The sequence below is a fragment of the Mytilus edulis genome, chromosome 13, assembly GCF_963676685.1.
Source record: "Mytilus edulis chromosome 13, xbMytEdul2.2, whole genome shotgun sequence".
Lineage (NCBI taxonomy): Eukaryota > Metazoa > Mollusca > Bivalvia > Mytilida > Mytilidae > Mytilus > Mytilus edulis.
Window position 1 is genome coordinate 23,510,045 of NC_092356.1, and position 140,552 is coordinate 23,650,596.

General features: G+C 32.2%; 2 protein-coding genes and 3 long non-coding RNA genes across 9 annotated transcripts; 2 read left to right on the plus strand and 3 right to left on the minus strand.

Moving 5' to 3' along the window:
• Nucleotides 1-21,314: 21,314 nt before the first annotated feature.
• On the plus strand, nucleotides 21,315-98,783 carry LOC139501427 (fibrinogen-like protein 1). 4 transcript variants are annotated; one of them, XM_071290506.1, is made up of 5 exons: nucleotides 21,315-22,252; nucleotides 50,881-50,984; nucleotides 52,749-52,845; nucleotides 53,603-53,767; nucleotides 98,393-98,783. In XM_071290506.1, the coding sequence occupies exons 1-5, from the start codon at nucleotides 21,337-21,339 to the stop codon at nucleotides 98,644-98,646; spliced, it is 1,536 nt and encodes a 511-aa protein (XP_071146607.1). In that variant the 5' UTR covers nucleotides 21,315-21,336; the 3' UTR covers nucleotides 98,647-98,783. The 4 variants fall into 4 exon arrangements, with proteins under 4 accessions (XP_071146607.1, XP_071146606.1, XP_071146608.1 ...); XM_071290505.1 differs by lacking the exons at nucleotides 52,749-52,845; nucleotides 53,603-53,767 and adding exons at nucleotides 87,512-87,608; nucleotides 88,334-88,498; XM_071290507.1 differs by lacking the exons at nucleotides 52,749-52,845; nucleotides 53,603-53,767; nucleotides 98,393-98,783 and adding exons at nucleotides 87,512-87,608; nucleotides 88,334-88,498; nucleotides 98,084-98,113.
• LOC139502129 (uncharacterized) lies at nucleotides 24,855-29,555 on the minus strand. Its single transcript, XR_011658732.1, has 8 exons — nucleotides 29,464-29,555; nucleotides 28,811-28,901; nucleotides 28,156-28,234; nucleotides 27,502-27,592; nucleotides 26,847-26,925; nucleotides 26,191-26,281; nucleotides 25,536-25,614; nucleotides 24,855-24,973 (listed from the first exon to the last, which is right to left on the minus strand). It is a non-coding gene; the product is annotated as an uncharacterized lncRNA (long non-coding RNA).
• On the minus strand, nucleotides 31,374-37,030 carry LOC139502128 (uncharacterized). Of its 2 annotated transcripts, XR_011658731.1 has the most exons (9): nucleotides 36,950-37,030; nucleotides 36,296-36,386; nucleotides 35,641-35,719; nucleotides 34,986-35,076; nucleotides 34,331-34,409; nucleotides 33,676-33,766; nucleotides 33,021-33,099; nucleotides 32,061-32,455; nucleotides 31,376-31,591 (listed from the first exon to the last, which is right to left on the minus strand). It is a non-coding gene; the product is annotated as an uncharacterized lncRNA (long non-coding RNA). The 2 variants fall into 2 exon arrangements; XR_011658730.1 differs by having other exon boundaries at nucleotides 31,374-32,455.
• LOC139502130 (uncharacterized) lies at nucleotides 39,830-41,895 on the minus strand. Its single transcript, XR_011658733.1, has 4 exons — nucleotides 41,815-41,895; nucleotides 41,161-41,251; nucleotides 40,506-40,584; nucleotides 39,830-39,942 (listed from the first exon to the last, which is right to left on the minus strand). It is a non-coding gene; the product is annotated as an uncharacterized lncRNA (long non-coding RNA).
• A 23,522-nt stretch (nucleotides 98,784-122,305) lies between the features above and the next one.
• On the plus strand, nucleotides 122,306-131,579 carry LOC139501159 (neuronal acetylcholine receptor subunit alpha-6-like). The gene is made up of 6 exons (XM_071290150.1): nucleotides 122,306-122,434; nucleotides 123,707-123,858; nucleotides 127,940-127,984; nucleotides 129,215-129,324; nucleotides 129,729-130,258; nucleotides 131,147-131,579. The coding sequence occupies exons 1-6, from the start codon at nucleotides 122,377-122,379 to the stop codon at nucleotides 131,518-131,520; spliced, it is 1,269 nt and encodes a 422-aa protein (XP_071146251.1). The 5' UTR covers nucleotides 122,306-122,376; the 3' UTR covers nucleotides 131,521-131,579.
• Nucleotides 131,580-140,552: the final 8,973 nt, after the last annotated feature.

Consider the following 140,552-nt stretch of genomic DNA (forward strand, 5'->3'; position numbering starts at 1 on the left):
TAATATCAGTCCCATTGTTGTCTTAAGAAAGTAGCAACAACGGTCGTTTCTAAGGGCTTGTTTTCCGACTGATTTAGACGTTAAAATATATTACATATCGTGTTGGTAGCTAGAATCGGAATTTCGAGAGAAAAAGTGGCTGCTATCATTATTGGTATTTAAAAAACGGATTGAAATCCTTTGAGAATCACTACAAGCCGTGAAATTGTCGAATTCCGCTCTTAAATTACACTAAACTTAGACTTTGAGATTTTTGGAACTTTCGAGTCTGTTATAGTTTTTTGGTTTCTAGACATATCATCAAAATTGGCTACTGGAAAAAAAGTTGCTGCTATCTTGATTGGCTGCTAAAAGTGGCTGCCAGCTTGAGTCTAGTCACAGAGTTATGGAGAACACTTCGTAAATATGAAATGAATTGACATTAGCGACGGCACAGTTCTGTCTGCAAATTTGTATAGTCAGACATTGTTATAAGTGACCAGTCCCGTTAGTATAGAAGTCCATGTACGGAGGAGAGAATTTTATCAGAAACGTTCTAATATTTCTGTTTGTCTGTCACGCACGTGTTTCAAAACATAATATTGGTCAGGACAAGGACAACCTTCAAAAATCTGTGTGCATCAGAATGTGTACAGATTTTTCGTTACTAGTCCAATGTACTGAGAAGTATTGCATTCGATAATCTACGAACAGTTTTACGTATTTTTTAACCATGTTAATGGCTTTAAGTTCAAGGTCCATAGTAAGAGATACTTTATTTAGGGAGCTACCGTTTTAGAGGGGGGGGGGGGGGGGGGGGCTAGGATGACAAATGTTACCCTTTTGAACATTTTCCTTCTTTAAAAATATAGGAGAATCAATAAAAAGCTTGTTAAAAAAAGAAACAAAACAGAAATCGGAAAATTTTAATTGAGGAAAGTGAAAAGATGTTTTTTTATTCATAATCACTTCACTTCACTTGATTTTAGTAAATTTTGGCATTAAGTTTGTCGATCTTAAGTTATATTCTACTATGCTGCTTTTGCTATGTGATTCATGATTACTTTCGAATAATGATATAATTCTTTCAACTGCCCTGAAGGGGCGGTTCATTTCTTTCGCATATAATTTGCGGTGCATGTTCTTCTCGGTGTTTTTACCAAAGAGTGGTACAGTGCTATTACGAAAATGCGTAACCAACGGTACAGTAAACAATTTCATAACCGGATGAATATTTATTATAATTATTATAATAAATACAATATACATGTTCTAGGTATGCGGTATATTTTCCACAGGAATGCAATTGTGATAAAACAAATATTCAAATCCATAATGTATTTTCAAAACTTAAACACACATGCTTTTTTCTATCATCTATGGCATGGTATTGGTTGCAAAAATTCGATATTTTTCATTTAAATGCAATATTTTTTATTTAATTGGTATATTTCTTCATTTAAATGCAATATTTTTTTATTTGAATGGTATAATTTTTCATTTAAATGCAATATTTTTTATTCAAATAGTATAATTTGTTATTCAAATGGTATAATGTGTTGTTCAAATGATATAATTTGTTATTCAAATGCAATATTTTTTATTTAATTGGTATATTTCTTCATTTATATGCAATATTTTTTTATTTGAATGGTATAATTTTTCATTTAAATGCAATATTTTTTATTCAAATAGTATAATTTGTTATTCAAATGGTATAATGTGTTATTCAAATGGTATAATTTGTTATTCAAATGCAATATTTTTTTATTTAATTGGTATATTTCTTCATTTAAATGCAATATTTTTTAATTTGAATGGTATATTTTTTTCATTCAAATGCAATATTTTTCATTTAAATGCAATACTTTTCATTCAAATGGTATGATTTGTCATTCAAATGCAATATTTTTTATTTAATTGGTATATCTCTTCATTTGATTGCAATATTTTTATTCAATGGTATATAGTAGTTTTTTTTGTTTTTTGTATCTATATGCAATAATTGCATTATGGGAAATTCTTTAACGTTTTAAGGTCAAATTTGCAATAACGTTTGTGATTGGTCGGTATTTGTTTGGATTTCTCTCCTTTCTTTCTAAACATGAGTGACCAAGAATTAAAAAGCATAAAATATTGCCGCTCTAACTTTATTTGCGTTCGTGCGAGTTCGTGCACAGGCAGTAAACAATCTTCCGTTTCTAACTATCATTTCTATTTAGAATTTTCGATAGTCAAAACGTTTGGACCACCACTTTTCAAAAACTATTTTTTTATATAGATTAGACACCGTTGGTTTTCCTGTTTGAATGGTTTTACACTAGCTATTTTTTGTGGGCCCTTCATAGCTTACTGTTCGACGTGAGCCAAGGCTCTGTGTTGAAGACCGTACTTTGACCTATAAGGGTTTACATTTACAAATTGTGACTTGGGTGGAGAGTTGTCTCATTGGCATTCATACCACATCTTCTTATATCTATATACAACGAAAACCAGACGTTTCTCAGACTGTTTATTTTTTTAATAAATCATTTGCCGCGCGTTGTGTACTGTAACAGATTGATACTTCAGTCTGGGAGAGCAAGATTTATTTCAGGACTAGTTGTTATTAGCTTTGAGCAAACTTCTTGTAATTGCAAATACTCTAATGTTGATGTTTTGTGCCTATTGTCTGAATGTTAGTTTTTTTGTGTGTCTCGTACCGATCTCTTGGGTTAATCTAATTGCAACTGATTAATGCAGGTTGTTCTTTTATTGTACTGTTACACCGCTGTCCCAGCTTAGGGATCGGTTGAGTGCTCACAAACATGTTGTTGTACTGTTACACCACTGTTCCAGGTTAGGGGGAGGATTGGGATCCCGCTAACATATTTAACCCCGCCACATTCTGTATGTATGTGCTTGTCCCCAGCCCGGAGTTTGTAATTCAATGCATGAATGCCGTTTGTTGCTGTGTTATACATATTTGTGTTTCGTTCATTTTTCTGTACATTTATTAGGCCGTTAGTTTTCTCGTTTGAATTGTTTTACATTTGTGATTCGGGGCCTTTTATAGCTGACTATGCGGTGTAGCCTTTGCTAATTGTCGAAGGCCGTACGGTGATTTATAGCTGTTGATTTATGTGTAATTTGATCTCTTGTGGAGAGTTGTCTCATTTGCAATCATACCACATCTTCGTTTTTATATCAACCCTGCCATATCTTATATTTGCCTGTCCCCGGTCTGGAGCCTGTAGTGTAATTGTTGTCGTTGGTTCATGTCTCGACTTATATTTGATATTTTGTATAATTGTTTTGTTATGTATAATTAGACTGTTATTTTTTTCGTTTGAATTGTTCACACTTTTCATGTCGGGCCTTTTATAGATGACTGTATACAGTATCAGGTTTTTGTCATTGTTAAAGGCCTTACGATTGTCTATAATTGCTTAGATCCCCTTCATGTTTGAACTCCGGTTGATAGATATCTTATAAGCAATCATATCCCATCTTTCCGTTTTCATATCATATACCTGACTTCTAAACTGTCTAGTGTTTTCCCGAACAAACATGAACTATTCAAGGCGTTGAAATTAGCAACAATGAATCAATTTAAACCTATTCTAAGTAAGAGGAAAACCATTTTATATTAATGTATTTCTTGGCGTGGGGACAGAAGGATTTCATATATGAATACGTAATAGCCCAGTAGTGCCGAAAGTAGCGTAAAACACCAATAAATCAAACCTCTTTCCTAGAGTACCAATAATCGTCCCTTAACTGCTATTTTCCGTGTAGGTCTTATATTTATCAAGCTTATCATCCTATACATTGTAGGTATGTCCTACTAGGACTGTCGTACCATAAAAACGTTTATAACACAGCTCACATTCTAATATATCTGCATTCATAAATGTATTAATATCATTCAGTTTTAAATTAGTTTGTAACCCGGATTTGTTTTTTTCTCAATCGATTTGAATTTCGAACAGCGGTATACAACTGCTGTCTTTATTTTGACTAAACGACACCATGTTCGTTATGTGCCTCTGCCGTCTAAACAACCTATCAAAAAAGAAGAGGCAGAAGAGAGCCAGAAGATCTTCCCTATGCAAAAATAAACAAAACAGGAAAGGACTTCGTCTGGCTCACTACAGAAGAACAAACAAAAGCGCCTCATTAATATGTTTTAAAAATGCCTCTACCTTTTTTTCCCAACAAATTGGCATATCTAAATATATATAATCATCATTAAAATGCTATTGTATTTTATGAGACCTACTTATTACATGATCTGGGACTAATGATATCTATCTATAAGTCCAAGCATACAGTAAACTATTATAATATGAATATATTTATTGTTTTAATAACCGCATATATTGCTATGCATGAGTAACCATTTATCAGGACAGTAATTTGTTAATATAGAGAGAATAATGTACAAAAATAGATAAGGGGCGGGACCAAACCTTTACATAACATAATAAAAAAAATGATGAAATATAAAGAATATGTTGATTGTTTTTTGGTTGCATTATGTCCAGTGGCAAAAATTTCACGCATCTCCCCTGTTATATGTAACTTATTATATACATTTTGTACGGGTCTAGATAATAGCTAAACGTACAATCCTATAATTTGTTGGAAACAAATCATTAGAAATTTGTATTTAACTATATTATATACTGTGTCACAAAATAAACTTGTAAACCCTCCATTTCCCCGCCCCTTTTCTCAATGTAGTATTGACAAGTAAATCATTTAAAAGTCCTGAAGAAAAAATAAGATATGAAATATGCCCTGCATACCTGTTTATGCACAGACATATAGTAATTATTGACTTACTGTGGGGCTTGACCAATTTTTTTATTTAAGGTTTTCGGAGATTACAACAGTGAAAAAAGCTCAGCAACGAATCATAGATGATATGGGGCATATGACATGAGATCACATATTATAATATAAAAATATGAAGTTCACGTCCTATACAGTGCATGTCCTATGTCATAGGACATACTTTATAACATGGGTTAGTAACTGGTTCAAATTTATCCCGAATTGTCTTTATTAAAGAAATAATTCCGGACTATCATAGCTCATGTCTCTTCGTGTGGGTCTCTGGTTCTGCTGTTCTAATTAGGTGATTTTTTCTACATGTGGCAAAAAAGAGGGGGCTTAGTCCAAATAATCATAACGTCCTGGAAGTCTTTTTATTCTTTTTTATGTTTGCCTTCCTGAAACGTCTCTGAGGAACAAGAAAGTAAAAAATGATATAGCATCAGAGACCGTCATGATTCCATGTATCTAGACTAAGAGGGGGAAAGGGGAAAAAAGGGGGGATAACTATGCATTTGTTTCTTTCTTATTTCAATATTTAGACTGTAGGGGAGTTTCTTCAGAAAGGGTTTTCATTGGAGGCGTTTTGCCATGCACGCAGGCATCTGTTTCTATCCATGAACGGGTCACAGTGTGTGTCAAATTAATTATTATTACTTGTCACTCGCAGTTTTTGGTCGACCTAGCCACTATTGGCAATTTAAGCCAGTGCACGAACTCGCACGAACTAAATATTTAGTTAGAGGGGCGATATTCACTCATTCATGTTTAGAAAGAAAGGGGAGAAATATAATTACAAAATTGATACCAAATATTGAATACAAAATATTGTATTTGAATGAAAAAATATACCATTCAAATGAAAAACATTGCATTTGAATGACAAATTTTACCATTTGAATTAAAATATTGCATTTAAACGAAAAATATACAATTCAAATAAAAAAAAAATATTGCATTTAAAGGAAGAAATATACAAATTAAATTTAAAATATTGCATTTAAAGGAAGAAATATACAAATTAATAAAATTTAAAATATTGCATTTAAAGGAAGAAATATATAAATGTAATTTAAAATATTGCATTTAAAGGAAGAAATATACAGATTTAATTTAAAATATTGCATTTAAAGAAGCTTGCTTGTCATGTTTCAGATTTTTTGTCAGATTTTCGAAATCCTCTGGCTTTATCCATTTGAATGCATTTAACAAATATGCCCGGTGACCCCCATTTTTTCTTTTTGTAAATATTTTACATGTTTATTGATTAGCCGTCTGTAAAAGTCTTATAGAATTTTAATTAATTTTTAACAGTTTTTGAGAACTTCAACTTGTCAATGATAAAGCTTTAAAAAGTCAAGAGAGAACATTTTCCCGCCAAAATTTCAATGGCTAATATCTTGAAAACAAGCGCACTGTGACCTATATATTTTTGTTTTGCTCTTTGGATTCCTTTATTGATCCCCTATCTATATAAACTAGTGTTTTGAAAAGTTAATTACTATATAGTATGTTTGACGATTAAGTTTTACAAATATTGTGTCTGATCACCGTAATAATAAGAAGTACTAATGTACCTCCCCAGGAGCACACCCCGGCAAATGATATGTCCTTAGTGATGCGCAAGGGTAATTATCTGAACTGTTTGAAAATATATAAACTTAGTACACAAAATGAAGAGTTTATAATTTATTATTATAAAAATTTCTTTTACATGATATTGATGGCGATTAGAAATTTTGACAGCTGAAATAATAATGCTCTTAATCATCCATAATATAAAAAGAAAAAGGAATATATATATGCAGTATTTTGCTGTATGTAAATGATAGTATGTAAAATGTATGTATTGATATAATAGTACAAATGGTTATTGGTGATGCACATTATACAAACATGTTGGCTGAACTAATTGATTGTATGTACTGTACATGCATTGCCTGAAAAATAAAATGAGAAACTAAAAGTAAAATATAATGACGACCCATTATTTCTTAGGTGCCTGTAACTATATTTGATGACTGCTACTGTCCGTAATAGTAGTCCATTTCTTTTTTATACCATACGGCTGCTGTTATTGGTATTCCTTCAAGAACCAAAATGTATAAAACTTTAAAAACAATAAACAGCATATAATCAAAGAATTCTGATAGCTCCTTATTGCTGTATGGTTTTAATAGCGTACTTTTCTTCTCATTGTCTACTTTTTCTGTCGGTTCGCCATCTTCTATAGTCTGATGCTTATCAAGATGATGTATTCGTCTTGCTCTGCACTTTAACTTTAACTTTAACTTCCTGAATATCTTTACAAAAAAATGCATCCAGTTTGGAGCAATGCTGCCTTTCGGTTTATTGTATAGTCTCGTGACGAATATCATTATGATAATTAAAAAAAAAGGCCATTCCTAAAGTAATCGTAAATGATACCACTGGAAAAGAAAAAAAAGACAATTAATATTAGAATTAAAGATTACGATTTGGGTAATGTTCTGACAAATTTTTTCACTATGTTTTAATTTCAAAATACCGTGAATTGCATAGTTTGGCAGGCAATAGAGATACTATATATATTGTATCTTCAAAGAGCCACAATCAAAATTCAATCTTTGTATGTGTAGATTAGTTAAAAAAAACTGACATTGATTACAAAGGAACTTGAATACAAATGGAAGGGTTTGTTTGGGGTCCTTACACATACATGAATTTTAAATCTACAGGAAATTGATTATGAGAACAAGTTATATACTAGTAATAAGTTAGTACGAGACTGTAAAAACAAATTAGAAGACAACAACACATGCAAAATGAAGTTATACATATGTCGAATACCAAATACATACAACACCATTGACTAACGTAAAGAAATCTACAACAATCCACAAAACCCTAAAAATATTTGAACGTACTAAACAGGTTAACATGAGGTTGAAAAAATAAACATGGCAAACGACCGATAGCAGTGTGCCTATAAGAAATCGCCAATACATCAATAATTGTTAAAAATTGTATGGATAATATCGTCCCAAATAATTGACTAAAATATAGGATCCATTGACTTGTTAGCACTATTCATTTCATTAAGTTAAATTTGATGGTATAAAATTGTATTTGACTACTATAGTGTAGACAACTAATACATCTACGACATATAATCATTATGCAAAAAGCTTGCAGTTACCAATCAATCAACCAAATTAAATTGTTTTTCCTGCGTTCCTTGAAAACATAAAAAAAACATAAGACAACGAGAATCGGATCTGGTTAAATTATGAAAACGACAGAAACGAGTGCACAAATATACATGTATTTTTAAAATGTAATTTTACCAAGAACTGAAGGATATCTTGTAGATGATCCGAAGGCATTGTGTCTGCAAATAACGTCAATAACACTACATAAGCAAGTACCACTGTCACATATATCCAATCCTGCCTCCAGATTTAAGTGGTAGAAAAAATGCAGCAAATGTTAATATTGCAGTAAGAATAGTCGGAAATATTGCAATCATTATGTAATGACCAGGAAGCCTGTTTACCTCCAGGATGAATTTAAGCGTCGTTGTCGTCCCATAAGTGTAATTATTTACAACCTCCCAACCCGCCTGTACATGTGGATTTCTGTCTCTAATTATTGGCGGTTCTAAGAATGACAAAGTTGCGGATAAAGGGTATTCTAAGCTAGTTAATTCTAAATTGCAATTATAACGGTCAAATGGGAAGAATAAGAAAAAAGTGACACAAAACGTGGACAACACTGCAATTGGCTTCCAAACTAGGGTTCCATCATATTTTATTTGGACCGGTCTTTCCGCATCAAGATTTCTCTGTAATTCTTGTACTTTAAATTGAAATTATAAAATTCTAAAGTAAATTACGAGAAAATAATATCTAATTTTCTGTATAAATTGTTGGTGCTAACAACAAATTAATAATACGTTTAGTTTAGTTTATTAGAGAAAACTCAGCCGCAGAAGACTGCGTAACAGGAGCATATTTATATACACAATATTAATTACAACATAGTTCATAATACAAACAGAATACATTTTTAAATTATACATCTTTTGAAATAAGTTTGTGTTTATTACAGTTTTAAATTAGACAAGCATCTTTTCTACCTTTTGAATAAAAATTGACAGCTTAGACAGCACATTACTATTACTATATTTAAGCATGCCAAGTACTTTTTTTTTTCATTTGGATATTTTAAATAATATGGAGGTATGAACTTCCCCCTTAAATCCTTAACTTCACAGTTGGTACATTTACATATATAGTGGTATACATCTCCAAGACCAGCTTTACAGAGTGGACAAATCCTATCATTTCGTGGTACATTTCTCCATCTTCCTGTTTCGATGGGAAACTTTGTATTACATACCCTTAATTTACATATGTTTACTCTATGCCCCCGTCTTAATTTTAACAGATATGTTTCCAAGCAAAACTCTTCTTTAAAGTGTAGATAAAACTCCCCCTTTGATGAATTGTTTATATCTGAGAACCATTTTTGAATAAACTGGTCCTGGAGACGCTGCCTTACATTAATTTTAATATAATTATAATCAACTTGCTCCGGAAAATTATATAGTTCACAAAAGCCTCAATCATTGAACACAGATTTTACATAGTTAAACCACTTAAAGTTACTACGTTCATGCTCATGCATGTACCAAAGTAACTTATAAAGTTTACCCGATAGTTTTTTTATCATTTGTTGCTAGCTTGTGCCAAAAACATACCATTTTTAACTTGATCTGCAGTTCAAGTGGAAATCTTCCAAGTTCCCCATATACCATAAAATTTGGCGTAGATGATCGCACACCCAAACTGCGCTTACAAAACTGTAGATGTAACTTTTCAGTATTATTTTTATTTTCAAACCCCCATATTTCCGAGGAATACAGTGGAGATCAGTTCTAACCTCTCATAAATTCTGTCAGAATCTGTCAGGAGAACTGTTCTAAAACAGTATGTAGAACTGTCAGCCTGACACCTTTTAGTCAGTTCTAGGTTAGAACTGTTCTAGCTAGAACTGATTTGGTCAGTTCTACCTAGAACTGATTAAGACAGTTCTAGCTAGAACTGATCCTGACAGTTCTACCCTAGAACAGTTTTAGACAGTTCTAGCTAGAACTGACCAAATCTTTGGTCAGTTCTACTTCTAGAACAGTTCTACGGTTAGAATTGATTTCAAATTCTACGGCTAGAATTGATTTATAAATTCTACGGCCAAAATTGATTTATAAATTCTACGGCTAAATATAAAGGCTTCGGCAAAATAGCGATTAATATTATAAAGAGTTTTGCTATTTTGCCGGTTTTAACCCCGCCATATTCTGCATGTATGTGACTGTTCCAAGTCAGGAGCCTGTTATTCAGTGATTTTCTTTTGTTGATGTGTTACATAAATTATTTGTTTTTCTTTCATTTTTTGAACATAAATTAAGCCGTTAATATTGGGGGGGGGGGGGCATTATTATTTCATTTATTTTACATTTGTCATTCGGGGAGTCAGGATGACTCGTTTTACATAACAAAATTATCTGACCTTAATGTAATACGTTATTCCGGCCCAAACCAATAGGGACGGATCCAGCAGTTTAAAAAAAAGGGGGGGGGGGGTCTAACTAAAATTTATTGTCCTCATTCAAATGCATTGATCGTCCATAAAAAGTGTGCTGTACAGTAATTCAGTTATAATTTTAGGTCAAGAGGGACTGTAATATATACAAGTTATAGCAATATTGGAAAACAATGACCTCAAAATTTTGTACGCATGAATTTATAGTGCAAGCATGTCCTCTTTTTATTCAAAGTATTGAATCGTAAACAAATATCAGTAGTTTTCATACTTCAGACTGAGTCGTGTAATAAAATCTTTTGACCGCATCAATCTTAACTGACCTTATTTGCTCTTTCTTTCTGCAAATCTATATAGCTGTACAGTAATTCAGTTATAATTTTAGGTCAAGAGGGACTGCAATATATACAAGTTATAGCAATATTGGATAACAATGACCTCAAAATTTTGTTCGCATGAATTTATAGTGCCAGCATGTCCTCTTTTTATTCAAAGTATTGAATCGTAAACAAATATCAGTAGTTTTCATACTTCAGACTGAGTCGTGTAATAAAATCTTTTGACCGCATCAATCTAAACTGACCTTATTTGCTCTTTCTTTCTGCAAATCTATATAGCTGTACAGTAATTCAGTTATAATTTAAGGTCAAGAGGGACTGTAATATACAAATTACAGCAACATTGGAAAACAATGACCTAAAAATTTGTCCGCATGAATTTATAGTGCCAGCATGTTCTCTTTTTATTCAAAGTATTGAATCGTAAACAAATATCAGTAGTTTGCATACTTCAGACTGAGTCGTGTAATAAAATCTTTTGACAGCATCTATCTAAACTGACCTTATTTGCTCTTTCTTTCTGCAAATCTATAAAGCTGCACAGTAATTCAGTTATAATTTTAGGTCAAGAGGGACTGTAATATACAAGTTACAGCAATATTAGAATACAATGACCTCAAAATTTTGTTCGCATGAATTTATAGTGCCAGTATATCCTCCTTTTATCCAAAGTATTGAATCGTAAACAAATATCAGTAGTTTTCATACGTCAGACTGAGTCGTGTAATAAAATCTTTTGACAGCATCTATCTAAACTGACCTTATTTGCTCTTTCTTTCTGCAAATCTATAACGCTGCACAGTAATTCAGTTATAATTTTAGGTCAAGAGGGACTGTAATATACAAATTTCAGCAATATTTGAAAACAATGACCTCAAAATTTTGTTCGCATGAATTTATAGTGCCAGTATATCCTCTTTTTATTCAAAGTATTGAATCGTAAACAAATATCAGTAGTTTTCATACTTCAGACTGAGTTGTATAATAAAATCTTTTGACCGCATCAACCAAAACTGACCATATTTGCTTTTTTTTATGTGAGTCTATATAGTTGCACAGTACTTCAGTTATATTTTTTTTTACTGTAGTATATATAAATAACTGCATTTTGGAAATTGAACAAACATCAGTAGTTTTCATACCTCAGACTGACTCATGTAACAAAAATATGTGTCTGCATCAATCAAACTGACCTTATTTGACAGCATCAACCAAATCTGACCATATATGACTGCATCAGCCAAAACTGATCATTTTACTTTTTTTAGCGGGTTTTTTAATAGTGTGCACCACATTGTTTATGTTATTTCGAATAGACAGAAAAAAATGATAAGTCATTTCTTATAATTTAATTCTAAATTCAATTTTAAACCTTGCCAAACCATGAAAAAACGTTGATGACATTACGGTCACATGACTAACTTATGTCTATGGGCGCTGATAACACAATAACGACAGAAGACCCGTTACATCCAAACTTAAATTATTAAATAATGAACCGTCACAAAAAGTGACTTTTTAAGTCAGTAGTTCATGATGGGTTTTTTTTAAACAAAACTATTTAACGGCATCATCCAACACTCACATCACTGATTCATATACTTTATTTTAAAATGAAAAGTACATGTATGAGAAGTTCTCTTCTTGGAAAGGTATATACTTACTATACTGTTAATATACTTTGAAGAAGGAAAATGATTGGTTTTGTTTGTAGCCTTACGTCCAGTGGCAAATAGTTCATTCATGTTCAGATCGAGTATATTTTTCTGACGTTCCGGACTCCCAGATATTATTCATTATCGTTATGGATAAGTTTGGCAACGATCGAGATAATGCAAATCTAAGACCTCAGTGCAAATGTACATAGTTTTCTTGCGTTTAACAACACTGTGTTCATTACTATGATATCCCATAATTCATCCACTGTACAATTTTCATTTGAACATTTGTCAAAACAGAATCTTAAATCATGAATGTAAATCCAAGGCAAACAAGGTAAATTAAGATTAAATTTACTTGAATTAAATGCAGAGTTATATTTACGAAGAGACTGTTAAAAACGGGGAACGAAGAAACGTAAACAATGATGTTTCATTTGCAATCTCATAAAAACATTTCTCCGATGAGTTGGATAACCTCCTATCCACTTCGATATTTGTACATGTAACTTTTGATCAGTAAAAAATATAGAAACATCTGCTATTATATATAGTAAAGTAATTGGAACTGATTTTTTGTTCTAAATTCTAAATTGCCCTTTCTGCAGTGACGACATTTAGAACTGTTCTACAGTCCTGACTGATTTAGTCAGTTCTGCTGACAGTTCTACGGTTAGAACTGATTTGGTCAGTTCTACCTAGAACAGTTTTAGACAGTTCTACCCTAGAACTGATCCTGACAGTTCTACCTAGAACTGATTTAGTCAGTTCTACCTAGAACTGATCCTGACAGTTCTACCTAGAACAGTTCTAGGGTAGAACTGTTCTAGCTAGAACTGTTCTAGGACAGGTTAGAACAGTTCTATGACAGAATATTCTGACAGTTCTAATGAGAGGTTAGAAGTGATCTCCACTGTAGGTCAAAATAGGAACCACCAACGCATCAAATAATTTTAGCTGTAGATCAATCGGAAGTGAGATATTTTGTATCTTCTTGTAAAGAGCATAAAGTGCTTTTTGAGCTTGGTCTACCAATTTTTTACGAGCTTGAAAGAAATTTCCGTTGTAATTAAACAGCAGACCAAGATAAACATATGAATCTTTAATTTCAATAATTTCATTACATAGTTTAAAAGTAACATTCTTATTATACTTACTCTTTGAAAAAATTACAATCTTTGTTTTTGTAACATTAACAGTGAGTTTCCACTCAAAACAATATTGCTCAAAAACATCAAGAGCTTTTTGTAACCCTTCTGCCGACTCCGCAAACATAATTGTGTCATCAGCGTACAGAACAATAAATAACTTGATGTATAAATCAAGATTCTCTGTAAATTTTCCATTAATAAATTTTAGACCATCCACAGCGTTTTCATCCAGATATTCCTCCAAGTCATTAAGGTATAAGGCAAAGAGAACAGGTGACATTTTTTCTCCCTGTCTTACACCTACCTCACACGGGAAAAAATCTGTTTTCAGTTCTCCATTTTTAACACAAGACTTAATATCTGTATACATGCTCAATATAACTTTAAACATTTTCCCATCAATATTATATTTTAATAGTTTTTGCCATAGTCCCACCCTCCACACTGTGTCAAACGCTTTTCTAAAATCTACAAAAGCGCAAAATAATTTCTTTCCCGAACTTAAATATAGTGAAATTAGAGCATGCATGATAAACATACTATCTTGGACAGAATACCCCTTACGAAAACCACCCTGGGCATCAGTTATAATCCCGATCTCGTCTGACAGAGCATTAAGTCTTGAATTAAGTATAGAGGTGAACACCTTTCCTAAATTCGATGTAAGACAAATAGCTCGGTAATTATCCAAATTATTTGGATCCCCCTTGTTTTTAAATAACGGCTTAATGATACCAATAAGCCATGAATTTGGAACGAATCCAGAATCAAACACTAAATTGAATAACTTAGTGTAAATAGGCAAAAATTGATTCACCGTGCTTTTTATATATTCGTTGACAATCTCATCTTCCCCTGGGGCTTTCCCATTACATAACTTTTTAACAGCTGACAGTATTTCGTCCTCTGTAATTTCCTGATCTATAATTTCAATAAAACCCTGATTTTTTATACTATTAGCTAAATCCTCAAAATCAATATCATCATCTGGAACATCGCTTTTATTTAATGACTTAAAATACTCATATAGTTGATCAATAGTAATTTGAGTATCTTTATCAGACCCACCTCTATCAAATCTTTTCAAGATTTTCCAAAATTTACCAGAATCTTTTTTCGAAAGTTTACGCATGTCAGATTCTAGTGCATGTTGAAAACTCTCGAAACTTTTATTCATTTCGGTTCTATAAACTTTCCCGGACTTTTTCATCTCATCTCGGTTCTCTTTATTCTTATTTAAACTGTAACGGTTTTTCGCTTTATGGAAACCCTTTCGCTTATCTCTGCATTGTTTATTAAGGTTTATGTACCCTTCTGTAGCCATTTTTGTACGAATTTTTCAAACCTCAATTGTATCAAAACTAAAGATATAATAAATAATAGAGATAGGCCATTTAGTACATGTTCCAAGGGGAAACTTGATGCAAAGCATTATTTTTTAATGTTTCATTGCATTTGATAGAAAAAGAGGATTTTGTGGCAAATAAATCAAGATTTTTGTTATAAAATTTGAAACATAAATTACTCACTTGATTTTCTATGATGTGCTAGTGTTTATTTTTTACAAAAAGTTCTAAGTAACCTGTAAATTCCAAAACACCTCGTGCTGAGTCGCAAAAGTCGAGCGCACCCTAAAAGGTGTACTTGATTTTGGCCATATTTATACTTGTCTTAACCAATAACTACATTTATAAACTTGTTTTAAGGAAATCAATGCTACATGTAGCACTGCATGCAATAATCCTATATCTATCAGTCATCAAATTGTCAAATATGAGAGTACAAGGATAAAGGCTGTGGATTTTCTATAAAAATCTTGATTTATTTGCCACAGAGTCCTCTTTTTCTATTAAATGCAATGAAACAGTAAAAAATAATGCTTTGCATCAAGTTTCCCCTTGGAATATGTACAAAATGGCCTATCTCTATTAATCATTATATCTGTAGTTTTGATACAATTGAAGTTTGAAAAGTTCGTACAAAAATGGCTACAGAAGGGTACATAAACCTTAAACCAAAGTTGGTTAGAAGTACCAGATGGATAGAATCTTCCCTTTGGTTTAAACACACGATTAGCGGTACTTTAAAAAAGATCACATATTTTGTCAACAGCTGTGTTGATTCGTTCTTTTGGATCAGTACTACTGTCCTCTGACAAAAGCAGTGATATCTCGTCAAATTTAGTAACGTCACTAACGAGTGTCTCAATAAACCGGTTTTCCTTGTCTGGGACCCATCGTGCATGACCACGCTGACTACTACAATTATCATCGGAATGTGTAGTAAAAATGTTCACTGAAGCATGAAAACAAAAACAAAGACCACAATGAACGTCAGAAAAAAGTGGGTTGAATTCGAGAACATTGAATTCTTTTATCAATGGAAATACACTGGAGGACAGTACTAAATAATCAATAAGAGATACACTATTACATGTAGTTAAACCTATCATATGATCATTACCTCAGTGAGAGAGTACCAAAGCTACAAAATATTCAAAATAGATAGATCTACACGTATGTGGTTACAGATGATTTTTGATCGTTGTCTAAGCTTGTCAATATTTATAATAAAGTTACATGTCTAGTTTATTTATCCATGAAGATATAAAAATATAAATAAACCATTTCTGTAAACTTAAGGTGGTACTAAATACCTTGATTTAAATTAATTCTGTTATTTTAATTTTCATAACATTTTAACAAAATGTGTATTTTCACGCTTTGACCAACATGGCTTTCATAAAACTTGAACCAGACAGGTGCACATTATCGGGAAAAATGGTTGAACATATGGCAGTTTGACAAACACTTATTTTGATTCTTGATAAGACTTATATTTTCTTAATAATAGAACGTGATTAAAACGTTGAACTGATTTTACAGAGTTATTTCCCTGTAGTGTTATGTACAACCTTAACACCACTTATTTTTTTTAACTAAAACTTGTGTTAACTCTTAAAAAAACATACGAATTCAGCACAACCAAGTCGGGATGCCAAACTTTGTCCTCTAGTACAACTATATATTGAATGTATCAATAACTTGTGTAGTCCCATTTCAATCGGTCGTCCTTCCATTCCTGAAATGAACATCGAAATAAGCACAAATATTATACGAATGACAAAGTGTTTTCAAGCGAGGAATAGCATTTAAAAAAAAAATGTTTTTTTTTACTTTTTTTACTTGATTCTTCCGTAGGGACTCATCAATATACTGGCAACATTGTTGGTGCAATCATACCACATATTAGTTTTTCATACTAAAGTTTGAAATCTAGAAGGCTATGAAGAAAACAAATCTGAATATTTAAAATTAAATCAAAAATATAGTACAGCAGAATGTGGTATGATTGTTCACATCTATCAGAGACAAGCAGCTGGCAGGTGAATGCACCTGAAAATTCACCAGGCACCTATTTTCTATGATTGCATTAGTTTTGTTACCCGTTTCGCTCTCAAAATTACTAGGGCAGTCTATATAGGCAAACTTTATGCAGGTCAACATTTTCTGTTTAATTCAAATATTCATATCTTCAATGACCAATATCTAAGATTATGTTGACATTTTGAAGACTGTCCTGTCATAAACAGATGTTGTTCCTTTACTTTTTTAATAGGGAACCCATGAGTAGGGAGTTGCATTTGTTAAAAGTCCGATGTTCATGTCTGTACCTCTTCTCGTTCCCCTATAATGTATGTATTGATTTTAATTACTTGTGTTGGTATAAACGTTCAGATGATCTATTGAAATATAAAACGTATCTTTTTCAAATGAATCTATAGACTGCTATAATTGTACATGGAAAATTATATCATTCAGTGTTTATTTCGTTGGATAACATATTTTAAAATATATTTTATATATATATATATAAATACAATGCATTTGACATGCAATCATACTACATTTGTAGTTGTTTGCCTTAATTCAATTATATTGCGTAGGCAGGCAATTGAGATCTTACAATATGTTATAGCTTGTGTTTATTATCATAGTCAAATTTTCTTGCTGCATTGAAGACTTCTATCTCACGTTTAGTGTATGCACGGACAACTACATCTTGATGTTTATCAGTGATTCAACCCCCGCATTGGCATGTCAAAACCGACTGTCAAAATTAAACAGATTGCAATTGGTATCTGTAATTGGCGAATATAAATCCTTTTACCAATCAAACACTTCTACCCTTGACGAGAATTCTCAATGTCACTTGTTTTTGTTGCATTCTTTTGTCTTTTTATAGCTCATATACTAAGTCGCTATCGGTACTGACATCATGTAAAAATAATTTTGTAAGTGGTTACACAATTCATTCATTTCTGAATGTAAATACCTAAATAAAAGATGATGTTAATTGACAGTTCCACCAACCTTCGGATACCAAAATCTCAATTAGTAGATATAGAAAGAATCTGCAAAGACTGGGTATTTGCATTACACACCAAGAGAGCAGAATTATTGTGAAATATACATAACAATTACACTCTGCATATTAACTGTAAGAGTTCAAGAATTCAGTGAAGGATGATGAACAATTGTACTTGACTCCCTACTGATGTACATCCCATCGTCTAAAATTAGCTAGTGTCGGTCATGAGAACGGGTATAAATTTTAACTTATCATCATGGTTTATTAAAGACATATATATTTGTTCCATTCCAACCATATAAATTCAATAAATAGAGAATTAAACCTGTTGCTAGATGATAATATTAAATCTAAAATGAGCCTCAATGTTATAAGTGTAACAAAATATAATACATGTTAAAATAAATTTACAACATGAATTAATAGTTTTTTTTAGATCTAATGAGGAACCTCGATTGATCTTAACTCTTTATCATCACTGCCATAGATGAACCTTAAACATATTTTTATCTTTTAACAAGTGGACTCTTATAAAATTATTAACTTTAGGTTTTATCCATTTTTTAAATTTTAAATCTAAACAGTGTTTTAATCTTGTGACAGAATGCTCTGTACAGTGTAAATACAATTTTTTTTACTTTTTTTACCTTTTATCCTTATTATTTTGTTTTACTAAAACTAAGTTCCATATTTAAACCTAACAATTTTAATACTTTATAAATAACTACGCATTTTTTTAAAAAAATTACCTAAAACTAGGATATTTTTAATGCGGTGACCCTGCAAATAGGGTGGACTTCCGAAGAAGAAGAAGAAGAAGAAGATGCTGATTAAACATAACGTTTATAATTAACGTCATTTATTTTTATAAAAAGCTTATTTGAAGGTCAAATATATCATAGTTTACTGCTACTATGAAACAGTTTCAGGGACTACACAATAACAACTTTACGACATTCGTGACGATTTTCACAAATCTGGTCAGGCATACGACGTCAAATATTTATTCTTGCATAATATAACGGTAAACACATTATTTTCTGCAATGGCAACAAAAACCTTAAAGTAATGAATGCAAATATATGTTAAGTTTGCGACATTGTTATGATAGACTGAATACATACAATAGATTAAAAATTTATTTGCAAATCTTATGAACTATATAACAAAATGACGATAAAAGACTGCATGTGATATCCCGTGTTGGTTACAGGTATAGGCAAAATTAAAATAAATCTTTGTGTCTTTGCACTGATTAAGTAAAGCTATTTATCTAATTTATGAAATCAAAACACATGACTTGATAAATAACCAGTGGTACATTAAAGATTACTTCATTAAAATCTACAGAAACACTACAGACACAGTAACAACAAACGAGTTGGAATATATATGTTAACATGGGACATCGTTGTTTTAAGTATGTATTCTTCTGACTTTTCAGTCTCGTTGAAGTCTCGTTTCAAATTATTTCCAAAACATGTGATAAAATATCAACAAATTTGAAAAAAGGTTATAATCAAACTTAACTCTGTGAAAAAAATGTGTATTTACAATAAGCAGTTTTTGAGTAATTTATATTTCAATATCTTTCCAATAAAGTCTTTATAGCTAAAATGTTGAGAAAATTGGTGAGGGATACAACACATGATTTTACCAGAAACATGTTCATCTCATATCATTTAACACAAAAAAGCATCAAAATATGATCAAACTTTCATATATCAACACTTACCTGTAGGGTTTGTAGGTTAAATCTATTCAGATTGGCGCACTTCATCTTTATTGAACTATTTACTATAGATAAAAATTGATGAAAAATGGGTATTGGGTACTTTCAAAGGGTTGTAGCAAAAAAAGAGGTTCATCACCATATGATTATTTTATTCACCAACTATCTTATTACAGTCATTTAAACCCCAAAATCAGGTTAAGAAAGAAAGTTTAATTCTAGAAATGTTTGGATCCTCAGAGGTGTACATCCTTAAAGAGAAACTTCGACAATAGGGAAAGCACCAACGTTCCTTTAGTCGTAACTTTTGAAGAAGAAAAAACATGTGCAGCTAAAATATCTACTGAATTTAAAAAAAACCAACATATAATAATGTTTACGTTTTTTTAAGGTAATATAATTTTTTTTGTGTTGACTTATGTTATTCAATTTTTATCATTTATCAGTATCATATTACCGAGATAAGGCGGAGTGATGTTGATTTTCTTCAGAAAAGGACTATTGTCGTTTCTTTAATGTGTTTCGTAGGAATAGCCATTCATAATAATACAGGAACATACCTGCTATACGAACAGCACACTGGGTAGACAATAAATGCTTTAATCTATTATCGTCTAGCGAATATCAAATATTATGTTTTTAAAATAACATCAATTTTCATATTCCTGTACCATCCATTCGTTTGATGTGTTTGAGCTTTTTGTATAGCCGTTTGCATTGGGACTTTCCGCTTATAATTTGTCCTCAGATTTCTTTATTTTGTGTTATTTTGAATTTAACAATATACGTGTACATGGGGGGAGTTTACTAACACAAATGCTGTACTAATAGAAATAGAAGTTAATTGTAGTACTGTGAAGGTTATTGAATGTTCACCAATTTAAAAAAAAAAAAAACAAGCTTCCTTTTTCTGTTTTCTAAGAAAAAGACAATATTTGACTAACAAAATATTTTAACAAGGCGATGATTCTATGAATATGCTGATTTATACATAACATGGAATAGCAAATAAGGGATAAAAAATTAGCAGGATGTTGTATGATTGTCATAGAAAAAACTACATACTAGGGACTTATTGACGTAGACATAAAACACGAAACTATTTCATATTTTTAAAATGTTGGTTTGACAGAATCGACGACCAATCCCTATGAGCCAAAAACTTACCACATGCATCTATCCCACAGATGCTGTCTATATTTTTTAAAGAAAATAAACACAAAATATGAACGGATAATTAATACTGCAATCGAAATATTATTAGAAAAAGAGATAGACAACTTATATCGTATATATCTATGGTGTTGTTAACAAAATATAATTAGGGACAGTAGGACTTGAACATTCTGGGTCATGGATATACTTTCGGATATATTCTTCCAATTTCAACTGATTTTGTCTATAGTGCTTCGAAAGTTTTCATATATGTAACTACTCGTTTCCGATATGGTTTATCAAATAAAATGGACGTATCCATATACATTAATTCACTAACTTACTTCATTTGATAAAGAGTCGACATACTAACATACTTGTTATCGATGAAAATGTTAAATTGATAAAAACAGTTCAAAAACTTGTACAATATAAATTTACCTTTGATCAACAACAGGACTGTACACGTGAATAAAAGTTCAAAGGTAAAGATAACTAATTTATATAAACAATTTAAATTATCATTTTCGTAATATCCTTACTTGATATCAATGTATCATTGTAAAATGTTCCGTTTAATGATAATTTTGCAATTAAGTTTTGCCTCTTTCGGATTTCTTTTAAATACAAAAGCGCCTTCGTCGTCCAATGGAAATAACCAGTATATCACAGTTGCAGAATATTACGCTGATAAAGCAAGTCTTCGTCACGAAATGGATAGAACATTAAATCTCCTTACTTCACAAATAGAACAGAGGTTATTTCAAATGCAATCGCCTACAGATGCAATCGAACGTAAGTATAATGAAACCTTCGAAAATCTGATGACAGTGTCTGCAAAATTAGAAACAACTGAGGCAAAATACAAATTTCTTGAACAAAAATATGCGACATTAGAAAAAGTCGTGCAACATCTTGAGAACGAGCTTACATTAGGGAAAAATAATCTAAGGGATGTAAAAGTAAGATTAACGAATATCGAACAATCGAAAAGTATAAATCAGATACTAGAACTAAACCAGATGAGAGAAAAAATTAAACTCATGGAAAATTCGGTAAACCAGTTACAAGGCAACGAACAATCCCGGAGCCAGGATTTTCTTGCGTTATACAATATCACTCTTATAGAAAAAAATAATATTGCTAAATTGCAACACAAAACTGAACTACAAGAGAACTATCTAGCTGAACAAAATGCCACTTATTCTAAGGAGATAAGTATACTACATGGCAGAGCAGGCAATCATGATAATCAACTCCTGATTTTAAAGAACGAAACCGAAGCACAGGGACACCAGTTATATCTGCAAAATCAGAATTGTACAGACCAAATAAACTACCTTCAAAATAAGACAAATCAACAGGATCAACAATTCACAAGTATTCTGACAGAAATTGGCAGGATGAACGAAACAACGCACACGGAAATGTTGAGATTTAAGAAAGTCCAAGCAAAGCAGGTTTCAGGTAATTGTAATCTAGTTTTATATGATACTTTGGCGGTAATAATGTTAAATGCCTTTTTAGATTGATGCACAAAAAAAAAGTCATGTGAGCAGTATTAGATAGCAATGAAGACCAAAACCGTTGATTAAGGTAGATGATAAGTATAGACTTATTGAGACAGAATTTTCTTATAATTAGCCAAAATGAAGATTTTTCTATGCTTTTTTTCAAAAATATGATAAAAAGTATGGGTCACTGTGCTATTTTTAATGCTAGGAGTCGTTGAAAATTGCATAAATTTGGTACGTTTGTTCATAAAAAAACGCATTTGTTTGCATAATTTTTTTTTTCAATGAGATAGAATTTTAAAATAAATTGTGAGAAGATAGGTTTTATTATATGTTTAAAGAAAATAAGAAGACAAAAATGGTGTCACCGAATTTGTTTTCTTGCTACAGGTAAAAATAAAAAACTTTCCTATTAGTCCAGTATAAATTTTTCACTAAATGATTTATCTCCCCTAAATTGGATTATTTGAAAAATTGATTCTAAAAACAAAAATAAATGATATTTGTTTAAATATTTTGAATAATACAATAAATTAACAAGTTTTCTTTATATAAATAAACAGTTTAACAATGAAATTGCAAATTTGTCACCAAAATTTGCATATTTGGGCATATAACTAGACCGATTTTGTACTGTGATTGTGCAATCAAAGATGCCGGTATACCATCAATCTACCTTAAATGCATGTTATATGGAATGACAAAATTTCATCATTTTCATGTTATTATATTTACAAACTCATTTAAAGCATACTACTGTTCATTCCCTGTCGTTAAATATCCATTTTTATATAGTGACGTTCCATTTTCACATCTTATGGTGTTTATATATCTCAACTTGTAAGATTCGCTCGAGTATAAAACAACGTATTAGATTTTAGCGAGATAAATTTGTATATTACTCAAAAATTATTAAACCAGGGTTTTTGATATCATAAACTAGTCAAAACATTTACTAAATATTATCATCGGTACAAGGACATCATTCGTAAATATAATTCAACACGCTGACATCTTATACGTTACATATTTCACATCCAATTGTTTATGCTAATATTTTTGACAAAGAACAAAAATGTCAACATTCACCTCAAAAGCTAACGAAACCTTTACACAGACTTATTTAGGAGGGATATAATTACGATACTGTTGTCAGATCATTGAGCATTGCATATTTTGACTTTAACATTGATTCACTGAATATGAGCTATGCATTGTAAATTGACACATTTATTATTACAAAAGATGTATGTTTTATTATAATTCGTCGTTATTCTGATTGGCTAACTGCATATCTCATGTTATTCCTTACGCAATTGCATTACACAATGAAATTCATCATTCATGATGACACGAGGTCCCACAATAAAGTGCAAAGGTGAATTTAATAAAAACTTGATAAAAATCGTGTTTTCATGATCCTAGCTAAAAAATGTAATTATAAATATTGAATGCTTCTTTTTGGTATTTCATAGGCAGGGTTGTAAAAGCGTTGACCGTATGCACATTTTCAGAATGAAGCGCTTCCGCGTTTCATACAAAATGTATTTCGGTCAACGCTTTACACCTCAATGAAGTAACAAAAAAAAGAATTCAATTCTTAAATGAACCAGAAATGAAATTTTAAAATTCAGTGAATACTGTCTTTGACTGCTAAATTATATATTAAAAACTGATAATATAGTGGTTATATATTAATAAAAAACATTTGCAGTACGTTTGAATCCTATGCAATATTTGTGTTTATATATTTGAAAACTGGCTGCTACCGACTGGCTGCTTGAGCCTGGTCTCACAAACTCCGCATTTTCATTACAGGTGTAATACCACCATTGATTTTTCCCTATTAGTCTTTGTTAAATTGGCACTTTTAAAAAAATCGTACAGTATTTACCTTTATTTCAACCAAAGAAATACTTTGCATGTGTAAAGTTCAATCCTTTCCAGTGATACAGTGAAAATTTCACACTACATTTCATTGCATATAAGAAAGTAACCACCGCCGAGGGTAGACAACCCAATTTTTACACTGTTATTTACTGGTTACCTACTTTGGTAACTATGTAACCTTAACGTTCCAAAATATTTTATAAGACCATCAAATAAAAAAAGAATGATGCTTTCAGACACCCAACATACATATTTACGACTCAGAAAAATTTAAGTGCATTGAAATGCAGGGTTAATTTTCTACAACTGTCAAATTCAAGGGAATATTTTTTTAGGCCTACTTTCGTATGCAACCGGATGTGACGTACCATGATTTGGTGGTATTACACCTAAAGAACACCTAAATGTCAAATAAACTTAATGCAATTTTTTCCCCTCCAATTGCAAGTTATTTCAAGCATAACTGTCAAGTTTTGTCTCAGTCAGAACTATAGTTTCAGAGAAAATCACTATAATGTAAGGCCATATCCTACGGCAATTTCAGTCCAATTTCTTCGAAAAATCCTAATTTCAGTGTATCATTATAAAATGCAGTGTTGACTAATATCTGATCATAAACTCATGATATATGCATTCAAACAATTAAATAAAATACAAAAGACAACTTTAAGATGATAAACAATTTTATTGCACCTTTTAGAGTTCATTTGAAGGTCTGTTTTGGTCTGTTTTGGTCCATTTTTCCTCCTTCCTTCCTTTTTCATCAAAACTTGATATCTTTTGTCTAAAAAATAAAACAAATGTGATTATTTTCCCACTAAAATGAAATAAATGTAATGTTAAATCAATAATTAAAGTGTTTTAGCTGAAAGAACTGTCTCTATAAATGTTAACAGTCTACACGGAAGTTTCTATAAGCCCTTATGTGTAACTTGAGTTTTTGGTCTGTTCCCCTAGTGTGAGAAATAACGGTTCCCTTTCAGTCAATCATTTATTGCTACTGGTATCAAAGTCTTTTTATTTACTCATAACAGTATATTTCTAATAGATTTACACAAAAAGTCCACTTTCTTGTATTTTACATTAGAAAATGGGGAGAAAGAGTAATAAAAAAATACCTCAAAATGTTTTTAAAAAGGGTTATGTCCCTTGGAATGCTGGTACAAAAAATGATTGGTAAGAATTATAAAGTTTAAGTATGTGAGACTGGATTCTGATGTGTATAAATCCAGGACAAATAAGTGTTTAGATGAGTTATTGTCTGTGCAAAATGTAGACGGCACAATGGCAAATTGTAAACTTTTGCGGCCAAAACAAAAAAAAACATGATGATAGTTGATACATACTTTAATGCTGAAGTGTCATCTGCAGACCAATTCACATATAAGATTTTTCAACAGAATGCTCTTCAGAACATGGTTAACACTGAAATAAAAAATTCACATGTTGTATAAACAAAACAAAAACTGTAAGGGTAATTTAAAATTTAACACAGTAATCTAAATATAGCTTCGTCTGTCCACCCATTTAACTAAGAAAACACCCGTAAACCCCCATTTCAATGCAATTTTACCTCAAACGTACTTTCTGTGTCTAAATCCATTCCGAATAGTCCATGTTTACAATGTATGAACTGGTTTATTAATAACTTTTAAAAATGAAAGTACAATAGGGTCACGAGTGCACATTTAGTTTCCCTAAAGAACACCTAAATGTCAAATAAACTTAATGCAATTTTTTCCCCTCCAATTGCAAGTTATTTCAAGCATAACTGTCAAGTTTTGTCTCAGTCAGAACTATAGTTTCAGAGAAAATCACTATAATGTAAGGCCATATCCTACGGCAATTTCAGTCCAATTTCTTCGAAAAATCCTAATTTCAGTGTATCATTATAAAATGCAGTGTTGACTAATATCTGATCATAAACTCATGATATATGCATTCAAACAATTAAATAGAATACAAAAGACAACTTTAAGATGATAAACAATTTTATTGCACCTTTTAGAGTTCATTTGAAGGTCTGTTTTGGTCTGTTTTGGTCCATTTTTCCTCCTTCCTTCCTTTTTCATCAAAACTTGATATCTTTTGTCTAAAAAATAAAACAAATGTGATTATTTTCCCACTAAAATGAAATAAATGTAATGTTAAATCAATAATTAAAGTGTTTTAGCTGAAAGAACTGTCTCTATAAATGTTAACAGTCTACACGGAAGTTTCTATAAGCCCTTATGTGTAACTTGAGTTTTTGGTCTGTTCCCCTAGTGTGAGAAATAACGGTTCCCTTTCAGTCAATCATTTATTGCTACTGGTATCAAATTCTTTTTATTTACTCATAACAGTATATTTCTAATAGATTTACACAAAAAGTCCACTTTCTTGTATTTTACATTAGAAAATGGGGAGAAAGAGTAATAAAAAAATACCTCAAAATGTTTTTAAAAAGGGTTATGTCCCTTGGAATGCTGGTACAAAAAATGATTGGTAAGAATTATAAAGTTTAAGTATGTGAGACTGGATTCTGATGTGTATAAATCCAGGACAAATAAGTGTTTAGATGAGTTATTGTCTGTGCAAAATGTAGACGGCACAATGGCAAATTGTAAACTTTTGCGGCCAAAAAAAAAAAAAAAAACATGATGATAGTTGATACATACTTTAATGCTGAAGTGTCATCTGCAGACCAATTCACATATAAGATTTTTCAACAGAATGCTCTTCAGAACATGGTTAACACTGAAATAAAAAATTCACATGTTGTATAAACAAAACAAAAACTGTAAGGGTAATTTAAAATTTAACACAGTAATCTAAATATAGCTTCGTCTGTCCACCCATTTAACTAAGAAAACACCCGTAAACCCCCATTTCAATGCAATTTTACCTCAAACGTACTTTCTGTGTCTAAATCCATTCCGAATAGTCCATGTTTACAATGTATGAACTGGTTTATTAATAACTTTTAAAAATGAAAGTACAATAGGGTCACGAGTGCACATTTAGTTTCCCTAAAGAACACCTAAATGTCAAATAAACTTAATGCAATTTTTTCCCCTCCAATTGCAAGTTATTTCAAGCATAACTGTCAAGTTTTGTCTCAGTCAGAACTATAGTTTCAGAGAAAATCACTATAATGTAAGGCCATATCCTACGGCAATTTCAGTCCAATTTCTTCGAAAAATCCTAATTTCAGTGTATCATTATAAAATGCAGTGTTGACTAATATCTGATCATAAACTCATGATATATGCATTCAAACAATTAAATAGAATACAAAAGACAACTTTAAGATGATAAACAATTTTATTGCACCTTTTAGAGTTCATTTGAAGGTCTGTTTTGGTCTGTTTTGGTCCATTTTTCCTCCTTCCTTCCTTTTTCATCAAAACTTGATATCTTTTGTCTAAAAAATAAAACAAATGTGATTATTTTCCCACTAAAATGAAATAAATGTAATGTTAAATCAATAATTAAAGTGTTTTAGCTGAAAGAACTGTCTCTATAAATGTTAACAGTCTACACGGAAGTTTCTATAAGCCCTTATGTGTAACTTGAGTTTTTGGTCTGTTCCCCTAGTGTGAGAAATAACGGTTCCCTTTCAGTCAATCATTTATTGCTACTGGTATCAAATTCTTTTTATTTACTCATAACAGTATATTTCTAATAGATTTACACAAAAAGTCCACTTTCTTGTATTTTACATTAGAAAATGGGGAGAAAGAGTAATAAAAAAATACCTCAAAATGTTTTTAAAAAGGGTTATGTCCCTTGGAATGCTGGTACAAAAAATGATTGGTAAGAATTATAAAGTTTAAGTATGTGAGACTGGATTCTGATGTGTATAAATCCAGGACAAATAAGTGTTTAGATGAGTTATTGTCTGTGCAAAATGTAGACGGCACAATGGCAAATTGTAAACTTTTGCGGCCAAAACAAAAAAAAAACATGATGATAGTTGATACATACTTTAATGCTGAAGTGTCATCTGCAGACCAATTCACATATAAGATTTTTCAACAGAATGCTCTTCAGAACATGGTTAACACTGAAATAAAAAATTCACATGTTGTATAAACAAAACAAAAACTGTAAGGGTAATTTAAAATTTAACACAGTAATCTAAATATAGCTTCGTCTGTCCACCCATTTAACTAAGAAAACACCCGTAAACCCCCATTTCAATGCAATTTTACCTCAAACGTACTTTCTGTGTCTAAATCCATTCCGAATAGTCCATGTTTACAATGTATGAACTGGTTTATTAATAACTTTTAAAAATGAAAGTACAATAGGGTCACGAGTGCACATTTAGTTTCCCTAAAGAACACCTAAATGTCAAATAAACTTAATGCAATTTTTTCCCCTCCAATTGCAAGTTATTTCAAGCATAACTGTCAAGTTTTGTCTCAGTCAGAACTATAGTTTCAGAGAAAATCACTATAATGTAAGGCCATATCCTACGGCAATTTCAGTCCAATTTCTTCGAAAAATCCTAATTTCAGTGTATCATTATAAAATGCAGTGTTGACTAATATCTGATCATAAACTCATGATATATGCATTCAAACAATTAAATAAAATACAAAAGACAACTTTAAGATGATAAACAATTTTATTGCACCTTTTAGAGTTCATTTGAAGGTCTGTTTTGGTCTGTTTTGGTCCATTTTTCCTCCTTCCTTCCTTTTTCATCAAAACTTGATATCTTTTGTCTAAAAAATAAAACAAATGTGATTATTTTCCCACTAAAATGAAATAAATGTAATGTTAAATCAATAATTAAAGTGTTTTAGCTGAAAGAACTGTCTCTATAAATGTTAACAGTCTACACGGAAGTTTCTATAAGCCCTTATGTGTAACTTGAGTTTTTGGTCTGTTCCCCTAGTGTGAGAAATAACGGTTCCCTTTCAGTCAATCATTTATTGCTACTGGTATCAAAGTCTTTTTATTTACTCATAACAGTATATTTCTAATAGATTTACACAAAAAGTCCACTTTCTTGTATTTTACATTAGAAAATGGGGAGAAAGAGTAATAAAAAAATACCTCAAAATGTTTTTAAAAAGGGTTATGTCCCTTGGAATGCTGGTACAAAAAATGATTGGTAAGAATTATAAAGTTTAAGTATGTGAGACTGGATTCTGATGTGTATAAATCCAGGACAAATAAGTGTTTAGATGAGTTATTGTCTGTGCAAAATGTAGACGGCACAATGGCAAATTGTAAACTTTTGCGGCCAAAACAAAAAAAAACATGATGATAGTTGATACATACTTTAATGCTGAAGTGTCATCTGCAGACCAATTCACATATAAGATTTTTCAACAGAATGCTCTTCAGAACATGGTTAACACTGAAATAAAAAATTCACATGTTGTATAAACAAAACAAAAACTGTAAGGGTAATTTAAAATTTAACACAGTAATCTAAATATAGCTTCGTCTGTCCACCCATTTAACTAAGAAAACACCCGTAAACCCCCATTTCAATGCAATTTTACCTCAAACGTACTTTCTGTGTCTAAATCCATTCCGAATAGTCCATGTTTACAATGTATGAACTGGTTTATTAATAACTTTTAAAAATGAAAGTACAATAGGGTCACGAGTGCACATTTAGTTTCCCTAAATAGGTGTAATACCACCATTGATTTTTCCCTATTAGTCTTTGTTAAATTGGCACTTTTAAAAAAATCGTACAGTATTTACCTTTATTTCAACCAAAGAAATACTTTGCATGTGTAAAGTTCAATCCTTTCCAGTGATACAGTGAAAATTTCACACTACATTTCATTGCATATAAGAAAGTAACCACCGCCGAGGGTAGACAACCCAATTTTTACACTGTTATTTACTGGTTACCTACTTTGGTAACTATGTAACCTTAACGTTCCAAAATATTTTATAAGACCATCAAATAAAAAAAGAATGATGCTTTCAGACACCCAACATACATATTTACGACTCAGAAAAATTTAAGTGCATTGAAATGCAGGGTTAATTTTCTACAACTGTCAAATTCAAGGGAATATTTTTTTAGGCCTACTTTCGTATGCAACCGGATGTGACGTACCATGATTTGGTGGTATTACACCTAAAGAACACCTAAATGTCAAATAAACTTAATGCAATTTTTTCCCCTCCAATTGCAAGTTATTTCAAGCATAACTGTCAAGTTTTGTCTCAGTCAGAACTATAGTTTCAGAGAAAATCACTATAATGTAAGGCCATATCCTACGGCAATTTCAGTCCAATTTCTTCGAAAAATCCTAATTTCAGTGTATCATTATAAAATGCAGTGTTGACTAATATCTGATCATAAACTCATGATATATGCATTCAAACAATTAAATAAAATACAAAAGACAACTTTAAGATGATAAACAATTTTATTGCACCTTTTAGAGTTCATTTGAAGGTCTGTTTTGGTCTGTTTTGGTCCATTTTTCCTCCTTCCTTCCTTTTTCATCAAAACTTGATATCTTTTGTCTAAAAAATAAAACAAATGTGATTATTTTCCCACTAAAATGAAATAAATGTAATGTTAAATCAATAATTAAAGTGTTTTAGCTGAAAGAACTGTCTCTATAAATGTTAACAGTCTACACGGAAGTTTCTATAAGCCCTTATGTGTAACTTGAGTTTTTGGTCTGTTCCCCTAGTGTGAGAAATAACGGTTCCCTTTCAGTCAATCATTTATTGCTACTGGTATCAAAGTCTTTTTATTTACTCATAACAGTATATTTCTAATAGATTTACACAAAAAGTCCACTTTCTTGTATTTTACATTAGAAAATGGGGAGAAAGAGTAATAAAAAAATACCTCAAAATGTTTTTAAAAAGGGTTATGTCCCTTGGAATGCTGGTACAAAAAATGATTGGTAAGAATTATAAAGTTTAAGTATGTGAGACTGGATTCTGATGTGTATAAATCCAGGACAAATAAGTGTTTAGATGAGTTATTGTCTGTGCAAAATGTAGACGGCACAATGGCAAATTGTAAACTTTTGCGGCCAAAACAAAAAAAAACATGATGATAGTTGATACATACTTTAATGCTGAAGTGTCATCTGCAGACCAATTCACATATAAGATTTTTCAACAGAATGCTCTTCAGAACATGGTTAACACTGAAATAAAAAATTCACATGTTGTATAAACAAAACAAAAACTGTAAGGGTAATTTAAAATTTAACACAGTAATCTAAATATAGCTTCGTCTGTCCACCCATTTAACTAAGAAAACACCCGTAAACCCCCATTTCAATGCAATTTTACCTCAAACGTACTTTCTGTGTCTAAATCCATTCCGAATAGTCCATGTTTACAATGTATGAACTGGTTTATTAATAACTTTTAAAAATGAAAGTACAATAGGGTCACGAGTGCACATTTAGTTTCCCTAAATAGGTGTAATACCACCATTGATTTTTCCCTATTAGTCTTTGTTAAATTGGCACTTTTAAAAAAATCGTACAGTATTTACCTTTATTTCAACCAAAGAAATACTTTGCATGTGTAAAGTTCAATCCTTTCCAGTGATACAGTGAAAATTTCACACTACATTTCATTGCATATAAGAAAGTAACCACCGCCGAGGGTAGACAACCCAATTTTTACACTGTTATTTACTGGTTACCTACTTTGGTAACTATGTAACCTTAACGTTCCAAAATATTTTATAAGACCATCAAATAAAAAAAGAATGATGCTTTCAGACACCCAACATACATATTTACGACTCAGAAAAATTTAAGTGCATTGAAATGCAGGGTTAATTTTCTACAACTGTCAAATTCAAGGGAATATTTTTTTAGGCCTACTTTCGTATGCAACCGGATGTGACGTACCATGATTTGGTGGTATTACACCTAAAGAACACCTAAATGTCAAATAAACTTAATGCAATTTTTTCCCCTCCAATTGCAAGTTATTTCAAGCATAACTGTCAAGTTTTGTCTCAGTCAGAACTATAGTTTCAGAGAAAATCACTATAATGTAAGGCCATATCCTACGGCAATTTCAGTCCAATTTCTTCGAAAAATCCTAATTTCAGTGTATCATTATAAAATGCAGTGTTGACTAATATCTGATCATAAACTCATGATATATGCATTCAAACAATTAAATAGAATACAAAAGACAACTTTAAGATGATAAACAATTTTATTGCACCTTTTAGAGTTCATTTGAAGGTCTGTTTTGGTCTGTTTTGGTCCATTTTTCCTCCTTCCTTCCTTTTTCATCAAAACTTGATATCTTTTGTCTAAAAAATAAAACAAATGTGATTATTTTCCCACTAAAATGAAATAAATGTAATGTTAAATCAATAATTAAAGTGTTTTAGCTGAAAGAACTGTCTCTATAAATGTTAACAGTCTACACGGAAGTTTCTATAAGCCCTTATGTGTAACTTGAGTTTTTGGTCTGTTCCCCTAGTGTGAGAAATAACGGTTCCCTTTCAGTCAATCATTTATTGCTACTGGTATCAAATTCTTTTTATTTACTCATAACAGTATATTTCTAATAGATTTACACAAAAAGTCCACTTTCTTGTATTTTACATTAGAAAATGGGGAGAAAGAGTAATAAAAAAATACCTCAAAATGTTTTTAAAAAGGGTTATGTCCCTTGGAATGCTGGTACAAAAAATGATTGGTAAGAATTATAAAGTTTAAGTATGTGAGACTGGATTCTGATGTGTATAAATCCAGGACAAATAAGTGTTTAGATGAGTTATTGTCTGTGCAAAATGTAGACGGCACAATGGCAAATTGTAAACTTTTGCGGCCAAAACAAAAAAAAAAAACATGATGATAGTTGATACATACTTTAATGCTGAAGTGTCATCTGCAGACCAATTCACATATAAGATTTTTCAACAGAATGCTCTTCAGAACATGGTTAACACTGAAATAAAAAATTCACATGTTGTATAAACAAAACAAAAACTGTAAGGGTAATTTAAAATTTAACACAGTAATCTAAATATAGCTTCGTCTGTCCACCCATTTAACTAAGAAAACACCCGTAAACCCCCATTTCAATGCAATTTTACCTCAAACGTACTTTCTGTGTCTAAATCCATTCCGAATAGTCCATGTTTACAATGTATGAACTGGTTTATTAATAACTTTTAAAAATGAAAGTACAATAGGGTCACGAGTGCACATTTAGTTTCCCTAAAGAACACCTAAATGTCAAATAAACTTAATGCAATTTTTTCCCCTCCAATTGCAAGTTATTTCAAGCATAACTGTCAAGTTTTGTCTCAGTCAGAACTATAGTTTCAGAGAAAATCACTATAATGTAAGGCCATATCCTACGGCAATTTCAGTCCAATTTCTTCGAAAAATCCTAATTTCAGTGTATCATTATAAAATGCAGTGTTGACTAATATCTGATCATAAACTCATGATATATGCATTCAAACAATTAAATAGAATACAAAAGACAACTTTAAGATGATAAACAATTTTATTGCACCTTTTAGAGTTCATTTGAAGGTCTGTTTTGGTCTGTTTTGGTCCATTTTTCCTCCTTCCTTCCTTTTTCATCAAAACTTGATATCTTTTGTCTAAAAAATAAAACAAATGTGATTATTTTCCCACTAAAATGAAATAAATGTAATGTTAAATCAATAATTAAAGTGTTTTAGCTGAAAGAACTGTCTCTATAAATGTTAACAGTCTACACGGAAGTTTCTATAAGCCCTTATGTGTAACTTGAGTTTTTGGTCTGTTCCCCTAGTGTGAGAAATAACGGTTCCCTTTCAGTCAATCATTTATTGCTACTGGTATCAAATTCTTTTTATTTACTCATAACAGTATATTTCTAATAGATTTACACAAAAAGTCCACTTTCTTGTATTTTACATTAGAAAATGGGGAGAAAGAGTAATAAAAAAATACCTCAAAATGTTTTTAAAAAGGGTTATGTCCCTTGGAATGCTGGTACAAAAAATGATTGGTAAGAATTATAAAGTTTAAGTATGTGAGACTGGATTCTGATGTGTATAAATCCAGGACAAATAAGTGTTTAGATGAGTTATTGTCTGTGCAAAATGTAGACGGCACAATGGCAAATTGTAAACTTTTGCGGCCAAAACAAAAAAAAAAACATGATGATAGTTGATACATACTTTAATGCTGAAGTGTCATCTGCAGACCAATTCACATATAAGATTTTTCAACAGAATGCTCTTCAGAACATGGTTAACACTGAAATAAAAAATTCACATGTTGTATAAACAAAACAAAAACTGTAAGGGTAATTTAAAATTTAACACAGTAATCTAAATATAGCTTCGTCTGTCCACCCATTTAACTAAGAAAACACCCGTAAACCCCCATTTCAATGCAATTTTACCTCAAACGTACTTTCTGTGTCTAAATCCATTCCGAATAGTCCATGTTTACAATGTATGAACTGGTTTATTAATAACTTTTAAAAATGAAAGTACAATAGGGTCACGAGTGCACATTTAGTTTCCCTAAAGAACACCTAAATGTCAAATAAACTTAATGCAATTTTTTCCCCTCCAATTGCAAGTTATTTCAAGCATAACTGTCAAGTTTTGTCTCAGTCAGAACTATAGTTTCAGAGAAAATCACTATAATGTAAGGCCATATCCTACGGCAATTTCAGTCCAATTTCTTCGAAAAATCCTAATTTCAGTGTATCATTATAAAATGCAGTGTTGACTAATATCTGATCATAAACTCATGATATATGCATTCAAACAATTAAATAGAATACAAAAGACAACTTTAAGATGATAAACAATTTTATTGCACCTTTTAGAGTTCATTTGAAGGTCTGTTTTGGTCTGTTTTGGTCCATTTTTCCTCCTTCCTTCCTTTTTCATCAAAACTTGATATCTTTTGTCTAAAAAATAAAACAAATGTGATTATTTTCCCACTAAAATGAAATAAATGTAATGTTAAATCAATAATTAAAGTGTTTTAGCTGAAAGAACTGTCTCTATAAATGTTAACAGTCTACACGGAAGTTTCTATAAGCCCTTATGTGTAACTTGAGTTTTTGGTCTGTTCCCCTAGTGTGAGAAATAACGGTTCCCTTTCAGTCAATCATTTATTGCTACTGGTATCAAATTCTTTTTATTTACTCATAACAGTATATTTCTAATAGATTTACACAAAAAGTCCACTTTCTTGTATTTTACATTAGAAAATGGGGAGAAAGAGTAATAAAAAAATACCTCAAAATGTTTTTAAAAAGGGTTATGTCCCTTGGAATGCTGGTACAAAAAATGATTGGTAAGAATTATAAAGTTTAAGTATGTGAGACTGGATTCTGATGTGTATAAATCCAGGACAAATAAGTGTTTAGATGAGTTATTGTCTGTGCAAAATGTAGACGGCACAATGGCAAATTGTAAACTTTTGCGGCCAAAACAAAAAAAAAAACATGATGATAGTTGATACATACTTTAATGCTGAAGTGTCATCTGCAGACCAATTCACATATAAGATTTTTCAACAGAATGCTCTTCAGAACATGGTTAACACTGAAATAAAAAATTCACATGTTGTATAAACAAAACAAAAACTGTAAGGGTAATTTAAAATTTAACACAGTAATCTAAATATAGCTTCGTCTGTCCACCCATTTAACTAAGAAAACACCCGTAAACCCCCATTTCAATGCAATTTTACCTCAAACGTACTTTCTGTGTCTAAATCCATTCCGAATAGTCCATGTTTACAATGTATGAACTGGTTTATTAATAACTTTTAAAAATGAAAGTACAATAGGGTCACGAGTGCACATTTAGTTTCCCTAAAGAACACCTAAATGTCAAATAAACTTAATGCAATTTTTTCCCCTCCAATTGCAAGTTATTTCAAGCATAACTGTCAAGTTTTGTCTCAGTCAGAACTATAGTTTCAGAGAAAATCACTATAATGTAAGGCCATATCCTACGGCAATTTCAGTCCAATTTCTTCGAAAAATCCTAATTTCAGTGTATCATTATAAAATGCAGTGTTGACTAATATCTGATCATAAACTCATGATATATGCATTCAAACAATTAAATAGAATACAAAAGACAACTTTAAGATGATAAACAATTTTATTGCACCTTTTAGAGTTCATTTGAAGGTCTGTTTTGGTCTGTTTTGGTCCATTTTTCCTCCTTCCTTCCTTTTTCATCAAAACTTGATATCTTTTGTCTAAAAAATAAAACAAATGTGATTATTTTCCCACTAAAATGAAATAAATGTAATGTTAAATCAATAATTAAAGTGTTTTAGCTGAAAGAACTGTCTCTATAAATGTTAACAGTCTACACGGAAGTTTCTATAAGCCCTTATGTGTAACTTGAGTTTTTGGTCTGTTCCCCTAGTGTGAGAAATAACGGTTCCCTTTCAGTCAATCATTTATTGCTACTGGTATCAAATTCTTTTTATTTACTCATAACAGTATATTTCTAATAGATTTACACAAAAAGTCCACTTTCTTGTATTTTACATTAGAAAATGGGGAGAAAGAGTAATAAAAAAATACCTCAAAATGTTTTTAAAAAGGGTTATGTCCCTTGGAATGCTGGTACAAAAAATGATTGGTAAGAATTATAAAGTTTAAGTATGTGAGACTGGATTCTGATGTGTATAAATCCAGGACAAATAAGTGTTTAGATGAGTTATTGTCTGTGCAAAATGTAGACGGCACAATGGCAAATTGTAAACTTTTGCGGCCAAAACAAAAAAAAAACATGATGATAGTTGATACATACTTTAATGCTGAAGTGTCATCTGCAGACCAATTCACATATAAGATTTTTCAACAGAATGCTCTTCAGAACATGGTTAACACTGAAATAAAAAATTCACATGTTGTATAAACAAAACAAAAACTGTAAGGGTAATTTAAAATTTAACACAGTAATCTAAATATAGCTTCGTCTGTCCACCCATTTAACTAAGAAAACACCCGTAAACCCCCATTTCAATGCAATTTTACCTCAAACGTACTTTCTGTGTCTAAATCCATTCCGAATAGTCCATGTTTACAATGTATGAACTGGTTTATTAATAACTTTTAAAAATGAAAGTACAATAGGGTCACGAGTGCACATTTAGTTTCCCTAAATAGGTGTAATACCACCATTGATTTTTCCCTATTAGTCTTTGTTAAATTGGCACTTTTAAAAAAATCGTACAGTATTTACCTTTATTTCAACCAAAGAAATACTTTGCATGTGTAAAGTTCAATCCTTTCCAGTGATACAGTGAAAATTTCACACTACATTTCATTGCATATAAGAAAGTAACCACCGCCGAGGGTAGACAACCCAATTTTTACACTGTTATTTACTGGTTACCTACTTTGGTAACTATGTAACCTTAACGTTCCAAAATATTTTATAAGACCATCAAATAAAAAAAGAATGATGCTTTCAGACACCCAACATACATATTTACGACTCAGAAAAATTTAAGTGCATTGAAATGCAGGGTTAATTTTCTACAACTGTCAAATTCAAGGGAATATTTTTTTAGGCCTACTTTCGTATGCAACCGGATGTGACGTACCATGATTTGGTGGTATTACACCTAAAGAACACCTAAATGTCAAATAAACTTAATGCAATTTTTTCCCCTCCAATTGCAAGTTATTTCAAGCATAACTGTCAAGTTTTGTCTCAGTCAGAACTATAGTTTCAGAGAAAATCACTATAATGTAAGGCCATATCCTACGGCAATTTCAGTCCAATTTCTTCGAAAAATCCTAATTTCAGTGTATCATTATAAAATGCAGTGTTGACTAATATCTGATCATAAACTCATGATATATGCATTCAAACAATTAAATAAAATACAAAAGACAACTTTAAGATGATAAACAATTTTATTGCACCTTTTAGAGTTCATTTGAAGGTCTGTTTTGGTCTGTTTTGGTCCATTTTTCCTCCTTCCTTCCTTTTTCATCAAAACTTGATATCTTTTGTATAAAAAATAAAACAAATGTGATTATTTTCCCACTAAAATGAAATAAATGTAATGTTAAATCAATAATTAAAGTGTTTTAGCTGAAAGAACTGTCTCTATAAATGTTAACAGTCTACACGGAAGTTTCTATAAGCCCTTATGTGTAACTTGAGTTTTTGGTCTGTTCCCCTAGTGTGAGAAATAACGGTTCCCTTTCAGTCAATCATTTATTGCTACTGGTATCAAATTCTTTTTATTTACTCATAACAGTATATTTCTAATAGATTTACACAAAAAGTCCACTTTCTTGTATTTTACATTAGAAAATGGGGAGAAAGAGTAATAAAAAAATACCTCAAAATGTTTTTAAAAAGGGTTATGTCCCTTGGAATGCTGGTACAAAAAATGATTGGTAAGAATTATAAAGTTTAAGTATGTGAGACTGGATTCTGATGTGTATAAATCCAGGACAAATAAGTGTTTAGATGAGTTATTGTCTGTGCAAAATGTAGACGGCACAATGGCAAATTGTAAACTTTTGCGGCCAAAACAAAAAAAAAACATGATGATAGTTGATACATACTTTAATGCTGAAGTGTCATCTGCAGACCAATTCACATATAAGATTTTTCAACAGAATGCTCTTCAGAACATGGTTAACACTGAAATAAAAAATTCACATGTCGTATAAACAAAACAAAAACTGTAAGGGTAATTTAAAATTTAACACAGTAATCTAAATATAGCTTCGTCTGTCCACCCATTTAACTAAGAAAACACCCGTAAACCCCCATTTCAATGCAATTTTACCTCAAACGTACTTTCTGTGTCTAAATCCATTCCGAATAGTCCATGTTTACAATGTATGAACTGGTTTATTAATAACTTTTAAAAATGAAAGTACAATAGGGTCACGAGTGCACATTTAGTTTCCCTAAATAGGTGTAATACCACCATTGATTTTTCCCTATTAGTCTTTGTTAAATTGGCACTTTTAAAAAAATCGTACAGTATTTACCTTTATTTCAACCAAAGAAATACTTTGCATGTGTAAAGTTCAATCCTTTCCAGTGATACAGTGAAAATTTCACACTACATTTCATTGCATATAAGAAAGTAACCACCGCCGAGGGTAGACAACCCAATTTTTACACTGTTATTTACTGGTTACCTACTTTGGTAACTATGTAACCTTAACGTTCCAAAATATTTTATAAGACCATCAAATAAAAAAAGAATGATGCTTTCAGACACCCAACATACATATTTACGACTCAGAAAAATTTAAGTGCATTGAAATGCAGGGTTAATTTTCTACAACTGTCAAATTCAAGGGAATATTTTTTTAGGCCTACTTTCGTATGCAACCGGATGTGACGTACCATGATTTGGTGGTATTACACCTAAAGAACACCTAAATGTCAAATAAACTTAATGCAATTTTTTCCCCTCCAATTGCAAGTTATTTCAAGCATAACTGTCAAGTTTTGTCTCAGTCAGAACTATAGTTTCAGAGAAAATCACTATAATGTAAGGCCATATCCTACGGCAATTTCAGTCCAATTTCTTCGAAAAATCCTAATTTCAGTGTATCATTATAAAATGCAGTGTTGACTAATATCTGATCATAAACTCATGATATATGCATTCAAACAATTAAATAAAATACAAAAGACAACTTTAAGATGATAAACAATTTTATTGCACCTTTTAGAGTTCATTTGAAGGTCTGTTTTGGTCTGTTTTGGTCCATTTTTCCTCCTTCCTTCCTTTTTCATCAAAACTTGATATCTTTTGTCTAAAAAATAAAACAAATGTGATTATTTTCCCACTAAAATGAAATAAATGTAATGTTAAATCAATAATTAAAGTGTTTTAGCTGAAAGAACTGTCTCTATAAATGTTAACAGTCTACACGGAAGTTTCTATAAGCCCTTATGTGTAACTTGAGTTTTTGGTCTGTTCCCCTAGTGTGAGAAATAACGGTTCCCTTTCAGTCAATCATTTATTGCTACTGGTATCAAATTCTTTTTATTTACTCATAACAGTATATTTCTAATAGATTTACACAAAAAGTCCACTTTCTTGTATTTTACATTAGAAAATGGGGAGAAAGAGTAATAAAAAAATACCTCAAAATGTTTTTAAAAAGGGTTATGTCCCTTGGAATGCTGGTACAAAAAATGATTGGTAAGAATTATAAAGTTTAAGTATGTGAGACTGGATTCTGATGTGTATAAATCCAGGACAAATAAGTGTTTAGATGAGTTATTGTCTGTGCAAAATGTAGACGGCACAATGGCAAATTGTAAACTTTTGCGGCCAAAACAAAAAAAAAACATGATGATAGTTGATACATACTTTAATGCTGAAGTGTCATCTGCAGACCAATTCACATATAAGATTTTTCAACAGAATGCTCTTCAGAACATGGTTAACACTGAAATAAAAAATTCACATGTTGTATAAACAAAACAAAAACTGTAAGGGTAATTTAAAATTTAACACAGTAATCTAAATATAGCTTCGTCTGTCCACCCATTTAACTAAGAAAACACCCGTAAACCCCCATTTCAATGCAATTTTACCTCAAACGTACTTTCTGTGTCTAAATCCATTCCGAATAGTCCATGTTTACAATGTATGAACTGGTTTATTAATAACTTTTAAAAATGAAAGTACAATAGGGTCACGAGTGCACATTTAGTTTCCCTAAAGAACACCTAAATGTCAAATAAACTTAATGCAATTTTTTCCCCTCCAATTGCAAGTTATTTCAAGCATAACTGTCAAGTTTTGTCTCAGTCAGAACTATAGTTTCAGAGAAAATCACTATAATGTAAGGCCATATCCTACGGCAATTTCAGTCCAATTTCTTCGAAAAATCCTAATTTCAGTGTATCATTATAAAATGCAGTGTTGACTAATATCTGATCATAAACTCATGATATATGCATTCAAACAATTAAATAAAATACAAAAGACAACTTTAAGATGATAAACAATTTTATTGCACCTTTTAGAGTTCATTTGAAGGTCTGTTTTGGTCTGTTTTGGTCCATTTTTCCTCCTTCCTTCCTTTTTCATCAAAACTTGATATCTTTTGTCTAAAAAATAAAACAAATGTGATTATTTTCCCACTAAAATGAAATAAATGTAATGTTAAATCAATAATTAAAGTGTTTTAGCTGAAAGAACTGTCTCTATAAATGTTAACAGTCTACACGGAAGTTTCTATAAGCCCTTATGTGTAACTTGAGTTTTTGGTCTGTTCCCCTAGTGTGAGAAATAACGGTTCCCTTTCAGTCAATCATTTATTGCTACTGGTATCAAATTCTTTTTATTTACTCATAACAGTATATTTCTAATAGATTTACACAAAAAGTCCACTTTCTTGTATTTTACATTAGAAAATGGGGAGAAAGAGTAATAAAAAAATACCTCAAAATGTTTTTAAAAAGGGTTATGTCCCTTGGAATGCTGGTACAAAAAATGATTGGTAAGAATTATAAAGTTTAAGTATGTGAGACTGGATTCTGATGTGTATAAATCCAGGACAAATAAGTGTTTAGATGAGTTATTGTCTGTGCAAAATGTAGACGGCACAATGGCAAATTGTAAACTTTTGCGGCCAAAACAAAAAAAAAACATGATGATAGTTGATACATACTTTAATGCTGAAGTGTCATCTGCAGACCAATTCACATATAAGATTTTTCAACAGAATGCTCTTCAGAACATGGTTAACACTGAAATAAAAAATTCACATGTTGTATAAACAAAACAAAAACTGTAAGGGTAATTTAAAATTTAACACAGTAATCTAAATATAGCTTCGTCTGTCCACCCATTTAACTAAGAAAACACCCGTAAACCCCCATTTCAATGCAATTTTACCTCAAACGTACTTTCTGTGTCTAAATCCATTCCGAATAGTCCATGTTTACAATGTATGAACTGGTTTATTAATAACTTTTAAAAATGAAAGTACAATAGGGTCACGAGTGCACATTTAGTTTCCCTAAATAGGTGTAATACCACCATTGATTTTTCCCTATTAGTCTTTGTTAAATTGGCACTTTTAAAAAAATCGTACAGTATTTACCTTTATTTCAACCAAAGAAATACTTTGCATGTGTAAAGTTCAATCCTTTCCAGTGATACAGTGAAAATTTCACACTACATTTCATTGCATATAAGAAAGTAACCACCGCCGAGGGTAGACAACCCAATTTTTACACTGTTATTTACTGGTTACCTACTTTGGTAACTATGTAACCTTAACGTTCCAAAATATTTTATAAGACCATCAAATAAAAAAAGAATGATGCTTTCAGACACCCAACATACATATTTACGACTCAGAAAAATTTAAGTGCATTGAAATGCAGGGTTAATTTTCTACAACTGTCAAATTCAAGGGAATATTTTTTTAGGCCTACTTTCGTATGCAACCGGATGTGACGTACCATGATTTGGTGGTATTACACCTAAAGAACACCTAAATGTCAAATAAACTTAATGCAATTTTTTCCCCTCCAATTGCAAGTTATTTCAAGCATAACTGTCAAGTTTTGTCTCAGTCAGAACTATAGTTTCAGAGAAAATCACTATAATGTAAGGCCATATCCTACGGCAATTTCAGTCCAATTTCTTCGAAAAATCCTAATTTCAGTGTATCATTATAAAATGCAGTGTTGACTAATATCTGATCATAAACTCATGATATATGCATTCAAACAATTAAATAAAATACAAAAGACAACTTTAAGATGATAAACAATTTTATTGCACCTTTTAGAGTTCATTTGAAGGTCTGTTTTGGTCTGTTTTGGTCCATTTTTCCTCCTTCCTTCCTTTTTCATCAAAACTTGATATCTTTTGTCTAAAAAATAAAACAAATGTGATTATTTTCCCACTAAAATGAAATAAATGTAATGTTAAATCAATAATTAAAGTGTTTTAGCTGAAAGAACTGTCTCTATAAATGTTAACAGTCTACACGGAAGTTTCTATAAGCCCTTATGTGTAACTTGAGTTTTTGGTCTGTTCCCCTAGTGTGAGAAATAACGGTTCCCTTTCAGTCAATCATTTATTGCTACTGGTATCAAATTCTTTTTATTTACTCATAACAGTATATTTCTAATAGATTTACACAAAAAGTCCACTTTCTTGTATTTTACATTAGAAAATGGGGAGAAAGAGTAATAAAAAAATACCTCAAAATGTTTTTAAAAAGGGTTATGTCCCTTGGAATGCTGGTACAAAAAATGATTGGTAAGAATTATAAAGTTTAAGTATGTGAGACTGGATTCTGATGTGTATAAATCCAGGACAAATAAGTGTTTAGATGAGTTATTGTCTGTGCAAAATGTAGACGGCACAATGGCAAATTGTAAACTTTTGCGGCCAAAACAAAAAAAAAACATGATGATAGTTGATACATACTTTAATGCTGAAGTGTCATCTGCAGACCAATTCACATATAAGATTTTTCAACAGAATGCTCTTCAGAACATGGTTAACACTGAAATAAAAAATTCACATGTTGTATAAACAAAACAAAAACTGTAAGGGTAATTTAAAATTTAACACAGTAATCTAAATATAGCTTCGTCTGTCCACCCATTTAACTAAGAAAACACCCGTAAACCCCCATTTCAATGCAATTTTACCTCAAACGTACTTTCTGTGTCTAAATCCATTCCGAATAGTCCATGTTTACAATGTATGAACTGGTTTATTAATAACTTTTAAAAATGAAAGTACAATAGGGTCACGAGTGCACATTTAGTTTCCCTAAATAGGTGTAATACCACCATTGATTTTTCCCTATTAGTCTTTGTTAAATTGGCACTTTTAAAAAAATCGTACAGTATTTACCTTTATTTCAACCAAAGAAATACTTTGCATGTGTAAAGTTCAATCCTTTCCAGTGATACAGTGAAAATTTCACACTACATTTCATTGCATATAAGAAAGTAACCACCGCCGAGGGTAGACAACCCAATTTTTACACTGTTATTTACTGGTTACCTACTTTGGTAACTATGTAACCTTAACGTTCCAAAATATTTTATAAGACCATCAAATAAAAAAAGAATGATGCTTTCAGACACCCAACATACATATTTACGACTCAGAAAAATTTAAGTGCATTGAAATGCAGGGTTAATTTTCTACAACTGTCAAATTCAAGGGAATATTTTTTTAGGCCTACTTTCGTATGCAACCGGATGTGACGTACCATGATTTGGTGGTATTACACCTAAAGAACACCTAAATGTCAAATAAACTTAATGCAATTTTTTCCCCTCCAATTGCAAGTTATTTCAAGCATAACTGTCAAGTTTTGTCTCAGTCAGAACTATAGTTTCAGAGAAAATCACTATAATGTAAGGCCATATCCTACGGCAATTTCAGTCCAATTTCTTCGAAAAATCCTAATTTCAGTGTATCATTATAAAATGCAGTGTTGACTAATATCTGATCATAAACTCATGATATATGCATTCAAACAATTAAATAAAATACAAAAGACAACTTTAAGATGATAAACAATTTTATTGCACCTTTTAGAGTTCATTTGAAGGTCTGTTTTGGTCTGTTTTGGTCCATTTTTCCTCCTTCCTTCCTTTTTCATCAAAACTTGATATCTTTTGTATAAAAAATAAAACAAATGTGATTATTTTCCCACTAAAATGAAATAAATGTAATGTTAAATCAATAATTAAAGTGTTTTAGCTGAAAGAACTGTCTCTATAAATGTTAACAGTCTACACGGAAGTTTCTATAAGCCCTTATGTGTAACTTGAGTTTTTGGTCTGTTCCCCTAGTGTGAGAAATAACGGTTCCCTTTCAGTCAATCATTTATTGCTACTGGTATCAAATTCTTTTTATTTACTCATAACAGTATATTTCTAATAGATTTACACAAAAAGTCCACTTTCTTGTATTTTACATTAGAAAATGGGGAGAAAGAGTAATAAAAAAATACCTCAAAATGTTTTTAAAAAGGGTTATGTCCCTTGGAATGCTGGTACAAAAAATGATTGGTAAGAATTATAAAGTTTAAGTATGTGAGACTGGATTCTGATGTGTATAAATCCAGGACAAATAAGTGTTTAGATGAGTTATTGTCTGTGCAAAATGTAGACGGCACAATGGCAAATTGTAAACTTTTGCGGCCAAAACAAAAAAAAAACATGATGATAGTTGATACATACTTTAATGCTGAAGTGTCATCTGCAGACCAATTCACATATAAGATTTTTCAACAGAATGCTCTTCAGAACATGGTTAACACTGAAATAAAAAATTCACATGTTGTATAAACAAAACAAAAACTGTAAGGGTAATTTAAAATTTAACACAGTAATCTAAATATAGCTTCGTCTGTCCACCCATTTAACTAAGAAAACACCCGTAAACCCCCATTTCAATGCAATTTTACCTCAAACGTACTTTCTGTGTCTAAATCCATTCCGAATAGTCCATGTTTACAATGTATGAACTGGTTTATTAATAACTTTTAAAAATGAAAGTACAATAGGGTCACGAGTGCACATTTAGTTTCCCTAAATAGGTGTAATACCACCATTGATTTTTCCCTATTAGTCTTTGTTAAATTGGCACTTTTAAAAAAATCGTACAGTATTTACCTTTATTTCAACCAAAGAAATACTTTGCATGTGTAAAGTTCAATCCTTTCCAGTGATACAGTGAAAATTTCACACTACATTTCATTGCATATAAGAAAGTAACCACCGCCGAGGGTAGACAACCCAATTTTTACACTGTTATTTACTGGTTACCTACTTTGGTAACTATGTAACCTTAACGTTCCAAAATATTTTATAAGACCATCAAATAAAAAAAGAATGATGCTTTCAGACACCCAACATACATATTTACGACTCAGAAAAATTTAAGTGCATTGAAATGCAGGGTTAATTTTCTACAACTGTCAAATTCAAGGGAATATTTTTTTAGGCCTACTTTCGTATGCAACCGGATGTGACGTACCATGATTTGGTGGTATTACACCTAAAGAACACCTAAATGTCAAATAAACTTAATGCAATTTTTTCCCCTCCAATTGCAAGTTATTTCAAGCATAACTGTCAAGTTTTGTCTCAGTCAGAACTATAGTTTCAGAGAAAATCACTATAATGTAAGGCCATATCCTACGGCAATTTCAGTCCAATTTCTTCGAAAAATCCTAATTTCAGTGTATCATTATAAAATGCAGTGTTGACTAATATCTGATCATAAACTCATGATATATGCATTCAAACAATTAAATAAAATACAAAAGACAACTTTAAGATGATAAACAATTTTATTGCACCTTTTAGAGTTCATTTGAAGGTCTGTTTTGGTCTGTTTTGGTCCATTTTTCCTCCTTCCTTCCTTTTTCATCAAAACTTGATATCTTTTGTCTAAAAAATAAAACAAATGTGATTATTTTCCCACTAAAATGAAATAAATGTAATGTTAAATCAATAATTAAAGTGTTTTAGCTGAAAGAACTGTCTCTATAAATGTTAACAGTCTACACGGAAGTTTCTATAAGCCCTTATGTGTAACTTGAGTTTTTGGTCTGTTCCCCTAGTGTGAGAAATAACGGTTCCCTTTCAGTCAATCATTTATTGCTACTGGTATCAAATTCTTTTTATTTACTCATAACAGTATATTTCTAATAGATTTACACAAAAAGTCCACTTTCTTGTATTTTACATTAGAAAATGGGGAGAAAGAGTAATAAAAAAATACCTCAAAATGTTTTTAAAAAGGGTTATGTCCCTTGGAATGCTGGTACAAAAAATGATTGGTAAGAATTATAAAGTTTAAGTATGTGAGACTGGATTCTGATGTGTATAAATCCAGGACAAATAAGTGTTTAGATGAGTTATTGTCTGTGCAAAATGTAGACGGCACAATGGCAAATTGTAAACTTTTGCGGCCAAAACAAAAAAAAAACATGATGATAGTTGATACATACTTTAATGCTGAAGTGTCATCTGCAGACCAATTCACATATAAGATTTTTCAACAGAATGCTCTTCAGAACATGGTTAACACTGAAATAAAAAATTCACATGTTGTATAAACAAAACAAAAACTGTAAGGGTAATTTAAAATTTAACACAGTAATCTAAATATAGCTTCGTCTGTCCACCCATTTAACTAAGAAAACACCCGTAAACCCCCATTTCAATGCAATTTTACCTCAAACGTACTTTCTGTGTCTAAATCCATTCCGAATAGTCCATGTTTACAATGTATGAACTGGTTTATTAATAACTTTTAAAAATGAAAGTACAATAGGGTCACGAGTGCACATTTAGTTTCCCTAAATAGGTGTAATACCACCATTGATTTTTCCCTATTAGTCTTTGTTAAATTGGCACTTTTAAAAAAATCGTACAGTATTTACCTTTATTTCAACCAAAGAAATACTTTGCATGTGTAAAGTTCAATCCTTTCCAGTGATACAGTGAAAATTTCACACTACATTTCATTGCATATAAGAAAGTAACCACCGCCGAGGGTAGACAACCCAATTTTTACACTGTTATTTACTGGTTACCTACTTTGGTAACTATGTAACCTTAACGTTCCAAAATATTTTATAAGACCATCAAATAAAAAAAGAATGATGCTTTCAGACACCCAACATACATATTTACGACTCAGAAAAATTTAAGTGCATTGAAATGCAGGGTTAATTTTCTACAACTGTCAAATTCAAGGGAATATTTTTTTAGGCCTACTTTCGTATGCAACCGGATGTGACGTACCATGATTTGGTGGTATTACACCTACAGCCGATTACATTGAGTTTGTAGACAAAGGTAATATCTTTGGATCGCTTGTTTGTTAGCCGAACTATGAAGTAACTAGGTAAGGTATACCACTCTCCTGTAGAAGGAGCCTAGTCCTACAGACAGATTGATTGGTTATCTGTCGAACTAGTCTACTCTTAAAGGAGGGTAGCTTACCTAACCTAAAAATACAAGCAAGCTAACCAAGGATATGCTACCTTTGACTACACACTCAATGCAATCGGCTGTAACTTCTTTACATTACAGGTTGCAACACCTTGCCAAATCATTGGGTTCTAATAAACGTTTGGAAAATTAAGTCAATGTGCTTTCCCATAGGGTTTTATGCAGAACAATTACCGGATATCTATTATGGAAACTTGCAAAAACAATATCAAAATCGAAATCTAACTGAACAATGAAGTTACTCACAATAAAAATGGTTGAGACATTGAAGGCCAAATAATTTTTTTTATTCTTGCGTGTCTTATTATAATCAGACGGTGATTTTAGAGTTTACAAAGAAATTTAATATTAAGACAAAAATTAATGTAGAGCTTCATTGGTGAAATTAACACTACAATACAAATAAAGGATTCTCAAATGATCATGACTTTTGCTTGTAGTAAAATGATCAATCAATCAATCAATCAATTGATCAATCAATAAAATTGAGAATGGAAATAAAAAACGTGTCAAAGAAACAACAGCCTAACCAGAGCACAGCCTAAGGCCACCAATGAGTCTTCAACACAACGAGAAAATCCCTCAACCAGAGGCGGGCTTCAGCTCGTCTCTTAATAAAAATATATACTAGTTATGTGAAAATGGACGTCACACTTAACTTAGATAAAAAAAACAACATAAAAAACCTAACAAAGATCAGAGTTTCCTGTCTTGGGACAGGCGCAAAAATACGGCGGTTAAAACATGCTTTGTGAGATCTCAACCCTCCCGCTATACAACTATATCTAGCTCATGTAGAATAAACAAACACACAACAATATGCACAGAAAAACTCAGTTTAAACAAAATCCGAGTCCGATGACAAAATAGTAAACAAAAGAAACTACACACAATGAATATGATTCATAAATTAACAAAGAACTACTAGCAGTTACTGACATGCCAGCTCCGGACCCAAATTAAACATATCGAAATAGTACATATATATAAGAAGATGTGGTATGAGTGCCAATGAGACAACTCTCCATCCAAGTCACAGTGTGTAGAAGAAAACTATTATAGGTTAAAGTACCCTCTTCAACACAAATCCTTGGCTCACACCGAATAGCAAGTTATAAGGATCCCCCAAAATGACTAGTGTAAAACCATTCAAACAGGAAACCCAAAGGTCTAAACTTTATATATAACTAGAGGCTCTAAAGAGCCTGTGTCTCTCACCTTGGTCTATGTGTTTTGGTGATGTGTTTTATCTAGCCTTTTGCACATTACAGTTTGACGTTAATTTCATTTTCCGGTGTCAAACTTTAGCATCCAACTTTTGAAAACCTTTTTGTACGCTTCAGAATGTAATACAAATTGTTAAACTGAAGAAAAGGTGAAAAATGCGAGTGTTTTGTATACAATTTTCTCTAATTTTTCGTCAATTTATCGCTTTCTGCATCCATTGCATAAAAAAAATTAATCAACGTGTGGTTCGTTTGATCTCAGTACTTCATTGGTTAAAATCTGATTAGGACGTCGAATTTTCTTGCTTTCCTCTGAATTTCCTATTATGACGGCATGAAAAAAGGCGACCATGCCTGAAGACGTCACATAGAAAGAACACATCTTTTTGCAGATCATTCGAAAAAAAAGAATAAGCTTGCCTGCATAATATTAAAAAATCATTTAAAAAACAGATTCCACCACCAAATTTCATGCGATACGATATTTATCCACTCTCGACAGATAAATTTTAAATATCTAAAACGCTCGGGCAAGCCTCGCGTTTTAAATTTGAAAATTTAACTGTCTCGAGTGGATAAATATCGTATTACACTCGATGCAGTGGTAGAATCTATATGAAGCAAACCCATGTCCGTTGCACGTGGTCCGTTGCCATAAACAAAATGTACATAGCCTTAACGTCCGAACGTTATCAATAAACTAACGAAAAGCCAATGGAAATTTCGTAATATCGTCTCATAATGCTGAATAAGCGAACCGAATTAACCATTTTCATACTTTGCCAAAACGTTGTATCTATTGAAACATGTTGAAAAATATAGTAAAAAATTATGACACATTTTGTATGGATTATGCAGGAAAAAACACCATTTTGTGATTAGAAACTAAACAAATTGATAGAATTGTTAAATACTTCAGGAAAAGATAGCTTTCAGACACTGCTTTGAGAATATCAAAAGAAAAGATAGGGTCACCGTACGTTTTTTCCGGCTAAAATACAAAATAGGAAAATTCCATACAGAATCCTTCAGAAAATGCACTTTTTTAGAGTTACCTCCCCTTAAAATGCCAATATTAAAAAAATAATAAAAACAACCAAAAATAATTAACATTTGAAAAAAATATCAATATTTAGAAGTTATATTCTTACAAATTGGTACTTTTAAATGAAAATGTACAATAAACATCTGCATTCCTGCATCAAATTTTGCTAACTTGATGGAAAATCTGGACCTTTGATTCTCTGTTTTTTACAATCCAAGATGGAGGAAGACACCCATACCACCTTAACGCAGTTTTCATATAACATTTTCGTATCACACTCTGTCTAGTGTGATGCGAGATATATCTCTTCGTGCAATAAATATATAAAAGGACACTGCGGTGAGAGAAATGAAGTATATAGTATCATATGAATGGGAATATGATAATTGAAACAGCTTTGATAAGATACGATAGAGATTATTGAACACACTACTTTTGTTTTATAATTGAAGGAACAGAATGCAAAGATATTGTGGGTGTCAAATCTGATATAAACACTGTTTCACCTGACCAACTCCACACATTCAAGGTGCTGTGTGAGGATGAGAACTGGACGGTAAGCATAATCATTTTTTCTAGAACCGTTTTCTTATTTTCACTTATGATAAGGTTTTTTTTAAATAGAAATTAGAATGAAATTCAAAACAGTGTAGCTGTGGCCATTGATTGACACATTTAAATCATCCATTGACTGAGACAATTTAGGTGAACGTTTGTATGTAACGACCAATGCTCACTATGTACTTTTTAAAGACACTTAAACTATGGGGTCACCAAAGGTTCTCAACACCTTAATAAAGTAATTCGAAAAATTAATCAGAAATAACACGACATTTTGATTTATATTAATTATATAAATCAAAACAGTAAGGTTATTCCTGATTAATTTTTCGAATTATTTTATAATTAAAGGCGTTAAGAAACCTTTGGTGACCCCACAGTTTAAATGTCTATCGTAGGTACGTCGTGAACAGTGGTCGTTACAGACAAACGTTCACGTAAATTGTCCCAGTCAATGGATGATTTTAATGTGTCAATCAATGGCCACAGCTACACTGTTTTGAATTTCATTCTATTATTCAACTGTAGTTTATAGAAGAACATAAAAGAAGCGAACACTGGCATGACGACAGAGATATACAGCATACCTTTTGTTAAAATACTTGTATATATTTTGCTTGATTTCCTTGAAAAGTAAAAAAAAAAAACACATTGAAATACCATTATCTCACTATATTTACAATTCTCCATGATATCGACTTTAAGCACTTCTGTATATATAGACATAGATTTGTTTACTAATAATATTTTTATTTTACTTTGAAGTTTCGTTACATTATATCCTAGAATAGAACTTTTTTGGCAAAGGTGAAAAATAGGGTTAACTTTGTGTGGCATATTTAAAACATTTATATGACTTGAACTTTCTGTAATATTTCTCTCTCTATCCTTAGCCTTGATTCAATTTCACGCTATCAAACCGTATTTATACAGAAAAAATACCAAGATGTATCTCTATTGGATGAAATATGGATATCGTATTTGTGAACCAGTAAATAAACCAAACAAAATATCTATGAATATAATCTATCATCCTAAATAGAGGCGCAGTGTAAGAACCAGCTGTTCTAAATGCTTACAGTACTGATCTTTCCTAATGTATGGCAATTGGATACAATATTAGCTTTAAAAAGTAAAATCCCAAAAATACTGAGCTCCGTGGAAAATTCAAGAAGGAAAGTTCCTAATTAAATGGAAAAAAAATCAAAAACGCAAACACATCAAACAAATGGATAACAACTGTCATACTCATGACTTGGTACAGGCATTTTCTTATGTAGAAAATGGTGGATTAAACCCGGTGTTATAGCTAGCTAAACCTCTAACTTGTATGACAGTCGCACCAAATTTCATTATATTGACAACAAACAGACACAATAGGTAAACATGTCACAAAATTATTAATATCACAAATAGGGTACAATAAGCAACACGAACCGCACCAAAGATGTTCGGGTGATCTCATGTGCTCTAGAAAGGTAAGTTTATACTACTCCATATGTGGCACCCGTCATGTTGCCCATGCATGCTATTACAAAGCCGGTAAATAGTCTATTTCGATAGGTCCAATTCGTGAAAAGGGAACGGGATTTTAGTAACGACATACTGAACATAATCGATATTATCTGTGAAACGGATTCCATAACGGTCAACCAAATGGTGATGGTGTCCATAAATTATGACAATGCAAGAAGGCGATTCACAAACCACTAAACTGTTATAATCTGTATATAATTTGCGTACAATACGTTTTTTTCAGGTTATTCAAAAACGTTTTAATGGCTCAACAGAGTTTTACCGAAATTGGGAAGATTACGAAAATGGATTTGGGAATCTAAATAGGGAGTTTTGGCTAGGTAATCTTAGTTTTAATTCTTTTTGATTAGAATTGTGTGATTATAAAAAACACATAAAAGTTAATGTATGACTGATAGATTTTATTTGAACTTAACTTCCCATGGAAATATTACATCCTGGGGTGGCAAAAGATTTAGACAACAAATAAAAAATTTCACAAATTAGGTGGAAAGTTCTTGTAAAAGGATGAGTGACATTTGTGTTTTAAGAAACCATTAAATATTAACCGGACGACTGGGTAAAGAAATTGCTGTTTTGATTGATTGGTGCAAATACTTGTCCATAGTTAGTCACTCTTATAAAACAATTCATTTAGTAACAATCGTTCTCTAGTTTGTGTGACACGTCTTCCTAGTAGTCGTACAGAAAGACTACAAACATGACCACTGTACTGATGGTTGACTATAATTTACCTTTGTTAGTGAATATATTATTTACAAGTTCGTTTAGTAACGATTCGTGTTCCACAAGATTATCTTGTTTGATTAAATTATTCAATCAAAACACCTGATTGCAGTAAAGATACTAATGTCAAATAAGATTTGTCACACTAACTATAGAACGACTGTAAACTAACTCTGTTCACGAACAGCAATATATTTAATTCCGATAAAACTTTTCACTATTCGGAACATGCGACACTTCACAAGATATTTGTTTTCTTTTATGACGTTAAAAAAACGGACACATGGTCATTAGGTGTACTCTATACAACATGTAGCTTAAATTTGCATAAATACTTTTTTTACTTAACAGGTAACAGGAACATTGCATTACTGACATCAATTGGAACACACGAGTTAAAAATAAACCTAGAGGACTGGGACGGAAGTAAAAGTTATGCTAATTTCAAGAATTTCAAAATTGACGGCGCATCGAACAAGTACAGACTTCATATAAGTGGCTATTCAGGCAATGCAGGTAATACATTTATGTCAATACATTTATATCAGTGTTAAAATAATGGTTCCGATATTATATGAAGGAAAAATGAGTACTGATACAAAATGAAAATGAATAAGATAAATTAATTTTGTATATCTGCAAATTTAAAAAGCTTCCTTCGATTTCGAGCTTGTCAAAAGAATATACCTAGTTTCCCTGATTGTGTATTATTACTTTTTTGAGACGATCAAATATAATATATTAAGTTTCTCTAAATTACAAGTATCTACACAACTGAAATAACGAAGTCCAATATGTAAGCCGAACTAACATAAATTCGACGAATCAATGAGTTCGACAATATATAACTTAAATAGGATAATGGTGTTTATTGAAAATCATACCATTCCAGACCCTTTTGTTTTCCAAATTATCAATATAATCAAACATTTACAAGTTTCGACTCGAATCCGATACCGATTCCAATAGGATATGTCAAATGTAGCTTCCGGTTGTATGTATTCTCCCCTTTAATAGGAGCACCACTATGTAAAGGAGAACATTTAACACACTATATTGTTACATATTTATCGTGAGCATTTGACATCCCAGTTTCCCAGCATGGCAGCGTATTGATGAGTTTGTAATTACAACAATATAGACCCTCTATCTCAGTTTATGTATAATTGTTCCAATACAGAAGTGACGTACTTAGATACTGATGTGTACAACAAGGAGTGTTTTAAATCGAAAGGTGTCCTTAAGGTGGTATGGGTGTCTTCCTCCATCTTGGATTGTAAAAAACAGAGAATCAAAGGTCCAGATTTTCCATCAAGTTAGCAAAATTTGATGCAGGAATGCAGATGTTTAATGTACATTTTCATTTTAAAGTACCAATTTATAAGAATATAACTTCTAAATATTGATATTTTTGCAAATGTTAATTATTTTTGGTTGTTTTTATTTATTTTTTTTAAATTGGCATTTTAAGGGGAGGTAACTCTTAAAAAGTGCATTTTCTGAAGGATTCTGTATGGAATTTTCCTATTTTGTATTTTAGCCGGGAAAAACGTACGGTGACCCTATCTTTTCTTTTGATATTCTCAAAGCAGTGTCTGAAAGCTATCTTTTCCTGAAGTATTTAACAATTCTATCATTTTGTTTAGTTTCTAATCACAAAATGGTGTTTTTTCCTGTATAATCCATACAAAATGTGTCATTTTGTCCCGTCCTGTAGCTTGAGAAAATGCGCGGTGACCTATCATTTTTATTATATTTTTCAACATGTATCAATAGATACAACGTTTTGGCAAAGTATGAACAAATTCTATCATTTTTATTTTAGACTCCCATACCACCTTAACATCATGTTACACGTCAAACCAACTGAAACTTATCAGTATCTCCCAATTACAAGTGCATATCCTCGACCTACTTTTAAAAGTATCAGAACAGAAATAATTCTTAACATAACACACTATAGCAATGAAATTGATCTTGATAAACATCTGATGTCTTTGGAAAATAAGCTTATAGATAGAGGTTATGATAAGTAAGAAACTGCAAAAAAACATACAAGATGTGAAATACAAGAGTAAACGATGCAGCACCCTGTCAGATAATTTTAGAAAAAGGAAAATTCTAGCTACTTACACTGGTAACTGAATATAACCCTTCAGTTAGAAAACTTAACAGAGCTATTAAGACACATTTGCAGAATTGTCAAAGAGATGAATATTGTAAAACAATATTTAAACAGATGCCTATCATTGCGTATAAACGCAGTAAAAATTTAAAAGAGCACCATCAAAAACAAGACTTTTAAATAGGGAGACTTTTGAGATTGGACCCTTACTAAGATAGAACTTAGCTTATAAAATCCCGAAACACCGTTAGTTACTTATACATATTTATATATATTTGTAGTAAAAAGGCAAATAGTCATTACGACTCTATAAAAATGGTGTCAAGTCTTGAGGTTTAAGTATGTATGTTGGTGATGGGAATCTATGCATTTGTGAATAGTTTTCCCCCAAATGTTTGTTAATATGAATAAGACTTCTCGGCTTTCGCACAAAATATATTTGTCAGTACAACAAACAATATTAACCCCAAGCTTTTACTTCCGAAATGTTACACACAATAGACAGCACAACAACGAACAGCACATGATCCAGATATATTAATCTGCCATATTATATATTCAACGTTTTTCTTGAATATGTGATTTATCAATATCGATACATAAAACTTATTTGTAACAGGAATTTTCCGAAATCATGTATTGTGATAAATATCTTTATTTTCATGTCATGTAAACAATTCCTTATCTTGAAATGAATTTTACTAAATTACAAAGAAGTCTTTCTTTCTGATAATTGACTGAAATTTAAACCAAATTTAAAATAAATGCCAGTTCAATATTAATTTTTCTCTGGAAATAATAATTGAGGTACTTGACCATAAACGCAGTATCATGCACGAAAAACTAACGGTGAGGTAAAATTATGTGTATTCCTCAAAACCAAAGGGGAAATGTTTGTGTCTGCACTTAGCATTTCACAGTATAGCTATCATCTAAATTTGTTGGCAACGGTTTCACCAAATTTGTTTTTAGTGTTCATAGTTAGGACCTGATGTAGATTCGGAACATACAGCCTTCTAAACATTACTAATATATTAATAAAAAAGGTAAAATAGTATATAGATTTCAGCCATTATTGGAATTGAAATTCAGTCAGTAGAACAAGTTTTTAATAATTAATACTGTTGAAAAGCACTCATCAAAGAATACAGTGCTCTGTTGCTTTCATATCTAATGTAGTACATATAAAAAAAATTAGCAGTAGGAGAGTGAATGTACATTTCAATGTAAAACTGCTCTTTTCATTTGTTTTGGCTTCCGTTCCAATATACAAAATTTTGGGGATGTAAAAGGGCGTACCCCAACATTAAAGTTTTTACTACAACATAACTTACTGAGCCTTTAAGCAAAACTTTAAGCATGAAGATTTTATTCAACGGTCGTATAAATCGCGCAGCTACACTTTTCAAGTTTAAACGTGGTTTATACTAGTTATCAAAGGTAATAGGCTTCTAATTTAGGACCTCAGACGTGCGTTTCGTCAAAAGATTCAGCAGTGACGCTCAGATCTGAAATATATATAAGAAATTGAAATTGTAGGTTTAGATAACGGTGGCATATACTTTCTTTACTGTATCGAGATTGGCCAATCAGAAGGCTTTACTGTCCTCTATAGTCACAGAGGTTTTAAATTTTGTGTTACAAGTTTTGTTATATAGCATTATATCAAAGGATTTAGTAAAATGACTGACAAATCTATTCAATATTTTATGTTTTAAATAAATCTGCAATAAAAAAAAAAATATTTTATATACTTAGATATCATTTCATTCGGTTGCAAAACATTGAAAAGAGAATACAATTGTGAATAGAAATGGAGAATGTGTCAACGAGACAACAACCCGAACAAGGCCAATAACATCATAAGGCCCCCAATGGGTCTTCAACAAAGTGAGAAAATTCCACACCCGAAGTCGCGGGCTTCAGCTGGTCCTTAAACAAAAATGTTCACTTGTTCAGTGAAAAAAAAACATCACACTCAACTCCAAAACATATGAACAATATCAATTAAAAAGAATACACTGTTTACTTAAAACCATATTTCTAACAAACAGCGTGAATTTAGATTCTTCGAAATTGTAAGAAGAGAGTATCTTTTTTTATAATTTCAGGTGATGGTATGACATAATACAACGGTTATTGCTTTTCAACATATTGGTTTAAACGAAAACGCATTTCTAATGCGAATTCGATTCGAATAAAAAAAAAGAAAAGTGTGTGAACGAAATTTGCATTCGATTCGAAGTAAATAAACGTGTGAGCGAGAAATTAAGTTATTTTTTATTGTATTGGAAAATCACAGAGAAAATGCATCTTTTACTAAAATTGTCCGTTTATAAATTTTGAAATTATTATGAAACTAAGGTTTCAACTCCCTCAGGCAAAGTTGGCTTTAGATGAATTTGGCTATTTATTTTAGGTATTTTTAACATATAGCTCTTCAACGATTTTCGGTACTTATACATCTTCGGATTTCAAATGTTTGGCTTTGAGCGTTCCTGATGAAGGTAAATCCAGAAAAGCGCTTCGGACGCAATAAATTATTAAACGTGTTGTTTTCCATTTTTTACATCACTGGGTCGATACCTCTGCTGGTGGACTATCAGTCCCCGAGGGTATCATCAGCTCAGTAGTCAGTGCTTCGGTACTGACATGATTTAACAAACTTTACTAAAATTGTCCGTTTATAAATTTTGAAATTATTATGAAACAAAGGTTTCAACTCCCTCAGGCAAAGTTGGCTTTAGATGAATTTGGCTATTTATTTTAGGTATTTTTAACATATAGCTCTTCAACGATTTTCGGTACTTATACATCTTCGGATTTCAAATGTTTGGCTTTGAGCGTTCCTGATGAAGGTAAATCCAGAAAAGCGCTTCGGACGCAATAAATTATTAAACGTGTTGTTTTCCATTTTTTACTAGAAACTAGATTTCTTACCATGCTTACAAACAACATGAATTTAGTTAAATTATAAGAAAGGAGTATAATATTTGTTTAAATTTTCAGGTGATGGTATGGCACAATACAACGGTTCTTACTTTACAACATATGACAGAGATCATGATACAAACTCCGGTATAAATTGTGCTGCTAACTTAAGTTTAAAGGGTGCGTGGTGGTTTCACGGATGCTGGAATGGAAACGGAGCTAGTTTGAATGGAAAATATACTTCTGGACCAAGTGCCTATGCAGGAATAATATACCGTCCATGGAAATCTCAATCGTTGAAGAAATCTACAATGATGATTCGTAGAGTATAAAAGATGGCGATTTAATGATCATGTTCTTAATATGTGGTTATGCATTTAAAAACATAAGACTCTCAACAGATGTAATCGTTTATATACCTGTAATGTTTGCGTAATTCTTACATTAACGATTATTTTCGTTTCTCAATAAAATAATTATATTAATGAGTGGCTCGAGAATATCATTTAAAAATGTTCTTTGTATATTATGTTTTATTTACTTCAAAAGCACAAAATGTATTTTACCCAAAATTTGATAGTACCTTAATGTTTTTATCAGGGTGTTGGCGATGACAATTGTCAATGCTTATTGCCTTGAAAAGTTTAAGAATCAGAAATTAAGACCACCACGGATCCAGACCGGCGTAAATGCGATTGTTTTTTTTCCCGTGTGAAATTATAAAATTGTTTGGTGTAAACATTGAACGACAAACATTTCTTTCTATGTTACGCATACATTTTCTGACGTCAAATACAATGCATGTGTTTTTAATTTGATAGATGCTTGTGTGCTTTTTTGTAAAATTGCTTGTTTTAAGATTGTAGCACAGTGAAGACTGCTGTACCCATATTTATCGTTGTAAATATAACGGAATTTGATGAGACTGTTGTAAACAAATCAACGGTACCAATTTTGTTGCACCAGATGCGCATTTCGACAAAATATGTCTCTTCAGTGATGCTCGTGGCCAAAATATTTGAAATCCAAAGCTTATATAAAAGATGAAGAGCTATAATCCAAAAGGTCCAAAAAGTATAGTCAAATTCGTGAAAGGAATCAGAGCTTTGCATGAGGAAAAAGAGGGACGTACAGTCAAACTCATAAATCGAAATAAAATTGAGAATGGAAATGGGGAATGTGTCAAAGAGACAACAACCCGACCAAATAAAAAACAACAGCAGAGGGTCACTAACAGGTCTTCAATGTAGCGAGAAATTCCCGCACCCGGAGGCGTCCTTCAGCTGGCCCCTAAACAAATATATACTAGTCCAGTGATAATGAACGCCATACTAATTTCCAAATTGTACACAAAACATACTGACAACGCCAGTAATAGGTTTAGCACTATAAAACCAGGTTCAATCCACCATTTTCTACATTTAAAAATGCTCGTACCAAGTCACGAGTATGACAGTTGCTGTCCATTCGTTTGATGTGTTTTGTCATTTGATTTTGTCATGTGATTAGGGACTTTCCGATTGAATTTTCCTCGGAGTTCAGTATTTTTGTGATTTTACTTTTTGTGACATGATAGCTGCAGTGTATGCAGTAGCTACAAGTGTACATGTTCTTAAAATTATTCTTTCATTTATATCCGAACCCAAACGACAAATTTGTTAACATTGAAGTTGAATTAGAATTTGATATCCACACTCTCTATTTTTTATATGCATGGTCGCTACGCATATATTGGGTCCAGTATATTATATATAAACTAGATGTGTCAAAGCGACACGAATGGTCCCGTCTCAAATAGTTGAAAAATCTGCAATTTCAATAACACGTGTGGACACAAACATAGGTAGTCTCACATATAAAAAAAAAAAAAACAGCTGAAAATGTGGAGACGTACATGTATAGAAAAAAGTCTGTATAACTATGATTTTCAACAAGTTTCAAAGTTGTAAACCCTGAATTTTGGCAAAAATTAACGGAGCGGAACAAAGCTTATACTTGATCTGTAACTCATCATGAGTAGCACCCATCAGAATTGAAACTGGTCGTTATGAGAATATTGATATTGAAAATAGATTATGTTTTAACTGTACTGATGACGTTGAAGATGAAAAACATGTTTTGTTAAACTGTCCTGTATATTCAGAGATTCGTAATGTTATTTTTAACCATGCTAGTATTGTTGATGAGAATTTTTTACATATGTCTGATAATGAGAAATTTATATTTCTTTTTACAAATGAAAATATGGTATTTTATACTGCCAAAATCTGCTATGAAATTTTAATAAAGCGAAAATGTATTTTATATTCGTGATAGTTGACTTAAGTTGTATTTGTATTATAATTTTAAAAAAAATGTTTTATAGTCTCTCATAACTCTTTATAGAGTGGCTCTTGTTGTTAATTTGTGTTTTAAAAAGCTGTATGTTTTATATGTAACAAGTGGTGAGACTTTAATAAAGTATTTGTCTTGTCTGTCTGTCTTGAGTAACTTACATACCAAAAATCAGCCCAATATCTGAAAGCGTTTAGAAAAAAAGTCTGTATAACTGTGATTTTCAACAATTTATCAAAGTCCATAGCCCGTTATTTCGGCAAAAATTAGCTGAGCAGAACAAAACTTATACTTGATCTGTAACTCATCTTGGTTAACTCACATGTCAAAAAACAACCCAATATCTGAAAGCGTTTAGAAAAAAGTCTGTATAACTGTGATTTTCAACAATTTATCAAAGTCCAAAACTCGTAATTTCAGCAAACATTAGCGGAGCGGAACGAAATTTAAACTTAATCTGTAACTCATCATGGTTAACTCACATACCAAAAATCAGCCCAATATCTGAAAGCGTTTAGAAAAAAAGTCTGTATAACTGTGATTTTCAATAATTTATCAAAGTCCAAAACTCGTAATTTCAGCAAACATTAGCGGAGCGGAACGAAATTTAAACTTGATCTGTAACTTATCATGGTTAACTCACATACCAAAAATCAGCCCAATATCTGAAAGCGTTTAGAAAAAAAGTCTGTATAACTGTGATTTTCAATAATTTATCAAAGTCCAAAGCCCGTAATTTCAGCAAAAATGAGCGGAACGGAACGAAATTTATACTTGATTTGTAACTCATCATGGTTAACTCACATGCCAAAAATCAGCCAACCATCTGAAAGAGTTAAGAAAAAAAGTCTGTATAACTGTGATTTTCAACAATTTATCAAAGTCCAAAAGCCCGTAATTTTGGCAAAAATTAGTGGAGCGGAACGAAACTTTAACTTGATCTGTAACTCATCATGGTTAACTCACATACCAAATATCAGCCCAATATCTGAAGGCGTTTAGAAAAAAAAATCCGTATAATGTTTTTTTGCGGAATGACGGAATTACGGAATTTCGAAATTTCGGACAAGGGTAAAACTATATGGCACCGTGGTTAGCCATTTATCGTCCCCTTCCAACTGACTTTCATCGTTTCCTCAAGACCATACTCGCAAATGGTGTCAAGGGAGAGCCGAAAATGCAGTCCCTAAAATTTCATCCCGGAACGGGAATCGAACCAGGAACCTTTGTGTTAGTAGTCCGATGCCCTAACCACTACACCACTACTTCAAACATAGTCTGTCTGTCTTCTTTTTTAAAGATAAAAATGTTTATGTACATTCCAATTATAATTGTCGCTAAAGAATTTGGCATATGATTGAAGTTTCTGTAATAAAGTGGTGGCTGTGGTGGTTTCTTTTCTTCTTTTTCTTGTGAGTATGTGTGTTTGTGGAATTTTCTCGCTGTATTATGACCCAATAGTGACCTTCGGTTGTTTTGTTTTTTTCTCTTTGGTCGGGTTGTTGTCTGTTTGACATATTCCCCATTTCCATTCTCTATTGTAGATGATTTTTATCACAGACATCTCTTAAAAAATTATGAATTTTACGTAGAATAAAACTAATTGCTGTCATATCGTTTGAAAAATATCTCTCGACCTGTCGTGGGTTTATTTTCACGTGATAAAAATAGACTGTGAGATTTTTGTTTAGCCTAACCTCCTGTGCAATGCAGCGTACAACCCCTTTTCTCCAAGATTTAGCAATGTTTAATGCTTTTTAACTAACATGTAGTATTGTGAGACCATGAATCAAACTCCAGCAGAATTCAAATACAATGAACTTAGCAATTCGCCGTTTCAGAATCTAATGCATCCTGGGTAATATTTTACACCAAAACGTCCTGATTGGTTAAAAATGTCATAAACAATGAAAATTTAACCAATGACGTGGCGTTATTGTCATTTTGGGGTATGAACAATGAAATTACCCATGATTCTGTAAATTCTGAAACGGTGAATACTTAGACATGACTTTGTCCTATCATCCCTTGAAATCTTAACCTGGTGGCCATTATCCAAACGAGATTATTAAAAGAGTTAAAATCATAAAAAGGCAGTTCGCCGTTCAGGAATTTGGATCTGAATTCTAAATTTTGTGTCTAAAAGATTTGAAATTTAAAATTCGTAATCTTAGCTACAACAGTATCGAATTTGATTACTGCAAAAGGGAGTGTTGACGTCCACCATTCCATCAGCAACGGTACCTACTACGTACTTTCACTGGAAACAATCATAAGGCAGGTGCGGATCCATGATATTTTGAAAGGGGGACGAATTCCTTAAAGGTGAAGAAAAGTCACAAAGCGTAGTGTGTCGTACTAAAAGATGGACCATTTTAAGCTAAAAATTTCAAATGAATCGTGAAAAACAAGAAGTATCTTTTTTGATGATAAAAAAAGAAGGGGGAAGGTTGATCTACCACCGAAGAGTACACTCGAATCAAAATTCAAACATAAATTGCAAGATTTTCTTTCAAATCATGAAACCATTAACACGATCAACTTTGATTTTAAAACTTGATTTTATTACATTTGAACTATTTAGGAACTAAATATTTCCAATTGCAATGTATAGTTGGCTCTTGTGCGATGGTATCGACAGATTTCAACTTGTATTTGTTGTATCTGGTTATATTAAGGTCAAAGAGATAGACCCAATCACCATAGTAACGTAGGAACCACCAAACTATCAATGGAAAAGGCGCCATCTTTGTGCATATAACAAAACGTGAAAGATCGCTACATTTTTCAGCTTACATAACCAGATTGTCCATGTGAGCTGGTGCTGTCATTGGTTGGAGTACGTTGTCGTCCGTTCTTTTCTTTTTCTGTTTATTTTTCTCTTGTGAAACAACAAGACCAATTAAATTAGCCTGACCATCTTGTATGTTATTGAACTATTATTTGTATCAGTGACAACCTACCAAATCAACATGCAAAAATGTCAAGAATATTAAATTTGGTAATTTGATTATAATTATTCCTCTCTTCTCATTTTTGTCCCCCACCGGAAAAACAGCCCCCCCCCCCCCCCTCGAAAAAAAGAGCACGAAAGATACCAGAGTCCTGAACATTCAAACTCATAATTAGTCGAAAATAAACTGACGACGCCATGACTAAAAACCAAAAAGACAAACAATCAAACAATAGAATACAAAACACGACAATGAAAAATATTGAGCAACTGCAGAAAATATGCGTCGCTCTACAACAGAGATATTTCATGATTTATTTAATATATGACTGCAGACAAAAGACAGGTGCAAATATAATTTGGAAAAGTACAACATACAATAAAAAATAAATAAAAACAAGTCTTAAGGTACATTTGTACTGTCTGGTAAAATTGTTTTCAATGTAAGAGTTGATTTACAATCTCTAAAAAAGATTAACTGGTCTAAATTACTGATGTATTTCAAATTTAAAAAGATGCAATGTGACTCTTACATTATACATACATGCTTATTTTTAGTAGATTGATAAGATCATTGCTCATTGTACACAATTGCTAATTACATAATGAGGTGACATTCTTTATATAATGTTTTTAATGTTATAGTCTCTTTTAACACATGACATGGGTAAAATATCTTTGTTCTTACTGTGCTATAATCTGGATAATGCACATCAAAGGTGTGCATTAACTTCCTCAGATATACTGCACAGTTCAAAATGTATTTTTACCTGTAGGGGCGATTCCTTGATTTTGAAAGGGGCATTATTCTATCAAATTTAAAAAATATATCACCGAGTGTAGCGAGACTAAAAACAATTTGACGACTTTAAGGCAAAACACGATACTTTGTCCAATCCTAAGGTTAACGACATGTTCGTCCCCACTCCCGAATCCGCCATCTGCCTTAAAATTACGACAAAATTGAACTTTGTACAAACATCGTAGTTTCAAAATAGGAAAAAAGAAAGGTTTCTTATTCCTTTTTTTTTCATCGCCCCCCTTTTCGTGGGAAAAATTTGGTTGATTATATAGAGAATCACTGATGCATGACTTGAGCGAACGCCCCCCCCCCCCCCCCCCTTATGAAAAGTTCTGGATCCGCCACTGTAAAGTCAGAAATATAGTTAAAACAATTTTTGATAATTTCCGCCAAAAATGAAATGTATCTAAGTATATCCGAATAAAAGAAATCTTATTTGGATTAGTTTTAGACTTAATGGAATTTATAACGACTTTTTGAATATCTATTCCCCATATTTTTGGATCGAATTTAAAGGGGGTCATATTTAATTTTGTTTTAAAACAGGGAGATCAGCTGGAGATCAATCAGACTTCATTTAAATGGACGTGTCTTAAACATTAATACAGTAGATACAAAGAAATTTGGGGAGGGGGGAGTAAAAGATTGGAAAGAGAAACGTATTTTCTGTTTATTCAACATTTAAAATTTAGGTAGTATACCATTCTTCCTCGGTTTATCTTTCTATATTAAAGCATACCATTGATGGAAAGAAATTCAAAAGCAATAATCCAAACTCAAAAACCCTTTCAGTTATGATTTTTTTTCATACAACGATTTGAAAGTACTTAATTTGTCAAAGTCTTAATCGTCACTTATTAAATAAAAAATGGGAATAGATTTAACAGGAACTTTAAAAAAAAAAGTCTACCATTAAAACGCAATTTTACAATAAGTCTAAACCCAAACAAAAGTTATCAATTTAAACTTAACAATGAAGTCGTATTTCCCGCTTTCTTTACCCTACAATAAACTTTCCTAGATTCCGTGGATTGCGGAATATCGTCCACATCTAAAACGTTCACGTACATTAATGACGTCATGTGTTAAAACAGTTATTGGCCAATCAAATCGGTATATAGAATTTAATCTGCACGAGCTCAGGGTGACCCTTTAACCCGAACTCCTACGTCGTTCGGGTTAATAAGGGTCACCTGAGCTGTGCAGATCAAATTCTATATACCGACTTGCTCGGACAATAACTATAACACAATTCGGTACAGAATGGCTCTCTTTTTATATCTATATATTTTTACATTTAATGTAAAAATGTTGTATTATATATTATTGAGAGATGAAACTTAAATAAAATATTGAATTGAATTGCTTTTGGGATGTAGGAAAAAGTGTGGGAGAAGGTAAAGATATAAGATGATTTGTCACCCTCAGACATGGTTAACCACGCCATATTATGTATGTTCCTGTCCTAAACCAGGAGACTGTAATTCAGTGCTTGTTGTTTGTTAGTGTAAAGATTATATATTTTTCGTGGAATGTTTTGTACATAAATCAAGTCATTGGGGTTTTTGGTTGAATCGTTTAACATTTTGCATGTTTGGGTCTTTCAAATCTTGCTTTACGACATGTGTTAATCTTATTGTTGAAGGCTTGATCATTTTGTCTCTGGACGAGAGCTGTCTCACTGGCAGTCATATCTCCTTATATGTATCTGTATGTATTATTAGTTACATAGTGTGCTAGTGACCTAATACGGTATATATGGGGTCAGTAAATTCCATATGGGATGAGAGCGAAGCGAATTGAACTTGATATCAAAGAATACGAAACTGCCTTTCTTGTATATAAAACCATACCCAATTTTTCTTAGTATGGATTCCAAAATTAGGTATTTTCTGTAGGTGTAATATGCACAGAAGTGATAGATATGTATTATAAATATAGACAAGAGGCTGTCACGACGACAGCAAACCGAATTTATTAATATTTATTTGTGTCCTGGCAATATCACAAGAACCATTACTGATGAATGGTGAAAGTGAAAATCGTCAATATCAAATTTGACCTCCATTTTGTCATCAGTATCAACATATTAAAATTTGAAAAGCTTAGATTGAATGGTTCATGAGTAAATGCAACAACGTGAATGGAAACGCCATTTTACAATCTTTCAAGAACCATAACGCCTGAACGGTAAAAGTCAAAATCGTCATTATTGAACTTGACCTCTATTTTGTCATCAGTAACAACATATAAAAATTTCAAAAGCTTTGGTTGAATGGTTCATGAGAAAATGCACGGACACGACTGGAAACACCATTTTTCAATATTTCAAGAACCATAACTCCTGAACGGTAAAAGTCAGAATCGTCATTATTTAACTTGACCTCTATTTTGTCATCAGTAACAACATATTAAAATTTGGGAAGCTTTGGTAGAACAGTTCATGCGTAAATGCACGGACACAACTGGAAACTCCATTTTTCAATCTTTCAAGAACCATAACTCCAGAATGGTAAAAGTCAGAATCGTCATTATTGAACTTGACCTCCATTTTGTCATCAGTAACAACATATTAAAATTTGGGAAGCTTTGGTAGAACAGTTCATGCGTAAATGCACGGACACAACTGGAAACTCCATTTTTCAATCTTTCAAGAACCATAACTCCAGAACGGTAAAAGTCAGAATCGTCATTATTGAACTTGACCTCCATTTTGTCATCAGTAACAACATATTAAAATTTGGGAAGCTTTGGTAGAACAGTTCATGCGTAAATGCACGGACACGACTGGAAACTCCATTTTTCAATCTTTCAAGAACCATAACTCCAGAACGGTAAAAGTCAAAATCGCCATTATTGAACTTGACCTCCATTTTGTCATCAGTAACAACATATTAAAATTTGGGAAGCTTTGGTAGAACAGTTCATGCGTAAATGCACGGACACGACTGGAAACTCCATTTTTCAATCTTTCAAGAACCATAACTCCAGAACGGTAAAAGTCAAAATCGCCATTATTGAACTTGACCTTCATTTAGTTGTCAGTAACAACATATTAAAATTTTAAAAGCTTTGGTTGAACGGTTCATGAGTTAATGCACGGACAACATTTGATTGCCGCCCGCCCGACCGCCCGGCTGCCCGACCGCCCGGCCGCCGTACATCCCCAAATCAATAACCGACATTTTTGTCACAAAAATCCGGTAAAAAATTGAATATCTTAATCAACAAAAAAAATAAAAAATAACTGTATCATATACCCAAGCGCCTGTGGATAAAACTAGATAGCTGACATGATTTAAATTAAAGTAAGACCACCAATTTCCCGGTATCAAATCATTTGTTGAAAAAAACATCAATGTATTGCCATATGACCTTTTACATTCAAGGATTAAATTTGCATTAAGTCGTGTTCAGACCCTTTAACAGAAAATTAGGGAATATGAAGTACACGTGCACGGGAGCTAATCGCACACAATGTCAATGTTTAGAAAATCAATACAAATGATCAATGGTCAAAGTTTTCATTCCTGTTCTTCATCTTGATAGTTGCTGGAGGGTCTTCAATAATGAAAGAATAACAAATACCGTAAAACAAGGTCAATATGGTACCTAGTGTCGACTTGAGCAGTACTAGTATTTAACGTATATTACTGCACTATTAAATGACTGTCACTATATTTAAATCTAGTCATAAAAAAACTCAAGTCAGCACAATACAAGACAAGAACAGACAGACAGATCCGGTATTAATGTTAATGAGAATTACGATTTTTGCTTTATCCTACATATCGGTCTTTAAATGTTTTTAATTTCCCTAAAACTTTAAAGTCTACTCTTAAATAACAATGAATCTATGTTTTTGCTTTGAGACCAGAATATTGTCGAAAAAATAGCTAAAAATGATTTGCTTTTCTATGTAAGAAAGAGTCTGGGAAACGCTCAGAATGCACGATTTTTCGTTATTTTTCTCAGAGCTTCTGGCCCCAGACCCCTCGCCAAAATTTTTTTGCCTCGCTACCCTCGGCGAATATATTTTGCCTCAGTATTAAAAGGGGCTAGTTACGGCCCTGATGATTTGCTATTTCGGGTATCTTGTCTTTCTACGATGTTCGTGTATTGAAAATCAATAAAAACTCTATTATACAAGTGTTTACATATAGTTGGATTTTGCCCTTTGATAGCATTCCATTAAAGATAATGTCAGTTAAAACTCCATACACTTTTCCGAATCCTATGCAATTGTAAGAGTTTTTGAATTTGAAATTCGATGTTTTCATGTACAAATTGAGTATTGACATCACCGGACATCTCCTGTATGGGCCCGGCATTAAAAACTAGCGTGCTAAATGAGCTTGCTTTTGACTCAGCAATATGTATAAGGATGAGGCAAAGTCTGGACGGAATTGAGGGTTAAATGTCTCATGCAAGGTGAAGGTCAGGCTTTTTCCACGTTAAAGTACCCTTATAACAACTTTGGTTAACCGTTGATTTCGTGTAGCGAAGCAAAAATTATGCCATTATTCAACATACATGTATCCAAATTTCCAAAAGATAGTCTGAGTTGTCAGTTATTTTGTTAACAATAAATTTAAATGTACGTGTTGTTGACTATGTAAATAAAAATGACACTGGAAACTGGAAAACTTTTTAAGGTGTTTGGATGCAAATTTTATTAGGAAGACGATATGATTTACATTCTGCAAATATGTATAGCTATTATTTTTTTTACAATACTAGAATACATGTATGTAGTACGATGATAATAATTATCTTCATAAATACTGTCGGAAGAATTATTGAAATTCAACATTGGCAATGGTACAGCAACATAACGACGAACAAGTATAATGCATAAGAATTATAGAAAAACTTTGATGTGTTTTTTTTTCTCTCGATTGGCTCCTTTAAATAAACACAAAAATAAAACACGCCAATTTAAAAAAAAAACCAACATCCTCCTTAAAGTCATAAGAAACCTCAAATCAAAAAAATAATGCATATGTTTTTTTATAACTCAATGGATAGTTTTCATTATAAAACTTATGTACATATACTTTTTTCTGAAGAAAATTCTTTAATTTATTCATATTTAGCAGAAGTTTACTTTATTTTAATTGCTTCCTTCAAGAAAGCAATTCCCCGACTTATTTTCCGTATGCAAAGTGACCTCAGTGTGACCCATCTCGTAATAATTACATTAGATGTATGATTCATTATAAACAATTAGAAACATTAGAAACAATTGTATTTAAGAATTGAATGCTTTTTTTTGTAAATTTATTGGGGTGTAAAAGCGTTGACCGAAGTACATTTTGTATGAAGCGCGGAAGCGCTTCATTCTAAAAATGTACGCACGGTCAACGCTTTTACAACCCTATAAAGTTACAAAAAGAAGCATTCAATACTTATAATTACATTTTTTTAGCTATGACCGAGAAAAAACGAATTTTATATTGTTTTTATTCAATTCACCTGTGCACTTTATTGTGGGACCACGTGTTATCATGAATGAAAAGTTTTATTGAGTGATACAATTGCTTGCGGAATAACACGTGATGTGCTGTTAGCTAATCAGAATGAAGTATTATAATGAAACATGATACATCTAATGTAATTATTAGACAATAACATTTATCAATCATGATGACACGAGGTCCCACAATAAAGTGCACAGGTAAATCAAATGAAAACTTGATAAAAATCATGTTTTCATGATTCTAGCTAAAAAAAAATGTAATTATAAGTATTGCATGCTTCTTTTTGTAACTTTATAGGGTTGTAAAAGCGTTGACCGTGCGTACATTTTTGTACTTCGGTCAACGCTTTTACACCCCAATAAATTTACAAAAAGCAGCATTCAATTCTTTAAAAATCCGGTGATCACAATACGCATGGATGTCCTTAAAATAAACTATTATCTAAATTTACATAGATACAAATGTAATAACTGTTTAGTGTCTTTAAATATCAGCTGTATTTGTATGAGGCTAGGACACAAGGTGTATGCGAGCTTTTATCGAGATATTAAACCTTTTTCGAGCCGAGTACAAATACAGCTAATATTTAAAGACACTAAACAGTTATTGTCTTTATCCTGCAATTAATTCTGTAAATTATTTGTGTTTTGAAAGACACAAAAACAAATGTTTTGCATTTATTTACGGTTTGAAATCCCTTGAGGCCCGTGCAGTAATACGATACAGTAATCACACATTCAGCTAAATAAGGGTTTGCAAAAAAGAATCTCGAATGGTCAACAATAATACATCGCTCAATGTGAATAATTTTCTATTTTAACATAACAACTAATTTTAAAAGTAAAAACAAATAACAAAACACTGTCCAATTTGAAACAGGAGTGTACGAGTTGTCCTACGCTTCAGACTCGACATTCACTTAACATGCATGCTGAAATTGACATGGTTGTGTTTGTTTCACAATCATACACATCCAAGTTTTGAAATCGATAGTTGTTACGTAGAAAAGACTGCTGTTCATGTGTGTATGATGTCAGAAAAATGTTGTGATTCTTATTGCTCTAAAGAAATGTTTGAAAACAAGCAAAACGTGTAAAAGTAATCGTTAATTCGCAATTAATACGTCATTGGAATGCCATTGCAATACACATTCTGAGGTCACGCAGGTTCATACAGTACTTAGTACGGCAGTGGGCGGAGCTTTAAAGCGATATCTGTATAGTATACAGATACAGCATAGCGATATCTGTAGGGCTGTATCTGTATAGAAGAACACCCAATTGCAGGATAAATGTTAAACACGTGCTCAATTTCCATGCTTTTTTGATGATTTTTTGTCGATTGTTGACAAACAGGTGACAATCGTTAAACTTCGGCTTCAAAACACGAACTTTAATTACCTGCCATGCATATTTTCACAACAACACTGACCGATTGAAAAAAAAATTGCGGATTATACGAAATTTACACAAAAAAAAGAGATAAATTTGTGCATAGAAGACTAAGTTAATGATGTTTGTATGCATTGGTTCAAGAATTGGAAGAACATTATTTTTCAACGGTCACTCGTTTCTTATGACTTTAGAATGAAATTCAAAACAGCGTAGCTGTGGCCATTGATTGACACATTAAAATCATCCATTGACTGGGACAATTTACGTGAACGTTTGTCTGTAACGACCACTGTTCACGACGTACCTACGATAGAAATTTAAACTGTGGGGTCACCAAAGGTTTCTTAACGCCTTTAATTATAAAATAATTCGAAAAATTAATCAGGAATAACCTTTGTGTTTTGATTTATATAATTGATATAAATCAAAATATCGTGTTATTTCTGATTAATTTTTCGAATTAGTTTATTTAGGTGTTGAGAACCTTTGGTGACCCCATAGTTTAAGTGTCTTTAAAAAGTACATAGTGAGCATTGGTCGTTACATACAAACGTTCACCTAAATTGTCCCAGTCAATGGATGATTTTAATGTGTCAATCAATGGCCACAGCTACACTGTTTTGAATTTCATTCTAATATGTATCAAGGTGCGTTGATGCGAAAATCTTTCTACATATAGATAAACAGTCATCTTTAAAATATATATACCTCAAATATATTATTAGTACAACAATGTTAGATCTGCAAATTTGTGAAGTAAATTTTTGTTCTATCAGCGGTATTCGAACCCCTGCATCTGAGACATCGTGGCAACACCGGACAATCTAATACAGAATTTTGTAAAAATATTCAAAAATAAACATCTTTGAGAAAATCATTTTATAATTAGATACATTTTCGATTTGCATAGGGACTTTCTCTACCTGGGGACGACATAAAAAAAATCAATGAAGGATAAAAAAAAATCTTAATTCAAATAGTTATGGTTTGGGGTCAAAATTGCTGCAATTTTTGTTTAATTGACATCGATTTTATTTATATTCTTATTAGTCAATCAATTTTTCCCAAAATTAAGAGGGCAAGAAGGGGGGGGGGGGGGGTCAGTGAAAAAACTATAGTTTGATGTCGTCCCTTAGAGCCATTCAACATGGCAAAAAGAAGTTTAAAAGAATGTTTAATTATTAAACTAAGACATACTGTTTCGAAGAACACCCCAGTCGTGTAAAAGGGGTAAACATATGAAACAAGATGATGGCCACTCGAAATAAACTTACAAAATACCTCAAAGTTCAAAGATCTATATTTAAAAAACGATCATAGGAATCTTTTCAAAATCAGCATTTTGCAATGTCAAAATGTGTAAAATTTCATAAAAAATGTTACTTGAAAACTTGAACATATAGTTATGAAGAACACTTCGTAAATATGAAATGAATTGACATTAGCAACGGCACAGTTCTGTCTGCAAATTTGTATAGACATTGTTATAAGTGACCAGTCCCGTTTAATAGTATAGAAAGTCCCTAATTCGGAGGAATCATGAAATTTCGAATATTTTTGTTTGTCTGTCACGCAAATGTTTCAAAACGTAATATTGGTCAGGACAACCCTTCAAAAATCTGTGTGCATCAGAATATGTATAGATTTTCCGTTACTAGTCCAATGTACTGAGAAGTATTGCATTCGATAATCTACGAATAGTATTACGTATATTTTAACCATGTTAATGGCTTTAAGTTCAAGGTCCATAGTAAGTGATACTTTATTTAGGGAGCTACCGTTTTAGGGGGGTGGGGGCTAGAATGACAATTGTTACCCTGTTGAACATTTTCCTTCTTTAAAAATATAGGAGAATCAATAAAAAGTTGGTTAAAAAAGAAACAATTGAGGAAAGTGAAAAGATGTTTTTTTATTCAATAACACTTCACTTCACTTGATTTTAGAAAATTTTGCCATTAAGTTTGTCGATTCTAATTTAAATTCCACTATGCAAAAACAAATATTCAGATCCATAATTTTGTATTTTCAAAATTTAGACACACATGGTTTTTCCTATCATCCTTTATTCTACAATAATTATAGAAAAAACTCGCGTACGAATGTGAAAATGAACTAAATAGATTTATATTGCGTATAGTTACACGGTTAAATTATATTAAACATATTTTGGGGCTAAGAAATGCTGTTTATGCGATTTCAACTGACATAGAAATTGACCAGACCTCTCTTCTTGAAAGATGAGTAATATTTTTTTTTAAATCAAGTGAATAAAGAAACTAAGAACGACAAGTTGGAAATCAAAACATCATAAGTATTTCATATATGTGGTATTGATTTAACCCTGTTGTTGAATTCCATCATCACGAACTCTTCATGAAAATTGAAATAGACCCGTTTATTCAACAAATGCATTAATTTAAAAAGTCAAAATCATATTTCCTGTTTATAGAGATTTTTATGTACCCATCTGTAGTGAATTATCTTCATACTATTTCAATCGTGGATCAATTATGAGTCAGACAGCATTCGTCACAACTCGGTCGATTCCGTACTTTCATCTAAAGAACGAAGGAGAGTGTAGCGGATTCACCCGATGATTGCCGATTGTCTTAGTTCTCATTCGTCACAGCTCGGCCGATTCCGTATCTTCATCTAAGGAACGAAGGAGAATAGCGGATTTACCCGATGATTGCCAATTGAGTCAGGCAGGTGCTTTATGAAACAAAACGTACAAAGTTTGCAGTTATACATGTTTTTAAGAATACGCAATTAAGTCATTACGGTGGTCGTTGTTTTGGTCATTTGTTTTTGTATTTTTTTTGCTGGTTCCTCAACCAGTTCAATCGGATCTCCGTTGGAAGAATCACTGCAATGTTCAAAATATCATTTTGAAGAAAAAGTATTGGAAAAACTTGTTCGTCTAGAACTAAAGATGGAAATGTATGAAGCAAAAATAAAATCTTGGGAAGATTCGATTCCAACAAACCTTGATAAAATTGACCATGCCAAGAAACAGACTGAAACATTTTTAGAATCAATGCAGAACATACTACTTCAGGAGCAAACACGATTAAATGAGTCTTTCCAGGAAACTGTCGAAAATATATATCTCAAATCGGAAAGTAAAATATTTCCTATATACCTTAATATTAAGGTATATAAGAAAAATAAACAGTGTTTTGGAATCTAAAGTTGGTGAATTCGAGATTAAGAGTGAAAGTGCCCTTAAACGTTTGCAATCTTCTCAAATGCAAGATCAGACACAATTTAACGAGTCCTTCCACGAAACTGTGCAAAATATGAATATTCAGTCGGAAAGTAAAGTGAAAGATGTATTAGATTCAGTATCATCTAAAATGGACGAATTCAGCAAATCCCATAAGAATGGAGCAGACGCCCTTGAACTTATGCAATCTTCTCTCATGCAAGATCAGGCACGATTTAACAAGTCATTCAACGAAACTGTGAAAAATATATATATTCAGTTGGACTTTAAAGTGAAAGATGTATTAGATTCAGTAACATCTAAAATGGACGAATTCAGCAAATCCCACAAGAATGGAGAAAACGCCCTTGAACTTATGCAATCTAACCTCATGAAAGATCAGACACGATTTAACGAGTCCATCCACGAAACTGTTGAAAATATGTACTACTTCAAGTCCATCCGCTCCACAAATAGTCATATAGTAAACAAGCATATTTTTCATACTTTCAAGTCCATCCGCTCCACAGATAGTCATATAGTAAACAAGCATATCACAACCACATCAAAGCTTAAGGCTTCTTCTGAACATTTGAAGGTCCCTACTATGTAGTGGCTACCTAAACTACACAAAAAAAACATTTAAATATCGTTTCATCTCGGCCTCTAGTAAGTGTTCTACAACTAATCTTTCAGTGCTCTTAACTAGTTCATTAACTGCTATTAAAGAGCTTATCATAAACTATTGTAATAAAATATATGAACATAGTGGTATAAACCATTTTTGGAGTGTAAAAAAATCATTGGATGTTTTAGATAAATTGCGTGCTTTCGATGGTCCATTTGATTCTGTTAATAGTTTTGATTTTTCTACTCTTTACACTACACTTCCACACTATTTTATTAAACAAAATTTAACCTATTTAATTAAATGGTCGTTTGGTAAAGCTGAATGTAGATATATTTGCTGCAACTCATTTAAAGCCTTCTTCTCTAATGAGAAAGGTAAATATGCTAGATATATTACTTGAGGTGTGATGAGATGATTGAAGCTGATAATTTTCTCCTTGATAATATTTATGTACGTTTCGGCAACAAAGTTTATCGACAGGTTGTAGGTATCTCCATGGGCACTAATTGTGCCCCTTAAATAGCAGACTTGTTTTTGTACTGTTACGAATCACGGTTCGTGACTGAACTCAGTAAAGACCCGTCGAAATTGCATTTAATTGATAAATTCAACAATACTTACCGTTATCTTGATGATATTTTTTCGTTAAATAATCAAGAATTTTCTCAATATACTGCTGAAATCTACCCCAAGGAACTTACTTTAAATAAATCTAATTTATTCGGTAATAACTGTCCTTTCCTGAATTTAGATATTTCGGTTTTAAACGGGAAACTCCACAATAAAATTTACGACAAAAGAGACGATTTTTCGTTCCCTATTGTTAATTTTCCATTTTTAGATGGCACCATCTTACGGTGTTTATATTTCACAACTTGTTCGCTATGCCCGTGTCTGTTGTGACGTTTTTGATTTTAAAGAACGCAACCAATGTATTACTGGTAAATTATTCAACCAGGGATATCGTTACCATAAATCACTTAAAACCTTTACTAAATTTTTCCACAGATATAAAGATTTTGTTTTGAAGTTTGGTTGTACCTGTAAAAAACTTATTTCAAACGGGATAGCACATCCTCATTTTTACGGAAATGTTGTTAACTGTGCCCAGAAATTTAGAAATGATCCATGTAGCTTGTTGCTCCTTTAAATAAACTTATTCTAAAAGGTTACCTATTCAATACTGTAATAAGATCACTGAATATTGTTTTTATTGGTATAAATATTGATTTTGTTATCAGTAGATGAAAAGCTAACTAAATATTACTAGTATGTTATATACATATACATTTTCATGGATCTACAATCTGTCGATACCTGTAACTTGGCATTGCACAAGGTCATGGTCTTCTCTGTCTGTTTATGATGTCTTTACACTAAATCAAGTATACGGTATGTTGGATGTGTACGGATTGATTGTTTAGTCTTAGAGGCATGATTTTTTAATTAGTTGTTAGTGGCTTTGAACTAGCTGTCAGATAACTGCGAGTACTCTCAGATCTGTTCATTGTGTCTTTTTGTGTCGGGATGTATGAGTACCCGGCCACGTCCACTTGTATTTTTGTCTATCTGATGAGTTAAGTCTTTTCCAACTGATTTTTATAGTTCGTTCTTATGTTGTACTGTTATACCAGTGTCCCAGGTTAGGGCAGGGTTGGGATCCCGCTAACATGTTTAACCCCGCCACATTATTTATGTATGTGCCTGTCCCAAGTCAGGAGCCTGTAATTCAGTGGTTGTCGTTTGTTTATGTGTTACATATTTGTTTTTCGATCATTTTTTTACATAAATAAGGCCGTTAGTTTTTCTTGTTTGAATTGGTTTACATTGTCTTATCGGGGCCTTTTATAGCTAAATATGAGGTATGGGCTTTGCTCATTGTTGAAAGCTGTACAGTGACCTGTAGTTGTTAATGTTTGGGTCATTTTAGTCTTTTTTATGGGTAGTTGTCTCATTGGCAATCATACCACATCTTCTTTTTTATAAGTGTTTGGTTAACAGGAAGTTGTTAATTGATGAATCTGAAAGGGCATCATATGGTATAGCTCCCTAATTAAATATAAACCTTGAAAAATGTTGAAACCAAATTTCAGAAATCCTTTCAGCTGAACTTGAAAACACATCACATAGTCATGATAGAATAGCTCACTCATATAAACCTTGAAACCAAATTTCAAAAATCCTTGTACTGTAGATCCTGACAAATGTAACAAATTTTCAACATGGCTATCATGATGTTGGTGTTTGATAAACAGGAAGTTGTCGAGTGATGAATCTGAAAAAGCATCACTTGGTATAGGTCACTCAGGTCACTCATAAAACATTCAGAAATTGTGGTAATGTAGTTCTTGAAAAAAATGTGACGTAAAATATTTATGGGATGGAAGGACAGAGACTGACAAACTGACAGACAGAGGTAAAACATGTACAGTATACAAAAAGTTTAAGACTAACAAAGACTAGATGGATGGATGGATGAATGGTTGTTTAATGCCCAGTGACAAGTCAGATGCATTTTCAGGACAAGAACATGATAATGTCTATTGAGAAATATATATTTACATGTACCCTGCTTTGTACTAAACTGACATGCTGACCAAAATTTTTAAAATGCTAGCTCACAAGGTAAGTTTTCAGGAAGACATGTCACCTTTATACTTGGACACAGTATTCTGATTCCAGGATGACCATTCTGTGCTCTTACTCCTTAAAGCTGCGTGCTTGGTTGAGAAGCAAAATATACTAATTTTCAAGTCTTTGGTTAAACCTGACAAATGATCGAACCAATGACATACCTCACTTGAAATCATCACGCTAACCAGATCACCTCTAAGGAGATACAAAAAGTTTAAGACTAGAGATCCTGACCTAGGACAGGTGTAAAATGGCTTATATTTGCTTTATAGTGTAAATCTCCCTGTAGAATTCCAAATGGTTGTGTATCAGGGCGAATGATTATTATTGTTATTACATTATTATAATGGACCGAGATTTCATATTCCTTTGTGAACCTTGCAACTACAAGTAATATACAAGTGTACATGTACAAATGTACAGTACCTTACCTCAGTGAACATATTCAATGTGGAGCCAGGGACATTTATATCATATGGTCTGGTTGAACATTAGAACTGGATTGTTAGACTCATAAAACAATCAACTGCATGCTCAACCAAGTAAATACTGCCATTGGTTTCTTACCAGTAAGGGAACAACCATTTAACAAAAGATTTGTATAGTTCAGTACAAATCCTTGATTTAAATTAATATTTATTTTTTTAATATTTTTTTTTTGGGGGGGGGGGGGGGGGGTGAAAATAACAAGCTTGCTCTGGAAAAAGCTAAAAATAACTGAGCCCATGACAGGAAAATGTAAATTATCTGTTCTTTCTTAATTTAATTTTCTTCAGAAAAACTAGGGATTAATTTGTACAAAAGATTCGAAAGTAAATAAAATAACCCGTATAAATACATCTTCTAAAACATATTCTCTTGTCCCTCCCAGAATATCAAATGGTTGTCCCCTAAAAAACTCGTATTTATAAAGGAAGGCGTCACATCATAGTTCATCGAGTGGAGACACCAAAAGGCAAAGACACTGGAAAGCAGGAAACTGTAACTGTAACGACAAATGCACAACTAAATCGGATAACAGACTCGTTTCAATTGATTACTAGGTCACATAAATATCGATGCGACTTTTCATATTTGTATTGTATAAACCAGAGCCACATCCGTATCAGATGGCCAAGTAATCAATTATAACAAGACGCTCCGATTTTTTTTTGTGGCGGCCGCCATTTTCACTTAAAGTCATGTGACAAATGTAAAAATTAAAACACGGTCAAAACCTAGTAATTTTACGTACAGTTATAGATTTGAGTTGGTTAAGGAAATATAGGTCTTTACTGATGTGAAACAAATGAATTGATTTCTAAATTGTCTGCCACGTTTGGTGATTTAGTAACATGCATCCGTGGTTCCATTCAGGACAATTTTATAAATTGAAAATACCGACTTTTAATAGTCAGTATTTTAAGCAAGGAATGATAAATGATATGCAGCTTACCGGCATGTCTATGTATTAAATAGAAGATTTGTTTTCAGAATATAGTTTTTTTTTTATAGATTTAACTCGTGTTTATGATTTTGAAATGGCCGCTGTATAGGATGAGAGGATGCTGGGAGGATGGAAGCAAACTGATTGGTTAATGATTAAATCAAGAGTTATTCTTTATCAACAGAATAACCCCATACCATATGGTAACGATGATGCCAAGACCAACTGTGCCAATATGATTGGTCAATAATATTTATCTATGTTATAGTATTCCTATAGTTAAACCCGATACCATATGGTAACATGGTATACCATGTCCACAGTTGAACAGCATAACCCCGCAGTACCTAACATCTATTCAAGATGATAACACGAGGTGCATCGGGTGCTAATTCACTTACTTACTTCATTTGATAAAAAATCGACATACTTACGTATTAAGTATCGATGCAAATGTTAAATTAATAATAACGGTTCAAAAACTTGTACTACATGTATATCAATTTACCTTTGATCAACATCAAGACTGTACACGTGAATAAAAGTTCAAAGGTAAAGATAACTAATTGATAAACAATTCAAATACTCATTTTCGTAATATCCTTACTTGATATCAATGTATCATTGTAAAATGTTTCGTTTATTGATAATTTTGCAATTAGGTTTTGCCTCTTTTGGATTTCTTTTGAATACAAAAGCGCCTTCGTCGTCCAATGGAAATAACCAGTATATCACAGTTGCAGAATATTACGCTGATAAAGCAAGTCTTCGTCACGAAATGGATAGAACTATTAATCTCCTCACTTCACAAATAGAACAGAGGTTATTTCAAATGCAATCGCCTACAGATGCAATCGAACGTAAGTATAATGAAACCTTCGAAAATCTGATGAAAGTGTCTGCAAAATTAGAAACAACTGAGGCAAAATACAAATTTCTTGAACAAAAATATGCGACATTAGAAAAAGTCGTGCAACATGTTGAGAGCGAGCTTACATTAGGGAAAAATAATTTAAGGGATGTAAAAGTAAGATTATCGAATATCGAACAATCGAAAAGTATAAATCAGATACTAGAACTAAACCAGATGAGAGAAAAAATTAATCTCATGGAAAATTCGGTAAACCAGTTACAAGGCAACGAACAATCCCGGAGCCAGGATTTTCTTGCGTTATACAATATCACTCTTATAGCAAACAATCATATTGCTAAATTGCAACACATAACTGAATTACAAGATAACTACCTAGCTGAACAAAATGCCACTTATTCGAAAGAGATAAGTATACTATATGGCAGAGCAGGCAATCATGATAATCAACTCCTGATTTTAAAGAACGAAACCGAAGCACAGGGACACCAGTTATATCTGCAAAATCAGAATTGTACAGACCAAATAAACTACCTTCAAAATAAGACAAATCAACAGGATCAACAATTCACAAGTATTCTGACAGAAATTGGTAGGATGAACGAAACAACGCACATGGAAATGTTGAGATTTAAGAAAGTCCAAGCAAAGCAGGTTTCAGGTAATTGTAATCTATTTATATATGATACTTTGGCGGTAATAATGTTAAATGCCTTTTTAGATTGATGCACAAAAAAAAAGGTCATGTGAGCAGTATTAGATAGCAATGAAGACCAAAACCGTTGATTAAGGTAGATGATAAGTATAGACTTATTGAGACAAAATTTTCTTATAATTTGCCAAAATGAAGATTTTGCTATGCTTTTTTTCAAAAATATGATAAAAAGTATGGGTCACTGTGCTATTTTTTATGCTAGGAGTCGTTGAAAATTGCATAAATTTGGTAAGTTTGTTCATAAAAAAACGTTTTTTTCATAAACAAATTTTTTTTCCCAATGAGATAGAATTTTAAAATAAATTGTGAGAAGATAGGTTTTATTATATGTTTAAAGAAAATAAAATGCTACAGGTAAAAATAAAAAACTTTCCTATTAGTCCAGTATAAATTTGTCACTAAATGAGTTATCTCCCCGAAATTGGATTATTTGAAAAATTGATTCTAAAAACAAAAATAAATGATATTTATTTAAATATTTTGAATAATACAATAAATTAACAAGTTTTCTTTATATAAATAAACAGTCTAACCATAAAATTGCAAATATGTCACCAAAATTTGCATATTTGGGCAAATAACTAGACCGATTTTGTACTGTGATTGTGCAATCAAAGATGGCGGGATACCATCAATCTACCTTAAATGCATGTTATATGGAATGACAAAATTTCATCATTTTCATGTTATTATATTTACAAACTCATTTAAAGCATACTACTGTTCATTCCCTGTCGTTAAATATCCATTTTTATATAGTGACGTTCCATTTTCACATCTTATGGTGTTTATATATCTCAACTTGTAAGATTCGCTCGAGTATAAAACAACGTATTAGATTTTAGCGAGATAAATTTGTATATCACTCAAAAATTATTATACCTGGGTTTTTGATATCATAAACTAGTCAAAACATTAACTAAATATTATCATCGGTACAAGGACATCATTCGTAAATATAATTCAACACGCTGACATCTTATACGTTACGTATTTCACATCCAATTGTTTATGCTAATATTTTTGACAAAGAACAAAAATGTCAACATTCCCTTCAAAAGCTAACGAAACCTTTACACAGACTTATTTAGGAGGGATATAATTACGATACTGTTGTCAGATAATTGAGCATTGCATATTTTGACTTTAACATTGATTCACTGAATATGAGCTATGCATTGTAAATTGACACATTTATTATTACAAAAGATGTATGTTTCATTATAATACGTCGTTATTCTGATTGGCTAACTGCACATCTCATGTTATTCCTTACGCAATTGCATTACACAATGAAATTCATCATTCATGATGACACGAGGTCCCACAATAAAGTGCAAAGGTGAATTTAATAAAAACTTGATAAAAATCATGTTTTCATGATCCTAGCTAAAAAAAATGTAATCATAAATATTGAATGCTTCTTTTTGGTACTTCATAGGACTGGGTTGTAAAAGCGTTGACCGTGCGCACATTTTCAGAATGAAGCGCTTCCGCGTTTCATACAAAATGTATTTCGATCAACGCTTTACACCTCAATGAAGTAACAAAAAAAGCATTCAATTCTTAAATGAACCAGAAATGAAATTTTAAAATTCAGTGAATACTGTCTTTGACTGCTTAATTATATATTAAAAACTGATGATATAGTGGTTATATATTAATAAAAACATTTGAAGTACGTTTGAGTCTTATGCAATATTTGTGTTTATATATTTTGAAAACTGGCTGCTACCGACTGGCTGCTTGAGCCTGGTCTCACAAACTCCGCATTTTCATTACAGCCGATTACATTGAGTTTGTAGACAAAGGTAATATTTTTGGATCGCTTGTTCGTTAGTATGAAGTAACTAGGTAAGGTATACTACCCTCCTGTAGAAGGAGCCTAGTCCTACAGACAGATTGATTGGTTATCTGTCGAACTAGTCTACTCTTAAAGGAGGGTAGCTTACCTAACCTAATAATACAAGCAAGCTAACGAAGGATATGCTACCTTTGACTACACACTCAATGCAATCGGCTGTAACTTCTTTACATTACAGGTTGCAACACCTTGCCAAATTATTGGGTTCTAATAAACGTTTGGAAAATTAAGTCAATGTGCTTTCCCATAGGGTTTTATGCAGAACAATTACCGGATATCTATTATGGAAACTTGCAAAAACAATATTAAAATCGAAATCTAACTGAACAATGAAGTTACTCACAATAAAAAAGGTTGAGACATTGAAGGCCAAATATTTTTTTTTATTCTTGCGTGTCTTATTATAATCAGACGGTGAATTTAGAGTTTACAAAGAAACTTAATATTAAGACAAAAATTAATGTAGAGCTTCATTGGTGAAATTAACACTACAATACAAATAAAGGATTCTCAAATGATCATGACTTTTGCTTGTAGTAAAATGATCAATCAATCAATCAATCAATCAATTGATCAATCGATAAAATTGAGAATGGAAATAAAAAACGTGTCAAAGAAACAACAGCCTAACCAAAGAGCACAACCTCAGGCCACCAATGAGTCTTCAACACAACGAGAAAATCCCGCAACCAGAGGCGGGCTTCAGCTCGTCTCTAAATAAAAATATATACTAGTTATGTGAAAATGGACGTCACACTTAACTTAGATAAAAAAAAAAACATAAAAAAACTAACAAAGATCAGAGTTTCCTGTCTTTGGACAGGCGCAAAAATATGGCGGTCAAAACATGCTTTGTGAGATCTCAACCCTCCCGCTATACAACTATATCTAGCTCATGTCGAATAAACAAACACACAACAATATGCACAGAAAAACTCAGTTTAAAAGAAATCCGAGTCCGATGACAAAATAGTAAACAAAAGAAACTACAAAAAATAAATATGATTCATAAATTAACAAAGAACTACTAGCAGTAACTGACATGCCAGCTCCAGACCCCAATTAAACATATCGAAATAGTACATAGATATAAGAAGATGTGGTATGAGTGCCAATGAGACAACTCTCCATCCAAGTCACAGTGTGAAGAAGAAAACTATTATAGGTTAAAGTACCCTCTTCAACATAAATCCTTGGCTCAAACCGAATAGCAAGTTATAAGGATCCTCCAAAATAACTAGTGTAAAACCATTCAAACAGGAAACCCAAAGGTCTAAACTATATATATATAACTAGAGGCTCTAAAGAGCCTGTGTCTCTCACCTTGGTCTATGTGTTTTGGTGATGGTGATGTGTTTTATCTAGCCTTTTGCACATTACAGTTTGACGTTAATTTCATTTTCCGGTGTCAAACTTTAGCATCCAACTTTTGAAAACCTTTTTGTACGCTTCAGTTTGTAATACAAATTGTTAAACTGAAGAAAAGGTGAAAAATTTGAGTGTTTTGTATACAATTTTCTCTAATTTTTCGTCAATTTATCGCTTTCTGCACCCATTGCATAACAAAAATTAATCAACGTGTGGTTCGTTTCATCTCAGTACTTCATTGGTTAAAATCCGATTATGACGTCGAATTTTCTTGCTTTCCTCTGAATTTCCTATTGTGACGACATGAAAAAAGGCGACCATGTCTGATGACGTCACATAGAAAGAACACATCTTTTTGCAGATCATTCGAAAAAAAAAGAATAAGTTTGCCTGCATAATATTAGAAAATAATTAGAAAAACAGATTCCACCACCAAATTTCATGCGATACGATATTTATCCACTCTCGACAGTTAAATTTTAAATATTTAAAACGCTCGGGCAAGCCTCGCGTTTTAAATTTGAAAATTTAACTGTCTCGAGTGGATAAATATCGTATTACACTCGATGCAGTGGTAGAATCTATATGTAGCAAACCCATGTCCGTTGCACGTGGTCCGTTGCCATAAACAAAATGTACATAGCCTTAACGTCCGAACGTTATCAATAAACTAACGAAAAGCCAATGCAAATTTCGTAATATCGTCTCATAATGCTGAATAAGCGAACCGAATTAACCATTTAAGGTGGTATGGGAGTCTAAAATAAAAATGATAGAATTTGTTCATACTTTGCCAAAACGTTGTATCTATTGATACATGTTGAAAAATATAACAAAAAATTATGACACATTTTGTATGGATTATACAGGAAAAAACACCATTTTGTGATTAGAAACTAAACAAAATGATAGAATTGTTAAATACTTCAGGAAAAGATAGCTTTCAGACACTGCTTTGAGAATATCAAAATAAAATATAGTGTCACCGTACGTTTTTTCCGGCTAAAATACAAAATAGGAAAATTCCATACAGAATCCTTCAGAAAATGCACTTTTTTTTAGAGTTACCTCCCCTTAAAATGCCAATATTAAAAAAATAATAAAAACAAACAAAAATAATCAATTCTTATAAATTGGTACTTTTAAATGAAAATGTACATTAAACATCTGCATTCCTGCATCAAATTTTGCTAACTTGATGGAAAATCTGGACCTTTGATTCTCTGTTTTTACAATCCAAGATGGAGGAAGACACCCATACCACCTTAACGCAGTTTTCATATCACATTTTCGTATCACACTCTGTCTGATGCGAGATATATCTCTTCGTGCAATAAATATATAAAAGGACACTGCGGTAAGAGAAATGAAGTATATAATATCATATGAATGGGAATATGATAATTGAAACAGCTTTGATAAGATACGATAGAAATTATTGAACACATTACTTTTGTTTTATAATTGAAGGAACAGAATGCAAAGATATTGTGGGTGCCAAATCTGATATAAACACTGTTTCACCTGACCAACTCCACACATTCAAGGTTCTGTGTGAGGATGAGAACTGGACGGTAAGCATAATCATTTTTTCTAGAACCGTTTTCTTATTTTCACTTATGATAAGTTTTTTTTAAAATAGAAATTATTATTCAACTGTAGTTTAGAAAAGAACATAAAAGAAGCGAACACTGGCATGACGACAGAGATATACAACATACCTTTTGTTAAAATACTTGTATATTTTTTGCTTGATTTCCTTGAAAAGTAAAAAAACCCACATTGAAATACCATTATCTCACTATATTTACCATTCTCCATGATATCGACTTTAAGCACTTCTGTATATATATATATATATATATATCGTGTACATGTTATTATTTTGTACAGGTTATTACTTGTACAAAATTTGCATACAAGTAATTACTTGTATGATGCCATCATGCAGGTTATTACTTGTATAAATATAATTGTACAAGTAATAACCTGTACAAATTTTGTGGAGAAAAAGATAATAACTTGTACAAATCATTATTTTACCTTGGCCTATTTAAAGTTCACAACAAATTGTTTCCCTTTTAACATATAATTCATTACTTTGCTAGGGTATACACTCTCAATATGTGAGTACATTTGATATATCAAATATATGAACAAAACTGTTCATCTAAGTATTAAAAACTAAAGTGTTAAGATGGAAAACAGTATAGAAAAGAAATTTCATGTTGAAATAATTAAATTGTTTGATGACAATAAATCTTCTAATAATTTAATATTTACACGTGAAAGATACAGAGAGACTATTGGGAATGTACAGGAAGCAAAATTATTATTATTACCTTTTTTTCCACAAAATTTGTACAGGTTATTACTTGTACAATTATATTTATACATTGTCAAGTAATAACCTGTATGATGGCATCATACGAGTAATTTCTTGTATGAAAATTTTGTACAAGTAATAACCTGTACAAAATAATAAAATGTACACGACATATACATAGATTAATTTACTAATAATATTTTTATTTTACTTTGAAGTTTCGTTACATTATATCCTAGAATAGAACTTTTTTGGCAAAGGTGAAAAATAGGGTTAACTTTGTGTGGCATATTTAAAACATTTATATGACTTGAACTTTCTGTAATATTTCTCTCTCTTTCCTTAGCCTTGATTCAATTTCACGCTATCAAACCGTATTTATACAGAAAAAATACCAAGATGTATCTCTATTGGATGAACTATGGATATCATATTTTGTGAACCAGTAGATAAACCAAACAAAATATCTATGAATATTATATATCATCCTAAATAGAGGCGTAGTGTAAGAACCAGCTGTTCTAAATGCTTACAGTACTGATCTTTCCTAATATATGGCAATTGGATACAATATTGGCTTTAAAAAGTAAAATCCCAAAAATACTGAGCTCCGAGGAAAATTCAAAAAGGAAAGTTCCTAATAAAATGGAAAAAAATCAAAAACTCAAACACATCAAACAAATGGATAACAACTGTCATATTCATGACTTGGTACAGGCATTTTCTTATGTAGAAAATGGTGGATTAAAACCGGTGTTAAAGCTAGCTAAACCTCTAACTTGTATGACAGTCGCACCAAATTTCATTATATTGACAACAAACAGACACAATAGGTAAACATGTCACAAAATATCACAAATAGGGTACAATAAGCAACACGAACCGCACCAAAGATGTTGGGGTGATCTCATGTGTTCTATAAAGGTAAGCTGATCCTACTCCACATGTGGCACCCGTCATGTTGCCCATGCTATTACAAAGCCGGTAAATAGTCTATTTCGATAGGTCCAATTCGTGAAAAGGGAACGGGATTTTAGTAACGACATACTGAACATAATTGATATTATCTGTGAAACGGATTACATAACGGTCAACCAAATGGTGATGGTGTCCATACATTATGACAATGCAAGAAGGCGATTCACAAACCAGTAAACTGTTATAATCTGTATATAATTTGCGTACAATACGTTCTTTTCAGGTTATTCAAAAACGTTTTGATGGCTCAACAGAGTTCTACCGAAATTGGGAAGATTACGAAAATGGATTTGGGGATCTAAATAGGGAGTTTTGGCTAGGTAATCTTAGTTTTAATTCTTTTTAATTAGAATTGTGTGATTAAAAAAACACATAAAAGTTAATGTATGACTGATAGATTTTACTTGAACTTAACTTCCCGTGGAAATATTACATCCTGGGATGGCAAAAGATTAAGACAACAAATAACAAATTTCACAAATTAGGTGGAAAGTTCTTGTAAAATGATGAGTGACATTTGTGTTTTAAGAAACCATTAAATATTAACCGGACGACCGGGTAAAGAAATTGCTGTTTTGATTGATTGGTGCAAATACGTGTCCATAGTTAGTCACTCTTGTAAAACAATTCATTTCGTAAGTCGTTCTCTAGTTTGTGTGACAAGTCTTCCTAGTAGTCGTACAGAAAGACTACAAACATGATCACTGGACTGATGATTGACTACATATTTTAACTTTGTTAGTGAATATATTATTTACAAGTTCGTTTAGTAACGATTCGTGTACCACAAGATTACCTTGTTTGATAAAATTCAATCAACACCTAGGCCTGATCGCAGAAAAGAAACTTATGACAAACAAGACTTGTCACACTAACTATAGAGTGACTGTAAACCAACTCTGTTCAAGAACAGCAATACATTTAATTCCGATAAAACTTATCAAGATATTTGCTTTTATTACGTCAAATTGCCGACAAGTAGTCATAGATGTATGGTATACAACATGTAGCTGTAATTTGCATAATACTTTTTTTTACTTAACAGGTAACAGGAACATTGCATTACTGACATCAATTGGAACACACGAGTTAAAAATAAACCTAGAGGACTGGGACGGAAGTAAAAGATATGCTAATTTCAAGAATTTCAAAATTGACGGCGCATCGGACAAGTACAGACTTAATATAAGTGGCTATTCAGGCAATGCAGGTAATACATTTATGTCTATACATTTATATCAGTGTTAAAATAATGGTTCCGATATTATATGAAGGAAAAATGAGTACTGATACAAAATGAAAATGAATAAGATAAATTAATTTTGTATATCTGCAAATTTAAAAAGCTTCCTTCGATCTCGAGTTTGTCAAAAGAATATACCTAGTTTCTCTGATTGTGTATTATTACTTTTTCGAGACGATCAAATATAATATATTAAGTTTCTCTAAATTACAAGTATCTACACAACTGAAATAACGAAGTCCAATATGTAAGTCGAACTAACATAAATTCGACGAATCAATGAATTCAACAATATATAACTAAAATAGGATAATGGTGTTTATTGAAAATCATACCATTCCAGACCCTTTGTTTTCCAAATTATCAATATAATCAAACATTTACAAGTTTCGACTTGAATCCGATACCGATTCCAATAGGATATGTCAAATGTAGCTTCCGGTTGTATGTATTCTCCCCTTTAATAGGAGCACCACTATGTAAAGGAGGACATTTAACACACTATATTGTTACAGATTTATCGTGAGCATTTGACATCCCAGTTTCCCAGCATGGCAGCGTATTGATGTGTTTGTAATTGCAACAATATAGACCCTCTACCTCAGTTTATGTATAATTGTTCCAATACAGAAGTGACGTACTTAGATACTGATGTGTACAACAAGGAGTGTTTTAAATCGAAAGGTGTCCTTAACATCATGTAACATGTCAAACCAACTCAGTTGGACGGCAAACGATTTAATGGCTTCTAAGGTCAATACATTAGTCATGTGATAAAAGGTCAGAGTTTACGATTTTTTGGTAAACGTGCATGCCTCGTGGTTTTTGGACTCGTATTGACTTATTTGTACTCGTACATTAATAAAAACCAAAGTGGTCAATTCTAGATTGAATTAGCTTCCTTATTTTATATAATTATTATTACAAAGTGTTGTTAAAATGTTATAAATTCACGAGTGAAGTGAAACTTTTTTTCTGAAAATTTGCGTAGGTCCACGGAAAATCCTTAATAATTCCTTAAATAGGTTTGGTAACGTGTTGAGGGGTATAACATATGAAGTAAAACCATTTTTTGGTTCTTTATATACTCTAACAGATCACAAAAACCCCGGATACGCAATTGTGTCAGCTTATTCGTGCCGAAGCGGAGATCAAAAGGAGATAACTCGGTACGCGCATCGTTGGATATTGCAAGTTCACAACAGTAAATTCGAGTAAAATTAATGATTGCAGATATATTTCGACGATTTCTTGAATAACTTTTCAATATTCCATGTTCCTCTACTGTTGTAACATTAAAATAGTCATGGAAAGGTTGAATATGACATTTTGTTCAAGTACTTTACAGGTTATTGAACACTTCCAAAGAAGAAAATTATACATTTAACTGACTTTTCTCTGAAACTTGGACTTTATATTGTATATTCTCAAACACCTTTTGGTAGATAGAAGGATACAAGAAGGGTTTATCAGTCATTTGTCAGCAGAACCTGTGTTACAATAGAATTGAACTTTTCATAACATTAAAACAAAAATATGGAAAAAAAGGAAATATGGTCTTCAAAATTGTGAACATTACCATTGAATGAAAATAAAATCAATTTGCAGTGGACAGAAGTACATGTACAATTTTTGTGTTATTATACCTGCTTTAAAATACAGTGGGTGATCCCAGGGGGCCTGGAGATTGGATCCTCCTCTTTTTATGGAATATTAATGCATTTGAATGGGATCATATAGTTGGAACCCTCCTTTTTAATCTTGGTTGAGAATACCACCACCCATGTTTAAAATTGTCTGGATTCACCCTGAGATAAGAAACTATATAAGATGTACAAGTATAGCTTGCCTTAATCAAGAGAAAAAAATCTGAACACCCAAAGAACCAGAAAGGGATTTAAAACATAATAATCAACACACAGATAGCTGAAAAAAAGCTGTCACATTGCAATCTGATATCATGCAGATCTCATAATTCCTATTATTTGTATTATTTCAAGTTTTGCTTTATTTTTTTTCCTTCTTACATTTGAATTCAAAAGTCCTGCAACCAACTGTTGAGTCCTTTCAATTTAGTTATTGATTGAATAATAAGCTAAGTTGACCAGTAAATAAAGTTTGAAAATGCTTTGTTGAAATAAAATAGTGGTATTATGTCATAAAATATACTGAATCAACTTCAAATTTAATCCAAATTCATATTTTCCTGCCCTAAAATGCATATTCAATTGAACTAAAAAAACAAAAACCTGAGACTACTACAATGTATTACATAGAGATTGGTCACTTCCCATGTTATAGTAGTCTCAGACAAAAACAAAACTGACTTAAATACAGTATGTTCAGAATTTAGTTTTAAAAAGGACAACAATGAGATATTTATTATTCTGATATCAGAAATAATCTCATAGTATCAAATCAGAATGTCAGTTCTTAGAATTGAGATAATCAATTTAATCACATTATTTACTTTTATAAAAAAAAATCTCATGATATTATCTGGATTTACAATCATCATGATCATTGACTAAGCTTGTCAGTACTAAAATAAAGAGATATGGTATAAGATAAGATATGTTATTCCAATTAAAGAGCCCATGAAGAGCAAAGTAATGTATTGCAATGATGTTTATAATTGACACAATAATGTTGTTATATAGATTTTAAACCACAGCCAGATCAGAGCCACACATATATTAGAAAAAAAGGCATAACAATTATATATTCTACATGTATTAACAGGCAAATATATATGTAAAGTCTTAATTAAAACAATATCTGCACTTTATTGATAATTTTCTGACCTCAAAACATTTATTTTAAATTGCAACACTTTTCAATACCTCTAGGTTTACTTGAATAAAAAGCCAATTACATTTGGCACTTGTGCTTAACTTTTCAAAATTTTTACAACTTATTATTGTATTATCATTAAATTCTTTTCTTAAAAAGTTATAAAGGGGAAACTGACATTTAAATATGGTATAATTGCCAATGAGATAACAGTCTAGAAACTTATCACCAGAGTCCAAGTGTCTGTTAGCAGTGACAGTTAAATTACAAGTCCCTTTACATACATCAACAATGAATAAATTCCATTGTTTTCAGGCAAATGAGGAATATATAAGAGTAACAATAGTTTTTGTCTTACTACATGTACAAGAGAATAATAGAAATGATAATATAAATAAGGAAATATCAGAGACAAAAATGACAGGACTAAGCCCCTGGACTATATGTGAAGTATTCCCTTACTAATACTAGAAAAAAATGATGTTGAGGACTTGGCCCCCTTCAATTAGCATTTTAGACATTAGATTATTGTCAATTGCAATCTGCTCTATTTGTTCCAACCTTTAATGAGTATCACAATTTATACCTAGGGTGGAAATTAAACCCATGGATGTTCATTTATTCTATTGATCTTTGTATACATAAAATGTACAGTACATGTATATGAAATATATCAAATGCAAAAAAAATGCTGTAATGTAAATATGGTAATTTGTAAACATCATTACACCCTCATTGTTTAAAGTCCTAGTAAAGGAATTCCTTGCACCTAGCTAGACGTGTTTCTTAGGCAAGATGTATTATATAACTATTGAAAGTATAACACGATAAAGGTTGTAAGTATATAGTAACATCAACGTGCAATTAAGGTAAACAAACTATCAAACATAAACAATCTACCACGTGTTTGTCTGCTGTGCTTGAATTCAAAACGACCCATCAGGCTTATTTACACGAATTTTTGCTAAAACAGACAGTTAAATATGTCTGTTTACCATATGAGGTCTGTTAAGAATGGATTTGCTGTTATGAATTGTGAATTGCATGGAAATTTAATGAAGAAAACATTGATTTTTACCATAACTTTTGAACACACAACATTCCCAAGGTATCCCCACAAAACACACGGCTACTTTGTAACGATGGCTGGTAACGTGTAGCCACTTTCTAACGGTAAATGTAATTGGATAATCTTCAAAAATCAATAATAAAATTGCTACATAATGATTGGATAAGAAATTGTGTCAGATTATAAATAGAGGAAAAAATGTAAACATTGAAATCCGCCATTTTGACGTAGGAAACAAACTAATTTTCAATCTTGGATTAAAGGACATTGCGCACATTGTCAGCGTATCATGCATAACCATTCATCTACAAATATATCTTTCAATTGTTTTTTTACACTTACTTTTCTATGTTTTAGTTAATTTAATGTTTTAATTTACTACAGAACGGGACATCGTTCTCAAAGATGCCGTAGAAAAAATTATAGGCCATTACGGGTCGCTGTTTGTGGGCGTAAACATTTCACATACGGGTCCTTTTTGTGTCGACAAGTTGACCTTTATCTGTCAGATTCAGGCGTTTGCTGTCCAACTGAACTGAAACTTATCAGTATCTCCCAATTACAAGTGCATATCCTCGACAAACTTTTAAAAGTATTAGAACAGAAATAATTCGTAACATAATACACTATATAGCAATGAAACTGATCTTGATAAACATCTGATGTCTCTGGAAAATAAACTTATAGATAGAGGCTATGATAAGTTAGAAACTGCAAAAAACATATAAGATGTGACATACAAGAGTAAACGATGCAGTACCCTGTCAGATAATTTTAGAAAAAGGGAAATTCTAGCTACTTACACTGGTAACTGAATATAACCCTTCAGTTAGAAATCTTAACAGAGCTATTAAGAAACATTTGCAGAATTGTCAAAGAGATGAATATTGAAAAACAATATTTAAACAGATGCCTATCATTGCGTATAAACGCAGTAAAAATTAAAAAGAGCACCATCAAAAACAAGACTTTTAAATAGGGAGACTTTTGAGATTGGACCCTTACTACGATAGAACTTAGCTTATAAAATCCCGAAACACCGTTATTTACTTATACATATTTGTATATATTTGTAGTAAAAAGGCAAATAGTCATTACGACTCTATAAAAATGGTGTCAAGTCTTGAGGTTTAAGTATGTATGTTGGTGATGGGAATCTATGCATTTGTGAATAGTTTTTCCCCAAATGTTTGTTAATATGAATAAGACTTCTCGGCTTTCGCACAAAATATATTTGTCAGTACAACAAACAATATTAACCCCAAGCTTTTACTTCCGAAATGTTACACACAATAGAGAGCACAACAACGAACAGCACATGATCCAGATATATTAATCTGCCATACTATGTACATTCAACGTTTTTCTTGAATATGTGATTTATCAATATCGATACATAAAACTTATTTGTAACAGGAATTTTCCCAAATCTTGTATTGTGATAAATATCTTTATTTTCATGTCATGTAAACAATGCCTTATCTTGAAATGAATTTTACTAAATTACAAAAAAAGCTTTTCTTTCTGTTAATTGACTGAAATTTAAACCAAATTTAAAATAAATGCCAGTTCAATTTTAATTTTTCTCTGAAAATAATAATTGAGGTACTTGACCATAAACGCAGTATCATGAAGGAAAAACTAACGGTGAGGTAAAATTATGTGTATTCTTCAAATACCAAAGGGGAAATGTGTGTGTCTGCACTTATCATTTCACAGTATAACTATCAGCTAAATTTGTTGTCAACAGTTTCACCAAATTTGTTTGAAGTGCTCATAGTTAGGACCTAATGTAGATTCGGAACATACAGCCTTCTAAACATTACTAATATATTAATAAAAAAAGTAAAATAGTATATAGATTTTAGCCATTATTGGAATTGAAATTCAGTCAGTAGAACACGTTTTTAATAATTAATACTGTTGAAAAGCACTCATCAAAGAATACTGTGTGTAACAGTGCTCTGTTGCTTTCATATCTAATGTAGTACATATAAATAAAATTAGCAGTAGGAGAGTGAATGTACATTTCAATGTAAAACTGCTCTTTTCATTTGTTTTGGCTTCCGTTCCAATATACACAATTTTGGGGATGTAAAAGGGCGTACCCCAACATTAAAGTTTTTACTACAACATAACTTACTGAGCCTTTAAACAAAACTTTAAGCATGAAGAATTTATTCAACGGTCGTATTGTTTGTCTGAATCAATCAAAACTGACCATATTTGACAGCATCAACCAAAACGGACCATATTTGACCGCATCAACCAAAACTGACCATATTTGCTCTTTTTTATGTAACTCTTATAGTTGCATATTAAATCTGTAATATTTTTATGTAAAGATGGATTGTAAAATCATGAAAATACAAATAATAAAAATATTGGAACACAATGCTACCTAATTTCATTTGCATCAATTTAGAATGCCAGCATGTCCTCTTTTTATTCAAAATATTGCATCATAAAAAAAATATCAGTAGTTTTCATACCTCAGACTGACTGGTATAACAAAATAATTTGTCCGCATCAACCAAAACTGACCATATTTGCACTTTATTATGAACATGATGTCAATCTTAATAGCCGCAAAGTAAATCACGTAACTATGTTTTTATATCAGGATGGATTGTTTAATATAAATGAAAGCAATATTGGAAAATAAAATTATGCTCACATCAGTTTATAGTGCCAGCATGTCCTCTTTTTCATCAAAATTTTGAATTGTATTAAAACTAATTTCAGTAGTTTTGATATCTCAGACTGACTCATGAATATAACAAAATTATTTGTCCGCATCAACCAAAACTGACCATATTTGACAGCATCAACCAAAACTGACCATATGTGACAGCATCAACCAAAACTGACCATAATTACACTTTGTTATGTAAATTTTAATATATTTATAGCCGCATACTAAATCACTTATAGTAATACATATTACGATGGATTGTATAATTCAAATGACAGCAATATCAATGACTATTGGAACACATTGGCTACAAAAAAAATTCCACATTCAATTTAGAATATCAGCAAGTCCTCTTTTTATTCAAAATATTGAATTGTAAACAAATTTCAGTGGTTTCGATATATCAGACTGAGTGAGAGTTGTTTTAACAAAATTATTTGACCGCATCAACCAAAACTGAACTTATTTACACTTTATCATGTAAATATACATGTACATGGCCTCATTGTAAACATGGTAAACCAATATTATTTCTATGTGAGGACGGATCGTATGATAAAAATGACACCAACTTTGAAACACAATACACCTTATCGCTAATCCTGGCTGACCCGACCTCTTGAACCTTTGAAGCATACAACAATGACTTTTCCATTGTGGCGTCAGATATTTTGTTTTATGACATCAACATTTTACGGGAACCTGTGTGATATCCAGTAATAACAGACAAATAGCGACAAGGTGTAAATTATACCATATCTAAGAATTTAGCGCGCCGCTATTTCCTGTCTGTATCCATAATAATGAACCGTCATTAAACATGCTAAAGTGACTTTTTAACATGTTTAAGTCAGTAGTTTGTGATGTTTGTTTTTTAAACAAAACTATTTAATGGCATCATCCAACACTCACATGACTGATTCATATACATTATTTTAAAAATAAAATAAAAAGTACATGTATGGGAAGTTCTCTTCTTGGAATAGTATACTGTTAATATAATTTGAAGAAGGCAAAGAAAAATGCATGATTTTGTTTGTAGCCGAACGTTCAGGGGCAAATGTTTCATTCATGTTCAGATCCAGTATATTTTTCTGAGTTGCAGACTCCCAGATATCATTTATAATCGTTATGGATAAGTTTGGCTAAATTGACGAGATGGTGCAAATGTATATCATGTATATATAGTTTTTTTACGTTGTACAACACTTTTTTCATTAATATCCCATAATTCATCCACTGTACAATTTTCGTTTGAACATTTGTCAAAACAGAATCTTAAATGAATGTAAATCCAAGGCAAACAAGGTAAATTACGATTCAAATTCTATGAATTAAATGCAGAGTTTTAGGAAGTACACCACTAATTCATGGTCCCATTGCTTTCTATGTTAAATTCCTCCGTTTCAAGTAGGCATACCTCTTTTGTTTTATGTTCAAATAAAGTGGCAATCATTGCATTTCAAAGCAACACTTTATGGTGTCTTGTACTGAAAAAATCAACATACCTTTAATTGCATATAAGAAAGAACTGGTTCCCGGAACTTTGGATGTACCAAAACAGGTACTTCAGATCTGACAAACAGACAAAATGTATCCTCTTTTTAAAATTTGGTGCATTTTTTTTAATATTCAAAATCAAAAGTCCAAAAGTGTTTTACAATGATCACCAGTCCTTCAGCTTTCATTTGATACCAAAAATACCTATATATTCTACATATTTTGAAAGTTACACTCATGCTTAGGAACTATTTTGTGTTAAATATATACTACTTTCTGGTATGTGCTTTCTGGCCGGGCCTGAATTAGTGGTGTTACACCTTTATTTAGGAAGAGACTGTTAAAAACTGGGAACGAAGAAACGTAAACAATGATGTTTCCGTATGCAATCTTATACAAATATTTCTCCGATGAGCTAGAGAGTTGGGTAACCTTCTATTCACTTCGATATTTGTACATGTAACGTAATAAAAGTCGTTTGATCAGTAGAAAATATAGAAAATCTGCTATTTAATATATAGCAAAGTAATTGGAAGTGATTTATTTTTTCTAATTTCTAAAGTGCCATTACTGCAGTGACGTCGTTTAGAACTGTTCTACAGTCCTGACTTATTTAGTCAGTTCTGTTGACAGTTCAACGGTTAGAAGTGATTTGGACAGTTCTACCTAGAACTGATTAAGACAGTTCTACCCTAGAACTGATCCTGACAGTTCTACCTAGAACTGATTCTGACAGTTCTACTTATAACAGTTCTAGGTAGAACTGTTCTATGACAGAATATTCTGACAGTTCTAATGAGAGGTTAGAAGTGATCTCCACTGTAATAGGCTTCTAATTTAGGACTCCAGACGTGCGTTTCGTCTACAAAAGATTCAGTAGTGACGCTCAGATCTGAAATATATATAAGAAATTGAAATTGTAGGTTTAGATAACGGTGGCAATACTTTCTTTACTGTATCGAGATTGGCCAATCAGAAGGCTTTACTGTCCTCTATAGTAACAGAGGTTTTAAATTTTGTGTTACAAGTTTTGTTATACTAGTATAGCATTATATCAAAGGATTTAGTAAAATGACTGACAAATCTATTCAATATTTTATTTTTCAATAAATCTGCAATAAAAAAAAATATTTTATATACTTAGATATCATTTCATTCGGTTGCAAAACATTGAAAAGAGAATACAATTGTGAATAGAAATGGAGAATGTGTCAACGAGACAACAACCCGAACAAGGCCAATAACATCATAAGGCCCCCAATGGGTCTTCAACAAAGTGCGAAAATTCCACACCCGAAGTCGCGGGCTTCAGCTGGTCCCTAAACAAAAATGTTCACTAGTTCAGTGAAAAAAACATCACACTCAATTCCAAAACATATGAATGATATTAATTAAAAAGAATGCACTGTTTACTTAAAACCGTATTTCTAACAAACAGCGTGAATTTAGATTCTTTGAAATTGTAAGAAGAGAGTATCTTTTTTTATAATTTCAGGTGATGGTATGACATAATACAACGGTTATTGTTTTTCAACATATTGGTTTAAACGAAAACGCATTTCTAATGCGAATTCGATTCGAATAATAAAAAAAAGGAAAAGTGTGTGAACGCAATTTGCAATCGATTCGAAGTAACTAAACGTGTGAGCGAGAAATTAAGTTATTTTTTACTGTATTGGAAAATCACAGAGAAAATGCATCTTTTACTAGAAACTAGATTTTATACCATGTTTACAAACAACATGAACTTACTTTCTTCGAAATTATAAGAACATAGTTTAATATTTGTTTAAATTAATTTCAGGTGATGGTATGACAGAATACAACGGTTATTACTTCTCAACATATGACAGAGATCATGACACACGTCCCGATATGAATTGTGCTGCTTACGCAATTATAAAGGGTGCCTGGTGGTTTTATAGTTGCTGGACTGGAAACGGAGCTAGTTTGAATGGAAAATACACTTCTGGACCAAGTAGCAGTGCAGGAATACGATACAAAGCATGGAAATATCAATCGCTGAAGAAATCTACAATGATGATTCGGAAAGTATAAAATATGGCGATTTAATGATCATGTTCTTATGTGGTTATCCATTAAAAAACATAAGACTCTCAACAGATTTAATCGTTTACCTGTAATGTTTTGCTTAAATCTTAAATTTTCGTTTCTCAATAAAATAATTATATTAATGAGTGGCTCGAGAATATCATTTAAAAGTGTTCTTTGTATATTATGTTTTATTTACTTCAAAAGCACAAAATGTATTTTACCCAAAATTCGATAGTACTTTAATGTTTTCATCAGGGTGTTGGCGATGACAATTGTCAATGCTTATTGCCTTGAAAAGTTTAAGAATACAGAAATTAAGACCACCACGGATCCAGATCGGCGTAAATGTGATTGTATATGACATACATATGTAGGTGCAGTATCAATCTCTAGCAGAGAGCTCACATCCGTTCCGCACTTACTTCGTATCACTACACTTAATATAAGTGTCATTGTATTGTAGTGTATTAAGTATACGGAGAGGCTGCAGTATATACAGTAGCTACAAATAATTATACATTTTGTTGAAATTATTCTTTCATTTATGTCCGAACCCAAACGGCAAATTTGTTTACTTTGAAGTTGAAAATTTTCAAATAACAATCTATCTGGTTGGAATTTAATATCCACACTAGCTGATTTTTATATGCATGGTCGCTGTGTGGAATCAAATATAAAGCATATTCAAAAGGCGCAAAACAAACCATCGGATTAATAGGTCTAGTGATTATCTAGTGATAATATCATGAAAGAGTTATTTCATTAATGAAAACAGGTAACTCTTATATTTGGCCAAGTATATTATATATAAAAAAAAGAAGATGTGGTATGATTGCCAATGAGACAACTCTCCATAAGAGACCAAAATGACACAGAAATTAACAACTATAGGTCACCGTACGGCCTTCAACAATGAGAAAAGCCAAAACCTTTTGTGAAAAATCTAAATGTCAACATAACAGCAATACATCTTAAATTATTCACCTTTCCCAACTGTCTTCAATAAGAAAATAAGAGTGTATGCGTTGCCGTCCTAATGATACCAACACTCATATTTCAAATTATAAAAAAAACAGGTACATGATGTACTCATAAACAGAAAGCATCACTGTCAAGTTGCTGACTAAATTTGAAGTCATATTGTTTAGTTGTGCATGACCGAACATTTTAATAAAACAGTTCGAAAAATTCCAATTAACGATAAATTTGAAGTTTTGGTCGAACAGATAGAAAAAAATGTAAACTCAGATATAATATTGAGTCTAAGATGCATGATTTTGTTTATTTGTTGTTATTGACTTTGTGAACTAACTGTCAGTAACTGCGAGTATTCGCAGATCCGTTCTTTAAAAGTTGTCTTTTTGTTGTTGGCATGTACAAGAACTCAGTCACGTCCGTTTTTTTTATAGGTATACTTATTAGAATCCATTTGTGATTTCTTGGACTTTTATAACTGACAATGCGGTATGGGCCTTGCTCATTGTTGAAAGTCGATGAGTTGTAGTAATAATACAAGAATTGTCCCCTTTTTTCGCAAATAAAAATACCGTTCTAAAGTTTAACCAGAAATAATTTTAATACTGTTTTATATATAAAGTTGTATCTCATAAAATTGAATTGCAACTTTTTTAAAATTTGAAAGATTGTACGACACTAATTTATAAATCACTTAAAAAAGGTCTCGAATCACATTTTTGAAACATGCAAATGTTCTAACCTTCCAGTATTCATTATGTCAAATTTTGATTTTTTTCTTCAGTAAAAACAAAACCAACCCATCAGTATGACAACCGAGAGAGAAATCAAAATACATAATATATACAACAAAATATCATATGTAGCAAGTTTCAGATAAGAGTGACGACAATATCATTGCACGTTACGGCAACCGTAAACCAACATTGAAATCTGACCAGGGACGAACGACCGGACACACAAAACAGAAAACAAAATAATCCTTTAATCTACGTCTGTTAAAAAAGTAAGAAAAAGATGATGCATCAACGTGTTACTGAAACTGGCTAGAGGTATAGGGGGACATAAACATGTTTAACCCCGCCGCATTTTAGCGCCTGTCCAAAGCCAGGACCCTCTGGCCTTTGTCAGTCTTGTATGTATTTTTTTTTTAATTTTTGTTCTTTATATGTTTTCCAGTTAAGTATGGCCTCTATTATCACTATACACATTTTTGTTTAGTGGCCAGCTTAAGCACGCCTTTTGGGTGCGGAATTTTCGCTGTATTATGACCCAATAGTGACCTTTGGTTGTTTTTTTTTCTCTTTGGTCGGGTTGTTGTCTCTTTGACATATTCCTCATTTCCATTCTCTATTTTATTTCTATTGTAGATGATTTTTATTACAGACATCTCTTAAAAATTATGAAGTTTACGTAGAATAAAAATAATTGCTGTCATATCGTTTGGAAAATATTTCTCGGCCTGTCGTGGGTTTATTTTCACGTGATAAAAATAGACTGTGAGATTCTTGTTTAGCCTAACCTCCTGTGCAATGCAGCGCGCAGCCACTTTTCTCCAAGATTTAGCAATGTTTAATGCTTTTTAACTAACATGTAGTATTGTGAGACCATGAATCAAACTCCAGCAGAATTCAAATATTTAGCAATACTAAGACATGTCCTATCATCCCTTTCAATCTTACCCTGGGGCCATTATCCAAACGAGATTAATAAAAGAGTTAAAATCATAAAAGGGCAGTTCGCCGTTGAGGAAGTTGGATCTGAATTTTAAATTTTGTGTCTAAAAGATTTGAAATTTAAAATTCGTAATCTTAGCTACAACAGTATCGAATTTGATTACTGCAAAAGGGAGTGTTGGTGTCCATCATTCCATCAGCAACAGTACCTACTACGTACTTTAACTGGAAACAATCATAAGGCAGGTGCGGATCAAAGATATTTTGAAAGGGGGGCCAATCCCTTAAAGGTGAAGAAAAGCCACAAAGCGTAGCGTGGTGTACTGAAACATGGACTACTTTAAGCTAAAAATTTCAAATGAATCGTGAAAAACAAGAAATATATTTTTGGTGATCAAAAAAGGAGGGAGAAGGTTGATTTACCACTGTAAAGTAAACTCGAATCAAAATTCAAACAAAAAATACAACATTTTCTTTCAAATCATGAAACCATTAACACGATCAACCTTGATTTTAAAACTTTATTTTATTACATTTTAACTATTTAGGAACTAAATATTTCCAATTGCAATGTATAGTTGGCTCTTGTGCGATGGTATCGACAGATTTCAACTTTTGTTGTATCTGGTTATATTAAGGTCAAAGAGATAGACCCAATCAACGTAGTAACGTATATATACGTACGAACCATCAAACTATCAATAGAAAAGGCGCCATCTTTGTGCATATAGCAAAACCTGAAAGATCGCTACATTTTTCAGCTTACATAACCAGATTGTCCATGTGAGCTGGTGCTGTCATTGGTTGGAGTACGTTGTCGTCTGTTCTTTTTCTGTTTTTTCCTCTTGTGAAACAACAAGACCATAATCTTTAAAATATATATACCTCAAATATACTATTAGTACAACAATGTTAGATCTGCAAATTTGTGAAGTAAGTTTTTGTTCTAACAGCGGAATTCGAACCCCTGCATCTGAGACATCGTGGCAACACCGGACAATCTGATACAGAATTTTGTAAAAAAATTCAAACATAAACATCTTTGAGAAAATCATTTTATAATTAGATACGTGAAAATGTACAAATTTTTGATTTGCATAGGGACTTTCTCTACCTGGGGACGACATAAAAAAAATCAGTGAAAAAACTATATTTTGATGTCGTCCCTTAGAGCCATTCACCATGGCAATAAATAGTTTAAAAGAATGTTAAATTATTAAACTAAGACATACTGTTTCGAAAAACACCCCAGTCGTGCAAAAGGGATAAACATATGAAACAAGATGATGGCCACTCGAAATTTAATAACAAAAAACCTCAAAGTTCAAAGATCTATATTTAAAAAACGATCCTAGAAATCTTTTCAAAATAAGCATTTTGCAATGTCAAAATGTATTAAATTTCATAAAAAATGTTACTTGAAAACTTAAACATATATATATATATAGTTGTCATTTGTGTTGGTTTGTTCAACGTTCACTTGTAAGGCGGAACACCTGTGGTCATTTAGACGTTAAAATATATTACATATCGTATTGGTAGCTAAAATTTCAAGAGAAAAAGTGGCTGCTATCATTATTGGTATTTAAAACGGATTGAAATCCTTTGAGAATCACTACAAGCCGTGAAATTGTCGAATTTCGCTCTTAAATTACACTTAACTTAGATTTTGAGATTTTTGGAACTTTCGAGTCTGTTATAGTTTTTGGGTTTTTAGACATATCATCAAAATTGGAAGCTGGAAAAAAGTTGCTGCTATCTTGATTGGCTGCTAAAAGTGGCTGCTAAAAGTGGCTACTAGCTTGAGTCTAGTCACAGAGTTATGAAGAACACTTCGTATATATGAAATGAATTGACATTAGCGACGGCACAGTTCCATATCCAACTAAGTCAGACATCACGTGACTTTTGTGACGTATACTTGCCGCCATTTTGTATTATATTGCCCCATATAAAATGCATAAGTGCTTCAATAAAGTTTAATTTTCTCATTAACCTGACCATTTTTTTTTAATTTTTGCAAATCAATCTCTGATATTCAAACATATTTCTACCAAACAATGTTGGTCCTAACAGTTTAGTTTTTGATTAAATTCTGTCAATTTAGAATCGTAAAACATTTTTATTTCTCCGTTGACTCTATCCTAAAACACCGATACCCATGTCTACATGTACAAACAATAACGAAATTCCGTTCATAAAAATAAAACTTTGCAAATCGATTAAGTATATTCAAACATATATCTGGTGAATATTTCGGGATTTTTAAAAATGGCGGATGTTGTATATGGAAATGTTGCATCAAATAAAGGATTTATAAAGCTAAGATTAAATTTATGTCTGCAAATTTGTATAGACATTGTTATAAGTGACCAGTCCCGTTAGTATAGAAAGTTCCTGATTCGGAGGAGAGACTTGTAATCATAAAATTTCTAATATTTCTGTTTGTCTGTCACGCACATGTTTCAAAACGTAATATTGGTCAGGACAACCTTCAAAAATCTGTGTGCATCAGCATATAAAATTGAGAATGGAAATGGGGAATGCGCCAAAGAGACAACAACCCGACCATAGAAAAAAACAACAACAGAAGGTCACCAACAGGTCTTCAATGTAGCGAAAAATTCCCGCACCCGGAGGCGTCCTTCAACTGGCCCCATAACAAATATATACTAGTTCAGTGATAATGAACGCCATACTAATTTCCAAATTGTACACAAGAAACTAAAATTAAAATAATACAAGACTAACAAAGGCCAGAGGCTCCTGACTTGGGACAGGCGCAAAAATGTGTATAGATTTTCCGTTACTAGTCCAATGTACTGAGAAGTATTGCATTCGATAATCTACGAATAGTATTACGTATTTTTTAACCATGTTAATGGCTTTAAGTTCAATGTCCATAATAAGTGATACTTTATTTAAGGAGCTACCGTTTTAGGGGGGGGGGGGGGGGCGCGCTAGGATGAAAAATGTTACCCTTCTTTGAAAATATAGGAGAATCAATAAATAGCTGGTTGAAAACAAGAATCAAACAGAAATCGGAAAATTTTAATTGAGGAAAGTGAAAAGATGTTTTCTTTATTCAATATCACTTCACTTCACTTGATTTTAGTAAATTTTGGCATAAAGTTTGTCGATTCTAAGTTATATTCTACTATGCTGCTTTTGCTATGTGATTCGTGATATCGAGCTACATAGGATTTACATTTGCACTCGAAAAGAACATAGTTTGAATATCGTTCATAACTCGAAATGATATATCGATGATTGATTCAATGAACGCCGAAATCGGAATGGATATACTAAGTTTTGCATGACTGTTATTTGTATATGATGGCAGCACATGTAAAACTTCACAAAATGACCACTTCAAGTCTTATTATTACTTTATGTTAAGGATGTTTGCTCCCCTTGTTTTTTTTATTAACTAAGCCAGATATTCGGAATCCTCTGGTTTTTCCATGTAGTGCCTATTAAAAAAATATTGCCCATAAACCCATATTTTTATTTCCATAATTGATAACATCTAGATTAAAATGCCGTCTTTGAAAATCTTACAAAACCCTCGTTATTTTTTCATAGTTTTTGAAAGAAAAAAAAATGCCAAAATAAATGTTAAATGTATAATGAAAAGTATAGAGAGAACAGTTTCCAGCCAAATTTTCAATGGCTTATATTTCAAAAACAAGCACACTCTTTTCTTTCAGATTTTTTAGTTCCCTTATTTGTATTCTTTAAATTTCTAACAGTCTTTATAAAGCTGGTTATTTTTTAAACAGAAAAGGGAACATCCTTAAGTTATTTGATTTAGAATATCTTTTTACATCAGAGGCCCCTGAGGGGCCTCGGGTGTATTGGGCCATTCCAGTTAATTTCTGACAGGTGGGGATGGATGAGGAGATTTTTTTTCATACCTATCAGAAAAAAACATCATGAAAAACTACCTATCAGATCTATAAATTAAGACCTATCAGATGTAGAGTTTCTGTTCATATTGGGTGGATGGGCTTTCATTGGAAAAATTGACCTATCAGAATTTTTTACTGCAAGGATTGTACCCATCAGAATTTTAAATACAATACCAGATAATGCATGATACGAAACTGTCTACATTCCAAAAGCACCCCTAAGATCTGATATATGTATTTTTGTAACCCCTAAGATATAATTATTTTTAATTATTTACTACTGCAAGACCTTCAGAAATTTTTGCGTATAAGTGTACCTGTCAGATGAAAAAAACCCAAAATTTCACCCCTAAGATGTATAAATTTTACACCCATCAGAAAGGACCATCCATCCCCCTTTATCAGATATTAACTGGAATGGCCCATTGCCATCGCCTACTTTTCAATTCGCGCAAAGATCAAAGAGATGCATATATAATTAGTTTTGGAATAATAACCGACATTATAGACCCGCGGACCTATATAGTGCAGAATAAAATTCCGTATCACTTCTTGTAAATTCATGTTTTCAATGGATACTCAGTTTTTTTAATTTTTCTTAATGCAAAATATAATATGAAAATGTTTTGTAGTTAGAAATATTTGTATTTTAATCAAACGATCTTCAATATCAAAAAATTGTTGTTGCGGATGAATACCACGAGTGCGCAAGAGGGCAAGAGCGAGCGTGTAGAAAATCGAGAGGAAATCAATTCACACATTTATACACAGAAAGGTAATTATATTTCAATTATTTGATTTGGAGTAACCTTTTTAAACCGTTTGTAGCATATATTTGTCTATAATATTAACGTAGCAAAACCAGGAAAATTTAATCTGTCATAATATTAAAATAAATTATCAGGTCACGTCCCCCGCAGCCATTTTGAAAATACCAGCAGATTGGGTAGGAGTAACAAGAACCTGCAAGGCCTTTAAAGATAAGGTTACTATTTGTGTATTTTTTATAACAACAATTTGTTTTTATAAAGATCTCAACAATTTTTTGAGTTAAATTTCTTTTCTTCGTAAATAACAAGTAGATTGATCACTTGGACACACACACGGAACTATTTTCTGTTTTTAAGATACTGTTTCGGATTTTCGCTCCTTCTCCGACTTAGTTTGTTGCATTAGTATATGTGAATATGTCCCCTTGACTGGAAAATACGCGGAATTTGTAATGACTTTGACTATGTCTATGTAAGTAATTCTAATATATAATTATTGGTTGAATTTATTGTTTATATAATATTCAGAGAAGACTTTTTCTTCTTCCTATAGAGTTGGACTCTTTTTGAGTGTATAAAGACTCTTGCTCGTAAAATCAAGAGTCTTACATGTACTTTACACTGAAATGTCAGAATTTGGGTTAATCACATTTACTGAATTACTATAGATATATTGGGAGAAACCTTACAGTTTTGGAGATATAAATATAGATTAACTGTCCTGTTTTTTAAGTCTTCCTTAGCTTGTAGTATTGTATTATTTTGACCATACATGACATGTATCGCCAAAATTATATGATAATTTGATGACATACTTGTGCTTATCATTCTCTACAGCATTATTTAATTTAAATGTGTAACCATATCCATGTCAAATTTTAGTAACTTATATTAGACATTTGTTCACACATACATGCATATGTGCATATGAGAACTTGAATTGAGCAAATATGATTAGTTATATCTATGAGAAATACAATCAGTTAACTTTATCTATGAGCACCCATGAGATCTTAAATTGAGCAAATATGATCAGTTATATGTTGAGTAAAATTTGAGCTAGATCTACTCAATTGAGTTAGATATATATCAATATTGAGACTAATCTAAATGGTTATTTGAGCACACATGAGCCTATTTATACTATTGAGAGCAATATTGGGATACTGCATGAGCAAACTATGCAAATCTTTATTGAGACAGACCTATGAGCGCTATAAGTTTAAATTTGTTCTTGACAATTTTTTGTTTATTTTTAAAAAAAATATAGGGACAACAGAGTTGGTGTATGTGGGTTCGATTCCCACCCTAGGCATTCATTTATATTGGCTGGTGCAAAGCGGGCAGTTTAGCTTAGTGGCCCCACACTGACTCTGTTGTTCATATGTTACTTGAAAAAATTAGGCGGCATCGTTCTTTATTTTTCTATTCGAAAATCAGACACAACAAAACCATTGAATAATTGTGAAAATTATACCACAGATAACTATGGTAAAACTTTAATTGTTTTTGGCATAATTAAACTTGGCTGCCATCCAAGATCTAAAAAGTTTTTATATTGATGAATTATATATATCAGATTTGGATTCTTTTGGTTACAAAACATTTTGGATGGTACATGTAGGTAGCGGCCAAATCTTTATTCCTAAAGGCTTAAAGCTTTCAGGTCTGAAAATTGCCCAAAATCATCACATTTTGACAAATTTGGAACATAAAATGTACTTTTATGAAAAGAACTGATTTATTGATATGCATGCATGAGCATGTTGAGTGTTAAGACTTTTGAAATAGACCCAAATTACGAACCAAATTGAGAACTTTTTGGAGTTTTATAGTTTAGGCTATTTTGGGCAATAAGTGAAAATTGTCCTTTGAATCAGTGGTTTCACAATAACCATTATATACTAAGTATCTGTTAGAAGATAGCTCTTTCACAGTACATTGTTAAACTTAAAGATAAATATATACCGACAATGACCAATATTAATGATGGAATGAGATTATACATGTATATATCATGTATATACTGTTTTATATTGTTACATGTACATACATAAATGAAAATTAAAACCAAACTGTTGTCATTATTCATAAAAAAAGAAAAGGGAGGTATGATTGGTATAAATCAGACACCAGCTCTAGACAAAATGATGAAAAAGAAATAAAGCTTATAACCATACAACATTTTTACAATCAGAAAAAAACTATACATAAATCAGTTAGAAATAGCCATGAAATGTCAAATGTTAAACAATATATACAAGAAAACTAATGGCCACATCAATGTACAATCGGGAAATCAAGATATACACCAAAAAATTACAAGGCCTGTTTTACAGGTTTCTTACAAATGACCGACACATTCATATGGTATTTGTGTTGTATATGTATAGTGCAAAATGTTCTCATTGCTAAACATTTCTAAACCAGTGGTATCCAAAGTATTAAATCCAGAACAAAGTAAAAAAAACCTAACAGTTGAAAAACTATCCAAATGTTGTTATATTCAATTAACAAAAATGCCATCATTAGCAAATGGCTATCTACATATAATTCATTGTAATATTTACAATGAACCATTTAATAATTAAAAACCAATTGTTCAAAGAACAATTGAAGGTCTTTCCACAAGTGAAGATCTATTTTATTATCAAAATATTAAAAATCAATCTAAAATGTCAGTTCCTATGGCTTTATAATATATAAATATGAATTTAAAGCAAAGGTCAAAATCTAGAACGTGCAAATTACCTATGACCTTGACCTCAACTTCAAGGTCATAAACCAAGTATCTCAAATCAAAAGACCCTAGGTCTTTATTATGTATGGTTAATGAGTTATACAACTTTACGCATAATTCTAAATATAAGATGGGCAAAAACTCCTATTTATTGTTAGCGCACCCTTTCAACCAAAATTTATAAGTAACGGCATGTCGCAACTAACAATTTAGTGAAAATAAGATGTAGATATGTTATAAGGTTTTGAAAATAAGTAAAAATAAGCCAAAATAAAAAATTTAGAATATGACCTTGACCCTTGACCTAATTTTCATTTTTTTTGGACCAAGGATCTCAAATTAAAAGACCCTAGGTCTCTATCACTTATGGTTTACCAGTTAGAAATGCAAATCACTTATATCAAATACATAAGGGGGAATAACTCTCATATGGAGTATCAGGATAGCTTCGGTTAAAACTAAACTCGAATCCTGAAGATATAACGAGCAATTTGGTAAAATAAATTTGTCGTAATCTTTTGCGGTTGCGAAGGAGTAGTGGCCACAAGAAAAACAGTGTTTGGGGAGATAACTCTTACTGCGCTGTTGTCAGTTTTAAAGCGTATAAACTATACGATATCATATTCCAAATATCTAAGCGACATCTTTTGAAACAACAAAATTACGCAAGAAAAAAAATTAGGCGGAAGAAAAAAAAAAATAATAATCAGAACAAAATCAATAGGTCTTTCCACGGAAAGGTGGAAAGACCTAATTAGAAAACAGAACCTACAATGTACATGTATAGCTGCTAATTTAAAAAAAAAATATGATGGATAAATGATTGACTGTGTTACAATAAAACCAAGATACAAATGTAACTCAGTGAAGCTATTTATGAACATTTAAAGAGTTTGTGTTGACTGCAACAAAAATCTAGAATAAGGGATAGTAATCTTGCTGTGTTAACATCCATTTAATTAGCAATTGATCCAAAAGCTAAATGTTTCAGAAAAAAGACCTGGATACTACATGTACAAACATTGTTAATTAATGCCATTTGTAGAGCAGGATCTGCTTACCCATCCGGAGCACCTGAGATTACCTGTTTTGGTGGGGTTCGTGTTGCTCAGTCTTTAGTTTTCTATGTTGTTTCTAGTGTACTTTTATTTGTATGCATGTCTTTTTCAGTTTTAGTCATGGAATTGTAAGTTTATTTTCCATTTATGAGTTTGCTGTTCATCTGGTATCTTTAGCCCCAAAGTTTCCCCTGGGTCAATTATTTTTTTCGCCACCTCTTTCGCCAAAACAATATATTTTTCCCCACTTTATTTTTTAATTAGCCACAATATTACAATTTATCTGTTTTGATATGATTGTCTTGAACCTCTTTTGCATAGTTCAATGAGTGACTATATAGCTACTCGAAGAATTGTTTGCTATGTTGATTCTCTATTATAAGTTATACGCTAACGATCTTTGTATGTGTGCAACTATATGGTCATAATGCCAATCTAACAGTTCTCATTTGACCAAGTAATCATTGATAATTCACAAAGTTAAGTTTCCTAGTTCAAGTCAGTATCTCAGATATGATAGCATATTATATTTAATATTTGTACTATATTGTATGGTGAACATATCTGTCTGGTAGGTATAATATAAACACCTGTCATTTATCAATAATTCAACACAACTTGAGGTCCTCTGATGTTCAGTACTTCAGTACTTTGATTTTATTCTATTTCATTTTACTTTCATTTAATGATTTTAAGTCTGCAAGCACACTCAATATGGTTTTTTTTCGTAAACGGCGGTTCTGAGATTCTATTGGCTCATAATGTTTTTTTGCGTTTTGACATGTCCTCTGTTGGCTAAACTATTTGTAAAATGAATTATCAGCAATCTAGTTTTAACCTGCAACCTTCACAATATATATACATTGTTAAAACGTCGCCTGAAGATTGCCAGAAGGCATGAGAGCGCTAGTGACAATATTTTAACGAACTGTTATTATTTGATGTGAAATGTAGTTTGCGAATTCAAAAATTTTAATATATATATCTATTCATAATTAAATTCTGATTGTAAGTCGCATTGTGAATGTAATTATACTGGATCACATCCTCACTAGTTAATTATTGTGTCTTAACATGTATTTTTTTTTTATTGTACTTAGAATCCGCCGAATATTTGGGCCGATATTACCAAAGGAGTATTTATCTAAACGCTCGCTGTTCAATTCATTATTTCGAAAAATCGTTCTCATACGATTTTTTAAAAATTAACTACTCTAAATTGCTTCTGTATAGCAAATTCATTTTAAGAATTGAATGCTTCTTTTTAGGTTGTATATGCGTTGACCGAAGTACATTTTGTATGAAGCCCGGAAGCGCTTCATTTTAAAATGTGCACACGTTCAACGCTTTTACAACCCTATGAAATTACAAAAAAGCAGCATTCAATACTTAAAATTACAATTTTAGCTAGGATCATGAAAATGCGATTTCTATTAAGTTTTTAATTAATCTACCTGTTCACTTTATTGTGGGACCTCGTGTCATCATAAATTTCAATTTTATTGTGTAATGAATGTTGATTTCAGAATGACGCAATGCTGTTAGCCAATCAAAATAACGTATCAAGCACGACAATCATATCTATCAAATGTAGATAATTTTTGGGCCTCTCGTCTTAAATTTCTGGCTAGAACGAACTGCCTTCCATTGAACGCTGTTTTATTCCGCATGAAATTGAAGGATAGTAATGCACGTCTACGGAGCCCCTTAAGTGCCAAGGATGAAATTTAGAATATTTGTGCGCACAACTTTAAATCTTGAGCACACAACTTTTAAACTTGTGCGCACAACTTTTAAACTTGTGCGCACAACTTTTAAACTTGTTCGCACAACTTTTAAACTTGTGCGCACAATTTTTAATCTTGTGCCCACAACTTTTTCAAACTTGAGCGCACAACTTTTTTAATCTTGTGCGCACAACTTAAAATCTTTTATGGTTCAATTGCACTAGACTGAGTTATGTTTGAAGAAGCAATGTTTGGTTAGGTAAAACCGGATATAATGGATATCTTTTAGCACCGGACTCCATGTGAGAATGAAGCTTTGTTATGTGCTTTGGAAAACCTTGCAGAGATCGACAAAATAAACCTTGCAGATTTTCTTGATAGCCACTCTTGTTAAAAGTGGGAAAACCTGAAAATTTCAACCTATTAATCATAAAGGAAATTCCACATTAAGAACTAGTTCAATAACCAAAGTACATTGTTCGGACTTTGGAACCTTGACCAATCCAACGAAACAACAACAGCTTTACAATAAGCAACAACCGACTGTTAAGAACGTTTTGGGAAGCCTTATTTTTCTTGAAAACCTCTCTTCTGCTGATAGAGATGCCATGCAGTACTTGATAAAATACATCGAAGAAATAGTCCAGGCCAAATTAAAATTGTTTTTATGCTTTTGTACAGCGTCTTACTTAATGTTGAAAGACCTGGCAGATATTCCATTCAGTTTGTTTTACAAGATGGTCTTGGTCATGTGGGAAACTTTGGAAGTAACAAAGAGCTACGAAAATTATCCCTCATTTAGAACAGAATTTAACGGTTTCTTATCGATGATATTTGGGTAATGGACATCATTTAATTACCAAAAAATTGAAGTCTTGATAGATACATGTTTGTTTGCATATCAAAACGTATTTTTTTATTTTTTTATTTATGTTGATCATAATTGACTCTTTTTATTCATAGCCTAGTTAACTTAGAAAAACGTACAAAATGTAAAACTGTTAAATTCGTTATGTGAAGAAAATCATTAAAAATACTACCCTCAACTTTTCTTGCACACATATTTCCCAAATGATGCAAATATTTGATTTATTATAGTATCAATGTGAAGGTCTGTCGTCAATAATTGTTTGGGTAATAAGAAACAATGAATATGGTGTACAAGTTCACGACACAAAGTTTCTACATACTCTTGATAAAGCTCAAAGCAACGGAACGGCAGTTTTATTGCTGTTCTTCATCTCAAAGTCATCTTGATGTTTTCAACGGTCTCAGTTTAGTTCATTTATATGTTTTGGAGTTTAGAATTCTATTTAGGGTCCTGCTGAGGACCACCTCCGGGTGCGGGATTTTCTCGCTGCATTGAAGACCCATTGGTGGCCTTCGGCTGTTGTCTGCTCTTTGGTCGGGTTGTTGTCTCTTTGACATATTCCCCATTTCCATTCCCAATTTTAGTCATTCAAGATTTGACTGCATTATCAATGGTGGTTCTAAAGCATATTTTTAAAGCTTTTGTACATTAAGGAATATTCTAAGCCCTTTCCTCATAGATGCTGGTCCAGAAGATTACTAGGCATTGATTTATATAAATTTGAATATGTATGTCCTATTCATGCTTCATGCAAAACATGACTACCTCATCATTGCTGGTTCGTGTGAAAATATTTTGCATTTGTTCAAAATTAAATCTTCTATCCTTTTGATGTTTTATGCAAAATATGACTGCATTGCTCCTGTTTGTTCATAAGAACAAGGCTTTAAACAAAATCAAATTAAAGCTAATGTTAAACTATGGACCCCAGTTGCTCGGACCCCCTCGGACCCGGACCTTCATTAATACAAACTTGTAACATCATGCTTTCTGATGAGTCAGACAATATGACTGCCTTACTACTGCTTGTTCTTAAGTTTTTTTTAAACTTTAAGTTACCTCAAGTTCTTAGACCCCACAGACCTATTGACCACCACTTGAGAAAAAAAAAACACGAATCCCCTGCTATATACCAAGGATCACCCCTACCAAGTTTGGTCCGAATTGGCCAAGTGGTTTCAGAGGAAAAAATTAAAATGTGAATTGGGGACGGGCGGACGACTGGCGCTTAGTTTGAACATATTTATTTATAGTGGATTGGGAAACAAGTTATTACAACTTATATTAATCCCTTTCCACTTTGCGGGTGCGTTTGCTGCCTTGTAGTGACATTAGCCTGCTCTTTTCCGAAATCTATATGGGTGTCTTTTACGTGCAAGATATATTGCTCTCTCTTAACACGGGTCAGCCATTTATCGTGCCCTTCCGACGGACTATTGTCGTTTCTCAAGACTATACTCGCAAATGGTGTCTAGGGATAGCCCAAAATTCTGTTCCTGAAATTTTCTCCCCGGAACGGGGATCGAACCAGGAACCTTTGTGTTAGTATTCCGATGCGCTATCCACTACACCACGGCTCTCACGACTGGCGCTTACTGATGAAAATAGGTCACATGGTCCTTCGGCTAACAGCTTAAATATTCGAATAAGCTACAATGCCAGGAAATGCAGTATATGTATATACTTATGATTTATTCCCAAAATAAAATACGTAAAAATCAGGTCCATCCTTTGTTGATTAACTGGTAAATGCAAGCAAGGTTATAGATATATCTGACTGACAGTTATGTGGACAGTTTAAAAAGTCGTACGTTCAGGTTTATTTAAGTTGTGAGCACAATCTTACAATAGTTTAGCGCACAAGATTAAAAGTTGTGCGCATAAGATTAAAAGTTGTGCGCACAAGATTAAAAAAGATGTGCGCTCAAGTTTAAAAAAGTTGTGCGCACAAGTTTAAAAAAGATGTGCGCACAAGTTTAAAAAAGTTGTGCGCACAAGTTTAAAAAAGTTGTGCGCACAAGATTAAAAATTGTGCGCACTAGATTAAAAGTTGTGCGCACAAGTTTAAAAGTTGTGCGCACAAGATTAAAAGTTGTGCGCACAAGATTAAAAAAGTTGTGCGCACAAGTTTAAAAGTTGTGGGCTCAAGTTTAAAAGTTGTGCGCTCAAGATTTAAAGTTGTGCGCACAAGATTTAAAGTTGTGCGCACTAGATTTAAAGTCGTGCGCACAAATATTCTAAATTTCATCTTTGGCACTAAGTCTTAAGGGGCTCCGTACATGTCAAACATGTTACATTGAAGAATCCGTTTTACATGTATTGTTGGAATGCCAGGCATATATTGATATCCGAGAACGTTTCCTTTCTGATTTGCACAATTTCCTTCTTGATGCATGGACCGGCATGTTTTTCTCAGAGTTGCCTCGCTTCAATTTATTATCGGCGACATAGCATTTTTTTGTTCTGTGATGATATTGGAAAAAAAGGTTGATGAAATGGGCAAACAATATCTGAAACTAGTCATTAAAGCTCGAAATGAGTTGTTGCATGTAAAAGGTCTAAATTAATTTAAATGTATGAAAGTTCGAAAGTGTGACAAGTTTATGGGAATATGCATTGTTAGAAAAAGTCTATTATATATATTATATACAATGTAAATCTTTTAAGATATCGCAATGCACTTTTACAGTTTCTTTTATTCACTTTTCCAAATTTTTATTGTCAAAGTTCGGTTTTTGAAAAAATCCCTTTACGATTATATTGACATTTTTAATTATATTGATGTTTTTATTTACGTACACTGTATGTATTGTACATGTATAGTTTGTATGACGCAAACCACGGTGGGTATGGTTGTCCTGCGAGAGAACGTACTGTGCTGGTGATTTGGTCCTGACGGGTGCTGGTGGGTCCTGATTCTGTGCTGGTGGGTTTGTTTACATTGTATCAGAACGGCAATAAAACGACTGTTTTGTTGCTTAATTTTTCTCTGATGTGTCATAAGTACCATGCAAAGTATATTACAACAATATTATATTGCAAAAGTCGTGCAAGTTCGTTAAACGGAATTGTCCTGACGCTGTGCTGGTGATAAGAAAAACGGTCCTGGTTCTGTGCTCCTATGTCCTGGTTCTGTGCTTTTATATTTTAGTTAAAAGTGGCATATATTCAAGAGCATTGATGCTGTACTGTTGTTGACTAATTAGCTGTTGTCTGCTTTCTTGAAATTGACATTGTTGTGAATCTGTTTACTGTTATTATGAGAGAAAAAATACCCCTATTTGAAAAAAAAAAGGAAATTAACTGTAATCTTATTTATTGGCCTGTTAATGGAACCCTTCTTGCCCCCTTTTAAGATAAGAAAATATGTTTACGATTTTCGGGATTACGATCATTTTGCAAGATCACCAAAATACGTTGTAATTTATACAATACTTAATATAATGTAGATGATGTGGTATGTTTGTTGTCAATGGACAAATTTCCATAAGAAACCAAAGGAAGTCTGTGTTAACAACCATACGTCATCGTACGACCTTCAACAATAACCCATAAAATAATAATGTGAAAGGTTTTGCATAAATATAGAACAAAGGACTTTCTGGGCGTTTGAATCATGTCTTTAGCAGCTTAAAACACATTTGTTTGTGAACAATTGAGTGTTGACTATAAGAATGACAATAGTATTGCGGGTTTGTGTGTTTGGTGTTTTTTTGGGGGGAGGGTGGGGGAGGGAGGGGGATAAGTAAGAGCGAGGTTACAGTGAAAGCTTGGAATAGTTTCCCGTAAAATTTTAAAGGTGGATTGTAAAAGAAAAATGTATCTTATATTAGCCTTGGTCACACTATACCGGATAGCTCGAACGGACGCCTAACGGATAACTTTTTCTCAATCCGTTCATGTCCGTTGGACGTCCGTTCTTATCCGTTAGGCGTCCGTCCATATCCGTTGCATGTCCGTTAAGCGTCCGTTTTATCCGTTGACGTCCGTTCTGTCCGGTGGAAAATTTTGAGCATGTTCAAACTTTGAACGGACGTCCAACGGATAAAATGTCCGTTGAACGTCCGTTAGGCATCCGTTTTGTACGGTACTCGTCCGTTTTGTATCCGTTACGTATCCGTTATGCATCCGTTGGAGATCCGGTAGACCAATTCACCAACGGATGTCTACCGGACGCCTAACGGATAAAACGGATGTAAAACGGACATTAACGGAAGGATAACGGATAAAACGGATGACTACCGGATGTAAAATGGACAAATGCCAATTGAAATTTCTCATGGTTTATTGCCTTTAATTTTTAGATGGTTTATTGCCTTTAATTTTCAGATTATTTTGTTCATCCATTTTATCCGTTACGCTTCCATAGCGGTGTCTGTTTTAACTGGTACTCGTCCGTTGGATGTACGTTCCACGTCCATTCTGTCCGGTACGTATCCGTTTCACGTACGTTCAGTGTCCGTTGTGTGTCCATTTGGCATTCGTTACATGTTCGTTAGTACACCAACGGACTCCCAACAGATACAAATTTTGTCAACGGATAACTTTTTTTTTTATCCGTTAGGCGTCTGTTCGAGCTATCCGGTAAGGTGTGACCGAGGCTATAGCTATTAAGAATCACTTGCTGTAAGATTTTTCCAACATATTTTTTTTTGTCTAAGCGGTTATCAGGTATTTGTTTTTCGAAAATTCGATAAAACACTAAAAAAATCACTATTTTATGAAAGGGCAAGCTAGAATATGTCAGAGAATGAAGACGAGATAACCTAGAAAACACTAAAAAACCTAAGATTTCTTAGCTTTTTTATTTCAAAATAAATATTTTTGATAAAGAATTACGGGGGAGGAAGTGAACAATGTGTCCTACTTTTCTATATTTAAATATTTTTCATGAATAAAAATCAAATGTGCCTTGATTATAATTGAAAATGAGTAAATGGAAAAAATACCCAACTAAAATACACTTTTATTTTAATATTGGTAATATCACTAAGCTTTTAAGTTTTGTGTGTCAAACACACCATCTCTGTAGTTATGACTCCTTACTAAGATATTTCACTTCATTCATTTTTTTTCTGCATTTTTTTATATTGTGAATTCATAGAATTATTATATTAAAATGTAGCCTTAATTTATATTTAAAAAACATAAACACGCCTGGAAAGTAAAATGCGTACTCGGCTGTCTGTAATCGACCATTTTTAGACACCCCAGGCTCCTAAAAAACAAGCCGGGGTGGGGGTTCAAAGATGCAAATTAAGTACTTATATCAATATTTTATCTTTTCGTGTACGGTTTATGACAATGTCAATTACGAAATGTGCATATATCAAGGGGAAACTTCTTGCAAATCATTATTATTTATTATAGTTCATTATTGTATTTAGTAGAAAAAAGAGAATTTAGTGAAAATAAAATAATATTTTTGTAGAAAATTCACAGACCTTTGTACAGAGATTTTTGTTATGTTTACCATGGGATCAACACAAGGGTTCATTACCGAGTAAACAACAAAATGTCTATCTACCTTGCACATTTCAGAAAATTCGGATCAGATAACGAAACTAGGTCCAGCAACATTTATAAGCAATTTAAGATTTTGACCCTCACAGTTTCCATTCACCACAAATATTCTCGTTAATACAACGAATCATTTTAAATACAAAAATACCAGTTGCAGCCTTTCGTTTATCTATTAATATATGTATACGGATGAAGTTATGAAAGGCAGCAGGGTCATCGGGATGAGGAGTCCATGTCATCTGAAATAAATGCTAAGCATAGATCTAGAAAGCGACAGATAATCATGACATTAACTTAAACTCTGTTCTTTTCGACTTTTTTCGAACAAATTGACACATAAAATGAATTATATAGTATTGTGGAATTTTTAACTTATGTTAGATACTATATATTGTTATCTGATATTGGACGAAAGATGTTGCCCTTTTATGTTATTATGTAATACAAGTTAAGATCATTTGAAAACACATATTAAACAGCCAAATGGATGCACAAGAGCTAAAATAGGAGTCATAGATCCTGTTGGCAACAATTATCTGCCCAATTTTATTGATTTTGTAACATTTGTTTCAAATATGACCAACTTCTTATCCAAAATCACCAGCACCGTATCAGGACCCACCAGCACAATGACAGGACCCACCAACACAGTATCAGGACATGCATAAATTGAGAAAATGCTAAATTTTAAGAAATTGCAATGTTTTTTCACAAAATTGTTTTGTCGTGTGGATTGCGGTATAGAAAGCGGACTCTATGAGCATTTTTGTTTTATTTTTTCAGTTCGAGATTTTCTGAAAATGAGCATTTTTGTGTTACGCTTACTGAAACAGTTTAGAGGGTCAATTTTTTAATGGTTTATATATGAACCCATAAGAAACGAAATTGAAAAATCTCAATTGTTTTCTTCCATTTTTTATGAGTGAAAACGTCAAAAATCATCATTTTCGTCTTTGTTTACATTTTTTCATTGATCACCAGCACCCGTCAGGACCGAATCACCAGCACAGTACGTTCTCTCGCAGGACAACCATACCCACCGTGCAAACACTTATACACTGTTGGTGTTTGTCCCGATGTAAAGTCATGTAAAGGGGTAGTTTCTCAATAAATATATGTATATATATTTCGGAAGCTCATTGAAATTAGTTGATAAAATAGGTTTGAATTTGATTTTGTTTAGTCAGCTACGCAGCCATAAGACTTCATTTCTGTATAATTTGAGGTTTTACATATCTGTCCTGAAACCCAGTCAACAATTCCAATTTTAACATGGTGTATCATAAGATTTTAAAGTTTACATTTTGACGAAAGGTACGTAGTACTACGCTTGATGAATCATATATTAAAGTAAGACTCTATTTAAGGATCCTTCAATTTGACATATTTATGTAATCTCAATCGAAGCGTCATGGATTTCAATTGCGTTTCACCTTAGTGATTGCCTATTAAGGTGGTATGGATGCCTTTCGCCATCTTGAATTGTAAATAACAGAGAACCTAAGGTATAGTAAATTTACAACAAAATGTAGGAAAATTTGATGAGGAATGTAAATAACTAATCTGAATTTTCACAAATTAATAAAATAATACATTTATAAAATTTTAACTTATAAATATTAATATTTCTTTGATTTTTAATGTTTTTAAATAAATATCTCCGTAATAGTGCATTTCTGAAAGAATCTACATGGAGGTTTGCTATCTTATATTTTAGCCGGGAAAACAGTACGGTGAAACTTTCTTTTCTTTTGATATTCTCAAAAAATATAATATACAGATATAAACAATATACCAAATTTTCACATTATATTTTTCAAAATGGTCACAAAGCTTTCTCTTATGAAAAATGCACACAAAAAATAAAACTACCCATAACACTCCCGTTTTGTACATTTTATGAGCAGAAGATTCTATAATTTATTCAAATACAAACTTATAACCCCATCAAAATATCATACTTTACATAGATTTCAAGAAAATCAACCAAAAACTGACCAAAAAAAGACTAATTTTTTGCGGAGTTATCTCACCTTCCAATGTTAATTTCTATAGGAAATTAAACATGCTGATTTTGAGTTTTCCTCAAGTTAGATTTTATGGGACTTTTTCTGTGTATATTAAGGGCATAATGCTATAGTTTAGAACGTAAACATTTTGTGTTGCAATTAGTTTGAGGTCAAATCTTAGTTTGACTGAACTATTAAATTTGTAAGCTTTTTAGGTGAAAGCCGACATTTTTTTGCTTTGCAAAGAATATTACCATAAAAGATTGGATATGAAATCTTGAACGTATAAGATGTATGCATGGCGATTTATATTTACGAATGATGTCCTTGTACCGATGAGAACATTTAGTAAATGTTTTGACTATTTTGTGATATTGAAAAACACGGTGTATTTTTTCAGTAATACAGAGATTCTAATTCCTTACATGTGATGTAACGTATGTTTTCCACTAACTTCTACGCATATAATTGCTCAGCTGCCTTAGTCCATAATTCGGTAAGTATAGCTGATATAAGGGATGGTAAATAATCAGATCTATTCTAACATTGTTCAGTTGATTTTCTAGGCACTTTGTAATAATTCAATTAGACGCATTGTATTTCCTAATGATACTATTAGGTATAATTTGTAGATGTCAATATACATGGTAAACGTATACATTTGTATCTACATGTATCTATATATCTACATGTATCTAATATATATCTACGTGTACATGTATCTATATATCAACATGTATCTATATATCTACATGTATCTATCAAAAGGATCATACAGTACAACCAATAGTTGGAGAAACCCGCTAATTTACATACTGATTTTATAAGTGAAAAGATCTACATGTGCGTATATATACACATGGAAAAAAGTATTGCAACACCAAATTGAAATTGAAATTTAAAAAACACTTTTTATTTTTTTGTGATATAATTTGGTAAAATAGAACTAGCTAAACATTATTTAAGTATCACCTGAATTTAATCAATACATATCGACTCGATAAGTTTTTATTTGCACATGCAGCTACTGTACCAGTAAACAGCAAAACAGATGTTTTTATCCTCATTGTTTTCAACACTTTAAATAACCAAGTTTTTAAAGTTATGTGATTGACACCTTGTAATGGGTCCTTGACAACTCTTAACTGCAGCAAGATGGCAGATTATCAGCATGAGAGAAGCAGGGATGTCGCTGTAACAACTGCACGTATTGTCGGTCATCACCATTCCACAAAAAGTCGTTTTGAGAATAAAAATCAGGCAATAAACGATGTTAAAGACCTTCCGAGATAATGAAGACCCCCTATACCATTTGCTAGGGAAAATCAAGCATAATGAAGGTTGGTCAGAAGGAAACACATTGCATACAATACAATCCTAAAAAGAGAGTGGTGGGCATACAGGAGCCTTTTAACAAGAACTGTTCGAGATCGACTCATCGCTACTGGTTATCGTGCGATAAGACCATTTCGGAGACCTTTGCTTCCGAACAGACATACAGTTTTCCGTATCCAATGTAGTGCAGAGCTCGCCAAAATTGGAAATTAGCATTGTGGAGGAAGATCCATTGTTCCAATGGAATTCAGTTTATCTTCCTTGGCACGATCGTAGCCCGGATTTGAACCATATTGAGCATATATGGGACACTAATGGGCGGAAAGTGCGCGAAAGGACACCCCAGTTCAAACACATCATAAAATAAACAATGCCCTTTATCAGAAATGGTTGCAGCTAACTTAGCAACAAATTAGTCGATTTATGGCAGGAATCAGAAGACGTTTAGATGCGGTTATCCGTTTGAATGGAGGCTGCGCACAAAGTTCTAATGGTTGGCGTATAACGATCAACCATGATGTGAACAGTCATCTGAAGATTAATTTTGAAATGTCTGACATTGTAGAGTTCGACTACTGTAAAAGTTGTAAATGCATTTTTTTGTACAAAAAACACTTCATTTTGTTATTAAAATTGTGGTTATATAAATCATTTTTTTTTCAATTATTTTTTGTTCGTTTCAATGCCAATGTTATCATAAACTATGTTTCAATAATATTATACAAATATTTTATTATATTTCATCCAAAAAAAGAGGCTGATTTTTTAAGTTTTAAAAAATCAAGGTGTTGCAATACTTTTTTCCATGTGTATATGTAAAACCTGTCATATTCCTCATAAAATATTAATAAATAATCAATGTAATGGACAGTAACCAGTTTTACAACAATTAATTGTCCAGCGTGGTCAAAACATGCCAAAAATGTGTCAAATATATCCAGATACTTGTCGTTTTGATAAATAGCTTTTTCCGTGTATCTGATGAAAACTTTAAATGTTGACACTTGTTAAACGCATGTGATTAACATCTGTCTTAATATAATCTGTGTGGTTTGTTACAGTAGTTGACCCACCGGAATGTAGAATTAGACGTTGAATTATCTCCCTTGTTAAGATACAGATCATTACACTGCTGGAAATGACGTCTAAAGGATTTTTCACTGAAAGAGGAATTTTATTTTTCCTTTGTTTCTTAGGTAAGACAGACAATGTTGCTTTTAAGGAGGCTCGAGGGTACAAACAAAATCAGCAAAACTTTAAACATTTTTTTTTTCATTTCAAGTTTTATTTATTTCACTATTTATTTCACTATTAGTTGTTACTTTATGATATGGTACTACAAAAATGAACCAAACAAATCAATTTGTTTTGGCCCCAGATGACTTTTTCAATGTTTATATCATTGAAAAAGCTCTAAATTATCTCCCTTTGGTGAAAAAATGGCCTTTTTTGCATTTAACTTGAAACAAGGATTTGTATAGTTAGAGTCTAACTGAACAAATCCTTGCTTGAAATGAACTATTTAACTCATCGGCGACCTATATATTTATTTTTCAAGCAAGTCGAATTTTAACTAAAATATTGTTAAATTGAAGCGATTTCTGTAATTTAGTATACTAGGATAATTTTAAAAGTGGATTTATACCCGCGAGCCCCCTGAAGTCCGTTCTTAATTTCATTATAATCTGGAACTTATTATATGCACTATAACTATTTATACATTGTAAATGTACTATACAGGACAAAACTCATTTTCTCTCTATATATAAAATTAAAGCTGTCTTTTATGTGCCCTACAAGTAATTGTCCGATGGTGGTACTGAATACGATGATGCTATTTTATAGATATAAATATAGGTGCGAGTCATGCACGATTATAGTTTGATCTGCCTATCTTTCATAAATACAGTGCAACCTGCCTAATTCCACACCTGAGTATTTCAACATCCTGCTTAAACTGACTCATTTTCATGGTCCCAAAATATGCCTAAATCCTTGCAGAAAAAAACCTGAGTATTCCGACACCCTGCTTAATCCGACATTGTTTCATGGTCCTCTAGTGTGTTGGATTAGGCAGGTTGCACTGTATTTTCCTTTGATATCTTTACTTTCATGTATTAATAACCTATAAAAAGTGAAATAAAAAAAAATAAAACGAAATCCAAGAGAAATCCCTTATCAAATCAAACACATCAACGAATTCAAACAACACATTACTGCCATTTTCCAGACTTGGTAATGGCATTTCCTTATTACACAAATTACATACATATAAGATTACACATTTACTTAGAACATGTACTTGATGTATCACAATTTCTTCTAAGTTAACAATTACAATATAATTATTAATACATGTATTATGAATTATCTATATATTTATGTATCACAATGCTTGGTGTTTTTTCAGATAAAATAAAAATAAATTACAAAAAAAAGTTAACAATTATAGATATTTTTTTCTTCAGATTTATTCAAATATTCGACATCGTACAGTGTGAGTGATGCAACTTATCTTCACGACTTGTTATTCGATCAGTCTGGTTACAAAACATTGGTACTACCAGACTACCCGGTTAATGTTAGTGTAGAATACAACATGCTGACGGTTAACTCATTGGTAAGTGACTGTTAGTGTAGAATACAACATGCTGACTGTCAACTCATTGGTAAGTGACTGTTAGTGTAGATTACAACATGCTGACTGTCAACTCATTGGTAAGTGACTGTTAGTGTAGAATACAACATGCTGACGGTTAACTCATTGGTAAGTGACTGTTAGTGTAGAATACAACATGCTGACGGTTAACTCATTGGTAAGTGACTGTTAGTGTAGAATACAACATGCTGACTGTCAACTCATTGGTACATTTTTGTAAGTGACTGTTAGTGTAAAATACAACATGCTGACTGACAATTCATTGGTAAGTGACTGTTAGTGTAGAATATAACATGCTGACTGTCAACTCATTAGTAAATGACTGTTAGTGTAGAATACAACATGCTGACTGACAACTATTTGGTAAATGACTGTTAGTGTAGAATATAACATGCTGACTGTCAACTCATTAGTAAATGACTGTTAGTGTAGAATATAACATGCTGACTGTCAACTCATTGGTAAGTGACTGTTAGTGTAAAATACAACATGCTGACTGACAATTCATTGGTAAGTGACTGTTAGTGTAGAATACAACATGCTGACGGTTAACTCATTGGTAAGTGACTGTAAGTGTAGAATACAACATGCTGACTGTCAACTCATTGGTAAGTGACTGTTAGTGTAGCATACAACATGCTGACTGTCAACTCATTGGTAAGTGACTGTTAGTGTAGAATACAACATGCTGACCGTCAACTCATTGGTAAGTGACTGTTAGTGTAGAATATAACATGCTGACTGTTAACTCATTGGTAAGTGACTGTAAGTGTAGAATATAACATGCTGACTGTTAACTCATTGGTAAGTGACTGTAAGTGTAGAATACAACATGCTGACTGTCAACTCATTGGTAAGTGACTGTTAGTGTAGAATACAACATGCTGACTGCCAATTCATTGGTAAGTGACTGTTAGTGTAAAATACAACATGCTGACTGACAATTCATTGGTAAGTGACTGTTAGTGTAGAATACAACATGCTGACGGTTAACTCATTGGTAAGTGACTGTAAGTGTAGAATACAACATGCTGACTGTCAACTCATTGGTAAGTGACTGTTAGTGTAGAATACAACATGCTGACTGACAATTCATTGGTAAGTGACTGTTAGTGTAGAATACAACATGCTGACGGTAAACTCATTGGTAAGTGACTGTTAGTGTAGAATACAACATGCTGACTGTCAACTCATTGGTACATTTTTGTAAGTGACTGTTAGTGTAAAATACAACATGCTGACTGACAATTCATTGGTAAGTGACTGTTAGTGTAGAATATAACATGCTGACTGTCAACTCATTAGTAAATGACTGTTAGTGTAGAATACAACATGCTGACTGACAACTATTTGGTAAATGACTGTTAGTGTAGAATATAACATGCTGACTGTCAACTCATTAGTAAATGACTGTTAGTGTAGAATATAACATGCTGACTGTCAACTCATTGGTAAGTGACTGTTAGTGTAAAATACAACATGCTGACTGACAATTCATTGGTAAGTGACTGTTAGTGTAGAATACAACATGCTGACGGTTAACTCATTGGTAAGTGACTGTAAGTGTAGAATACAACATGCTGACTGTCAACTCATTGGTAAGTGACTGTTAGTGTAGCATACAACATGCTGACTGTCAACTCATTGGTAAGTGACTGTTAGTGTAGAATACAACATGCTGACCGTCAACTCATTGGTAAGTGACTGTTAGTGTAGAATATAACATGCTGACTGTTAACTCATTGGTAAGTGACTGTAAGTGTAGAATATAACATGCTGACTGTTAACTCATTGGTAAGTGACTGTAAGTGTAGAATACAACATGCTGACTGTCAACTCATTGGTAAGTGACTGTTAGTGTAGAATACAACATGCTGACTGCCAATTCATTGGTAAGTGACTGTTAGTGTAAAATACAACATGCTGACTGACAATTCATTGGTAAGTGACTGTTAGTGTAGAATACAACATGCTGACGGTTAACTCATTGGTAAGTGACTGTAAGTGTAGAATACAACATGCTGACTGTCAACTCATTGGTAAGTGACTGTTAATGTAAAATACAACATGCTGACTGACAATTCATTGGTAAGTGACTGTTAGTGTAGAATACAACATGCTGACGGTAAACTCATTGGTAAGTGACTGTTAGTGTAGAATAAAACATGATGACTGTCAACTCTTTGGTAAGTGACTGTTAGTGTAGAATACAACATGCTGACGGTTAACTCATTGGTAAGTGACTGTTAGTGTAGAATACAACATGCTGACTGACAATTCATTGGTAAGTGACTGTTAGTGTAGAATACAACATGCTGACGGATAACTCATTGGTAAGTGACTGTTAGTGTAGAATACAACATGCTGACTGTCAACTCATTGGTAAGTGACTGTTAGTGTAGAATACAACATGCTGACGGTTAACTCATTGGTAAGTGACTGTTAGTGTAGAATGCAACATGCTGACGGTTAACTCATTGGTAAGTGACTGTTAGTGTAGAATACAACATGCTGACGGTTAACTCATTGGTAAGTGACTGTTAGTGTAGAATGCAACATGCTGACGGTTAACTCATTGGTAAGTGACTGTTAGTGTAGAATACAACATGCTGACGGTTAACTCATTGGTAAGTGACTGTTAGTGTAGAATACAACATGCTGACTGTCAACTCTTTGGTAAGTGACTGTTTGTGTAGAATACAACATGCTGACTGTCAACTCATTGGTACATTTTTGTAAGTGACTGTTAGTGTAGAATACAACATACTGACTGTCAACTCATTGGTAAGTGACTGTTAGTGTAGAATACAACATGCTGACGGTTAACTCATTGGTAAGTGACTGTTAGTGTAGAATATAGCATGCTGACGGTTAACTCATTGGGAAGTGACTGTTTGTGTAGAATACAACATGCTGACTGTCAATTCATTGGTAAATTGTCTCCCTTTTTGTTTTCACTCGGCTGAAAATAAATTATATAAAAGCATAGCAGAACAAACAAATATAAAGACAAAGAGAACCTGAAATAAAAACAAAAAGAACATCTAAAAATTAACTCACTTTTTGATTCTTCATTTCATTATTTCGAAATTAAAAAAACCAAGAGGCTCTTAGGAGTCTGTGTCGCTCACATGATATTTTTATTTACAATTGATGCCTGAAATAATGCAACCGTTTTTCTTTAGCGCTAGTTTTAGAGAAAAAAGTAAAAACATGCATTTCTCCCCTATGTTCTATTTTAGCAATGTCGCCCATGTTGGTTGGAAGGCAGGGTTATCGGAAACAGTTTAAAAAAAAAAAAAATTTACGAAAAAATGTAAAATTTGACTTTAAAGGGCAATAACTCCTTATTAGGTCAATTGACCATTTTGATCATGTTGACTTATTTAATTTGTAGAGCTTAATTTGCTGAATATTATTGCTGTTAACAGTTTATCTCTATCTATAATAATATTAAAGATAATTACCAAAACATTGCAGGACAGACGAATCTTGACCTGATGGATAATTTCAGTCTGTCAGATTTGCTATGTGACATAAACCTAATGTTCTATTTTTAGCCATCGCGGCCATATTGGTTAGTTGGCCGGGTCATCGGGCACATTTTTAAAACTAGATACCCCAATGATGATCGTGGCCAAGTTTGGCCCAGAAGTTTCAGAAGAGAACATTTTTGTAAAAGTTAAAAGACGACGTCGGACTACAAACGCCAATTGATGAGAAAAAAAACTTGTCCTTTTGAGTCATGTGAGCTAAAAATCAAATGAAATAGGATTTAAGTTTTTACGCCGAACACATCTTTCGTCTAAAAAAGACTCAATAGTTACGCTCGAAAGTAAAAAAGTTAAAATAGAAAAATAAGGAACGTGTGAACGAAGCATTAATTCCTCAGTTTGTTTGTTTGTTTTATTAATTTGTTTTACATGTATCTTGCCGGGCATATTTCAAATGAATAAATGCCCATTGAACTAGGTAACAACAGTAACTGTTTCCTTTAAAGTTATAATTCAATGGATTTCATAGCTTATCGAATTTGTTTTAGGATATGAAGTCACAAACATTGTCAACATCCGGGTGGTTTACAGTGGTATGTAATTCAATTTAAGGTGGTACCGAACACTACAGGGAAATACAATTATCAGAGCGTTTTAATCATATTGTGATGTGAACGAAATATTAAGCTTCTCAGTGATCAAAATTAATGTTTGTCAAACTGCTATGTATTTAATGATTTTTTTCCGATAACGCGTGATGTTCTAGTTTCTTTAAAATATATTACGCATGCTGGTACTATTATAAGACCTGTGGTCATGTACAAAAGTCTATTTAATTGAAGATAATACATACTTTGAAGCTGATTTACATATAAGGAGCTGTGGTATGATTCCCGATGTGACAGCTATGAAAATAATCCACCAAAGTTCAAATAAAGTCGATGCTGTAAAAATAAGGAGATTGGTCTGATTGTCAATGTGACAGTTATCCACCAAAGATCAAATAAAATGGATGAAAGCAATTATAGGCAACGGTACGGCCTTTAACAATGAGAAAACCCCATACCGTATAGTCGACTTTCAAAGGAAAAATATGAAAGAATTCAATTAAGCTCACTAACGGCATAACAAATAATTGTATGACAAAACATTTTACGAAAAACAAATGTAACAGACACTGAACTACAGGCCCCTGACTTGGATAAGGCACAAACAAAATGTATCGAGGTTAAAAATGTCTGTGAAGGCGCAACCATCTATTAAAGAAGGGCAAAATATACCAAAAAGGACAGTTAACCTTAATCTGAGCTTACTTTGCATAGACAAACTTTTTGTTTATTTTTTGTAAAACGTTTTTATTAACAATTACATTTTTCTGATTAACTGTAAATTTATGTAATATACAGAGAGGGAAATAACTGTAACTCGGATCGCGATAGTACGTCCATGTAAAACGAACTACAGGTTAATGTGTATATGTTAAATATATATAGGAAGATGTGGTTTAAGTGCCAATGAGACAACTCTCCATTCAAGTCACAATTTATAAAGGAAACCATTATAGATCAAGGTACGGTCTTCATCGCGGAGCCTAGTATCACACCGAACAGCAAGCTATAAAGGGCCCCTAAATTACTAGTGTAAAACCACCCAAACGGGAAAACCAACGGTCTAATCTACAGTATCAAACTTTAAGCGATTGCATGATTTCATGAACAATGCTATATCTTATTTGCCTGGACTTAAAGATGTCAATAATATCCAATTCAAATTTATAACATTTTTGAATATACCCATTTGCTGTGCTATACATTTTCTTTTAGGTTTGGAATGATATCCGATTGGCCTGGAACAAATCGTCCCATGGAAATATTGAAAATATATATGTATCCGAAGACTCAGTTTGGCACCCTAAACTGATTGTGCAGAATTCGTACGTAGTTTTACCATACAAATAAAAAATACTTTATCAATAATGAAGCTACCAAATACGTGCACAATGTATCGGGAGTTTATCTTTTTAGTCATTCTCTGACATAATGTTTTACGAGCTTGTCCAAAGTCAGGATCCTGTAGTTCAATGGCTGTCGTTGGTTCACGTCTTTCATATTTGTTTTTCTTAAATTGTTTGGTTCTAAATCAGGCCGCTATTTCTCTCAATTGAATTGTTTCACTTTTTGTTTTTACGCCAGAGTCTTTTATAGCCGAGTATATTGCATTAACATCTACTTTATTTTAACTTTAGTGAATAGCTGTCTCATCGGCAGCCATACCACATCTATTTTTTTTTATATAAGTAATAATTGATAATCAATTAAGATTTATAATTTATTTTAGTATTGACGACTTGAGTAGTCTTGGTGATGATACAACAGTTCGTATACGAAACGACGGAGAAATACGATGGGAACTACCCGCCATTTTGTCTACGTCATGTGACATGGATGTCACGATCTTCCCATTTGACAGTCAAACATGTGACATAGAATTAGCTAGCTGGGGTTTCCACACAGATGCCGTCAACCTTACATTTTTGAAAACGAATTTAGATTTAGAAGACTACAATATCAATGGAGAATGGAATATTGTATCAACCTCCCAGCATGCATCTGAACTTACGGAGGAAGGTCTGGTCTATTCGGAACTGTTTTTCCGAATAGTGTTTGAGAGACTGCCTAATTATTACATCATAAGCGTTATAATTCCGGTTATACTAACAGCTGTATTAACATCTGTAACTTTTATACTACCGGTAGAATCTGGAGAAAAGGTCGGGTATATTCTGACAGTTTTACTTGCTCTGGCTGTTTTATTGACAATGTTTACAGACAGCATGCCTACAACATCAAAACATACATCAGTTCTAGGTAAATTTTAGTTTACAATTTCACTCTTTTTAATTACTATATATAATATACATATCAGAATTTGGATTACCTTACCAGAATTTCGGAAAGATGTTTTTAATAATTATTCAGATTTATCCAAATATAATGACAAGAACTTACTGTATTATATACATGATATACAAGACAGAAGACTAATTTTCATAGATATTGTTATGCATAATATTGGTATTTTTGTAATCTATATCAAAACATACACAGAAATGTTGGTACTGTCTTCTTTTTTATATTTAAGAATTGAATGCTTCTTTTTGTAAATTTATTGGGGTGTAAAAGCGTTGACCGAAGTACATTTTGTATGAAGCGCGGAATCGCTTCATTCTAAAAATGTGCGCACGGTCAACGCTTTTACAACCCTATAAAGTTACAAAAAGAAGCATTCAATACTTATAATTACATTTTTTAGCTATGATCATGAAAACACGAATTTTATATATTTTTTTATTTAATTCACCTGTGCACTTTGTTGTTGGACCACGTGTTATCATGAATGAAAAGTTGTATTGAGCAATGCAACTGCTTACGGAATAACACGTGATGTGCAGTTAGCCAATCAGAATAAAGTATTAGAATGAAACATACATCTAATGTAATTATTTACACATATTAATTGGTTCTCATATTTCTTTCAGCATCTCCGTAGAACTGAATTACTACTCAAAGAGTTATTTTTTCTGCTACGTGATTGGGATTTTTTTTAAAACAAATAATTATGATATTTTGCTTTATCATATTCGATTTTTTTAAATTCAAACGTGAAGTACATACAATCAACCACTTTAATGTTTATCTTTTAATTGTGCCTCATCATTATTCAAAATAATCATTTTTCATTTTTCTATTTTTTAGTGGTATTTCTTACAGTGACATTAGGATTGGCCTCGTTTGTGATTATCGTGGCTATCTTAATAATAAGACTCTATCACGAACCAGAGAACTACATTGCTCCAAACTGGATGCATTCTCTTGTGAGGAGATTCAGAAAACCACAAAACAGCGCCGTAGATGCAAATCAAATTGATCAAACTGATTTAACAGAAAATAACAAACTGCCAGGAAGCGGCCATCGAAGCTGTAAAAAAGTCAGTTTGGACAACATCAAAACAACATACACCAACATTGAATTAGCTTTATTCTTTGATAATTTTCTGTTTGTTGTGTTCACGGTTTTATATGTTTTGATAACCGTTTGTTTCGCTATAACATTATGTGTTGCAGAATAATGGAGGCAAACAAATGAAATATATGGAAAACTTTCAAGAAAATCGGATATCCAGTAAAAACTTTTTTTTTTTACTATGATTTTCAATGCGTTTCAATGGGGCAAATAATTGGGTCTCCGTTTCATATAGGTACTCTACATGTAGGTCTTACAATAGAAACCATCTGGCATGACTGCCACGGAAAAATAATGGTAAATTGGATAGGGGCGGATATTTTGCCTTGCCACATAACACATGTGGACCAATCAAAGAGTTGTTGCACTGGTTCTTCTCGTGCAGAGAGCTTGGCACTTATACATGTACACCCGTCATTGTGTTATTGTACTATATTTGACATTTTGTACCGATTATGTCTGTTTGTTTTTTTCACGCATCGTTGTCAGTGTGATGGAATTTGATGCGACTGTCATACAAGTGAAACGTTAAGCTAGCTTTTAAACCGGTTTTAATCCACCATTTTCTACAGAGGAAAATGCATGTACCAAGTCAGTAATAGGATAATTGGTATCCATTCGTTTGACGTGTTTGAGTTTGAGCTTTTGGTTTTGCCATTGATTAGGGACTTTCCGTTTTGAATTTTCCTCGGAGCTCAGTATTTTTGTGATATAACTTTTTTCTCTATACACGTCATCGGATGTAACGTTCACATTCTGACCGGTCGTGGGTGCGTATTTGATACATCCCGCACAGCAAAACGAAAACCCCGCTTTTGCTGGGGTTTAACTGGAAGAAGACCAATGGAGACCATTTTTCTATTCCCCAGACACTATTGAGGGTATTGAAACTTAGATTCTAGGTACTGACGTCGTTTGTCAATTTAGTTATATAGTAATACGTGTTGCAGTTTTATTTTTATTTGTCCATTGCTAACCTTAACTAATTGTTACTGTTTACTTATTTTTTGGGTATATACTCGATATTTATAGATATAGGAAGATGTGGTGTGAGTGCCAATGGGACAACTCTCCATCCAAATAACAATTTATAAAAGTAAAACATTATAGGTCAATGTATACCTACCGCCATAGTTTTATTGTATTATGGCCATTCTTTGTACTCATGGCTGTCAATTGTAACTACTGTGTCATGTAGTCTATTGTCTCATTGGCAATTATACCGCATCTTCTTTTTTTATATTTTTCTTCAAAGTGTCTATATGCCATTTAGGCTTTTTTTTTTGGTTGAAATAGTTTTAAATTTCGTTTTACGGTGATAAAGATTATGATTTATGAAATATTTACCTATTAAGTATATTTGTTTTGTTCATAGACTGTTGTTAATGTGATAGAATTATATGCAACTTAGTTAGCTATAAAACCAGATTTAAGTTACCACTGGTACTTTTACCAAGTCCGGAATATGACACTGTTATCAATTCATTTGATGTCTTTGTGATTTAGATTTTGACATTTGCCGTTTTAAATTTTACTTTGTATTTTTTTTCTCAACATGAGAGATATGTGTCCCTTTATGCAACTAGTACGAAAAAAGTCCAACTACCTGTCATTTTTAGAATATTTGAAAAAAAAAACATCCAAATCCTGAGGCCATGCACACAATATTAAAGCTGTCGCTCGAAAACTGAACGAGGAGATAGCCGGACTGACAAATGGACGGAATTACGGACAGATGAAAATTATTGTTGTTATTGTGATGTATTTTTTCTCGATATATAAGCGATATGTTTGTATTGAGAACCACCCAGAGTTCATCTTCAAAGTTCCTACATGTACCTGTAGCTCACTAAGCATGCTGCTGACTATATAGCAATACAGATATGGTAGCAAGTCAGTATATTTTCACATGTTGTTTGTAATGACTTCCAAGAACAATTTAGATTCCGAATAATTAAAAACTCGATAACTGGAGACATTTATATCATTTTAAACATGAATGACAATTGTTTAGAAATAAAATAATTAACGGGTATCAATAGTTCTAGTTACATTTATCATCGACAATTTATTTACTTTAGTTACCCATATCATTGAGATATTTATGACGACTGTTTTCTCTATTTAACGGTTGAAATATGAAAAAAAACTGCTTAGTATTTCAGTTACAAATTTAGTAATACATTTATTACAAAATTAACAAAAGAAATATTGACCAGAAACATTGTCCGCCATCTTTGGATATGTTTTGCATTTTTTTTAATCTGTTTTCTGATTCACTATCAGACTCAGAACTAGTGTTTTTCTTCTGTTTAAAATTCTTTGTAAATCAACGTTGATTTATTTGTTTTCCTTGTGACCTCTTGCAGAAATGCATTAATGCCAGACGATCTCCAAACGCTTGGACAAATAATGGTAGAAGCTCTACTTCCATCATAAGTACCACATTGAAATAAATCTGAAAGACAAAAAAACAAGTGAAATATGATAGAAACGATAGATAAAATAAACCCCCCCTCTTCGAGGGTATCACCATCCCAGTAGTCAGCACTTTTGTGCTGACATGAATTATCATTGATATGGTTATATTCATAAATTTACTGTTCACAAAATTTAGAATTTTTGAAATACTAAGACTTTTCTACTTTAGGCATATATTACCTTAGCTGTATTTGGCAAAACTTTTAGGAATTTTGGTCCTTGAGCAATGCTCTTCAACTTCGTACTTTATTTGGCCCTTTTAAACTGGATTCGGGCGTCACCGATGATTCTTTTGTAGACGAAACGCGCGTCTGGCGTACATACAAAATTTAGTCCTGGTATCTAGAATGAGTTTATTAAATTTACTAATGGACATATTCAATAACATACTAAGAGTAAACACTTAAGTTCGTGTCAGATGAGATAAGATGAGGTTCGTGTTGCTTAGTCTTTAGTTTTTTATGTTATGTCTTCTGTACTATTGTTTGTCTGTTTGTCTTTTTATTTTAACCATCATGGCGTTGTCAGTTTATTTTTAATATATGAGTTTGACTGTCCATTTGGTATCTTTCGTTCCTCTTTTAGGCGTGTCTCACATATAATCATTAGAAGCCATCATAATGTGAATACTCTTTAAAACTACCGCGCTGAAGTACGTCCATTATTCATAGATCATTATTTAAAATTCAATAATGAATAATGAAATAGTTCACTATTTACTATTCAATGTTAAAAAAATGAATAATGAATAATGAAATAGTTTATGTTTCATTTTTCAACTTGAAGCGATGAATAGTGAGAAAAAAAATTGACTGTGGCACTATAGCCGTATTTCTAAATTCGTCATTTTGGTGTTATCTAACAAATATTAAAATTAATATCAGAAAATGGTATAAAAACTCTTTTAGATTTATAATTTTATTTATTCATTAAGTTTAGGAGGATAAACTGTTTGGTTTTTCAAACAATCTTTAACAGAAATTCCTTGGTTCAATGTATGGACCACCTGAATACCAAAACATATATCAAAATTGAAATTCTCTACGTTGTATTTTTTTTTTCATTTTCACTGGACCTTTTCTATTCTCATGATTCTTGACTTCATCCTTTAATTATAGACATAACAAGTCGATTGTGCCGCAATGACCATTAGAGGGGTTACGGAGGACCTTAATGCCAAAATACGCGTGAAAATTAAGAAATAGCCAATTTTGAATAATGAAATGGATATTTTGAATAATGAAATGGACTGCTGCGACCCTTTACCCCCTAATTATAGATATACCGTATACCTCATTCGAAGGCTTATTAGGAGAGGAACAAAATGTATATAGTCAATATGTTCCGCAACGCATATTAGAGGAGTAACGAAGGATTTAAATATCGGAATACGCTTGAACATTAAGAAATAGCTTATTTTGTATAATGGCATGGACTGCTGCAACCCTTCAGTCCCTAAACAAGGCAAAATGTATACACCAAATCAAAGCTTATTGATAGAGGAATAAACTGAGTATAAATGATATGTGCTGCAATGACCATTAGAGGGGTTACGGAGGACCTAAATGCCAAACTACGCGTGAAAATTAAGAAATAGCCAATTTTGAATAATGAAATGGATATTTTGAATAATGGAATGAACTGCTGCGACCCTTTAGCCCCTTATTATAGATATACCTTATACCTCATCCGAAAGTTTATTAAGAGAGGAACAAAATGTATATAGTCAATATGTTCCGCAACGCATATTAGAGGAGTAACGGAGGATCTAAATATCGGAATACGCTTGAACATTAAGAAATAGCTGGTTTTGAATAATGGAATGGACTGCTGCAACCCTTCAGTCCCTAATCAAGGCAAAATTTAAACACCAAATCAAAGCTTATTGATAGAAAAATAAACTGAGTATAAACGATATATGCCGTAATGACCATTAGAGGGGTTACGGAGGACCTAAATGCCAAAATACGCATGAAAATTAAGAAATAGCCAATTTTGAATAATGAAATGGATATTTTGAATAATGGAATGAACTGCTGTGACCCTTTAGCCCCTAATTTCAGACATACCTTCTACCTCATTTTAAAGTTTATTAAGAGCCAATTCGCCAGAAAACCATGCAATAATCAGAAAATCGGTCAAATCGACAATCACAACTTGACAAATTTTTATACATCATCTTAATCCTTGACATAAAATAAAAGAATTTGGCCACTTAATTTCCCCCAGAATAGTATCTATTTTTAGTAACAGCCTCATTTGCATAATTCTGTAAATTCATAATAAAACCAAGGAAAAATACAACTTTTTATGCCTTTTAAGAATTACCCAGAAGCATATTAAATGGGAAAGTTGAGTTTTTAGAGTAATGTCAGCTGGAACTCATCCATTTTACTATGTTATGGTCAATACAAATGAAAATTTAAACAAATTGGCACATTGCCAGGAGCACGGACACAAAGGCTGGATTTTTCATTCATGAATTTACATGATTTTTACTTGCTTCTAACTTGCAAGACCCATTCTGGATATGTTTGCAACTTATATTGGTTTTAATTATGGTGTATTTTTTTTTATATTATATCAAAATATTAAGCTTGGCAAATGACTATTACATGTTAATTTTTGCCTTGGAAAGAATGGTGATTTTAGTCCCGAATAGGCACATTTTGATTTTGATTTTAATTAAATTCTAAATACAATTGTAATAAAATGGCTCATAAAATCATTCAAAAAAGTATTTAAAAAGTATATAAAAAATTAAATAAGGCGTTTTTGTACTGCAAGTGCAAAAAAAAACAATAAATTGTCTGAAACCAGGGAGTCCATCTTTTATGCTCTTCCATTGACTTATCTCCCTTGGGTAAAATCTCAAACATGTCAGCTCCCAGTGATGGATTTTGCAGACAAAGTTTACAGCGAAGTTTGTGACTTTAATTATCTAGGAGGAGTATTTGGGCTATCCCAGCATTATGCATCTACATATTACAAACTATTTAAGATATCTGAATGCACTAAAGACCAAAATAGCATTTCCAAAAAGAATAATTACTGCCAATGCAAGAACAGGTCAGGAATAACCACCAATTGGTGGATTATACCTCAATTGACGTATAATCCACCAATTGAGGTATATTGGTATAGACCAATTGACGTATAATGCAATTGTAATAAAATGCTAGTGTGCGATAGGAGCATGATTTTGCAACTTGCAACCTATTTTATGACCCTTATTGAGTCCTCTGAAAGTTTCAGTTTGATCAAAGCCTGCTGCATCTCTTGAGAATGCATGTGTACAGCAATTCTTTTGTTGAAACATTTGTACTATTGACCATGATTGACTTTTAATAATGAAAGTCAAGTATTAACAAAGAGCTCCATTCACCTGTGGAGTTGTACTCATGATCGCATGACTGCAAACAGTAATGATGTCCATTGACAGATGATTATGAAATGGATATTTTGAATAATGGAATAAATCAAAGCTTATTGATAGAAGAACAAACTGAGTATAAATGATATGTGCCGCAATGACCATTAGAGGAGTTACGGACGACCTAAATGCCAAAAAACACGTGAAAATGAAGAAATAGCCAATTTTGAATATTGAAATGGATATTTTGAATAATGGAATGGACTGCTGCATCCCGTCAGCCCCTAATTTAGGAAATATTTGTGCACCAAAGTAAAGCTTATCGATACAGGAATAAACTGAGTATAAACAATATGAGCCGCAATGACCATTAGAGGGGTTATAGAGGACCTAAATGCAAAAATACGCGTGAAAATTAAGAAATAGCAAATTTTGAGTATTGAAATGAATATTTTGAATAATGGAATGGACTGCTGTGACACTTCAGCCGCTTAATAATGATATATTTTATACTCATTCGAAAGCTTATCAATAGAGGATGTTTATTAGGACGCCCGCCGCTTTCCCGTTACCTGTGAAGTCGTTGAGTGTCATCTGTTTTTTGTTTGATTATTTTTAAGTTTAATAAAGTAAAATAAAAAATATTGTTAACAATTTCGAGACCCAGTGTTTGAAAATTACGGGAGAAAATTGGGAAAGAAATTTGAAGGAAACTTAAAAATTACGGCTTGCTAATAGCCAAAACGAAATGTTTGATAAAGAAGGAACGAGGTTCTTCAAGTCCCTGGAAGCTGTTAAGAACTTTGAGGAAGTTTATGTGCAGAAATATCATCTTTGGCGATTGAGAATAATTTCCAGAAACATGCCGGAGTAATGGCATTAATTGCCAAAACAGTATATCATACAACGGCGAAACTACATAATTTATTGTCTTTAGTTTGTTTCGGGAGAATATATTAGATAAACAATTTAAACCATATGATTGTCATGTAAAACGGAGCTTTTTGAAAAGTTGTTGATGGTCATAACACATTATAGTCGATATCATGAATGATTATAGAGCTTTCTTACAAATTGACGAAAGGTACGAACTAACGTAAAGGGAGCACGTATTTCATTTCCACAATAACAGTTAACAGAGTCTTTGTTTTATCCAGTAAAACAGCATTCTTTTCTAAATCAAGTTTATTTTTTCAAAAATAATGATATCGTAAATAATACACGATTTTTATATAATCAAACAGAGAAAAATAGTGTCAAATACACTTACGTCCGATACGTTACTGACGTAAACCACGAGTACACACATTTCCGCGGGATTTTTTTAAGCACGAGTTTCACGATTAACATTTCAATGGCATTATTGAAGTACGTTAGTCTAAATTTAACGACAAGATTCACATTTATTTTTATTTTTTATAGTAAACTTTCAGCAAATTGTCAAAGTGGAATATCGAGATTTGCTAAACAAAATATGCTACAATGTTTTTAAAAAGAAATGTTAAATAAATCTAGAAAAACAGATTTTGTATATCAAGAAAATAAATCTACAATTTTGTGGATTTTATGATGACGATTTAACAGTACACATGTTTGGAAGATAGACGCAAAGTTGTCACTTATCGTCCAGTGGCTAATATTTCATGAAGGTTCAGGACAATAGGCAAAACGTAATTATACACTAAAACAACCCTTCAATTGCTCCGGTGTATCATATATACACATTAAGGGGGGAGCAATGAATATTACCAGGGGAGAGGCGATGATTCAAAAGTTATTAAACGAGCACCAGCATATGGCATACGTTGAAGATCATCTTGTTTTCTTCATTTTCATTTTATTATTTTGAGCGTTGTAAATTTTGAATCAAGGAAGTATTTGTGCTTTGATTTTTCTCATTTTTCTGTAAGGGAAGAAGACAATGTATTTGCTTTGACTTTTTTTTTTAGGTTAAACAGTGCAACATTGTAATATTGAAGAGGGCCGGTTTTTAGTCTACTAGGGGAAATGTTTTCGTCTGACTACACTATATTTAGGATATTTTGAAGTGTTATCTCCTCCGACCTGGTGGTATCATATTTTAACCTATCGTACGTCCCGAAATCCTAAATATATCCCAAGAAAAATCCAATTTAATAAGTGTCGTTGCATGTAGGATAATTGTCCGAAGTTCCACGACTATAATTATTTAAATATGTCAGAAGAAAAAATCCCTTAAACGAGTCTTACGTATGATTCGTCAAGCATACGTACCTTTCGTCAATTTGTAAGAAAGCTCTAGTATGCGATGTAGTCCATAAAAAATAACCATGGCTTCATAAATTTTATGTTTTCAATACTGTATAAATAGTCTGATAGTTAAATCTCAGGCTTGGGACAGTGTATACGTTCCTTGTTCAAACCATAATAAAATAAGTTCCCATAAAATCAAACAGCTTCAGGTCGTCATATGAAATTAAACTCTAAGCAAACTTGAAAGCCTAATAAAATATATACAATGTCTTTACTCTGACTCTCAACATTCATATATTATTATCATGATCTTGGATATGCATTTAACTTGCAACTGGACGATTAAACAACAAACTGGTTATTGATGACTGCACGAAAATCTTAAACCTCAGACAAAACATGAAATAAACTGTTCAGGAAAAACGAAGTCCATCTAGTAGTAAAATACGGAAAAATCAATATAAATATTTGCAATATTTTGCCCACGATATTGTATTTTGGACATTAAGAAGCTTCTGTCCTAATTTCCCGAAATTCGATGATATAAAAAGAAGATGTGGTATGATTGCCAATGAGGCAACTGTCCACAAGAGACCAAAATGACACAGACATTAACAACTATAGGTCACCGTACGGCCTTCAACAATGAGCAAAGCCCATACCGCATAGTCAGCTATAAATGGCCCCGAGAAGACAATGTAAAACAATTCAAACGAGAAAACAAACGACCTTATTTATATAAAATAAAATGAAAGAAAAACAAATATGTAACACATAAACAAATTTTGTGTATTAGTTTCAGAGGATGGTATTTTTGAGAAAAGTTAACGGACAACGGACGCCAGACGAGGAAAGCTTACTTGATCCTTTGATTCAGATGAGTTAACAATGAAAAAAGATTAAACCCAAACCTTAACACTGCTACAAAATTATTTAAAACGGTAAAAGTCATTCAAATTGAAAAATAAAGGCCAAAGTCACAAGATGGGATGCAACTGTGCTAGATTATTACTGGAGCGTGAACTGCATTTCAAGATCTTCCAAGTTTCATT

Coding starts and splice junctions, on each gene's coding strand:
- LOC139501427 (XM_071290506.1), top strand. CDS start 21,337: ATGTATCATTGTAAAATGTTCCGTTTAATGATAATTTTGCAATTAAGT. Junction 22,253..50,880: donor CCAAGCAAAGCAGGTTTCAG/GTAATTGTAATC, acceptor TTATAATTGAAG/GAACAGAATGCAAAGATATT. Junction 52,846..53,602: donor AAATAGGGAGTTTTGGCTAG/GTAATCTTAGTT, acceptor TTTACTTAACAG/GTAACAGGAACATTGCATTA.
- LOC139501159 (XM_071290150.1), top strand. CDS start 122,377: ATGACGTCTAAAGGATTTTTCACTGAAAGAGGAATTTTATTTTTCCTT. Junction 122,435..123,706: donor ATTTTTCCTTTGTTTCTTAG/GTAAGACAGACA, acceptor TTTTTTCTTCAG/ATTTATTCAAATATTCGACA. Junction 127,985..129,214: donor CATCCGGGTGGTTTACAGTG/GTATGTAATTCA, acceptor ATTTTCTTTTAG/GTTTGGAATGATATCCGATT.